Source organism: Homalodisca vitripennis, chromosome 2, assembly GCF_021130785.1.
Source record: "Homalodisca vitripennis isolate AUS2020 chromosome 2, UT_GWSS_2.1, whole genome shotgun sequence".
In the NCBI taxonomy this organism is placed as follows: Eukaryota; Metazoa; Arthropoda; class Insecta; order Hemiptera; family Cicadellidae; genus Homalodisca; species Homalodisca vitripennis.
In genome coordinates, this window is record NC_060208.1 from 129,482,744 (window position 1) to 129,604,639 (window position 121,896).

The 121,896-nt window shown below is 32.8% G+C and overlaps 2 protein-coding genes across 2 annotated transcripts; both read right to left on the reverse strand.

Moving 5' to 3' along the window:
* Positions 1 to 29,692: 29,692 nt before the first annotated feature.
* Positions 29,693 to 88,295, reverse strand: LOC124354738 (anoctamin-8). Its single transcript, XM_046805406.1, has 18 exons — positions 87,985 to 88,295; positions 81,877 to 81,962; positions 78,925 to 79,085; positions 76,580 to 76,815; positions 76,058 to 76,174; positions 75,365 to 75,471; positions 74,534 to 74,719; positions 57,402 to 57,554; positions 56,216 to 56,351; positions 54,939 to 54,994; positions 47,572 to 47,646; positions 46,649 to 46,885; positions 46,158 to 46,355; positions 44,542 to 44,673; positions 43,781 to 43,956; positions 43,020 to 43,287; positions 40,199 to 40,513; positions 29,693 to 37,178 (listed from the first exon to the last, which is right to left on the reverse strand). Exons 1-18 carry the CDS (start codon positions 88,115 to 88,117, stop codon positions 36,948 to 36,950), a joined length of 3,003 nt encoding a protein of 1,000 aa, XP_046661362.1. The 5' UTR covers positions 88,118 to 88,295; the 3' UTR covers positions 29,693 to 36,947.
* A 16,442-nt stretch (positions 88,296 to 104,737) lies between these two features.
* On the reverse strand, positions 104,738 to 121,514 carry LOC124354739. The gene is made up of 3 exons (XM_046805407.1): positions 121,223 to 121,514; positions 116,975 to 117,173; positions 104,738 to 106,737 (listed from the first exon to the last, which is right to left on the reverse strand). Exons 2-3 carry the CDS (start codon positions 117,152 to 117,154, stop codon positions 105,865 to 105,867), a joined length of 1,053 nt encoding a protein of 350 aa, XP_046661363.1. The 5' UTR covers positions 117,155 to 117,173; positions 121,223 to 121,514; the 3' UTR covers positions 104,738 to 105,864.
* Positions 121,515 to 121,896: the final 382 nt, after the last annotated feature.

Consider the following 121,896-nt stretch of genomic DNA (forward strand, 5'->3'; position numbering starts at 1 on the left):
GTTTTATACAGAACAGAGTTACTAGGTAACATTCAATGATTCAAATAACAGAAACAATATATAGAATAAAGTGATAAATTCTATGATAAACTATTGTGTAATTGACTCAACACTCAATCAAAAAGCAATATTTTCTGTCATTTACTATTTAAATTGCCGTTTTCAAGAAAATCATTTATAAAACAGAACGTAGGGAAGTAGAAGTTCATTCTGGTTGTGTACCAGTTTGTGGCGTATATATGTTTAGTAAGTAGATAATAATTTTTTGAGTTTGTTACAATCATAGGTTAGTGGAAGAGCCATGTTAATTTGACTTATTCTATAATGCATAATATATGTTTGTCTACAATTTCATCTGAAATGTTACAATTCTAAAACATAAATTGAGTTACAAAACTGTAACAGTGCATGGTAGTTCGTGTTAATAAGTCCTAAGCTTCATAATTATGACATTTTAAATGTTATTATACGTCTAATACATATATAACATTATCAAACCCAACAGAACGGGAATACAATTCAAGAATTGTTTAAAATATGTTTATAATATAAAAAAGTTTCTGCTTCATGTATTAGTATCTGATGAAATACAACTGAGAAAATGTATGTTTACTGTTGAAGTAAAACGTACACTTTAATGTAACTTCAATCAGACGGAGTTGTATATTAGCACTTAAAATACTGCATTCCAAGTTTGTTTTATCCGCTCGATTTATACGGTACTATTAGTCCCTCTTTGTGCTACTTTACTTTAAAGTGTTATTGGTTTTTATAATATTTGAAATGTTCAAAATTAATGAACACTGGACATGGCGTTTTGATAGTAGGATAAATGTTTAAATGATTTATGATTGAATAATAAACAGCCAAGCTGAATAGTAATGTGACTGTTTATTGCCTCACTTGTAGTGGTATTTTGTTTGTTTCCTCCGAATTTGGTGTTGGTACATATTTGATTTTGTTTTATGTAAAACATTTCTATTCTCAAGTATGATGGAGTGCCCAAAGACATACTTTGTTGATTTTATTTATGTGCATGTCTTAGATTTTGGCACCTGAAGAAAGGCACATACACTAATCCTCGAAAACTTTTGTTTATTTGTTTGACTTCGAACCCAAGGTCCGAAATCTTTTATACAGTTCATTTGTTGTGTTAACGCTTACAGATAAACAGGCGCTAAACGACATAAACAAGACTGTGTGGTCCGAGGAACTTGTTTGTGCCATTGCTAACGAGGGAATTCCTAAATATCACCTCTCTAAATACAAGGCTAGATAATTCTATTTTTTATTTATTACAACAACGCACCATAAATAATTAGACCTCTCTGAATATCAGGTAATGATTATCTAATAATATTTCAACAAGAAGACAGGAAGAAGTGGGTTAAGCCGTGGTTACACGATCGTTCTGTAATGCCATCCAATATAAGCAAGAAACATGTCTTGTTTATGGGCTTGGGATGACGGAACTGAATTCATATGGGATGTCGGAATGGCTGATTCATCTGTTTAACTACATTAGTTTCCGGTTGGTTCTCGTATTGGAAACCTTGCTTTTGATTCTTCAGCCTTCTTTTATCGTATAGGAATAGAAAGCCAATTTGCTGTGTATAAGTACACGATCTAGTACTTCATGAGATCGATTGAGGATTTACCCTCAGAAAGGAATCGATGGTCAGTCATGTTAATTTTGGTGGAGGTCGGAACGGGAAGGTACCGAAAAGGCTGCAAATATCAAACAATAATTATATAGCTCAGATCACATTTTTCTTAGATTGGTACACTTGAAAACAACCATCGGACACAAAAATTGAAGTTAAATTAGATTTAGCCAACTCAAAACAGACCGACTTGTTATTTCTTATCATGAACTCAAGACCAACCGCCACACATACATAAATAATAGTAATATCGGCTTCAAACTACGAAACAAAGAGACCACTTTCAGTCAATAAATCGGTCTGTATAGAATTGGCTAAATCTGATTTAACTTTAATTTTCGCGTCTAATGCTTGGTCTTGGATGTAGCCTATAAAGCCAAGAAAAATGTGATCTGATAAAAATTAAATGTTAGATATTTTTAACACTTATGATAAACTTCTATCATGTAAACCAAAACCATCATGGCTGACGATCAATTTTCAAAGGTAAATTTCTGTATTGCTTGAAATACTAAATTATGTGCATATAAAGTGTAAATCTTAGCTCCCGGACTTTTAGTAAAATTTAACTATGACAAAACATCGTGTATTTCAATTGTAAGGTATTTAATACTGTACAATTTTGGCCATCATCACAGTTCCTGTTTAATATTTTTCTGCATTTGAGATTATAATGTAGGCCTAGGCCTATACAAAGAAATATGTCTTTAGCACTTACTAGTAAAACACTTTTAATAACACTGGATCTTATCCGACAAAGTTAATTAATAATAAAAATGATAACTTTATTGGATAATTAACGTTCAACCATGTTTAATGACGCAGTTAAATGATAGCTGTCGGAACACAAAGTAAGTTAATGTGTTACTGTAAATAAATAGTGACACAGCCTATGTAACCTACTTGTCAGCTCTTTCAAGGTTAGCAACAACTGCAATTACAAGCGCACATGAGTAGTTCCAGGAACAAAGAGCATGTGTTGTTGCTTTAATCACTAATTTACATAGTCTTATAATAACTGGGTCTAGAGGTCCAAGCTGAGTTACTACTGCCAAGCAATATCGTCATAAATAAACATGCTCTATATTGTGGTGTATTAGAACATTTAGATCTGATCTACTAGGTCAGTTAATGCTTCTCTACAACACTAGGGTTTAGCGAACAGCAATTTTCGCTATAGTGTAAATATCGTTGTATTAATAAGAATATAGAAATTAGGGTTAGCCTATTCATTATTGATAGCGAAATAAAATATTTAAATAGTAGTCATTAGTGAACTTTGTTGCCTGTCAGACAAGTTTGACGTCACGAAGTTCTGGGCCGACAGCGTATGTCGTTTACAGGGTGGCAATTTTTCCTACCTACACTTTCAATATATAAACGCCGAATTTGCAAGAATCTCCATTGTATATATAATACTGATATTATATCATATCTCAATAGCCTAGTGATATTTGTTTTTTTTTTTTTTGGTTATGGATATAAAATACTTTGTAATTTGTTAATATAACCTTTACGAATAATATTCCTCTCCATATTCTTACGTCACGTTTAAATTACGTCAGAGTGTCTAGCCCTTGTAATCTAGAAGGTCGGCCTTCAACCTACTAATGGGCAGGACAAGATGTAAAATAGAGAATATATAAAATATTCAATACACAGATTTACTGAAACTAACAGGTTATACGGTAATAAAAATTGTAAAAAGAATTTTATCGGTTATTTGATAGTAATTTAAAGTGGTGCCTGAAAATGTTACGTATCTTATCTATCAGTGCGTGCAGGTATTTTGACGAGATTCGTAGTGTTACAGTTGCGCTTTCTAGCGGATGGTGTTTGAACTATTTTTACCGTCGATCACGCAGCTAATGACAGTAACTTATTGTACTTTCATTTTTAGGTACTTTTTTCAAAGCGTAATAATCAAACAATGGTGTTATGTAATTGAATATCACTGAACTTAAACTAGTGAATATAATATTTTTATCCTGTATTATCTTTCAACTCATGAATAGTTCAACAGAATCAACGAGGTTCGAAGTTTGCGAAGAAAAGAATAATCTGCTATATCCTATTGTTTTTTAAATATAATATATATAAAATGTATGTATAAAATTTGAGACCCGAATTCGAGTCCCGTCGGAGCAACCACTTTTTGTGATTCAATCTTTATTTCTATAAAATCAGGCTATAATATATATATATATATATATATATATATATATATATATATATATATATATATATATGTATGTATGTATGTATGTATTAAACAAATACCAAGTTATTGAAGTTTTGGTCTGCGATATCTTCAGTAAAAAATTACGTTGTACACCTTTCTTGGACAGTAAAGGATACGATTTTAAATTTGAACATGGATGTCTATATATAAAAGCCTATATGTAATTCCTTATACGAAAACTAAAATTTTATATAGAACTCATCCCTTAATTTATGATCGTTTATTAGTGTGTGAACGACTGTACTAGCTAATTGGCTATTCTGTAACACGACCTTTGTAAAGACCTTGTTTTTGTTAGTGGTACACAACATAAAACTAGTATAATGCATAAAAACATCATTTTTCTAACTCAGGCTTTTACGAGCCTTAAAATTCAACGTTTGCAGGACATTAATTAATATTCGAAAGGGTTTAAATGCGTTTGCTCTCTACGTACATTTACCCAAGGTTTATTGCAGTGGGGATGAGAAAAAAATCGAAATTCCAACTGAACCAAACCGGTTTGAACGGAGCTGAGAGCGCAGCGAGTGCCTGGCTGCGCGGAGTCCTTTCATGGCTGGTGTAGATCAGTGGACGATGATTCGTCGCTATCGCTAAATTCCTATAACTCTTGATCCTTTATCAATTCTCAGAAACAGGCCTCACTCGCTCACAATTACATTAGCATAAGATAAACATGTGATTGTAACATAAATGCTAACATTTAAAATGAATATACATCCAAATCACTTCAAGATGAACGTTTTTTAAAAATCTTCTTCAAAGTTCGGTTTGAAAAATATACTAACCATTTATTATCAAACTTTATTTTTATTTATAATGTAAGTACAGCATTGTTCTTCTTCCTCTTGAGTTTTTTCAGTCTAACTTTAAAGTAATCAATTACATAAACGTGATTTGATGTGGATAAACTTTGCTTTGAATTATTTCTTACAATCTCAACGTAACCAAGAGCGGACTCAGACTTCAAGCCGGCAGAGCTGTCGACATATTTCAACTAATGAAAGTGAAAACACTTCATCTCGGTTGTCACAATGAATCAATTCTGTTACGTAGCCTATAAACAATAGCAATGAATGCCTGCCCTTCTGATCATGGAAGTTCAAAGGCGACTCAATGCTACGGAATGTGAGGTCGTCGGTCGTTGAATACTGTAAGAGAAGAAAGACAAGTGAAGATGTCCTCAGCGCCCTCGGCTCTCGGCCTCAGCCAGGGTCACACGGTTTGCACGTAGAAGCAGAGACCGAGGTCACAGACAGGTTCTCTGCAAGGTTGTTCGGCCTACTACTGTATAGACCTCGATCTTTCTTCTCCATTAGGTTCTACAATCAGCTGTTGACATGATTGTAGGAAATTGCGAATTACTGTCGGCCATATTACCTGTCTTCCATTATTGTTCTGTCAAGTGCGTAAATGTATCATTGGGACTAAGCATTCGATAAATTAATATCACGTTTCCATTCAACATATGACAACTTACTTACATTCAAATATAAAAGTCGTATTCACACCATTAAAAAAGATGATCGACCTCTCGTGATATTTTGATTGGCATTGTACCTGATCTGCTGTTGTAAACAACTGTAATTAGTTGGTTGTAAATAACAGTTCATTCATCATACGCAGTATTTAATTTATTGACATGTTATCATTGAAGAATTATATTTTATGTAATACAGCTGTTTATCGTTTTAATGTTTTGTTTTGTCATGTTGTTCAACAAATGCAATGTGTTTTATGGAGTATATTTAGTTACAATATAAAAAAATAATTCCTTGTATTCATTATTTTTTGTGTTTTATACATGTAGTGGCAGCAGTATTTTTAACGATAGACAAACTCAAAAAAAAGGACAACAGTTTAATTGCTAACTTTATTTAATCATTAACTGCATGAAAACATTAAGAACATTACGGAATCAAGTGAACTTGCAAAATAAGGGGTTTTGAAGCTGAATTAAAAAATTGCAGGATAATTATGAGTCTTTTTAGTTTTAAAGTACTGTTGGCTTTTTGTTTCAATTCGAACAAAACCTGCATCACAGATGTTAGCTCTCTTCCTAAACAATAAATAACGCAGCTTCTGCTTATACAAATTATCTCTAATAAAGCACAAGATGAGAATATTAAAAACTGGACAAGGTTTTTGGGGTAGTTAGAAAAGGTCCACTGTGACAAATTTCTTGAACTTGATAAATTATTCAGTCATCGACTTGTTTCAGGTTCTGAGACATGGTATTACTAGATTTATCCTCCCTCGGATGAAATCAAATACAAGACATTGATTACTTAAAGTAATGGTCGCACGTGATGAGTTTTTTAATTGAGACAACTAATAAAAAACTAGTTCTCTTTTGCTGTAGATGCTGTAGTTCTCTTTTATTTGATAACCTAATTTTGAATACCGTACTGGACTTCAGATAAATATGTAGCGTTATCATACCATTTAATTGGGTCAGCATTACCCAAAAAGATCTTCGGAACATGGGAGCTGTTTCTTTCCTCAAGCAAATTAGTTATGGATGTGAGTCAGAAAAGATTTCATGATTAATCATAATCTTTATTAGTCAATAATGGAAAAGTAACATTTTTCAAACTATGACAGTAGTACGACTACAGCGAAAGAAATTCATTCTAGACTATGGTTCATAAAGGTCTTATTCAGAAAAGTGACTGTGTATCTGATCATAGGCTCCATAACATTCAAAAGGAAAATTTACAGCTTGTTCGGCGGACTTGTGACGAAGCAGATACAACTTACAATTGGTCTAAAATAGGGCTAACAGTGTAAGTTTTTGGGCGTAGGTTTTATTTTGGGTGTAAATAACACCTTTAGCCTATTCAACTTTTAATGGACTCATATAAATTATGCAATTATTTAGGTTGGCCATTAGTCAATAATTGTGTTTTACCCCAAAGGAGAAATACTCTCAGATTTATGTCTACGTCTGTTTAAAATACAGCTTGTGGGAGGAGCCGATGTGATAGGTAAATTACTTACTGGATCCATGGAACACGTTGACGACGGATTGGATACTGTGCAGACAACACTCGGTTAAACAGTTTTGGATCAGCATCAAACTGACAAGAGGTCCTTACATAACATGAGCTACTATATAATTATAGATGTTCCTGATCTTTATTAGCTGATGCCCTCGTCTATTTAGGGATACAATGAAGTAAAATATGAAAACCATAAACGATCGGAAAGTGGCTGAAAATAGATTTATGTAGTAATAAATTGTACTAGGTTACCCGTATGAAAACTATCCGATGACATTTGATGCGGTGTTGCCATTTCACTGGTGACCGCCAGCTGTTCCAGCTGTTAGAACTGTGAGTCGAACATCACAAATAATTTTAAAACTATACTAGCTGTTACCCGCGGCTTCGCACGCAATCTTTAGAACCAAAGTCTTTATATTACTTAGTAAAACCATTTATGATGTAATATGATGGAGTTCTATAAAAATTATAAACCTAAGTAGGAATACATCAAGTCGATATTATTTAAGTTCATGGTAAATAGTATCAGAGTTTAATTAAATAATTAATATATAAATTTTTTTGCACTTGGAAGAGCATTTCTGGTTCAAATTAATTATGTTTCCAATGTCACACAGCTGAGCCTGCATTGTTACCCCGATCAAGAAAATACAACACACAGGTCTTGAAAACTTACTTCGGTCAAAAAGCATCTATTTCTAGCCTTTATCACATATTTCAGGTCTAAGATATTTCCAGTACCATATTAGAGTTTGCCTTGTCCTGTCGAAGAAAAAAAGTATACTTACGTATAGGGCCAAGAACCCTACTTCGATTAAAAATTACCTAATACAGACCGTTCAAATTCACTTACTATGTCACAATTAAGCTTGCCGTATTGCCTCAATCAAAATACTACATAGTTCGATTATGCAGTTCTTGGAAATCTACTTTGGTCAAAATTATCTACTATGGGCTTCTGTAATATACTTTCCGTCTCAAATATTTTCAGGGACATAGTTGGGTTTGCCTTTTTGTCCTGATGAAGAAAATATACACATATGTAAGACTGAGAAGCCTATTACGGCCTAGGGAGAAGTCCTACCCATTTCCTATGTACTTTCAGTATAAGGGAGAAATCCTTATTAAGGTTACGTAACATTCTAAAATAAAAGATTTTTGTTATGTTGAGGCATGCTAGTACTAATTTCTATGTTTTTCCATAAGCCACTGTTAAGATGGCATATCACAATGTCAAGGAAGCTCACCAGTTTAAAGTAACGTACGTGAAAACATCCATGACTTTGTTCATTAAGGCTGGTTACATAGCAGTGTTTTAAATAATATGTAAAGTGCATTAGATGATTTAAATCCATCACTGGCGCGATCTGGAGTAAAATTTGGATAACAAATTTTTATTTACTATCTGCATTACACTACTGATCAAGCAATGTTTACTTAATATTTGATCAAATTTAAATGTAAACGGATGTTCCAGCCAATTTGTCGACATCAAACTGAAGGTGTGAACAGCTGTTTAGTGCTATTTAATTTGGATTATGAAACGTAAAAACAACATTTTTTCTGAATTTCAAAATATTTCAGGTAACTTTTCTTAACTTTTTCTTCATAAAAACCTTCCTCGGATTTCAATGAACATTTTACAAAAAGAATTAACCGAATCCGTCCACCCGTTATCGAGTTTAGCGCTTACCAACACATTTCGACATTCATTTTTATTTATAAGATTAGAATTTTGTACTTTTTTGTATACCTTTTTGTATCACAAAAATAATCATGACTGAAAACAATTAACCATATAACCATTTTACCATATTAAAAGTTGGCTCACAGGTCTACATTAAAAATCCTTTGTCTCAAATAAACTACACCATATATTTGTAACAATGTTGTACCATTTTGCACTGTTAATTTTTATTTTTGTACCAGTCAAATAACGGCTCAGGATATATATATATATATATATATATATATATATATATATAAGTTTTGCCTACTATGATGAAAAAGAATTAGACACACCATTGCTCAGCAGGGTTGCAGCTGATTAGTGGCAGGCGCGTGACCGTCTTACCGCACTGTCCCTTGGTTGCTAGCCGTGGTGTCAAATGCGGTTAAAGGTGATTTTTTTTTTTTTTTTGGTACGTGAACAATATTGTACCACGCCAGATTGTGTAATATAAAGTACTAAATTCCCAGAAAATTGTGAAATACAACAGTGGCTGTTAGAGGTTAGACCATTTTATTGGAAAGTTCCTACGATTTACTTTCGACAGAAGACTGCTTTGTATTTTCTTAAAACACTCTATTCTGAATTAGACACAAATATTATCGAAACCTTATAGTTACATTGGTTTGTAACACAGAGAGGCGAGGATCTTGTCTGTAATTAAGTTAAAAAATTAACAAAGTTGAGGTGCCGGAAGTACTCAGGCTCGGAGCTGTGTTTGGGATTTACGAGCAGCCAACTTGTCCGCTATCTTAGCAAAGCGGTCTTTAGTGTATGGTAAACAGCTTCGCTAAGTTGTCTCATAGGTACAGCAGTATGTAAATTAGTGAGGTGATGACCTTTTCTGTAATTAAGTCCAAAAATTAACAAAGTTGAGGTGCCGAAAGTACTCAGGCTCGGAGCTGTGTTTGGGATTTACGAGCAGCGAACTTGTCCGCTATCTTAGCAAAGCGGTCTTTAGTGTATGCAAAACAGCTTCGCTAAGTTGTCCCGAGTAAACAATAAGTTTTCTTACAGTAAGATAACACTGAATAACTTAGACTACTTTATGAAAGTTAGATAAAAGGCGCGATGCCCCCATGAAATGAACGGACTTTGAAATGCGACTTTCATACAATTAAGTACAAAATGTACAAAACTTTTACAATTTAAAAAGTGATTATCTGAAATACAAGTATATGTAAAGATTATATGAAAACCGAATCAGACTTTTGAAGAGGCCTAACCATTTTTTACATCACCAATAAATACCATGAGGAAAGTTAGCTTTCATTAATTCATATAGTACAGACGTGACCTATCCTTTATGTGCTATTGCCCCAATAAGTTATAGAACATTTCAAATTTAATTCTCCGTTTATGAGCCTCTGTCTGTCAGCCACCTACGCTTCTGAAGGTTTTTGATCAAAAAGAAAATGAGTATCGCCCATGTATAAATTATTTAATTTTGAAATGATTGATTGGAATTAACTTGTACTGTTTAAATATACTCATCGTATGTACTAAACAGTAAATTTTATGTGTAGAAAATAAGTTACGACTTTATAAGTGAGGAAAATTATTGTAATTTATTATTATAAAATATGAGGATGCAAGTTAATATATCCAAAACTACAAATTTAAAATAACCCCTTCAGAAAGATAAAAAACAGTCTTGTTTCTTACCGGACGCCGTTTACAAGACTGAAATATCAATATAATTCTAACGTTACTGGATATGGGACAGTAAAAACAAGTCAGACGTGCAGGAAGCAAAACATTCCTACACGCTAGATAGAACAACTCAGACCTGCGGACGGAAAATGATCGATACGTAGAGTAGAAAAAGGCATTCACGAAGTAAGGAAAAAGTGGAATAAGCAAGACAGAATAAGTCAAACAACCGAAATGAAAAAGTTCAACGCGTCGGATGGATAAAGTACGACATGGTCAATGTTCGCCATCAAGGTAGTATTTTTAACTAGCAGTAACCGCGGCTTCGGGTAAATGTCCTTTTGAAAAACAGGGAAACCATGAGTATATTCTTTTTTAATTGCATATCACACTGATATAAGTGATATATATATATATATATATATATATATATATATATATATATATATATATATATATATATAAGTGATAGTCATTGAAAGATTTCTAACCTCCATTTTCGATTATTGAAAGGGCAGTTCTTGGGACTTTGGAGTTGCACGTCATACCAATTTTTAAAAGTACCTTTAAAATAACTCGAATGTCTCTTCAATATTCTATGACTTTTTATGGAATAGCTTCAACGGTTTCAGTAACAATTAAACTATTTTAGCACAGTGCGGAGAAATCCTAAAGTCTTAGTCCTTAGTTTGCAAAGTGAAAACCTTGAACTTTGCAAAACTTCAAATTTCAAATTGTTAAATGCGTACTGTCGCCAGGCAACCACAGGAGGAGGTGTTACTATTTTATTGAGACCAAATTTCATTTTCACAAAATTTCAATCAAAGAAATATCCGCAAATGATTTTGAAGCAGCTGGGATCAAAGTCCAAACAATCACGTCAATAATGTTAATAGTGACAGCGATTTACAGGTCTCTCAGTGGAAATTAAGATAAGTTTCTTTTTCAAGATTCAAAACATTGCTCACGGACCTGACTAACTTATTAATACGAATTTGTTTTGATCTCAAAGTGGATGCGATGAAAGACCACCACGCGGCTAGTCGATCTGTTTTGGCCGTTTGGCCTTGAACTGTTAGTCAAAACTCAGACGAGAGTGACGACCAGTGCCGCATTTCCCTATAGGCCCACTAGGCCCAGGCCTAGGGCGCAAAATTTTAGGGGGCGCAAAAATTTAAAGTACACAAAAGAAAAAAGTTGCGGCGGCGGGTGGTGTTGGCGCTCGGCAATTGGATGTTTGCCCAAAACACCAAACTTTCTTATCTTGTACAAAGTATTTATATCGAAGCTGCAAAATTAATTTTTTCATCAAATAAAATATGTTTCAAATTATCTTATGTGTACTCATGTTATTATTTCTAGCTGTATTTTACGTTTTTTTCATTTTTTGATAGAAATAAAATAAAAGACTAAAAACTCATATGTTTTAACTTATTTTTACACCATACAAATGACCACTGTTATTATAACAATAGCTAGAATATTATGTTGCAACTGGTTCATTGCTTTTATTTATTCAAAACACTCCTATATATAAATATATATATATATATATATATATATATATATATATATATATATATATATATATATATATATTTATTTATTTATACTATTGTAATTATCTTTCATCAAAATTACATAATTAAGAAAATTACTGGATTTCTATGTCAGTGTAATCAGAGTCCTCTGGGGGGGGGGGGGGGCGCTCTTTGGTCTGTAGGCCTAGGGGCGCCGAATTTGTAAATGCGGCCCTGGTGACGACTACGACGCAAGCGACTACTGACAACATTATTACCAAAGTTAAAAAAGTCACAGTGTCTGTGATCAACACAGCAATCTCGGACCACTTCGGCCTGAGGACTATTATTAATGGAAACCCGATATTAAGAGAACCAAAAATACCAAACGATAAGAGACGCTAGACCTGAAAATATTGCTCTCTTCAACGCTTCCCTTTCGAAAGAAAAGTGTAATTTTCTAAATTGGCCACATTCTGTAGAGCAGCAATTTCAATGTTCAACGACTGTTTAAATTTTTTTCTTAACAAAAAACTGCTACTCTGAAAAACAAAAAAAATTCCAAAGCAGCAAGCAGTAATTGGATCACCAAAGGAATTTTGTTGAAAACTCAAGTCTTTCTCTGAAATTTACAGAAGTCATGCAATGAACACTTTTTTCTAAATGATAAAGAAACCTACAGAAAGGAGATCCAAGAAGCAAATGCGTATGATGTCTCAAAATCAATTGTTTCCTTCAAAAACGTATCTAAAACTATATAGGACAACATAAACAATAACAATCAAGAATTCAAACAGATCACAGTCAAAAATAAGAACAGACTTGTGTGTCATGTTTCTGAGGTTGCTGGTGAGTTTATCAGACTTTTCGCGTCCGTTCACCGTTGCTTGTGGGCAGAACCAGCTTTCGGGACACCAATTTGGATTCAAAAGAGTAAATCGACGATAGACGCAGTTGTGAGTCTGGTCGATATGGCGTAGAGGGGTTAGAACGTCACACATTGTGTTTCAAGACTTTTCTACATGGTCGACTCCGTTGGCCATGAAATACTGCTTGGGAAACTAGATTCTTATGGCATCCAAAGTATGTCGCTCTTATGGTTTAGATCATTTTTAAGTCAGAGAGCTCAATAGGTCCAGACCTCTAACCAATTATCCAAACCAATTGAACTGAGCTATGGAGTTCCTCAAGGCTCTATACTTAGTCCAATCTTTTTCTTAACATACGTAAACAACGTAAATTCATCGCTTCTGCACAGTGAACTCAGTATGCTGATAAAACGACTCTCTGTTTCAGAAATAAATCACAAGAATGTTTGGAGCAACAAACCTTTGTTCGTTTTAACAATTGTGTTCAACAGCCTCATCTTCAAATAAACTCATCTAAACCTAACGTGATGAATTCCGCACTGTGACCAGTGGACTCCCAATATGATTCGGCTGTTATGATGGCAGATTACATATTAAAGGAAGTCCACTCCTCAAAATTCCTTGGAGTATTCCTTGATTGAGGGTTGACTTGGAATAATCACATTGAACATCCATGCGCCAAACATTCAGGAATATATGTTTTTAAATCTTTGGCCCGATATTTCCCTAGTCAGGTACTGAATATGGCATATTATGACTGATTTACTCCCTCCTTTCAAGAAAATACCGCCCGCTCAATACATACGTAGATCTGAGTACCCTACTTCTCTATTAAAACAACAGAGATAGATTTTATAATAGCCCTTAAATCTGTAGTAACTGTAAGATAGTAATTTTTTCTTTCATATCTGCACAGTGCTACTGATCAAGCACTGCCTACTTAATATTTTCTAACATTTACAGTTAAAATTGTATTTTTTTTTACCAAAACTTCCAGTTTTATTATCGTAATAACCTCTCTGGATAACAGTGAATACAGAAAATGTTGAAACTAGAAGTGTTTATGCTTCCAAGCTATAAACGTGAGGAAATTAAAAATGGTACTTAAATTAATTAAACATATGATTATGTTGTCACATTATAATGGTTACAAAGAACAGTTAATTCAAAAACACGTTTAGATAAAGACGGAGATAGAGAATTTTGAATGAGGCGAATCATGTTTTTGCAACATTCTTTAATGAGAAAAATGATGAGTTGTTATCGTTCTCTGTGTTGCTCAACGACTGTGACAACGCAAGGAAGATGATGCCGGCTGTAGTGAAGGATTGGCAGACCGTAGCAGGCGCCGAGCCGCGAAGGCCCTGTAATTATCGGGATATTACCGCGATACTTGCGTCAGTCACGTGTCAGGACAATAGAAACTCTGATACTGAGAATACTCAAGGCGTGGAGACGTATTATATATTATTTCACTTGATTGAGTTTCCGAAACCTGTTACGTGCAAGCAATTTTCACAGTTATTCACCATTATTCATCTTATTAAATAATGGATACTCCAATTGGTTATTAACACTGTAGATCTATGAACAGATATTTTAAATCGTGATACTTATATAAGAAAACTATTCGAAAGAAGGTACTGACATCGCAGTTATGGTAGTGACAGGCCACTGCTAGCTAACCTGTAACTGCAACTTTTAATATTGCAATAATTTGTTTCTCCAAACTATGCATAGTTATTATGCTAAAAAAATTAGATTTAACGAGTCATTTTGGTATTAGAGCTCAAAATACGTATCTTTTGAAAATGTAGAAACTTTTTTATGAATAATGTTTGCAATATTATTATCATTTAAAACCAGTTGTATAGTGTTTTCATTTTGCAGGTTTAGTAGGTTTGAAAAGTAATTGATGATTATAGTTTTAATAAGAATTAGCTTTATCTCGAAAAATGTTAAAAGCTCGCTGTAGAAGAATTCATATTCTTGATAATAGTGCTACAGACATTTTACAGGAAGTGTTCTGATGGTAGAAAGTGTTTTTACATATTTTGTTACGTGTAGCCGTTCAATGCTGGAAACTTCAAATAAAAATTCAAACTCAGTTACAGACACGTTATTCACCAAATTTACAACCTTTCATCAGTAAGAGTTACTGTCTTGACTAAGGTTTTTTATATTAGATTCTTATAGTTCAGACCGGAGCTATGTAAGTGATATACAATCGTATTTCCTTCGACCGCACCGAGGAGTGGTCTAAGGACAGTTTAACAGCGATTCGTGGTAATACGGTAAATGGAGGTAATGGGAAGGATTAGGAACTGTGTCAGAAATCTTCACGCAGCTAACTTCAGTCGTAACGAGTGCCGATTTCGTAACTCTGAATCAGTGTAGCGGTGATTCATTTGACTTTGAGGAAGAACTTAGAGAATGTTTGGCGTCTTAAACTAGATGAACAGACTTTCTAAATTATTGTTCATCTTGAAAGAATTCTTGAATAGTAATAGTAAAGGGAACACAGTATTCGTCACTCATGGAAATGCCTGAATAGGAATGTGACATTTACATAAATAAAACGCCAATAGTAACTGGTTTTGCTGTGGTGATTCTCAGAATCAAACTAACAGGGAAGGTCAAAAGAGGGCAAGGATAGTGATGATGTTGATGGAATTGATCATATACTAAATCGAAGGAACGTTCTTTGTAATAAACAATTTCCCAGTATTGAGACGATCTGCTTATCAATTCTGCATCTTCCAAATCTCTTTAAAATAAATGTTGAACAGAATATTACGGTGAGAGAGAACAACATTAACGTGAGGCGTCGATACATTATGTAATTAATAAGACCGAAGTCATTCACTGTACAAGAGCAGCTCGGTTCCAATAAAATCATTAGATAAATCAGTCCAAATTCTTTTCAGGCACCTCCTTGGTAAGAATTCAGCTTATCACATAACAGCGTTAGCCAGAGATATTTAAAGAAATAAGGAGCATACTTGACGGTAGGTAGTACATGAGGAGAATGGAAAATCCTCGGAAAACCCCTTGACTGTGAATCATCATGACAAGTACAAATCAGCTGTTTGCCAGCTGTTTGCATCGATTCATTTTCCAGCACGGTTTATTCTTCTGTTATATTTTGGGGTGCATTATGAGACCCCATTAGGGGTTGCAACCCCCACAATCCCCCGTTGGCTGCGCCATTGGACGCAATAAGCAGGGAATGATCAAGCATCCGTGAGGGAATGGTGATTAAAGACTGCGCCGTAATTCAAGCAGAAAATACATTAATGAGGAATTACGAAGTAAATAGGAATGTACGATCATGGTCTTTGGGGTTGATAATGAATATTTCATTATTTTTCATTAAACTGTAGCCAATGGTAAGTCTGCGTTTATACAGACAAGTTTTACTGTCAGCTGGTTGCTGCGACAGTCGATGAAAACTCTGTTCGATACGATAATAATATCTCGACAATGTGTATAAGTTGAATTTTAGTGTCCGACACTGCTCTAAAATTTTCGTTTACAACTGTCCGACACTAGTCACGAGAGCTGACATTGGTTGCGACAGGGCTCGCGAGAGATCTTCAATTTTTACCCTTGGACACAAAACTTACGCAACTTTCTGCCAGTGTAAACACAGCCTTAGGCATTGTACTATCAGACATGTATCATATCAATGACTTGAAGCTGGGAGTTATGCTCACGGTTGTTACTTGTGCGACTGTGTATAAAACAGAATGCGTTTTAACCTCCAATATTTAGAGTATTAATAGATATTTTACAAAATCTCTTCATTCTTGCCAACTATGTTCAATTTACCCAATCTATCTATTTATTTAGTAAATTCAGGCAAACAAACGATGTTTGATGTCTTTGGTGGAAACAGTAGAGGCTCTACGATATTACCCTTATGTTCTGATTGTTTAACCCGTCAACTCTTCACACTAGAAACCCGGTTCGAATCTTGGTTGGTTGGGGTATTTTTACTCGTTAACAATTAGCAATCTTAGTCTATCCTGAATTAATGACTTATTTCTTTCCTAAATAATCTACCAAATAAAAAAATTCTTGAGTTCAGAGAGCTTAAGAAGATATTTTACAGAAAGTTATCCTGTAAGAAAGCCGAAGTTACGGGAGTGCCAATTCCGAACGGTATAAGTCGTCGGTGGACATTAGACATGTGCAGACATAGCGAGCTTAAGAAGATATTTTACAGAAAGTTATCCTGTAAGAAAGCCGAAGTTACGGGAGTGCCAATTCCGAACGGTATAAGTCGTCGGTGGACATTAGACATGTGCAGACATAGCGAGCTTAAGAAGATATTTTACAGAAAGTTATCCTGTAAGAAAGCCGAAGTTACGGGAGTGCCGATTCCGAACGGTAGAAGTCGTCGGTGGACATTAGACATGTGCAGACATAGCGAGCTTAAGAAGATATTTTACAGAAAGTTATCCTGTAAGAAAGCCGAAGTTACGGGAGTGCCGATTCCGAACGGTAGAAGTCGTCGGTGGACATTAGACATGTGCAGAGATAGCGCAGGTTCAAATCTTGTCTATGACCTCACTTTTCATCAGTACCATCGACCTTGTACTGTATCGACTCTCCTCATTTTTCTGTTTTATAACGTCCTAACACAGGCCAGAAACCAGTGAGAACGGGCAGAATAAGGTTTTAAAAGGTTAACGGCCTCTCTGTTTTAGAGGCTTCCGAATTTGGGTTAAACGATTACTAACAAATAAGTGACTGGTATGACCACATAAATTATTTTACGAATTTGGATTGAAAATCCTAAGGGTAATATTATGAACTATTATGTTGTTGCAAAGGCCGTGGCAAACAAACATCATAAGAATTCATGTTGTAAAATCTGAGAACTTCTAAAACCATGACTTGTTACGTATTATGGCAAAACACTGGTATGAATGGAGCTAGTTAGAGGATAAGGATGTTAAGTAGAAAAAGATTAAGTAGACTATTTTATACTATATTTTTCTAGCTTTAGTTCCTACAGTCTTGTTAACTTTTGTGTGGATTCCACCTAATAACTTCAGAACGTGCCATTATGACTCATGATGTTTATTGGAAGTTGTTTCAAGTTAAGCGGATTGTTGAACTAAACTGAACCGCTTATTTTCCTTTAAACCGATTTCTGTCAAATGTTCCAACTTTTTAAACAATTCTGTTTAGGAAATAACTCAAACGCAGTCATTAAATAACTCACATGAAAGTATAAACCTCTTTAGAATTGAAAGAATTTAGTAGGGCCGATCGTCTCATTGCAGGAGCTCCTAAAAATACAAACAATTATACATTTTTATAACAAAATTAGAGAAGTGATTGTTTTGGCACTGAATTTAATTTGTGTACCAATTTACTGGAAATAAAGAAAAAGTATAACAAAATTGACTGCAATACTTCAGAATTGAAAGAATTTATTTGGGCCGATCGTCTCAGTGCAGGAGCTCTGAATAAAAATACAAACAACTATAGATTTCCATCACAACGATTAGAGAAGTGATTGTTTTGTCACAGAACTTAATTCGTGTACCGATTTTCTGGAAATAAAGAAAAAGTATAACAAAATTAACTGCAATACAAATATATTCAAAAAGCTTTCTAAGAACAGTACATTGTAAGCCCATAACTTACTTTAGTTCTATATATTTGAGAACTGAATTGACATAAGAGAATAACTGCAACATATTATAAATCCAAGATAGAACAAAGGACTAAAATTATTATAGTGGCCTGAGGTCTTCTTTCCTTTCTTGGTTCCTTCAGTTAACCAAACGTGATGTTGAGTCTGGTATGTATTTTAATTATCGTGTTGTAATATGCAGGCGTTAAAAACTGCAAGAAATTTGAAAAGCTTTAAAATACAGTGCACTAAAGTTATTAAGGATCCGAAAGGGTCCCTAAAATATTCTGTCGCTGTCTGTTAAAAATTCTTACAATCGTGTCGTTATCAGTCCACCTATGCGGTACTAAATCTTGATATAAAGGTCCTACAGAGTTGGAACTTGGTGCAAAGGCACCTGGGCGCCTGTGCAAAAGCACTTGACAGAAAGATCTTAAAGAGTTAAAACTTGGTTAACACGTTCCTCCTAGTGTAAGGAAGAATCCTGTGGATTTTGGATCCAAAAGGGCAGTCCGCCCATTTGTTTGTCCGACAACTCTTGATAGAAAGGTCCTAGAGACTTGGAACTTAGAAAATAAGATCCTCTTGGTCCAAGGATGTACCCTTTTGATTTTGGAGTCAAAAAGTCAAAGGGTATTACGACCGTTACTTTCTGTCGGGTTCTTTGTTACAATTCGGTTTATTTAGGCAGGAACTGTGCTCGTGCCATAATAACGCCGTATTGTGACGGCTGGAATGTTTAAAACTGAGAGTGGATTAGATTTAATTTACGTTTTGATTTACTATGCCCAAAATATTTTTAGTAAAACACTACAAATCTATATCCATTTATTTATCACTTCACTATCACATCCTATGCTAATTGTATTGATTTTTCATATCGTAATGTTGTAAATGTAAATAAAGTACAATGTTATCGAGAACCTAAATGTTTAGTAAAATTGTCATGTAAAAATTATGCTAATTTTTCAAATCGGACATAGAAAGGTTAGTTAGTTTAATGACAAATATCCTACCTTGTATAAGCCAAAGGACATTTCAATTCAATAATGACAACGGAACAGGTTACACTGTTAAACAAATCAATCTATCACTGACAGGCTGTAGAAATACGGTAAGTGTTCTCATGTCTGGTAAGAGGCGAGGTGGAACATTTAAATTGGATTGAAACAGCTCAGTCCAACTCGCTAACTCGACAAGTTGAGCCGACAAGTTGGCTCGCGTGCTGTACCTTCAGTACTTGTCGAGTTCCATAACAAGCTTTGCAACGCTCCTGCTCTTTAGCAATTTCCTCTTCAGAAAGATTTCCTCCCGCTCGTCAAAGTCGTTTAAAACAAATTAATAGCATTTTTGAGCACTTTTTATCCTTTCATTATGTATCAGTCTACGAGAAGATATTTCATCCAATGCTAAAATGTTGCCACTGGAGACGTGTTTATGCGCTATCTAGCCGCAAACGAAGGAAACTGGTATTATAAAATGTACTAGCAGTTACCTGCGGCTTTGCCCGCAATTACGTAGGTTTTGCACCTGTGTGAGAATTTCTGGATCGAGTGAATTATATTTCCGACGCTAATGTTGAGTTTGCTTTCTTCCCACGACCAAGAAAATAAGTTAATAGTTGTATATTTATGGCCATTGTAATTTAATTCGTTCTTAGTATTTTTTATTTCATAGTTGATTTTCCCTTGTTTCCCGATTAAGAATTGACTAAGATGGGTTTTATAAAATGTATATTAAAAGTTAGATAGTAACATTATCTTTTAGATCTAATACTTATATATTTGATAAAAATGTACAGTTAAAAGTACATTAACAATGACATTACGCGTTTGTTTCTTTATAAACTGAAATATATTGTTAATGTTTTAGAACATTTAGTGCTGGAGTTGGTACATTAGTTCAAAAGCACAGTCCAGCGAACTTTCATCTAGCATAGTTCTTGCCGACTGCTTCAAAGGTAGTCAGTCTTCTGAGTCAAATTCTGACCATCTTGTTTTAGGAGATTTTCTAAGGTAGATGAGTATTTACCTAATGCCTAAAATCTAAAACGGCGTGGAAAGAAATGGTTATCTTTAGATAATGTACTCACATAAATGTAAACAAACTGAAAATAATAAACAATGTAATTACAAAGAACAACTGATTACATTAGACATGCTCTTTTAATTTATTAATATCTCACAACTGAGACCAAATGAAATTTTTCGCTACTAAGACCAGTGGGGCGTAGCCCGGAGTGGTTTTCAAAATAACAATAAGCCTATATTCGTCCCAGGGAGCTTAAGAAATTCCCTGTAAAATTTCAGTACGATCGGTTAAATAGTTTACGCGTGAAAGCAAAACAAACAAAGGCACTATTTTAGCTTTTATAGTATTATTAGGATTGCGATTACAGAAAACCACGTGTTATTTTGATTAAATTACCGATGTAAACGATCGGTAAATAACTTTCCTAACAATGAATGAACGCAGGTTACACGAATATAAATGGACGAAAAATCAATCTATTTTGTTTGTGGATTTTATTGCTATGTTACTCCTCTAAAAAAAAAAAAAAAAAAAAAAAAAAAAAAAAAAAAAAAAACGGCCGCCAGAGAGTTGTAGACGATAGTTTTCAACTAGATAATGAGTTAACATTCCCTTCTTTATACATTTATCATTGTATTAGTTTTGTTTTTAATAACGGCAATGTCTTTTAACCTGGCTATAGCCAACAATAGAAACTAAAATCTAAACATTTATACAAATTAAATTCCCTGCTTTGGCCACAAATAATTTAACTTTGTCTCTTGAAATAAAAACAGCTTCAGTTTTACTCTTTTTAGGACCAAATTTTGACGTTATCGGTAGGTCTGATAAGTATTTAGAATACAGTTTGCATGCAGTTCTTGAGATTATTTTAATATTTACTTAACATTTATTTGCTCATAAAGCATTTTTTGATTATTATTTGTATTTTATTCGTGTAATCGATATGTACAAAAACGCGATGTTCTCTTGTGTATCATTAAAAACGTTTAAAGAATACGAATCTCGTCAAGTATTATTTAAGAGACTATGATATTTATTTTGGATGTGTGTATACAGTTTTTGTGAACATCTGATTATTAAAATATGTTATAAAATCGATTAAACGCATCATTTTATAACTTTAACATACACACAGTAATTTTATTTCTTCTTATTTTTAATTTTGGTAAAAACTTACCGACAAGTGTAATGGAAACAGCGAATGAAATAAAACATAAAAAATACAATCAGCAAACTAAAGGTGTTGTACTTTTATTTTTCGTTACTACCAACACTACAGCACTAACAAGAAATCACTAACACACAACTACCGCCAACAAAAATAGAGATAAGAATGATGTTAAGACTTGTTACAAATTAGCCGTTCAAAGTGATGAGCGGTAAGCGTTCATTTCCATTATACTCGCAATATTCTTCTCTCTCGAAGCGCGTGAAGGGGGCTGGCTTTTATTGTATTTCTCAAACCATTCTTGTTGCGCATGGACTCTTCATTCCGAAACAATACTAGGCGCAAGTTTGTGTTCAACTGTCTGTCAGCTGTTATAGATAAAATAGCAAAACGAAAAAACGAACTTAAGCTATGAACATGGTTCGACTACGAGTATAATTATTTCAGTTTAACACAAGTTAAATTTTACCTCTAATATTTTCAATGGGGAGGGGTTACAACCCCCAAAACACCCCCATGTTTCATGTGTTTCAGTCCATGTGCGTATTCTTCTGTTCTTACGTAGCTTTGCTAACCGTTAATACTGTAAAATTCTGAACAACAAAGTAACTCGTAGCAGCAACTATGTATCTATGCTTTAAAGAGCAGAACTAGGTTTACCGAACAAAATTTTTGTCACATAATCCCCATTTGGTTGCAAGATCTATCTCCAGAAAATCAAAGATTTTAACAAATTCTGCCAACATAGATACTTTACGAATGGGTAACTTTCAAAATACTCGTATTAAACTCACTCATTCTTTCTATTCATACGAACAAAAGGTGTTTCATATTGCTAACTGTCTTACGTTCTTCGTAATATGGTATGAAATACTTATTGGCCTATCATTTTCAGCAATTAAAAGTTGGTTTTTTGCATATTTTGGCTAGGCATGAATCATAACCAAATGATGATACACCAATCCTGATATACAAATATTTATAAATCTAACAAGGCTAACCAATTTCTTTTTAGCTTCATGCTTAAACAATGATACCTCTCATATCTACGATATTCGTTGCGGCATGAAACATTTATGTCTAAGGGAAATTTTATACGGACCGAAAAACTGCGACCGAAAGTCGGCTGGAGAAAAGCCTGGCTATCAGGACCTACGTTACCTACGGTGCATGAACAGAAATTTCCGCGCCGACAGACGCGTTAACAAGCGGAGAGGCGGAATGTACGTCAAGCGACGCGTAAACTCGGCGCAACAGTACCCAACGGTTTTGGATTGAACCATGAGCCAAAACACAACACGCCGAATCTTACTGTGCAAGTAAGGTACCAGCTTCCAGGAATGTTGGGCTCTAGTCATGCAGATAGATCAAGACTTCACCACATCATACAGACAACTCATCTACAAATACGATTTATTCCTCTCCATTTTAGAAGTGACTTAAAATCAAAATGGATGAGAAATTGGTCAGGCAGAATGAAATTTTTAGGTCGTATAGTATTGCCCTAATAACAGCTAGAAACCCCCACATAAAGATGTGTTGAATCATTATCAGTACTGTTTATCGGAACTATTACTACAGGGTGATTCACGAAGATATGCAGAAACTGTGGGAGCTCATTCTTCATGAAAAAAATAATGAAAAAGTTTATATAAACATGGGTCCAAAAATGCTTCGTAAGCGAGTTACGTCTAGTGAAAGTCCCCCCCCCCCCCGGATTTCAACTCACAAGGTCTTCCGAAATTCTAATAAGGTAAATTAAAGGGCAAACTCAATAATTTCTTATCGTTTTTGACCTAATAAATTGAATAAAATAAGTCCTAGAACTGTAAGTTAAGTAATTTTTGAGAAAACCCGTGTCAAATGCTAAAAAAGAGTGAAAAACAATTTGTTCATCTTTGGGCAACAAAGACTGTTATTTTACCAAGAAACATATGAAAATGTTTAATAAAACTTGTAACAAATTTTATTCTGTACAAAACTGTGTAAACAAAGTACACAGAAAGCAAATAAATGTTTGATTAAATTAATTTTTATTCATAACAGTACAACATGACTTTTACATTTAACTGACAATAAATTTTTAAATTACCCATTTAACAAATTAAATTCCTACTAAGAAACTGTAAATTTAAATTCTTAAATGAAAAATTATTTAAGAGAGTAGATTAATTTTAGCAGTGAAATGCAGCATCAGGTGCTGCTGAAATACTGTTCGGGTTGATTTAAAAACACAGAAACATTTTGTGGGAAATTTGTATTTCATAAGTTGGCAAACAATAAGAAGCAACTGTTCAATCACTCGTAGAATTCAAATAATTTTGAGAGCTAACAACTGAGTTTCAGTCCTATTCTTCTGTTCTTAGTAATTGAGTGTCAGTCCGTGTAAGTATTGTTTTATTGGAGTAGTAATGCAACGTTTATTTACAAGTGAAGAATATGCGGTATGGTGTATGTGAAGGCAGTGCTGCAGCCGCTGTTGAAGAATACAGACATTGTTACCCTTACCACAGAATTCCAAATGTTAGAACAATTAGTGCTTTCTTATGTTACTGGAAACAGGATCACTTCCTCGCGCAAAGTTCCAGTACGATCGCTCTTGCCAACACGATGTTATTGGAGAGGAAAACATTGTTGCTGCTGTTAAACATAGTCCAGGTATTAGTACAAGACATATTTCTAAACAGTTTGGGATTACGCAAAATAAAGTATGAACAACACTCAATAATAACAGGCTCTATCCCTTCCATATAGAAATTATACAGCAATTACATCAAGGAGACATTGCACATCGCTTGGAGTACTGCATTTAGTTAAACACTCATCGTCGACTCTAAGTACATTTTATTTAGTGATAAGTCACAGTTCACTCGTGATGGTATCAACAACTTATGAAACCAACATTCATGGGTAGAAGAAACCCTCATGCAGCAATTGAACATAACTTTCAACAGTGTTTTAAGCATTACCGTATGGTGTGGTATTAATCATTTTCAGCTGATTGAACCGTCTATTTTTCAATAGCGCTTAACAGGCCAGACATACTTACAGTTTCTTCAAGAAGAATTACTGACATTGCTTGAGGATATTCCTCTTGTTTCGATCTACTTGAATCAAAATCCAAATAAATGGATTGGTTGACGCCTGAAGAGGATGGCAGATATCAATCCTCAAACATAGTGTTATAGTTTTTGTATTATATAACGATGGCAAATGTCTAAAATCCAACTATCCTTTCAAATTATCCATTGTTAACAAACTTTAAACATAGACTCGTATGACAAATTTCATAAAAATTAGTGAGCCTGAAGAAACATTATCATTGCATTCTGTCTAAATGTACAATCTGATCATATAACAATTGAACGAGAATTTTTAAACGTACAGATAGTGTCATTGTGCCATATAGTGTAAAAAGTTACTGTAATCGTTGAGGGGAGTTATTATACTTTTATGGGTACATAAGACTAAAAATATAAAAACATCAACAAACTTGAGTTTTTGGCCATTTTAACAATGGTACATTCTCCTACGGCTTACTCTTTATTAAGAAAAATTATAAAACCTTATAAAAAAAGGTTTACCAGTCAGTTAACAAAAGCATGGAGTTTTTGCATCACTATGCCATAAGAGACTACAGACATGTGATGTTAAAAATACATCACTATACTGAAAAGTGTTAAACAATGTTTTTCAAATATTCACTAACAACATAGTTAGCAATAATATTGACCAGTAGTTGTTTGGTCCATTCGTTACAGAAATACACACACATAAAGTGATGAACAGGAATAATTTATTTTTCTTTGGTGGTCTTAAACATGAAACGATGGCTACTTTCACTGAAACCAAAATTTCTTTTTGAATATCACTTTGGTAGACCTATACTTTTCTTAAAATATACGCATCAGAGAAAAAGTTAAAACATTAACGATATATTGATAAAAACAAACATTTTCATTTCTCAATGTATGAAAATAGCGAAATAAATCAACAAAATTTTAAGGATGAAAAGGAAAATAAGATACACAGCACAATTTTTTTCAACTAAGTTTATGAATAACAATGTGTTCACAATTAACCTAAATAACAACAGTTAGGTAGCCCATGCAACTAAAGTAAAGTTGTTCCCTTGCATACGCGACTTGGTTCCATCGTATTAACACTGTACAAGAGAAGATACTCCAGACTATAATAAAATCTCCATCCCTTCGAATTTAAAATACTTGAATACATTAAAGTTACACATCTGATACCAAATTATGACAAGAACAATTTAATATTCACTCAATGTACAATTACATAATGCTCATACTTATATTATAAGTGGGTTTCTTTTATAAATATTTCGACAATTTCACATCAATATATTTAGAATAAAATTGAACACTGTAAAATTCAATGAGAAGAATGCTTAAGGATTTAGAAAATTGGATTAAATCCAGTTGTTGATTTCCATGAGATGATTTTTAGCATGTTAACTATTTTAAGATTTATGAGTTAACCCATGGTGTTGAATCATGAGTTTTGCTTGTGCAACTGCGGAAGGACTAAAATCCGACGGAGCCACTTAGCTTCATGACCCTAATTACTACCATATTTGGTTGTCTTACTTTAACGAATAGAGTTTGTAATAAAACCTTGATTTTAATTATTTAGGTGAATTCCACTAAGAATATTATTTTGTCGTTTCAAAATATTTTTTTTGTATATAAGTTGGCACAAGTTTGTTTTGTAATTTATATGTAAATTGAGTTTTAACATTTGTTTCCAAAGTAATAATATAATAATTAAATACATAGTGTGACATTTTATATAGATACATTTTCAAACAAATATTGTGATAAGTTACTTGTTACCTATTGCCATTTTATTTTTCCGGACATTTGCCATCAAACAGTGATACAAAAAAATCACTGTAAAAAATCATACAAAGTATCACTGAACAATGGCAAATGACCGGAAAAATCCTGTTTCCTTCACAATCCTTCCATCATCAAAATTAACTTCAAACAAACCATTTTATTTTTGTACCAATTAAACTAAATATCTACAATTTCACTTAAATTAACTGTTGAGATGGCTGGCTCTTCATTCCATCTACCATGTCTTAACGGTATGTTCTTTTCAACGATATATCAAGATATAATTTCCAATTAATTTTAGTTCTAGCATGACAAGTGCTCTCCACAGTAAAGTAGCCAAAGAAACAGTTTGAGAGAGTGGTGGATAGATACACGTGCTGTAATTATCAAGAATTAATACAAACCATGTAGCATGTGTGTACAAGTGCTCTCCACAGTAAAGTAGCCAAAGAAACAGTTTGAGAGAGTGGTGGATAGATACACGTGCTGTAATTATCAAGAATTAATACAAACCATGTAGCATGTGTGTACAAGTGCTCTCCACAGTAAAGTAGCCAAAAGAAACAGTTTGAGAGAGTGGTGGATAGATACACGTGCTGTAATTATCAAGAATTAATACAAACCATGTAGCATGTGTGTACAAGTGCTCTCCACAGTAAAGTAGCCAAAGAAACAGTTTGAGAGAGTGGTGGATAGATACACGTGCTGTAATTATCAAGAATTAATACAAACCATGTAGCATGTGTGTACAAGTGCTCTCCACAGTAAAGTAGCCAAAGAAACAGTTTGAGAGAGTGGTGGATAGATACACGTGCTGTAATTATCAAGAATTATACAAACCATGTAGCATGTGTGTACAAGTGCTCTCCATAGTAAAGTAGCCAAAACAACAGTTTGAGAGAGTGGTGGATAGATACACGTGCTGTAATTATCAAGAATTAATACAAACCATGTAGCATGTGTGTACAAGTGCTCTCCATAGTAAAGTAGCCAAAACAACAGTTTGAGAGAGTGGTGGATAGATACACGTGCTGTAATTATCAAGAATTAATACAAACCATGTAGCATGTGTGTACAAGTGCTCTCCACAGTAAAGTAGCCAAAGAAACAGTTTGAGAGAGTGGTGGATAGATACACGTGCTGTAATTATCAAGAATTATACAAACCATGTAGCATGTGTGTACAAGTGCTCTCCACAGTAAAGTAGCCAAAGAAACAGTTTGAGAGAGTGGTGGATAGATACACGTGCTGTAATTATCAAGAATTAATACAAACCATGTAGCATGTGTGTACAAGTGCTCTCCACAGTAAAGTAGCCAAAAGAAACAGTTTGAGAGAGTGGTGGATAGATACACGTGCTGTAATTATCAAGAATTAATACAAACCATGTAGCATGTGTGTACAAGTGCTCTCCACAGTAAAGTAGCCAAAGAAACAGTTTGAGAGAGTGGTGGATAGATACACGTGCTGTAATTATCAAGAATTAATACAAACCATGTAGCATGTGTGTACAAGTGCTCTCCACAGTAAAGTAGCCAAAGAAACAGTTTGAGAGAGTGGTGGATAGATACACGTGCTGTAATTATCAAGAATTATACAAACCATGTAGCATGTGTGTACAAGTGCTCTCCATAGTAAAGTAGCCAAAACAACAGTTTGAGAGAGTGGTGGATAGATACACGTGCTGTAATTATCAAGAATTAATACAAACCATGTAGCATGTGTGTACAAGTGCTCTCCACAGTAAAGTAGCCAAAGAAACAGTTTGAGAGAGTGGTGGATAGATACACGTGCTGTAATTATCAAGAATTAATACAAACCATGTAGCATGTGTGTACAAGTGCTCTCCACAGTAAAGTAGCCAAAGAAACAGTTTGAGAGAGTGGTGGATAGATACACGTGCTGTAATTATCAAGAATTAATACAAACCATGTAGCATGTGTGTACAAGTGCTCTCCACAGTAAAGTAGCCAAAGAAAACAGTTTGAGAGAGTGGTGGATAGATACACGTGCTGTAATTATCAAGAATTAATACAAACCATGTAGCATGTGTGTACAAGTGCTCTCCACAGTAAAGTAGCCAAAGAAACAGTTTGAGAGAGTGGTGGATAGATACACGTGCTGTAATTATCAAGAATTAATACAAATCATGTAGCATGTGTGTACAAGTGCTCTCCACAGTAAAGTAGCCAAAGAAACAGTTTGAGAGAGTGGTGGATAGATACACGTGCTGTAATTATCAAGAATTATACAAACCATGTAGCATGTGTGTACAAGTGCTCTCCATAGTAAAGTAGCCAAAACAACAGTTTGAGAGAGTGGTGGATAGATACACGTGCTGTAATTATCAAGAATTATACAAAACCATGTAGCATGTGTGTACAAGTGCTCTCCATAGTAAAGTAGCCAAAAACAACAGTTTGAGAGAGTGGTGGATAGATACACGTGCTGTAATTATCAAGAATTAATACAAACCATGTAGCATGTGTGTACAAGTGCTCTCCATAGTAAAGTAGCCAAAACAACAGTTTGAGAGAGTGGTGGATAGATACACGTGCTGTAATTATCAAGAATTAATACAAACCATGTAGCATGTGTGTACAAGTGCTCTCCATAGTAAAGTAGCCAAAACAACAGTTTGAGAGAGTGGTGGATAGATACACGTGCTGTAATTATCAAGAATTAATACAAATCAATGTAGCATGTGTGTACAAGTGCTCTCCACAGTAAAGTAGCCAAAGAAACAGTTTGAGAGAGTGGTGGATAGATACACGTGCTGTAATTATCAAGAATTATACAAACCATGTAGCATGTGTGTACAAGTGCTCTCCATAGTAAAGTAGCCAAAACAACAGTTTGAGAGAGTGGTGGATAGATACACGTGCTGTAATTATCAAGAATTAATACAAACCATGTAGCATGTGTGTACAAGTGCTCTCCATAGTAAAGTAGCCAAAACAACAGTTTGAGAGAGTGGTGGATAGATACACGTGCTGTAATTATCAAGAATTAATACAAACCATGTAGCATGTGTGTACAAGTGCTCTCCATAGTAAAGTAGCCAAAACAACAGTTTGAGAGAGTGGTGGATAGATACACGTGCTGTAATTATCAAGAATTAATACAAATCATGTAGCATGTGTGTACAAGTGCTCTCCATAGTAAAGTAGCCAAAACAACAGTTTGAGAGAGTGGTGGATAGATACACGTGTAATTATCAAGAATTAATACAAACCATGTAGCATGTGTGTACAAGTGCTCTCCATAGTAAAGTAGCCAAAACAACATGGATAGATACACGTGCTGTAATTGTCAAGAATTAATACAAACCATGTAGCATGTGTGTAAAAGTGATTGATTTAGGGAACCATGGCCTCTAATTTTCTGGATGACCTTTTACAAATCAACTATAATACATAAACATCTGGGCAATATTGGATCCAAGTCCTTCCGAGCAGAGATTGATTATTCATCTAAAGTGTTATTTCTCATTGAAAATTTACACAAATCTCATATCTTTAGCCCAATAAAAACATATTTAAACATTCTTCTCCATTAATCTTGCTCTTCCCTTAGGTATTACACAAAACCATTTGCATTACTGAAATAATTCAGAAAACCAACTGAACCATTACGATCCTCTAAGATCAGTATAGAAGGGTTACCAACTGAACAGAACAAAACTCTAAGTGGAACCATCCTACACTAACATTAACGGAAGCAAGCTACGCTAACAGGGAACTTGTGTGTCTCTAAACAAAACCTCATCTACTCTACAGCCATCGGTGAAAACTAAGTTACATATCAACTGTTATAGCTGTAGGAATCTGAGTTAGGAGATTCATTGTAAAAATACCACAGCACTTCAAAAATATATCCATCGACACTGACGTACAGTACAAATAACTTAATGTGTGTTTTCTGAATAAATGTAAAATATCCAACTATAAAACTAACTAAAGTTATCAGTTCCCATTCTATGTCACATGAGAAAATATTTAAATTCTTATTTTTAAAAATAACCATGAGATATTGAAATTGATGTATTTTAAAAATTAGAATCACGTTACTAATCATGTTCAAAATTACAATTAAAATTTAAATTATCTACTTAGAGATTACGTTTAGTTACAGACAGGAAAGTAAGTATCTATTTTTTAGATACAGCAACTAAAATCCTAGTCACATAAAACATATTACATGTAACTTAATGCTCCTTTAAGTGTTATTAATTCATATGTACCTAGGTTAAAGGGTATGGTCAAAAATTCATATGAATATCTGAAATATTGTCTTTAAGAAGGCAAAAAAGTAAAAAAGAAGTGTTCAATACACATACCACAATATACGTAGTATCCAATCAAACGAAATATTTTCATTCTTGACAGGTGCCTCCAATATTGCTATTCTGTCTGAAACATGGCTCTCATCTGATAAAATATCAGGTTTCTTAGTTCCAGATAGTTTAGTTATGGAAATACCTTGACAGGAAATACCAAGCTAAATACATCAGCTCCAGCTGTTGCTCTATGCACACATGTATTCTAGTGCAGCTGGCTCATTACCTCAAATTATGATATAGAGGATTATTAATTTTTGTGTTTTATGTTTGCTGTGAGACTTGTGTAGGAAGAAATGATCAGTTAGTCTAAATTTGTTGTAAAACATTAGAGATTTACTATGGAAATATATTACATAATGAAATAGTGTCTAAATGAGTAAGTGTAAGTCATAAAGGCCGGCCCTTAGTATTTATTAATGGGGGCTGGACTAGTGAAGTTGTCAATGTCATCTATTACAATTAATTTACAAAAATGTTTAGTTAGAGATTCTTAACAGTTGTCACCTTCTAGGATAATTACGTGGTGATTTTTAAACAGCTGTGTTGATCAATTGTTTAACGTAAGCTCTTCTTTAAGGGTCATTAAAATATATTATTTTGAACAATATTTTTATTCTGCCCTCTTACGTATACATTTTAGGTTGAAAACTATTGAGACACGGCAATGGGGGCCAATGTGAGACTCCACACATTCTCAAGCCAAAACCTGTCACTGTTTCATTCCACAGTACACAATTGCTAGCATAATTCATTTTTCAACATTTATTTACTTCAAGGTGCCTTCTTCTAATCCAAAAACATAATTCTTTTTAAAATTAACCCCTTTTAAAATTAAATGCCAATTTTCTACAGTTGCTAAATTTCAAATATACCCCTTCACTATCCTTACTTTAGTCTTAGGCTCCATATAAGGATTGCTGTGTATTTTATTCATAGTTATAGCACTGAAATCTTCCAGTCATATCGTTTAGATGAATTCAATTTTCAATATTGGGTATTTTTTATTATTATTTTCAAAATTATTATTACTCAAAATAACATGTTTAATATTTTCATTTAATATATTTATGTCTATAACTCATTTCATTCTTGAATTGTCCTGTAGACAGATAGACGGAAAGACAATATACAGAAAAGTAATTTTTACAAGATATTTGGCTATATGATATATTCACAGTTTTGTTTATTGAGTTAGGTGACATGGCATTATTTAAATAATAAAAGTTCCGGTTAGGTAGGGAGGGTACTAAACTCATTAGTGCACTGAAACCAAATATTGTCAGTGACTTTTTTCCTTTTTACTGCATAAATAAGCCACATGACTGTATTCAGCTTATTTACACATTATTTATTCAGCTATTTTCTCGTTGCCATCGGTTACCCATAAGACCAATGTAAACGTATTTGCTAACACTCGGCCAAACCCCATGGAGTAACATATATCATCATCACACTCAGTGCTGCTTATATAGAAATTAAGCTTCATAAAAACTTTCCAAGTCTAAAGGTCATCTCATTTTCGATATATCGTACAGGCAAACAGAAATGAAATTTATCAGTTCCACGAGTGATGGGCTACGCTAATGCTCAGTCAATAATTACGGTTTCTATCATTTCCTGTTAGATAATGCACAACCAGAATAATGCAGAATAAAGAGTAAAATCAAATAAAAAAATTAATATAAAACAATTAGCTGAAACAAGTTGTAGCATCAAACTATGTAAATAGTACTTACTTTCCTCACACATGTGAACTTAGTACTCAAAATAAAATAAAGGAAGTTATTATTGAAAATTATCTTTATTTTATATTTATTTCTACATTGATTTAATGTGTGACATATATTAAAAATAATGCAAAGCATATTTTTATAAACAAACAATATAAATATATAAAAATAAAATTGTGTCATATTTTTATATGAAGTATATTATATTAAAGTATATTATAACATAAATATTAACTAATACAGTATTTGTGGTGCCTTATGGTAATGTATAATCCCATAGTACGTTTGAAAATAAATGAAATGTATCAATAAAATTAACATATAATACTCAATTTAAACATATTTTTGACATTGGTTTTTAAGAAAAAAAATTACTTGGAACTAATATGATCGTTACTGAAAGAATTCTTTGAGTAACGCCAAGTTCTACATTAAAGTTATTTAGACGTTTACTTCACCAGTTTTAGCACATAACTAAGTTTTACAATCAATATCAATATCTCTCTTGGTTATTATCAGTTATTTTGATTGTTAGTGGTTAAACAATAATAGTAAGAGTACAAGGATTAGTCGGTCAATTTTTTAAAACAGATTCGATACCAGTAGACCCATTCAAGATACTGAACACTTATATAGTTTAACACGTCTTATCCACCAAACTATCACTTTATTTTATTGCTATTACACCTCGATTTTATTACTGACTAGCACTTTATGGGCCAAACGCTAACACTGGATTTTGCCTGAGTCCACAAAATTGACACACAGTCATAAATCGCAGAGTGTCTTGATATCAATATTTTCCTGGTTTCTGTAATATTCCGAATAATACTGAATCGACAAATTCCACATTGAAATGATCAATAAAAGGAAAGCTTTGATTACTATAATAATTAATACTGCATAAATTGTAATAGATTAAGTTAATGTTTACACTAAGATAAAAGTATAAGTTAAGTTTATTAATATATGAACAATATTAAAAATATTGGTATTTTAACATGTTCATAAAAAAATTACACTAAAATAGATTAAATAACTCAGTAAAAATACTAAAGTACAAAAGAGAATATGTAATAAAAATAACAGTAAAAATAATGTTATTAAATAAATCTTAAACAAGCCATATAAAACATGTTTGTAAGAAAATACTAAAAAAATAGTTTTAGGCTTAAAAGGCCATGGACGGGTATGGAATGGTATAAAACTAAACAACAATTAATAGCACATCAATATTGGAAATCCCACCACCTGCTTCCATCATAAAAAACATAGTAATATTGTTTCAGACACATTAAGTTTGATTTTTGGCCTTGTAAAAATATGGCCAATATTAAAATGTAAATGGACACATGAAAATTTTAAATAGGATAACATTAAAGATTAAGATTTTTATTGATACTTTAATTTTTTACTTATATAATATATAGTATTGTTTAGAAATGTATTAAAGTTTAAATTGAAGCTAAAAGATAACAAAACATTATAATGAAATTATTTATATGAAAAGCAGAAAATTTCAAACTGAATCAAGTATTGCTTACACAAACTTGAAAACGTTACATTTAAAACAACTTAAAATTCTAAATTAAACAGAAAGAAAATTAAGAGCAGTTTCAGAAAGAAAACTGTTGATGAAATTTAATGGCATAAAATAATTAGATTTTCACTTAATGACCACAGTTGTCAGACATCTTGTGTTTTACGGAAAAGTTTTAATTTATACAGTCAATCCAATGCTCTGAATGCAAAAAAAAAGAAAACAATCAACCAGGATTTAATCTTTTTGAGATTGCTGAGATTATAAATATATTTTCAGAGTATACATAACAAACTAAACACATAACAAATATAAATAAGCTATGGAAAGTACAGCTCTCATTGTACTTTACATTGAGAACAACAGAAAAAACATATCATTAGTGACAACTGGCATAGTCTGGCAAGGTATTGAACTTGATATCATAACAGTGAATATTTGTTACAATGAATAAATGTTGAATTAGAGAAAATTTGAAATTGACCGAAGTAGGCCAAATAAGCATATTAAATATATATTTACTGTTAATTACAAGCATAACATCCATTCACAGTATAAAAACTACCCAAAAGTAGTTTCTTCAATGACAACTTTCAACAAACAACAAATCCAAAACTAATAACTAATCTGTGAATTATTGAATGATTATTAATCAAAAGTAAAGTAATATAAGCTCGTAAATGTTATGCACCCACAATAAATCAACGCCACTTTAAGTTCTAGTAACAAACTAAGTTGGACAAACACGATACCTTCAACAACCTATGGTCTAAAAGTGCTTCTCAGTTAAAAATGTGCTGCTAAAACCATTTTACTAACCTAAGCCTACAAACAACATTGAACGAAAAGTACGACAACGCAATAGTAAATGTTTAAATAATAAGCAGACGATACACGCACAAGATTGAGCGACTCTAGCCTACAAACCAAGGAACTTAACGATACACACAGCCGTATGACAGAGAAAGCAACGTGGTATGTTTCCCTCTGTTCCACTTTAATTTAATTTCGGTACTCTACCTAGTTTAGTTAAAAAGAAGCAATCCAATTGCCCTGTCACTTTATGATTAAAACCGTGTTGGTTTTATACCCATATTCATGAGTTTACCATTAACAAATTAAACTGTTACCAAGAAAATCGGAACTGCATACTCTTATTTGTAGCATTGTGTAATTATTAATGACTTTGCAATGCATTATTTGAATCATTTAACATGTTTTTTCCGTATGGAACAAAGATTTTGTAATAAGAAAAGAGACAGGGGCAGGTTGCATGTTTGAGAAGAAGGTTTCTGAAGAACATCATTGGAATGGCTGGAAGAAATGGAATTGGAAAAGAAAATATAAAAGCAAAATCAGTGTAAAAACCATTGTTAGAAAGGATCAAGAGGGAGTGGTTGGACATGTAAAGAAAATCAGAGATCTTACGTTGCAAAAGAAAATAAATGAGAGGAGAAGCAAAGAAAGCAATGTATGACTGAGGGTGCTGGAAACTCTGTAAGATGTTGAACTCAACAAACTCATGTCCACATTACACAAGTAACAAACACCAATTAAAAATTCAATTTTAAATGGTTCCATTTTTGTAAACCGTCACCTTACTCTATTAAAACAGTTAATTTTACGGATTTAAACAAAATAAAATTCATGGATCAGGGGGAAACATTAATTAATGCTAATTAACATTATAGAATCCATAGAAAGCCACTAACACGTATGATTCAGTCTTTTATATACAGTGTAGTATTGCAGTGCTTCTATTGCTAACAAGTGTAGGCTCTCAGAATCTGTTAATAGATCTAATAGCAGATTTTGTGATCCTTTTTGTCACAAAAAATTAGAGTAAACATTTTACCTGAAAATTGATTCTTAAATAAATATTTTAGATGTTCTGTTTGAGTTTTAAAGTAAATAGAATTAATACAACACATTTAATAAACAATAACCGATAAGTACTAACATTGTAGTTTAACACATTTTTATTAAAAACTCGATTGTTCTAGTAAACTTTAAAATATGTATTACGAACAACCCAAACAGAGGCATACTGTTGTTAGATTCATTTTCACTTTAAAATCTAGTATAGAAAAATTAAATGTTAAAGTTTTTGTAAAAAAGATTTGTGTAGTAGTAATTTTTAAAGTTCTAAACAAGGCCCTCCATTAAATAAAATATAACCTTTACTAAACATGATCTTGGAATTTTAAATCTTTTCACTGACCTCCATTTCATAAGCATTAAATTATTACAAATGAGTCAATAATTTTATTGTAAAAAATTTATAATACAGAAAAATTAATAGAAAGTGAAATATGAATTCAATCAACTTTGAGCGCATCACATTATTTAAGTAAAATACTTCACAATATATCTGTTTCATAAACACGTTACCTCATAACAACGATTTCGGACTCAACAACATTATGGTCTTCAATAGGTAAGCTGGACCTTTGTTTACAAACTATTCTAATATAAAGCCAACAAATAACAGTCCATGCCATTAAAGCCATTATTTATCATTCATTCCATCGTACAAAATATGAACACAGCGTTATTATTTCCAAACTCTCCGCACGTAGAAATAAAAATTAAAAGTACGTCCTTTATGTTGTTTTTTTTTTTTGGAGTAAAATATTGTTTAACAATTTAGCCACATAACACTTATTCCAATTTTAACAGGAAGACAGAACTTAAGAACTTGTTACAAAAAGTGTTGCTAAGAGTTAACGCCTAACTTGTAATTTTAAAATTATGTTCCTTCTACTTCCATTCTGGGTGTTTGAATCATAATTTGTGCCGACCCAACATAATCCACTCATTCAATCCAAGTTAGGGTGAACTCTTAAATATCCCCCGTTCAGAGGTAAACGTCTGATCGTAATATTTTAAAAATATATTCTCTGCTGAGGTGGGAAGATATGTGGAGAAGTGAGGCACTACTTGTTTTTCTTAACGTCTTCAACCTGGATCAGCTTCTCGATGGGGACGAACGACAGTTCACCCATGGGTGCCGTCGGTGACGGGTCTATCGGTGTGCGAGGCGATGGCTTGTCTTTCTCCTTGGTTTTCTGGACCTGCCCACCCTCTGCCTCCTTGGCACGACGCTCTTTCAGCTTCAGCGAGAATATGGCCACACTTCTTGCACGCTTCATGAACGTCTGCCTCACCTATGTGAACAACAACTTACTATAGACTATAAGAGGTTGTAGGTAAGCTCGAGATATAGGAAAATAAATTGGCTTGGATTGAGTTTGTGATAAATCGAGAAGGATTTCTACCCATCAAACTCCAACGGTGGTGAATACTGTGAGCAGAAAGAAGATGTCTTAGACATAACTGAAAAACACCAAAATCCCAGTAAATATTAACTTATTAGAGCAAACCATTTGGTTGTCAATGAACATTTTTAACCCTAGACTGACCATTGTAATAAACATTGTTCATGGTTGTATTTTTTTGCCATTTTGGAAACTCTTTTGTTTACATTCATAATAAATATTCTTAGTTAATAGATGTATTAGTTAGCAGATTATTTTGTTTAACACCGAATTTGGACTGGTGACATATGAATTTATAAATAATATATGGTTACATTAAAAGAAATTATAAAAAGAAAAATGGGAAAATTGGGGTAAAAAAAAGATTTCTAAAGCAAGTCCTTACAAATAATAGAAATAATTTGTTATATTTATAGTGTAAATAAAAAAGTTACGTTATATAGACAAAAATTACACAGTTCTAGACAGTACATAGATATTTCAAACAAAGCTAAATAATTATAATTGTAAGAAACTGATTTATATAACAGACGTGAATGAGTACAAATTTCTGAGAAATGTATATGTTGTAAAAATAATAAAATAAATAAAAAAAATGGACAAAATATTTAAAATTACTGTAAAACTTAAAGTTTGGTTTAACTGTTTTTAAAAATTGTTGTATTTTAATAGTGCATGAGAAATGTAAATAATCTCTACAATCTTTGTAAGAAGTTTTAAAACTTATTTACAGTAGAACCCCTCATATCCGGCCACCACGGGACCGAGCTCCTGGCCGGATAACGATTCGGCCGGATAAACCAACCTACAGTACACAGCACTTGACGAAACAAAACAATTGTACTGTACTGTACTAACCGCACTGGAAATAATCAACGAACTGTTTACAGGTTAAACCTATTAGCTCAACTGAGGACAACACAGGAAAATGTAAACAAATAGATACACCAAAACAACGCAAGAGTCGTGGGAGACTAGTGCGTGCAACTGCGCGTCTGCAAGCCGTGGTAAATAAATTTCGATATTGGCTTCCGAGAAGTGGCCGGATAAACCGAGGTGCGGTAAAACCGAGGCCGGATATGAGGGGTTCTACTGTACCTGCATAACGTCTAGTTTTTTTTAAATATTGAAATAAGTTACATTGTAAAATAAAAAATACAATGCAGCAATTTAATGAATGTTGTAATATGTAAATAAAATTAAAAAATTAAATTTAGTAAAAACAGCAAATATTAAAAATTGCACTAAATTAGAACACTTGCATAAACCCTATACGGTACATCTGAAAGTTACACTACAATTAATATTATTCGAATGTTATTGTTGTTGTTGTTCTTTATTGTTACATAATCTTAGAGAATAGTACATGCGTCAATACATAAGTAAGAAAATAAGACAAAAACAAGACAGAAAAGCAATCTGTTAGTCGTCAGTTCTTTCAAAGTATTCCTTGAGGGTGTAGTAAGGGTGTTCTCGGAGCCAGTGCTTCAGTTGCCGTCCAAACTGCTGTCGTTCTGTCTTCTTCAGTTCTTCTGGAAGGGCATTCCAGAGCTTTGCCCCTGCATATGTCGGCTTCTTCTCTGTGGATGCGAGATGATGTACAGGGAGGCAATAATTCAAGGTGTGGCGGGTGTTGTAGTTGTGATAGTCTGCTCCAGTTGTAATAGACTCAGGGAATTTGAGGTGTATTTGTGTGACAGTCTCCAGGATATAGAGATTAACTATGGTGAGAATCTTCAAATCCTGGAAAGCCTGCCTGCAGGATTCTCTTGCTTGTAAATTTGCAAGGATGTGGATGACTCTTTTTTGATGGACAAGTACCCGCTGCAGATTGCCCCTTGTGGTGCCTCCCCAGACTACTATTCCATATCGGAGATGAGTCTCATAGAGAGCATAGTAGGCAGTTTTAGCTGTTACGGTGTCACTGATGTGTTTCATCCTGCGTATTACATATAGTCCCGCACTGAGCTTTTTGCAAAGAAAGTCTATGTGTTGGGTCCATGCCAGTGTGTCATCAATTACCACCCCGAGATATTTTGAAGTACTGCTCTCCTCCACTTCAGGCAGTCTTCCAGTTGTGTCTTTATGCCTTCCTAGAACTAGCTGCTTCGTCTTTTTCTCATTCACAACAAGGTCATTACCATGACAGTATTGCACTGCCATGTTGACAGCAGTATAAGCAGCTATTTCAAGGTCTTCTTGTTGTTTTTTTACTCAGTAGGAGCACAGTGTCATCAGCATACATTACTGTGCTGCTGTAGTTTTCCATGTATCGGGGGAAGTCATTGGTGTACAGAATGAAAAGGACTGGCCCGAGCACAGATCCCTGGGGCACTCCTCGGGTGACGGTTTGCAGCCCTGATGTTGTTTGGCGTGTTAAAAAAATATGATAAGTAACAGTGAAAAATAGAAAGAAGCTCAAGTACTACATGCTGTGAGTTTTCTGATGGTATTATTTAATTGAATGTTTTCACGATAAAAGATTGCTGTGATTTTTGTAAATGATATAATTGACTGCTGGCAGCCAACTTTAAGATTCAAAATATTTAAAAATGTTTACCTTTTTAACTATAAAAATTATCTGACTTTAAGAAGTGTATTACACATAAATAGCTTGATGATTATTTTGGCCTTTGATTGGTATAGACATATTTACATTTAGAACATAGATTATGCTTTAACTCACAACAAAAATGTTTTACAAAATGTATTGAAGCACTAAAATTAGTGAAACTCTGAAAAGCATAAAATATGAATAAGTAATAATAGATGGCATAAAGTTTAAAAATAAGTAATTTTTGTAGATATTTACTTATTCCTTAAGTATATTTAGATTTAAAACACTGGACTAAGTAGAAAGTGACATGGAGCTGAACTCAACATTCTTATTCACAGTCATAATAAATTACCTTCTGTTTCTTAGCGAGAAGGGTGGCAGCATCTGAATCGCTGACAGAACTATCTGAAGTCGTATTTTCTGCAGCAGCAGTGGCAACAGGTCGCTCTGGAAGGGGACTGGCGGGTACCACGGCCTGGCTCGCATACTGGAATCCACCACGGCGTGACCACGGTGGTGCGCTGCGTAGTAAGTCACTGTCCGAACTACTGGCTGCAGAGTCTCGTTGTTGCAGAGCTATACAGTCGGAACTACGGTGTACTGCATTAGCACCACCCATATCCGGCTCACTAGTTTTACGTACACCTTCCAACCCTAGCCGCCGCACCTACAACACATCTCTCATTCTTGTAGTGGATGACATTATTATTGCCCTTAAGTGTTATTTCTAAGGCATCTTAAAATTGGCTAATCACAATCATTTAAATGTATTTCACAATCTAATCATGACAGTAATTCGTCTATTTAACCCTGGAACTGGCGGTCATATTTCTTTCAGTGGCAGAGTGTTTTAGTACTTCATACATTGCCTTATATTTATTTTATTATTACATTTTTCTATAAAGTACCTATAACTTATTATATATTTCTTTATTCAGCATTGTTCAAGGAACATTTTTCACATAATATAGTTAAAACAAAAAAAATACCCTTACTCTACCTCTTCAGGAAAAAAATGTTTTTTTAGAAAAAAGAAAAGTTAGTTCAAAGATTTTGATTTGTAAAATTGTTGTTGTTAGTGATACGCAAAATCCAAAATATGCAAAAGGAAGAGCATTTAATTCTGAGTAAAAATAAAACAACACATAGTTTATAAGGTATTTATTTTTTACATGTGGTAAACGATACAAAAATCATACACTGACATTCGAAAGTGCTACTTACCAACAAAAGTAAGAACTTCAAAGCTCACTTGGACTTGTACAATCTTGTAACTATTAGTTTATATTAATTTTCTATTTTTTAATTTTTTATTATATATTTTTTAATTATGTTCTGATTGAATGTCTAAATCGGAATCCTCATCATTGCTTATTTCATGTACAACTAGTTCTCGAATGTCACGTGAACGATCGCGGAAATTACGATCCATTATGTAAACACGCACAAAAAACTTACTATTATTGTGTCATATACACAATCATCATTACAACGACCTCAAAAAAACAATAAACCAGACAGAACACCATGCAGGTGACGAAATAACAATAGCCAAATGAACCAGTTGACTCATCGCTGCGCGCACAACTAGCGCGGTACGCGGGGAGAATGTAAAACAAACAGTTTAGAGATTACAAAACGTATGGACGTGTAACGAAACGATAACATTATTTATTAGTGTATTATTTACATAAATTGAACCTTCCTCTTTCGATTGGTATCAATGTACAACTAGTTCTCGAATGTCACTTGAACGATCGTGGAAATTACGATCCATTACGTAAACACGCACAAAAAATTTACTATTATTGTGTAATATACACAACCATCATTACAAAGAACTCAAACAAACAATAAACCAGACAGGACACCATGCAGCTGACGAAATAACAATAGCCGAATGAACCAGTTGACTCATCGCTGCGCGCGCGCAACTAGCGTGGTACGCGGGAGAATGTAAACAAACAGTCAGAGATTATAAGACGTATGGACGTGTAACGAAACGATAAATTATTTATTAGTGTATTATTTACATAAATTGAACCTTCCTCTTTCGATTGGTATCAATAGTGATACCCTTTGATCGTGTTTTAAGTACGTAATATTGAGAAATAAAAGACGTATTAAAACGCCCGATATCGGGCGCTGCCATCTAGGATGCGACTAAAACGCCCGATATCGGGCGTTTGCCAGTTCCAGGGTTAATTATCTCAAGAAAACCAATAAAATTGTGGTTATTTTTAATTTAACTTCCAAATATCTTATCATGACTTTACAGAGAAGAATTGTGGTTATCTCATTTGAAAGATAGACTTAAAACTAAAAAAGTGTTCAGCATTCATACTTTAAAACTTAATACCATAAAAAACCATTTTTATTCAACTGAGGAAATATAATAGTTCTATATTAAACAATGACGTAACATAAGTATAATTTTAAACAACTAAACATCCATTGTTATGAAAATTTGAATTATAAAATTCAAATATATTTCTTGAAACGGTTTTAAACTCTAATTTTGAATTAGTTTCATAAGATGCTTGATACTACATTATGAAGACTAGGAGACTCAATATTCCATAAAGGGCTGAGAATGTTTACTGTATTGGGCAATCACTGGACAGGAAAGACAATCCTCAATTGGAGCTTTGAACTAGTGAGATGGACAATAATATGAAAGAAAAAATCCAACTGCAACAAGATTGGTTACGTTAATCAAGCAACATAACAACAGTGAATGCTGTCTACTCCAACAGCTAGGCTTGTCCAAGACTATTCCTCCCTTTGGTAGTAGCAGGCATCAAACAATGAATCCCCACGCTTAGAGTCTCATGTTACCTCAAACGTTTTGAAGACAGGTCCCAGAATGAAATTTATGCTATTAACCCTGACTATTACATTAATACTTAATATTTTTTGTAACTTAACTATTTTAACTGTCCCTGTGAATTGTAAATACACCAAGGTCTTAAAAATTTCGGTGTATCACACAACTATACGACCGGCTCCTAAGTCTTGTTGCAATATTAATAAACCTTGAGAAGATCTCTGATACTTGGTATGTAAATTTTAATATACAATATATCTATAATAAAGTATGATTTAAAATTTAACTAGCCAACCTGTAGTAATAAAAAAATATGTTAAACTTTAATTACTTGTCTTTCACATACCCACTCCACACCACCACTGGGACCGATGGTGACATGGTGGCTAAGGGCAGCCTCTGCGTCCGCTGCAAGCCACTCTCTGTGTATCCTTCTTTTGTCATTGGTGGAGACCGGAGCAGGGGCTGGGGCAGGAGCAGCCGGAGGCTCCTGAGGTAAGGGTGGGGGTAACTCTTCGACGACCGCGGTAGCCTCCACCTGTACTGTCTCCAACTCCTGTGTCTCTTCCTCAGGAGCTATTTCTATTTCCTCAGCTGCCGGTGACACTACGAACCTTCCATGAAATCTCACATTAACTACACTGGTATTAAATTATGAAATCATTTTACACAAACAAAATAATGGTTTTTGTTATAATTTACAAACCATTGCTATACATACAATATTTTAAATTCACAATTCAAAATATTTTGTTTAAAAAAGTAAGTTACCGATTTCTACATACATTTGTAAAATTGTTCACAGCCAGATTTATAACAAAAAAATAATAATAAGTAAACCAGTTTAAAACTCATTCAAATTCAATTTTAATTTTATTAAAACTTTCTTACTACCTCTCTCATAAAAGAAAAGAGAAAATAGGCATTAGCAATATTTCTTACTATAAAATATTTAAGTAACTCATATTCATCATATGATGAGTTTATAATCACATTCTTGCACCTTGAAAGATGAAATATTAACAAAAGATTCTACTGTATCATGAAGGCACATTATTTTGACCACGGGAGTGAGTAACATCTTCAGCACGCTTGCAGCTACCTCACCTGCCAATGGGTAATTGGTTGGGCTGTGGCGGTGTGGACTGTGGTGGCGTAGCGGTAGACAGACGGCGTAGAGCTTCGCGCCGAGCAAATTCTACCTTAGCCATCTCGGTGGCGACCCATTCTGGCAAGTCAGGGATAGCACAGGTCACCAATAGTCTCAGTATGAGCATTGTGTGCTGTAACAGCGTTAAATAGTTACACATAACTCCAAAGGTTGAATTAATGTAAGTTGGACATGTTAAACAGCTTATTCAAATATAAAATATAACTTGGTTGTAACAACTAGTGTGCTGAGTAAAGTGAACTGAGAGTAATAAATGTAAGAGATGTGGAGAGGGGACTGTTATTTTGATATAATTTTAGTCAATAGTACAATCAAAAGTCTTACAAAATTCTCTCTATATTGACAGCACAGCTTTGTAAAAACAAATAGTCAGAATTCTTACAAATTATTTCTGTTGCACTGAAATAAATTAGAAACCTTTGACAAATCTTGTTGTCAAGCAGGTCTATTGTTAATTTATCCATGTTTTATTTGTTTATCATTTTTTGCATACATTAACCTAATGATTTTTTTTTAAAAGAAGAGGACAAATTCTAGCCCTTCCCATGCAGTGTTTTGTTTTGTAACATATAACAATGACACATTTCTTAAATCCATTTAGTCCATCTGTTTTGTTTTAAGTGCACACATGTTTTGGCAAACATTTATGTATTTATTGTAACAGTAAAAAATTAAGCAGAAATCCACCATAGTGTACCTCCAAGGCCACAATGAGCAGGATAGTCTGTGTGGTGGACATCTCAGGGAACATGCGGTGAACAGGTCCTGACAGTCCAATGAGTGCACAGTTCACCAGTACAGCGATCAGACCCATTGCTTCCATCGCATTCTGTCAACACACATCTGAACTGTTTAGTGTTAGCTAATAACTATGTTAAAATTTACAGTGATGTACTTTTACTACTAAAATACAGCAAAAGAACTATCTATACATTTGAACTAAAACCCTTTTAGCCCCAGAGCTACTTTTCAAATACATTATCTACTACCAGCTGCCAACACTGGTAGTGGGTAATATTAATTTAATGTATATTACAAATAATGGAATTTTCACTAAAAAATAAGTAACTCTGTTATTCTTTATTCAATTGTAACAAATATTTAACCAAATTAAAACAAAAAATTGCTCTATTTAGACAGATAAATAAAACAGCTTTAAATACCAAGATAATTCTTTATGACAAAAACACCTCATTTGAAGGTATTTTTTTATTTGAATATTTTATGAAAGTAACATTTTACTTCAAACTACACACTTTTGGAAATAAAAGATTGCAAAAACACTATTCATTTAATTTCATGATTTTTAAAATAAATTGTTAGAAATAAAATGGAGAATAGCATGCAACGGATTATGGATTTTTAGAATACAAAATTACAACATTTGTTTATAAAAAAACCCTACGTTTTATAAAATAAAATCTTTAAGTAAATATTGTTGTATACATAGTTGTTAAGAGTTTTTACAGTTATACCATGCGAAAGACCATGGAATCCTATATAAAATTCATATATAATATATGATTCTACAATAAAAGCAACATATCAATATACTTATAAACAAAATGTTACCCGGTACCCAACATATTATAAATTGTACTTCATTTGTATAAGTGTAAGCAATTTTGTAAAATAATCCTATTATACTTACACTGAAAACTCTCATTTTTCACTTGACACAACTGAAATCACTACATTACTTTTATCAAACAAATATGGTAAAACACTGTATAAGTAATATTTTAGTTTGTATTTACTCAAATGCTTGTGGTTACCGGCACATAAAACAACAAGAATGGCCGTTACGCAACACAATACTCATCCACTACGTCATATGATTAGAAGACAAAATCATCGCAAACATCATATGTTTCACAGATCAAAGAATAAGGAAAACAATGTAAAACTCGTTTTTATTGATAGTTTTGGAACCTATCGAATGCAGCTATCTGGCCAAAATAACAACCTTGTACTATATAAAATATTAACGAAATACGAAATGTCAAAATTAGTGACGCTGTGGCACTCAAAGGGTGGGTTAAATATCAAACATTAAGTTATTTTAACGATCTATACATCTCAATTTACATAAGCTTCCACAGGATCTAAATGACGAAAACTTGTGTGTTTTTAGTTTTGATTAAAAAAGTGTTGCTCTTTTAAATTTGTTTAGACTATTTTATATTCAAACAGCAAAGTTATTTTAACTTAATAAGTTTAGTCTATTTAGATCAAATTATTTGAAGGGGTCTACTGATAATCATGTCCCATACAACGAATAAAGAGACTGATTAACATCCGTACGGAACGTACCTGCCAGGTGCCGATGTTGGGCACTCGCTGGCCAAAGGGGCGCTGGAAGATGAAGCACAGCTTGAATGCGTCACTACGTATCTCAACGAGATTGTTGATGAGAGCACACAATGCAGCCAGCGGGAACGCAGATGAGAACAGAACAACATAACCCAGCTGTATGAACATCTCAAGGTGGTCGGCAAACGTTCCATCATACTACAACATGGTAAATAATATGTTCATCGTTATATTCTTGAATAAAGAGACATTGAATTGATTTTTTTTACTATAAAACTTTTTTTCACACTTTTTACACACGTGGAAATAAGCTAGAACTGTAATAGAAAAGTAATGGCTAAAGGTTGTAAAACTGCATATCATTAAGCTTTCAAATGTTGAGTTGTGTAACTACATTAACTTTCCCATGTAATATCAGGAGGTCTGATAATCAAACTATGTCCAAGATTCGAATTAATTGAGCATTCCACTTGTCTTGGAAACTTTCCCACCTTAAACAAGGAGCTCTCGAGCTCGGCCTGGCTCACGTTGCGGCTACTAGGCTTTTTGTCGGATTCGTTGCCAGGGCTCTCAGAGCCAGGAGGCTCACGATGTGCCTCGCTGGGACTCAGCGCTCCAAACAAGTCAAAGGACATCTTAGCCAGCCGCAGCTGTTCCAGCAGGTACGGCAGTGCTGACTCCTTCACGTTGCCGATCACTTGACGTGCTATCAGCAGTGCTGCCAATTGCTGTTACAAAAACACAACACTAAGATAAATATTAACATGTTGCTACCAGAGCCACATAATACTAGAAACCATACTGCTGAGGAGCCAAACTGTTAATGAATACATGGTTTTTAATGTCAGAAACTCATTTTCGTTGACAAAACATAAAAAATCCAACAATAAATTTGTTTTGGACTTAGTGTTCTGGACCGATCAATATTTAGATCCTCAGCTATTTCATCTCTTCTTTAGGTAAAATAAAACCCTGAATAGAAGAAGCAACAAACATACTAAGAGGCACAAAGCTGTAAAGTCGAAACATACAGATGGATACCAATTTTACACTTTATATAACAGTGTGGTGTTTTATTTATTTTTCTATTCTTAGAAAACGGTATCAATTCAGATGTTAGATTCTTGACATACCAGAACACCAGAACAGGGCTTAAATTATTTACCTGAGTTTGATCAATTTTCTTGTGTTACCAATAATTATGGTTTCATTACCCAACAATGAGATTAGATGGATTCTGAATTATCTTTTGGTGTTTTTAATTAATTTTACATAATTCTCATGAAAAAGTAATCGTAAATACCTTTTTATCAAACATAGTACAATAAAAGATAAATATTAGACAAGTGGTTCAAGGTATTAGAATGTAATATTCATAGACATTATGAATATTAAAATCAAATATGCAACTCACCTCTTTTAACTTTTCTTGATCTTGAAGATAGAATGCAATGTAGAAAAGTGATAGAAAGGAGTTCACAAATTGAAACTGAAAAGAAACAATAGCATTTGAGCAAAAGTTATTTGAAGTTATTAGTAATTACTAAATATGAAGCTTTTGTAATTTCATCTACACCAAATACACAGCTTTTACACACTATTTCTAGTGCTAAGAAATTTGTGTAGTAGAGGCAGATACCAGTCCTCAAACTCGTATTTCTGTTGTAACGCCTAACGATGGTTATGTTGTAACACAATGACGTGTGTGTACATAAAACGATGGCAAATTTATGCCATCCAGTTATCGTTTCAGGCTAATGCAGTTTAAATAAAAATACAAATTTTATTACACATTTTATATAAAATAAATATTTATGGTTACTCATCAGCAGTTATAAGTTTAAATATAATTAATGTAATAAACTTTAATGTGATACCTGATAAGCTAAATTGAAAAACAGACTAAGAAGGTTAACAGTCAGTTTTGATGTTTATATATTTCCATAAGGTAATATGTGCTTCGATAATAATACAGTTGGCACTATATTGAATTATGTTGAGTCATAATCCTGATCTGACTAACCCTAATTATGATCAGATACGATACCATTTGATAATATCTACTTAAATAATTAAATGGAGACTTGTTTTGGCTGTCAGGGTTCCTATCAGAAATATTGACTAAGTAGGTTATATTTCCCATATAGTTAGGTATGATACTGTTTTGTTACCTTCAGATATTATGTTTTGATAAATAGTTGAAATTTGTACCTTGATTCCTGATATCGAAGGTCAAACATACTAATGTAATAGTAAATCTCCCGAGTGCAGTGTATGTTTCCGACATGAGATTGACCTAATATAAATTCTTTCGATAACTATCATACATTGATTAATTAACAGCAAGGCTAGATGTACTAAAATGGAGGCAAATCTAACTTATAGTTTAATCATATTACTCATCTGGAATCCCAATCCATTAAAACCACTCACAGTCAGCACTGGGATAATTACAGACCTAATATAACTATGTTCAATAGAGATTTGATTACCTGCTAATATAACTGCAGAACAAGAACAGATTGAAATTGTACTGTCATCGCTAATTCAGTTTTTACATGACACTAATAATGTTGTTGGTTTCTTAATACTGGTTTACTTATCATGATAACTTGAAACTGGATGTTTGAACTGGGCTTTTATTCCCCTACAAGATAATATATACGTAAAACAGTATCCTATATGTTCTGAACATATATAGAACAAATAACCGTAATAATAATTAATTCATCTAATAATAATAAAACAAGCTAAGAACAATTAGCAATCCATTTATTTCCGTAGTTTAGATTGAAATTAATATCTTAATAATATAAAATGAGAATAAGATTTAAGACTTAAAGTGAATCAGCCATAACTAAAAGTTTTTACTACACATCGATTATTATACTGCTACATTTTATGATCAGACATCTCAAATAGCCATTAATATATCTGATGCATTTCATAAATTTTATAGTCATTATAAATTTTGAAAAATTACATCAGTTGTACGCATTACTGGATTCAATGTCCACCAATCCACCAATTTTTTATCTACTGATGGATCTGACAAATTATATGAACTATACCCCTTATTGAATTGGACCATTAGAATCGCTACAATTCGTACAACCTTTATTTATAAATTTAGATATTTTTTAACAGTAGCCTATACTTGATATTGGATTTTATATATTACAACCACCTAACCAATAATTGGACTTGACAAATTACATCAACTGTAACCTTACTGGATTTGATATATTATAATTACCTAACCTATTATTAGATTTGACAAATGGTATTAATCACACCTATCACTGGATTTGGCACCTTACAACAATCAAACCCATTATTGGATTTGAAATACTACAAAATTATATAGTTATTGGATTTGGTGAATTACATCAAGTGTGTACATTAATGGATTTATAAATTATATTAAGTACATTCTTGAATTAGACAAAGTCCATACATTTTTGCATTTTATACATTAACCATACCCCTTTCTCCAAGTTTTACCAAGAAGTTAGGTTTTGTTATTTTGTATTATTTATATCCCAGAATCTATGTTAATTGTTTTTGTTAATAATTTCAAATAAGTAATTTGATTTATTAGCAATACTATTATCATTTGATTGAAAATTGTTATTTCAGGAGTAAGTAATACAATATTTGTGCTGCTTTTAATTTGAAGCAAGCATTATTTTAAAAATAAATGTTATGATTCAAGCTATTTTATATATTGGAAGATAAAGCATTTTAGTTATTAGTTTTTTTAACAACAATTAAACATCTACAAATTTTTTCAATTACTACAAACTGTTATTTTAACACAATAGGAACTCAAAAGTACAAAACTCCACTGTAAAAATCGAAAAGGAAATTTGATTTTTAAATCTACTATCTTATGAAAAAATTGTAGTTATCTTGTTAGAGTTGAAAAGACACTAGAGTAGACACTAGTTAACATGGATGTGGTTTTTATGAGGGCATCTACATTATATGATGATTGGTCCAAACAGGAAGCAGAGGTTGAGCCAACACTACTGTGGTACGAAGTGGTCGAAACTACAGGTGTCGATCTGCATCATTCAACAAGCTACTGATAGTGTAACAGTGATAGTGTAATAACGTGTAAAAGAGTAAGCATACATAAACAATGTGTTATTATTGTGTAAAATAAAAAATTGTACTAGAAACAGAATGCTGTTAAAACTGACAGTTGTAAAAAAAGACAGATGGGACAAATATATCACGTAATTTCAAGTACTGTATGAATTCTAATAAGGCTGAAGTTATGTTTTATTTTGCATGCTTTTCAATGGACATAATATGTAACCAAATTATATGTTGTATATCCTGTTTGAAAAAGAATTCTAAATGTCTGAAGAAAAAAACGAAACATCCCTTCCACACTTCATTTTGTAGTTTGAGTTTGTACAATAGCTCTGTTATATTGGAGTTAAATTGAGAAAATGAGTGTTTATATTTCACAAATAGACACAATGAAATTATGAAATTTTCAAAAGTCATCTACTCAAACACAATAAGTCCATACAGTGATATTTTACAGTTGATACCATATTGGTACAATACATAATTTAGCAGTTCTTGAATTGAAAAGTAAAATAATTGGTTTATTCAATATGTTGATTTATTCAAGAAATTAATCTTATTGTTTTATGTATTGTAATGATGTCTAAAACTGTTCATCATTAACAAGAACTGAAAATTTGAAAACATGTGTGATGTTTTCAAATTTTATGTAGCCTAGATTAAAATGAAAATGTTCCATTTTTTAGCCTTATTAGCATTCTATACACAAAGATTTGACATTTTCTGCACAAGTGAGTGAAGAGTACGATGAACATAAATTGCATTTTGGTGTAAGAGAAATGTAGAAGGCAAGAGACCTGTATGCTGTTCAAATAATAACAGGTATACTCTAGTATCAAGGAGACTACTACTATGTTGTCATTACTGCACACATGCAAACAGAAATTTAGCTCTACGTTATGATGAATAAAATAATAAAACAACAGACTGTAATAAAAGTATTGTGACAACAGATTATAGAATTTTGTGAATATATACAACTGACAGTGTAGGTATTTTTTTTTTATGACCGAGAGACACAATACTGTAGAATATCTGCTTTATTTAGGGGACAAAATTAAGAATTTGTTGCGATGTTGCCCATTGGCAGGGGTGAAAAATGTGGTACCCAAACTAGGTGGATGGGAAAACATATTCTTTAAAAGAGAATTTAATGTTTTTATTTTTACTTAAAACCCATATTTAGTTAATATTTACTATTATTAAATCAGACCTGATGGTCTGAACTTTATAGATTTAAAATGTTTTCTCAAGATGTGTTTTGTTCTTATGTAATGTTTTAAAGAAAATCAACATTGAACAATCTCTTACAAGAACATGATTGCTAAATTTCTCTTTTATCCATAGTTTTTATTTTACAAAACATCAGTTCATTATCCATTTGCACTTCTTATTATAATTCATTTCACGTGAGATTTTTAGTTTTCCAAGGGCCCTTTAATAATCTTATGCTTTATCACCAGATAGTTTGGAATGATTTATCATGAAAGACAGCATTTCAAAAACACACTGACATGATTTAAAATAACCTACTGAAGATGTCATAAATTTTGTGACATAATTTTGTAATGGGAGCATATGAAACACAGAAGTGACTTCCTAATAATAATGAAGGTAAAATTTAAGTTATCACCCTATTTCTGTAAAGGGGCTGAATTTTTGTGGAAATGCATAAGTTCTAAAGTAAAACGCAATATTACTTACAGATACTGAACAAATTGAACACTTGCTGAGTTAATAAAGTAATAATTGAAATATTTGAATTGAATATTTTAAATTTCCAGTAATAGTAATGTTCTAAATAAATCTGGTTATAAAGATGAGAGAATAAATTTTGTGGTAATGCATTTTTAAATTAAACACCAGTCAGTATGAATAGATAAAATACATATTTATTACTCTTTGAAGCGATGGTCATTTACAACAGAATTTTTTCATGATAGGTGCAATGGTAGGAAACTACAAAAACCAGTGGATTTTGCATTGATTATAGGAATACCTATTTAGTGTAATAGTGCAACATTTACTTATATTTACAACAATAGTTTAAATTTTTATTAAAGCTGTATATAACACATTTTAAAGATTTAAGTTAGTTTAGCTTATATATTAACCCTTTTAACCCCGGCCATTAAATCAAGTGATGTGCCAGAAATCCCAAGCCATTTTCAGACAAAATGTAAGGGTTTTGTAAGAAATTCATAACTCAGTTATTTTTTAAGATATTTAGGTAATTCTTTTTTTCTTTTACTTCTTTATACATGTAGCTTACAGAAATATACAAATAAAATTATTATTTTGAAAGTAATTTTTTTTTAATGCATATACATATATAAAAAATAAATAAAAATGAAAAAATTTCAAGTTTGATCATGGAAACCATATAGATAAAAAAATATTTGACACAAAAATACCCATTTACTTTATGATATATTTAATCCTTAATAAAAGGAAACAAAAATTATAGGCCTACCTTATTTACAAGTGGAGTAACATCAATTTTTGTAAAGCCGTGTAAATTTTTCTTTTTGCCATTTCTGGGCAAGGCAATGTAACAAGACCTTTGTAATTCACAGTACTTAAAATAAACATAAAACCAAAGTTATTTCTGACAAAATAACTAAAACTGTTCATAATCTAAATTTTAAAAAAGTTTTAAAACAATATTTACATCACTACAAAATGTAAATTTTCAAGATATCCATCACTCAAATCGTTGTCACTAATCACATCCACACCATTTGCAACTAGGTTACTAATTATTGTATTTTCACTTACGGGAGACTTTGAACGATGTCTTTTACTCATTTTGAAATAAAACAAATAATAAAATAAACTTTAACTGCCGTACTTTATAATGCTTTAACCTAAAACTGTGAAGAAAACGGAATATTCACAACCACGTGATATACAGCTGTCTGCAACAAGCGTGAGCAGTCAGTCGAGACGAACTGCAATTGCTCATTCACAGACTGACAAAATACGAAGTCAAACCATTACAAACTAATATATTTCGATGCAAAATATCTTTGTGCACAAGTCTGTGAAATTTCAAAGCATTTGGTGAAATAGGTGGCCAGTAGAGTAATAAAAAGTACACGTCCGCACTATACGGACGTCGGGAGTTGACGCCATTTTTACGACGTCCGTATAGTACGGACGTCGGGGTTAAAAGGGTTAAATTGTTAATTATCCAAGATTAGCTTCATTCAGATTCTTGTGTTTTAAGCAGCATTTTCTAATCATAGAGAATTTGTTAAAGCAGATATGTCCAGCTAAGGTTTACAAACTGGTATTTCATTGTTACCACCCAAATAGTGATGCCTCACATTCCATAAACCATGATATCAAAATAACTGTACCTGTTAATAATATGGAATAAAACCACATTAACTCATAGTAGATGTAATTCTTCAAATATTTTGGCAACTTTTTATTACAGCATTAAGTGTGTTTGAGCTTTGACTTAAAATATTCTATATGCCTCACTTACACCTTAGATAATAATAATGAAACTGTATTGCAGTATATTCTGTTCTGTAAAATTGTATTTGTAAACTTTTATGATGAATCTAGATAGTTATACTTTTATTATCTAGATAATTAGGAATGAGACTGTGAATGAAGAATTAAAAATGGAAAATACACCATAGAAGTTGTAAACAAATTATGAAAAGATTAACAATACCCAAAAATTAAGCAATCAAATTTTGTAATATATAAATAATATAAGTCTACAATCCTGTACATAGTACTTCTTGAATCCATTGGATTACTCCAATTTCGAGGATTACTTCCTCATTGTCCGGTAATTAATATAAAATGTCATTGAAAACCTATTTATTTCCTGTGCAGGTCCATGACGGTTATTATAAACAATTTTTGTTTGAATGTTCATGTTTTATTCATTTGAATTAAAATGATCTTTATTTTTAGTAATGTGCAAACATAAATGGTTTTATCTTGGCTTAAACAACATTTTGTATAAAGTTTCAGTTACAAAGGAAGTAATCTATAAAATTTGGAATCCTGAATTGAGTGGGTACATTTTTTGCAATATTCTCTATTTTGTGAAACACTTCAAAATAAAATTAAGGAATGGACTAAAACAAATGTTTAAACCCAAAAAGATTACTAGATAAATGAGCTTATAACCGTTCCTAGTTAAATCAAAAATAAATCTAAGATTAAAAACGATTTTGATTTTTACATATGAAAAATCTTAAATTATTGTTAAAACCAAATTACACTGTCTTGAAATCTACAAAGGACAAATATTTTAAAGCTTCTACGCACTTAAAAATTCAAGATTTATTACAAACAGTTCTTGAGTTTTTCAAAAAACATGTTCCAAGATTCAAACCAAGAACCTTATCAAAATATTTTTTACTATCAATTTGTTCATAATAACTGTATTTCAACCAATAAAAAAATAAAACTCATGAAATAACAATAACTGCCGCTGTAAATTCGGAAAAAAGCTGGACTTTAAACATTAGTGGCGAAGCTGTGTTTATGAAGCACCAAAAGATGGAGCAGCCAATATTACTCACAGGTAGCGTTTGATACGATAAATAACGTAAAAAGAAAACAATAAAAAAAGGCAATAATAGAGCGAGGGGTGGAAGACATTGATTTAGCGGAATTCATGCACGCAAGGGTTTGATGTTTGATACAAACCACGGCTACTTTGGCGATTAGATGGTTCTCATACTTGGTGTCTAGCCTGTAGTTTTCTGTTAAAACACACCACGCATTTCACTCATGATCATGTCTCTCTCAGTCAACCCTTTTACTGCTTTACTTGCATTCATTTCAGTTCTGGTTTAGTGACATTGTTACTTACACCAAATTTACTAGAGCTAAACTTAAACAGATTATTGGTGACATTCACAGAATATTAAATTTACAACATTAAATCACTAATAATCCATCATCAATAATAAAAGTTTTTTCGAGACAAGTGAGATAAGACAGTACAATGACATTGTGAAACTACACCCTTCTCACAAATACACCAACAATAACTAACCCACCAAATTCCAACTCAAAAGTAAAATTACCTCACCATCTATATTTTATTTCTTAAAGGTCATAAAAATTTAATCTCTCCCATGTAGCTCCACTGGGACATGTGACAAGTGTGTGACCATTTATATATTTTAACTCCATCTTTCCTAAAAAAAAAAAAACTGTTTTCTTTTCTTAATGAAGAAGGCTTTTGGCAAAGTGATATCCGCCATATCAATATTTGAATTTATAGATCTCCTGTATCTAATGTTGATCATTCTAAATAAATTGTATAGAATTTACTTTACTGAGCAAACGTAAAACAAAAACTAAACATTTTTTTAACTGTTCAGCAGGTGAATGTGAATGCACAACACATGTTTAACCAACTGTTCAATATAACAATGGTAAACTTCTTAACTAATTTCTTTATAAGCCCCATAAACAACGTTACAACAGTAGCAGTAAAAGGGTTGACAAACTTGTTAGTCTACAGAACTATTGAACACAACACATTTAGCCTAGTTTTAGTCCCACACTAACACATTGACAATCTACACTGACAAGTAATTTTAACATGATATGTATGCTGTGAAAAATGTTTTACATACAATGACACGCTTTTATGGACGAATATATTAAAATCCTACAGATACGTTTTCTTTTATAAAAATCAAAATATTTGTAAAACAGAGAATTTGGATTTTGTCAAACTGAAATATCAGAAAGACAACAGAACTAAGCAGTTTAATATCCACACTTCAATCTGAAATATTTAATGATAAAGTCAATTTGTATTTGTAAACAACAACAACCCTCAACTCAGCCACTGGAAAACAAGTAATAACGAAAATACAAGTTAGTGAGCCCATACTATGGCTGGTGCCTCTAACTCTACTCTAAACCCACATTCATGCTCCAATATGTTAGTGACAATGAACACTTGCCTCTATCGTTGAGCCAGCACGCCACCTTGTAGTACGCCTCGTCCAGTAGTGTTATTCCCACCGCCAGCAGGATCTTGGGCAGGTAGCTCAAGCAGAAGGCATAGCCTTGTGCTTCGATCTGACGGTCCCACCAGTCCTTGACAACATATTGTAACAAAATTAACAAATATGGTCCATATTTCTATCAAATAATAATACTATACTCTAATACTAAAAATTGACTAAACATTGTATTGGTTCTAGACATAAGGAGAAAGTTGAATCTATGCTTACGCAGCTGGAATTAAGACAGTTTTACACATTTTAGTAGTATTAAAAAATATTCATACTAGTATGCACAGTTGAGAAGTATATTCCAAGATTTAACTTTAATAACTTTAACCAAATGTTCCACTTTCTAATCACTTGACACAGTGAAGCTAATTATTTAGTTTAAAATTAAATATATGGTTTGGTAAGGAATGTATGTAAGGAAATTAAATACATTAAAAACTGAATAATGCAGTAACTCTTGCCTTCAACCAATGAGTCATTGTGTGAGTGTGCCTAAGGTGTAAAAGACATAATAACTTGCACAACAAGAACTACTTCTGCAGATTGTGCAGAATCTATTTGGTGTACTATCTGTGTATATGTACTATCTGGTGAGCCAACCATCTCAATGATATAAGGTATCATCTGATGGCATCTTTACCTACAGCTCCCAGGGGATATCTATCTGGCAAGCCAGCCATCTCCATGAGATAAGGTATCAACTTGTCGCATCGCTCTCTCCAGCTTGCAATTGTTGGCTCGCAATTACTTGTTTTAAAATATTTTTATTTGCATAAGGGCATTTCTTCTCCATTAAAATGTAGTTTTTAAATAATATAATTAGTTTAAGTATCAACGATTCTTAAGTGAAATTACTAAATTTTGAATATACCCCTTAGTTTGTAATATGTTGTAAGAATGTCCTGCTAATGTTACTTAAATAGTTACTTAAAACCTTTCAAAACCAACTACCTAATATTAAGGATACAAATCAGAACCACATCATATGCAGTTAATGAATTCTCATAATTCTACTTACACACAAACCTTCTTAAAAGGGTGTTGAACTTTACATGGGTTTTCCCTCCCTCACCACAAACATTATAATTCCAAACAGGTGATAATATTTCCAGAGAAGTATTTAGTAAATTACCTGCAGTTTTAGATTGAGAATCATGACCACAAAGACACAGATGAGACAGAGGGAGATGACAGGCACACTAACAAGATATCGAAACAGGTTACGTTTCCAGACCGGGTAGGTTGGTTCCAGCCTTCCGGTCACCTTGCTCACTTCCAGTGGACCCTTCCAGAACAAATATTTCATGTCAAATTATTTTATCTCTTTGGAGATCAATATTCGCATCTAGTCGTTTAAAAAAATACATTTTAATAACAATAAAATATAGTATTATTATGGGTCCGGTTCGATTACTCCACCGATTGTTGGCCCAACGACCCAAACATTAGTTTAGTTTTAAATAAGAGGGTCGTTGGCCCAACGATCAGTGGTGTAATCGGACTGATTTGTTTCATAAAGTAAAACATAACTAAAATGGGTTGTTGGCCCAACGAACCGTATTTACAATTTAAACAGTAAATTTACAATCAAGGTTCATTGGCCCAACGATCCAAAATTTACTTACAAATACTAATAGTGTATATGGTTTGTTGGGCCAACGACCCTATTGCAGTAAAAAGTTAAATTGTAGAATGCAGGTTCGATTACACCACTGTTCGTTGGTCCTACGACCCGTTTTATAATTTATAGAGGTTCGATTAGTCCACTGGGTCGTTGGCCCAACGACCCGATCAAATAAACCATTGCATTTCAAAGGAAAAGGGTCGATTACTCCACTGACCGATTAGTCCACTATGGACAAGGGCAGGCGGTATGGCAGCCGCTCCTCCTGCACTGTAGTAATTTTATCTTCATTATGAGCGTGAATACATTTGATGAAAATATAAATATATATAACTATAAATATTATTATAAATTATATATTAATTAAATGCAAGTATGAGGTAACTTGTACATTATTAATTTTTTTGTCGGTAAAGAAAAAATTACATTGGTTAATATAAACGTAATATAAGAATAAGAATAAGAATAATTTATTCCATTGATCTGTTTACAGAAATAGGACAAGTCATTTTAAAATTACATCTAAAAAGGTAGAGCTAAAATTGCATTAACACGAAAGTGTTGTAAAAAGTTCACATGAAATTTAAGTAAAGTAGCAATAAATAAAAGTAATTATAGTTAGTTATAAACTAAAACCTAACATTAATATGGCAATTCATGAATTCCTCAATGCTGTAAAAAGGATTTTTCACTAGCCAATCATATAACTTTTTTTTAAATATTTTAAAGGAAACAAGTCTCGCATCATCATATATTTTTAGTTCTAATTTCTTCTACATCATTGACGTGACTAAACATATATGTTTATATAACATTTGTATAAACGGCAAAAGCGTGATTTAATCTTTATTGAAACTACATTAGTATCGATTTTTTATCATATACATATACATGTACAAGTAAAAAAACTGGCCAATTCTCTTCAAAAGGCCAATGTATAAGGTTCTGAAGCATTTACACATTTTCGTGTATCTGGTACATTTCTTCAGATGGATATAAACTACATTTACAGTACATATTAAAGATAACTATCAATCATTAAAGCTTAATTGAGAATATGTTGCCAACTTTAAAATAGAAGCCTCTGAAGAAGTAATATTGATTGTTAATGGGATGTGAGAGAAGGCATCACATTATCTTATACCGGGTATTCTATATGAGGTAATCTATAAACGTAATGCAGCTGTTAGACTCTTAGTTATAAGTAGAATAGTGTTATTTGTGGTAATATATTAGAAATACGTTATTAGTGATATCGCAAAAAGAATTCGAATTTCACATGCAACTTTGAAAGTACAGTACTACTAGAGCTTTAATTTCCCATAAGTTCAACATTATTCTTTTGATGGGGTCTTCCTCAGTTTCTTTCCAAGTTGAAACATGGAAACTTGAATTGATGTCTCCGTGACAAACCTTGTCACCATAGATTTAATGAAGTAAACGTTTTCTTTGGCGTCATCATTGTAGCTTTGTACGCTGTGATGGCTGATGAGAATAGTGATAACTGTCGACCGTAATATGATGTCGCAGTCATTTACATGAGTTTATTCAGTTTTCATTGAGCCCGGTGGTTTACTTTTACAGTTAATTTACATCATAAAAGATGATAAACGGATTAGGTCTTCGGTTTACACGGCCGGTGTCATAACCAACTGTTTCGGCCTAACCGTGGAAAGCTATCCTCCATCACAATATTGTTCCGGTTTAAGATCTGTTGTTTAAGATAGTTCCCCACATAAAAACCGATACATTGTAAGAATTTAATTGGGTAAGCATCGTTTCGACGAGGTGTAAACTGCACAACACATCAAATATTATCAAATCATATAGCTCGTGTTTTAGTATTTAAGGTTATTTAACAACTATCGAGAAGTGTTCTATGAAATTTTTAAAACCTTAAAATTTGTGTACATTATTTACATTAACTCTATAATATTATTGTCCAGTATGACTTAGACAGTGAAGCAGTGGACCTGTACAGAAGGAGAATCAATCGTGGCCACTAGGCAAACTAGGCGGCCACCGAGGACGGCAGCTAAAAGAAAAAAATTACAAGAATGTGTATAAATTACTTTACAGAAACCGAGCCAAAAAATACATAAAACAGGCTTGTGTCACTTTAAATTTCAACCTTTATCATATCAAACATTACTTAGAGTGTCAGCGTAAACCTTAGGTAAATTGAATATAGTACAAGAAACCTTTGTAGTTACCCTCTATGTGAAATTGAAGACGGAAACAGTTTTAGTGTTGGTGTTGTTAGTGTGGATGCTGCCTGCTCATCCGAGGCTCTATTTTTAACATGGAGCAAAAATTGAATGGAAAATAGGCACTTGACTTGTCTCGAACTTCATTTGTCAATCTTTCATTCCACAAACAGACTTTTTAGTGGAACGCCTGTGGGTTATGACCTCGGATTACTACTACAGTGAATGCATTTATATGGTCGATATGGTATTTTGTTTTTCAGACTATAAATTGCAATGTTTATCAAATTCTTTATCTAGGTTTTTACATTGTTTAAACAAATTACTATAAAAATTAATCTTTGAGCATCTAGTTTTGCTTTAAATGGTATTTTTTATTTATATGTGAAATTTCACCTAAATAGATGTAGAGAAACATCTATTAAGAACACCACTTCTCTTGGTGTGTATTTGATTATATTTAGGGTTGTCGAGCTCTTGAAATGTAGTAAAACGTGGAGGGGAGAGCGGAGCTGCAGGTGCAAAGTACAGTGGAAATATGTAATATAAAAAATAATATACATGTGGCCTTATTTTCACATAGTTCAGTGCCTAGCAACGAGGATTGCTATTATTAAGACAGTTTTTTGTCTAAATTGTAAGATTTTGAACAGTCTATCAATTGTATTCACATCTCGTTACCATTTATATACAAGTTTTGTTATTTAATAGAAATCAACCAAACCTATTCCTATATTGGTGACCTCGACTCGATCTGAATACTTAACCTTCTAATCTGGAAAAGGTTAGGTTGATGCCTATTAAATAATCAAACTTGTATATAGGTTAACGAGATGTGTATTTATTGAGTACAACTGATAGACTGTTCAAAATATTACAAAGTAAACTGTCTTTATAATAACAACAACCCTCGTTACGAGGCACCAAACTATGTGGAACTATTGTCACATACACATATATCATCATAAACCTATTTCTTATTTCAAGTATAGTAAATCCCTCTAACTAAATCCATATTCGAACAATACTGCTGGACGGTGTACTGATCCTTAGATTTTAACCAACACTGACATGGTCCAAATGTTGAACTACAGATACGAAGTTCTAGGGCCAACTCCACATTTATTTACGACAATCCTAGAGGATTTAGGGACCCATGGATTAAAAAAAAATTGACATGGAGATTCCTTGGGATAAATGACGATAATTATTTAATCCCCTTTCCCTTGGAGATAAGGGGCGCAGTTCAAGATCATAAATGTTTTTCGGACAACTTCCTCTGCATGGCAATGGGAGTGGGTGCATAAATGTTTGTGAGGATTAACTTACCTATTGACTCGAAATTTTACTTGAATCCTCATTTCTGCATAAGGGACATTGGTTCGATGATGCATGCCATGGGATTTGCCTGAGCGTTAGGAAACATGTTTATATATTTATCTTATGAGAAACCACTATGAAAACAAAAAAAATATTTTTATAAGCAAAATTTGTAAATAGACTTGATTACAAATTAAAACACATAGGCCTAACTATTTTTTAAGGCACAAATTTAATACAAATATCTCGATGTTTTTTAATATTTCCATCACGTTTGTGCACGAGTTCACGGAGCCGTTTATCGAGGAAACTGAAGTATTTCCCTAGTCAAAAATAAATTGTGATGACGACATGTTCTGTCAATCAAACGAAGAAGAGCAGATTGATTTAGAAGACAAGATAACAGCACAGAGACCAGGAAGTAAGTGTAAGGCCACACGGATAAGCTGGCTTCCGGGAACGAGGGCATAATAATAATTTTAGATCAATAACCTAAACTATGGCTGCTTTGAAAATTCTTTCCCTTCATTCGTCCAATCTCAAGCACAAAGCCTGGAACTTCACAACCACTTCAACTGTTTGAAAACATTCCATTGCTATATTTTGAATCATATAATTGTCTTAAATAACAATTGACATCAGTGATTGCCGTTGATAGATGTTGTAATTACAAAACAATAAGTTTGGCTACGTCAGCCCCTAAAATCATTAGTTTCCAACAAAATTCAAAACAAAACCGACATCTATTTTCAAATGGCAAGATACACTGAAGTAAGATTTTAAACCAGTCTGTGGGTCTTGTACTATATCGACTCTTCCCCTTATAATTTTTGTTAAGATCCTCGTAAAGGCCAATGGCACCTGAGGAAGAGCAGAATAAGGATTCGAAAGAGACCAGCCTCTCCATAAAAATTAACGTCTATCATTTAATTTCTAAGATTAGAATTACAATTTTATATATGCATTGCAATCTTTTCACCAGTTGATGCCAGTTTATGAATTAACGCTTTTAACAGAACTATATATTACTTATTTTTTATATAAAAACAAAATCAGCGATTTCATTAATTTAAACTACAACACTGGTCTAACTGTTGATTTGAGCAGATTTAATATTAAATCGAGTTTAAAATGTAGTAGTCAGAAATGTACAATGTGTATGATATTAAAACCAATAATCTGATATAATTCTTAAATTTAAAATTAAGTTTTCTTTTAAAATCTGTAATATTTTTTAAATTGCTTATACCCTGTTATTATGTTGTTATTCTCTTTGCTTGATATTTCAAAAACCATCAACAGTTTACACACATCACAGTTGATGTTTATATTTTGCTTGTATCCAATTCTCTTTTACCACAGACCTATTTAAAATAAAAATATATATTTCGTTGCTTCCAAATAACGGTCAGGCTTACTTAACAAATAAAACTATATTACCTGATTGTTTTGTATGCATGAAAGAAAATTTATCAAAGTATCGTAAGCAAAATATAAAATATTTATATTTCATAGAAATATTTTTATGAATAAACTGGTATAAACAATCTGCACTAATTCTTGATCATTTAAAATATATTTTTATTTAGATTATATCTCATATACTTCCAATATCGATTTATTGTGGTCAAACAATAACACATCGTTAAATAGTGTAGATTTATTGCATAATTATTTTCTATATCAATGAATAAGTGTTTGTATTAAGGATGAGTCCTGATATAATTTATAAAAGTTATTCTTTATAGATTATTTGAAAAGAATATCTTATCGAAATTATTTAAATTGAATTAATTGAATAATTCAGCTAACACCATAACGTCCTACTCAAAACCTCAGTCAACCTTAATTGTTTTATGTCACAGGCAATGTAGTAATCGGCAAATACTATATTTTCTTCTTTATGTATAAATCTTGTGTTATATTTTTCCATTGTGTGTCTTGTTATGATATTTGTATTTTATAATTATTGTTTGATTCCAAAGATTTAAGATTGCAAATTAAAATGATTACAAAATATCTTTAAGTGAAAGTGGTTCATGTATCGAACTATACATAACGTTCGTTTAAAATTGCATTCTTGTGTAATAATATGTTAATAACCTGTGTCAAATGTCAAACACCATAAAATGTGTAAATAACGCTTCTAACTGTAGTCATAACTGTTTAACAATTATTAATTTTCACATGATATTAAGCATTATGGACCCTGAGAAATCTTACAATAATAGGTTTTTAAGATGCAAAATAATTCTCGATACATTTTATTATGAAAAATAATCGGGTTTGAAATAGCGTTAAGATGTTATATGATATTACTATTATAATTATTCCTAAACTTGTAAAACATATGCGTCTAACAACGTTTACGGGATTTCAATACATTTTACCGACTTCTTATTAACCATACAAAATATAACTATCAACGAAATTTAATAATATAATATTTGGTTAAATATGAAACCACTTATACTTTATATCAACCTTTTTATATAAATATTAAACAGGTAATGATATAAACAAAATGTCAGCTCATAATAGCATTTGTGGGTACTAATACTAATATAATTGTACATAATCCTACTAATATGTATATATTTGATTTTTAGTATTTAATATATATGTGGTTACTTTATCAGTTATTTTTTTCTACATACATTAGTATCTCGAGAACAACACAAAAACTACTGTACATATTAACTGGAGTGCTTAAAAAGTAAAACATTGTCTTGCAAGCAGACTTATAAGGAGAAGGAGAATGAAGTAGTGGACTAATCGACCCTCTGGCCGCTGAAATGAGCTAATGTAGCGGCGTGGGTCGTTGTGCCAAGGCCTGGTGGTGTAATCGCCCCTTTTTTGAACATCGTACGATTCATTTCATTTCAAGAATCAAGAATCATTTATTGTTGTCCCACATATGTTGCATGCATTGACAAAGTCAGATAAGGTTTACAATAATGTACTATTAAATCAACAGTCAAGAACACCATCTCTATACAGAAATGCAAATAAATATACAATTAAAATATTGTCAAAATATAGTATTAATTAAACTTAATGCTAAAATAAATAATAATAAATTAATAATATAATTAACAAAAAACAGATAACAATAAAAACAATAAATAATTAAAACATAGCATTATTAAAATTTAAGGTCACTTAAATCATGTAAAAGTATTTCTTCTACTGAATAGAAAGCCTTCTGCTTCAGCCATTTCACAAGACAACTTCTGAAATTCCTTAAAGTAGTGGTAACTGCATCTGGTGGTAGTAGGTTAAAAAGTTTTACACTAATGTACATGTAGCTGTTCTGAGTTTTACTTAATCTAAAGTATTTGAGGTCTATCAAGTTCTGAGATCTAGTACTATAGTTATGGACATAACTTCTAAATTTATATAAATTAAGATTTTCTTTAAGGAAAATTAGGCTTTGCAAAATAAATATACATGGAAGGGTAAGAATACCTACATCAACAAAGACAGGCCTACAAGAATTTCTCTCACCAATACCTGCAATAACTCGTAATGCCCTTCTTTGAGTCTTAAAAACTAATTTTGCACCAGCAGAGTTGCCCCACAAGACAGTGCCATAAGTAATGTGAGCATTAAAAAAAGCAAAGTAAGCATTCATAACTAGATTTTTGCTTGTACAGGACTTTAATTTTTTCAATAGAAAAATACCCTCGATAAGCGAGAACAAAGAGAGTTTATGTGAACCCACCAATTCAGCTTAGAATCCAGGTTTATGCCCAGCAGTTTTACAGATTTACTGTCCACCTTTGAGCTCAAGCTAAAGACAATCTCCTCAGTTTTTTCATAGTTTACTCTTAATTTGTTAGCATCAAACCAGAGGAAGGATCTTTCTTTCATGTAATTAATTATCACTTTATTTAGCATGCTATCCTTGTTTGATGACAATAGAGTGGTGTCATTGGCGTAAAGAACACTTTTATTTGGTACAAAATCGGGCAAATCATTAACAAAGATAACAAATAATAAAGGACCCAGAACAGAGCCCTGAGGGACTCCATTTCTCACACATTGAAGATCTGACCTCTGTTCACCAACCTTTACAAACTGATAACGATCAGACAAGTAAGAGGTGAGAAGAGACAGCTCACGCCCCTCTACACCATAATACTTTAATTTATCAATTAGCTCACTGTGTGGTACTAAATCAAACGCTTTACTTAAGTCTAACAACAAGGCTGCAACTTCCTCCTTGTTTTCAAAACTATCGAGAACAGTAGATATTACATTTTCAAGAGCCTTAATGGTAGATAATTTACTTCTGAAGCCATATTGAGCAGAATTCAGTATCCGATTATTTTCAAAAAAATATTCCATCTGTTTTTTTTAGTAACCTTTCAATTATTTTAGAGACTACAGCAATTAAGGAAATAGGGCGGTAGTTATTTATACAGGACTTATCTCCCTTTTTAAAAACTGGAACAGTAATTGTAATTTTCAAATATTGTGGGAAGGTGCCTACAGTAAACATCCAATTGATAAGGTATGATAAAGGAAAGGAGATATCTTCAATAATATTTTTGACCAAAAAAATTGGACATACCAAAAACATCTTCAGCTTTAGAGTTGCTAAATTCTTTTACAGTATTATGAATATCAACATTGTTAATCTCCTGCCATTTTAAAGGTGAAACAGGAGTTTTGATAGAAGATGAGCTTAAAATATCCAAGGAACTAGTTACATTTTGGCTAGGCAAATTACTTAAACTATTACTAATATTTACAAAGAAATTATTAAACTGATTTGCTGTAATGGGTATACTGGCATTTACACTCTTATCTGCTACACGGCCTGTTACAGAATTTATAACTTTCCACGCTGCTCTACATTGATTATTAGATTCTAATATAAATTTATCATTTGCAGCTTTTTTTGCCAAATCTATTTGCATTCTATAAAATTTCTTAAGTCTATTTATTATGTGCTAGGATAAGGCTAGAGTTTGCTTTAACTTTATCATAACTAATGTCCAACAGTAGCCTAATTTTACGAAGGTAGGGTGTGTACCAATTTTGTTTTATAACTGACCTAGAGCTTTTAACACCACTGTTTTTTAAAATCTTAGTTTTTATAGGACATGACTCATTAACATTTTCAGATAAAATTTGCATGAATGATTTAAAGGCTTCATCAACATTACAAGCTAATGAGAACTCATTACTTCAGTTAATCCTACTTAACCTATGTTTTAACTTATTGATGCAAAAGTTGTTTGTCAATCTGTATGTAATAGTTCTAGGTCTGCTATTACGAGAAACTCCTTTATTGTTCAATGTTAGGTATCGTGAATTGACTCTGAGAAGAAGTCCCAAATGGTCCGAGAGGTGAGGCTGAGTTATTTCACACGCAACAGTACCAGGCTGAAAGTTAGAGATAAAATTGTCCAGACACGAGTGCAACCGGGTGGGTTCAGAGTTCAGGCAGAAACAGTCGTAGGATTTCAGCATATTTACAAAATTTTTGATACGAAAATTATTACTATTTGGGTCCATATTAATGTCACCCGCAATGAAAATCTTAAAATTTTTGCATTTATAATTAACTAGCGGACCCGGCGCGCTTCGCTGCGCATTTCAATAAGTTACCCACGGCTTCGCACGCAAATCTTAAGAACCGAAGTCCTTATATTACTTAGTAAATAAATTTTTTTTTTTACTATAATAAATTTTAGATTAAATTAGTTATATCTCCGATGCCACGATTGAGCTTGCTTTGTTGTCTCGATCGAGAGAATATGTACACACGGAGTTTTGAGAACCATACTTCTGTCAAAAAAAAACAACTAAGGTTGATTTTATAACATTCTTTATATTTGTAGCCAACGTAAGATAGTAATTATGATATCTGCATTGCTCTTCTGATCAAGCATGAGCATGGTTTATATTAAATAAATATTGCAGTTAAAGGTGAATTTTTACGTCAAATTTGAATTGTATTATCTGGATAGTAAAGTCTATGTTTAACAGTGATTGCAGAAACAGTTTAAACAAAATTTGTCGTTTCTCTTAAGCTTACTCTATGCTTTAAAACTATAAGTGTAAAGAAATTTAAAATAGTAATTAAATTATATATAAATATATTTTTGTCGCATTATATATGTTTACAAAGAACAGCTGATTATTAAAAATTTGAAAAGACTCTTTCACTTAATAACATATGTTTGCTGCAATGCATTTCTTACGGGTATTTCTGTAACCAGTGGGGCGGAATCCTGAATCGGGAAAGGGATAAAAAGTATCCTATAACCTTCTACAGATCAAGACGAACAAATTAAAAAAAAAATTAGGCGAATCCGTCCAGCCGTTTGTGAGTGATGCTGTTACACACGAACAGTTTCATTTTTATATATATAGATTTCAATTATGTCCAAAAGGTTTGCAACTTTTTCTGTGAAAAAATCTATATTTGCATCAGGAGTTTGATACACTGACACTACTATTAGTTTAATTTCAGGAAGAGCTATCATAGCTGCTTCAAAATGTTTAGGCTGACATAGAGAGTCAACTGTAACAACTTCATACGCATATTTAAGTGAGTTTTTAACCAAAACAGCCACTCCACCATAAGGTATAGTCCTGCAGTAGCTACTTGCTAGTTGAAAGTCTTCGGGCAGATATATGCTTAATTCAGCCTGTGTACACCAATGTTCATTTAAACAAAGAATTTCACAATCCGATTTTTTAAGAAAGAAATCTAAGGAATTTATTTTGTTTTTAATGCACTGAACATTTAGATGGGCTATAAGTAGACTAGAAGGTTTTAGGTCAGTTGTTTGATGGGTCAGTTTCTCTATGTTGGTGTGATTAGATGTGACAGGGTGCAGTTTAACGGAGATGTCTCAGTCTCCTTGTCCTCCGATGTGGAAAGCCTGGATCTTCCAATAACCTGGGCATCAATGTTGGAATCAGTGTATGTGCACAGCATCTGTTGTTCTGCGTTGCTGGGGCTTTCTCTTCTAACTGAAGGTGACAGTATCACAGGTATCTGGCTGGTAGGGGTGCTCTGCGTTATAGTCACTTCTGGCTCTGTTCTCTTAATTAGCACATCACAAATCCTCCCAGCGAGCCATTTCTTCCCACTATCATTAAGATGCATTCCATGCCTAGTGTAAAAACTTCTATCAGATTCACTAGCCTTGACCAGAGTAACATTAGGATATCTTTTACTTAAAGTTTCTAAAGCGTCATTAGTTTTTCTTAATTCTTTGTTTACGCAAGACCAATTCTTAAGATCATATCTAGATGGCAAGTCAACTAAGATTATTTTAGTGCTACTGTACTTTTTCACAGCATTGTCAATTAAGTTAAGAGCTCTCTCTGCTTCATTACAAGCAACGTCATTTGAGCCACACGCTATGACAAGGAAGTCATCAAGACCTAACCTTTCTCCATCTAAGTTATCATAATTTAATATCTGTTCTACTCGTCCCCCTGGCCTTACAAAACCCACAGCATCAAAAGACTTTGAGCACTTATTCAAGTGAAAAATCAAATTACGACCATGACTATCAGAGCACAACAGCACCCTTTGTTTGTCCGTCTGATCATCTGTTCTATGACTGTGGTCCTAATGTCCATGTCGGGAAGATGCAGGATTCTTAAGTATTTTATTTCTGCTCACAGTTTCAGGACTGAAGCTACGTTTTCCTAGCTCCGCGACTGGGCTTTTTGCGCTGCGTGCTCCGTGCTCCATAACTGACAAAACCACCGGTTCTCTGTAAACCAATGGAGGTGTCTTCCTAGCTACGCGTTACGTGCTTAAGCCTTAACCGCGCTGCGTGGTCTTTGCTGCGCGACTGGGAGCACTGCCTCGAGAGCAGTCAATCACGCACCGCGCAGCAGGGCTGACGACTGTGTGTATATTATTATTATTATTATATACACTTTCATGTTAACTTGAACAAATTTAAATGAATCAAATTAATACTTATAGTGAACAGATGAGATAATGTACAAGTTTTACTGATGGTAATACAAATCTTTAAATTTGGCGTTTTTAAACCTGAGGTAGTGAACGTTAAAATAAATAAACTCTCTTCCCCTTAATTACTAAGCTACAAAGTTTGCTCACATTACACAGTTTTTTTCTGATACAGAGCTTTTATTTTATTTGAGTAGTAAGCTCCATTAAAGTAATCAGTAAAACTGCTTCTTACTTTAAACCCTTCTGCTTTAGCATAGCCTCCGACATAAGCCAAAGGGATCATGTTTTGTGTAGGAAGTTCGTGCTGCGGATGAGTCACTGGTCCTTTGGGGTTGCGTGCAATAAAGTCATCCCTGATCCAGTTATGAAGACAGCAACTTACGAATATGACTAAGTCGACTGTTTCTGGTTTCAAGTTTATTGGTGTGAAAAAAATTCTGAAAATGTGACACAAAATACCAAATGCATTTTCAGTTACTCTTCTAGCACGACAAGTGGCGTAGTTAAAGTGTCGTTTATGAACATCTGCGATTGCTTGTTTGTGCGTGTAGGGTTTCATGACATCATTATCCAGTTTATTGCTTCATCTCCTACTGCAACAAATGGTAGCTTAATTTCAGAAGAAGGTAGGTTTTCAGGAGGTGGGAAAATAGTTCCTTCTTGAATCAATTTCCCCATTTTAGACTTTTTTAAGATTCCAGCATTTCCTTCTTTGCCGTATGCTCCGACATTGATCAGTACAAATTTGCAGTTTGCGTCAGCCATAGCAAACAATACAATGGAGAAAAAGTTCTTAAAATTGTGAAAAAGGTATCCTGAATGAGCTGGTGCAACTATCCTCACGTGTTTTCCGTCTATTGCAGATTTACAATTTGGGAAATCTCAGTTGACCCAGAATTCTTCGGCTTTCTGTTTCCAATCAATCTCCGATGGTGGTGGTAAATGCACATGTTCTATTTTGTCCTTGACAACACTGTCAAAACGTCTGGGACAAAATTTGATATTGTAGACTCAGAAATTCTGTATTGGAAAGCCAATTATCGGTATAATCCTCCCGTAGCCAGAAACCTGAAAAAATAAAATTGTATAAAATTTTATAAAAGAGTAACAACAATGTCGACATCCTCGTCCATTTCCAAGAAGAGTAATAACTTTGCCAAAACATTCCTTTCCGGTCCATATCAATGAAAACTGTACATTTCTTCAAAAGATGAAACTAGACGAGGAGAGAGTTTAACTCGCGCGTTACGCTGCGTAAAATGACAAATCCTAGGAAAACACATTTGCGCTGCGCAGTATTTAAGTGCGCTTCAACTAAACTCGCTGCGCACTGGGCCTTAATTACATAGCACGGAGCAAGCCCAGTCGCGGAGCTAGGAAAACGTAGCTTTACACTACAGCTACTTTTGGCAATTTTATCGACATTTCATTCCATTTCATCAGTTTTATCAGCTGTCGTACAGTTTTGAAGAACTTCATATATATTCTTAGAGGTAAAGTCAGGTTCCGTGACTTTCTTATTTACATTGTTTAACATTTGTGGCTTATGACCAAAGGGTGTACGTACTACCTGCCATTTATTAGGAACACTGACAGCTTCCTGAGTATTTTTATTTTTATTAAGAGTAGGAAAGCAGTGTAGACATGCAGAATTTGTTAGATCTATATGTGATAATTCATTTTGTTCGTCCAAATTGTCTTTCTCCATTATTTTAATTACTTCCTCTAGACTACGTATTGAAACCAGCATTCTTGCATTCTCTTCTTCATAGATAGTACAGCGGTTACATTTTCCGTATTCAATCTCATTATTTTTAGTGTTGGCTTTAGTCTCCTCTTCTATCTGCAGAATAAGGATTTCTTTTGCCTCTTTTTCCTTTTTGAGTTTTTGGTCTAAGAATTTTATTTTATTTAATAATGTATTTTCTTTCTCCTCAAATATTTTGTTTTGTGATTCAATGATATCTTCCTTCTCTTTTAGTTTATCTTCAAGTTCTAGTACATAAAAGGAGCTTTTATTTTTTTCTTCAAACAGTTCCTGTCTTAAATCTTCATTTTCCCTCAAAACTGATCCGTTTAACTGCTCCGCAAGTGAGGTACAATTTATCTGGTCAGAATAGTTTTCATGACTCCCTTCAGCTGTCAAGTCAATTTCCTGCTCCTTATTTTCAGTAATTATGTTACCAGTATCCTTCAAGCATTTCCACTCTCCCAAGAAATCTTCCTTCTCCATATTCCTTACATCCGATAAGCGTAATCCAGCACACTTTAAATGCAACCACATATTGCACAAACCAGTACATAAAATTGCAGAAGACCGCACATTTATCCCACACACTCCACAGGGATATTTGGCCATGATATTTTACTATCAATGTGAATCAGCGAGTTTGTTTAATTTATTTATTTACTAAATTTCAATAGTTTATAAACCACTTGACTTGTCCAGTAAGTTTTAACTTTTAATTATAATAACATAAAATAATATAATTATAAAATAATATAAAAAATGCTATGATAAACAGTTTTTATATGTGAGAGATAATAAAACACATGCATAAAATCTCAAAATAATATAGTCCAGCTTCAATTTTCAAGAAAAATTTAAAGCCTCAGGTTGGATTTGAACCAGGTATCTTCAAGTTTATAGTCCAAGTCTTTATCCACTGAGCTAACTCAGACTGACATGAACTGGTTATCAAGTATTGATAAGGCTATCTAGTCATCTGACAATGTCAGTACTTGCATGTCACAGCAAATAGTCCACATATTATGAGTAAAGTTAATGTTTTCACTATAAAACAATCCACTCATAAAATAAAAATCTGAGAGCACCTTTTTATGTCAGACCTAAAATTTATCACTGCAAAGACTTTTTAGATTGTTTGCCATAGATTAAATGTTCATGCAATAAATATTATCTAGGTTATAGTTTTTAGGCAAAAATCCTTGGTAAATTATGAGTAAAGTTAATGTTTTCACTATAAAACAATCCACTCATAAAATAAAAATCTGAGAGCACCTTTTATGTCAGACTCAAAATTTATCACTGCAAAGACTTTTTAGATTGTTTGCCATAGATTATGCAATAAATATTATCTAGGTTATAGTTTTTAGGCGAAAATCCTTGGTAAATTATGAGTAAAGTTAATGTTTTCACTATAAAATTAACTTACATTAACTTTACTTATTTAGGTTCGTTGGCCCAACGACCCCCTTTAAATATTATTGCTTAATATTAATTCATGGTCCAATTACACCACTGATCGTTGGCCCAACGAACCTATACCAGTAAATAAAAATATAAGGTTCGTTGGGCCAACGACCCTTTATTTGAAATTTACAGAAATAAAACAAATAGGGTCGTTGGGCCAACGAACCAGTGGAGTAATCAAACCTCTATATGTTTGTAAAATGGGTCGTTGGACCAACGACCCTCTGTACAAATTACATTTATTCCAGGAGAGTCGTTGGGCCAACGATCAGTGGAGTAATCGAGCCGTCCCCGTATTTATGTGTTATTTATTAACCAATAAATCTAAATATAACAGTATCTTCAATAGGTAAACACTCTGAGATATAAATAACTTCATTTGTCATCAGCTGCTGTCAACAATCGCTGACTGCACGTAACTTGCTCCATTCACTGTTCTGTTCCAACTGTTGATGATGATGGTTGTTTATATTGTCACATTGACTCTTTGTTTGTTTGGTTACATTCTAGTGCTGATAGGTGTGTGTTGCCTACAATAGTGTGTTTTACCTTATGATTAGTAAGTAAAATTTGAGTGATCTACAATTTATGTTGGTAATTTTTGTATACATAGTCCTAAATATTCTTTAGCAAACAGTTAAAGAACACAATCTTATTATGAAAACGAAATTTAAAATCAAAATAACAAGCAAAAATAGAGGAAAAAATATTAATTTCGGTAAAATCAGTAGTTTTTACAATATGCAAAAGATTGTACTTTTAACGAAACTAAGTGCTTTTTTTTAACAAAATGTATAAATCCTGCAAAAGAATTCAGATACTGGACTGAAATTTGGCAATAATACAGCCAAATAGTAGAATAGGTATCAAAACTACAGATGAGATTAATTATTATGAATTAAACACTTTTTAGATTATAGTTAACTAGAACTATATATTTTTTAAATATTTTAATTCTATTTCCTACAGTGATAAAAAAGAAGACACACTTTGTGCAGGCTTACTTATATGACATGAAAGAAGATATAAGGAATAAATCAACAAAAGAATTATCAGTCTATAAACATTAGAGTTACAATCATATTGGTGAAACCATGTCAAATGCCTTAAAGACCAGTCTTTTTTGGCCAGTGTCTCATTTTTGGGCAGCCTCTAAAGGGTTAAAATTGTAATATACATAGAACAGATCACATTTTACTTTTCAGTATGATCATAATTAATTAGTAAACAGAATTTAAATTTACATATTATTGGAACTAGTGTACAAAAATAAAAAATGACACTGTATTGCTATTACGTGTAAGTATTTTTAAATGTTAAATATATTTTATGATACTTACTGTATGTTTCATTTTGACATGTCTCTAAGTTAGATATTCAACTAAATTTAGCATATAACTTGGGAATTTATTTACAGAAAGTTACTGATATTTTTTTATTTACAAAAGGAAAGAATATGATCTGACCTTTCTCAGAGTAGACACCCTAGTTGAAGAAATCAATCACCTTGTACTTGACATAAGTTCACAACATTGTTTATACAAACCATCTTGTAAGCTCAAACAGAGTTAAAACTGAAATGAACATGTATTATTTTATTGAAAACTTTTTTACTATTATTATTTGTTCCCATCCAAAGTAAAATGAAACAATTCCACATATGTCTTTCTCACTGTAAGTGATGGCCATATCCTGTGCACTTTTTCCAATGGTTTAATAGTAGAATTTAACAATATAACACCTCAAAAATTAATTGCTAGTTCCTTCGCATTCCGAAATGACTTCCATATTCATTTCAAAAAGCTATTATAATACTGAATATAGGTTTTTAATAATTAAAATTATTACTATTCATAACATGATAAATTCTGAGATGATACTTCATTTTATTGAACAAAAAAATCATTTTGAGTATGGCAAAGCTTACCCTCACGACACTCACCGTAAACAGAGGCCTGGGTTCCTGTAACAGTTCATCCCTCTGGTCCAAAGTGCCCCACCTGTACGCAAGCTCGGCACAGTACCGCTTCCATGCTTCCAGATACACGCTGAACCACAACACATTGAAGAATGAGAATAGCACGAACCCCACATCTTCAGTCGCTTGGTCCCCTCGCCCGAAGCCCACCTACAGCATCAAATTTGTTTTCAAACACTTTTCTTATAACCAGCTAAATTTTCCGGGTTTTTCTAATGATACTATATGAATTTTCAATCAATTTTATTCATTAAGATTTTTGATCTAATACCACATTTCACACGGTTTAGTTCACAACAGTTTTACAGTCATTTGAACAAAGCAATTGCTCATTGATGATTATGTACAACAGATTTCTGGAGTCAAGTCTGCGACAGCATCAGATTTCAGATGCTGCACGTAAGAGGAAGTTGAACTTGAGCTGAACTCAACATTCATACTACTAATCCGTTTCCCCATGAAATGGTAATACATAAATCAGTTAATTCACCATCATCATCATCAATGCAAGTAAGAGAAGGAAGAGTTATAAAAAAAATGTAAACTTCGTACTCTTATTTTGTGTTACCCTTTCCGATCTACAGTCCTACTCTTAAATAGTAAATAAGTAACAGATATCTAAGAGTTGTATATCAAATCTTAACAAGCTCAAATCTTACACGCCCACTAAATTTACACAAGTGGAACATTTCTCATCTATTACACAGAACAACAAGCACAATAACACAAATTGTTTGGCGTGTATTTGATACACAGCGGTAATTATTGCCCATACAAAAATAATAAAATACTAACCCAAAAAGTAAAACCAACAATAGCAGGCACAATAAGGGCTGTGGTGTAGTGTCCAAGCCAGGCAAAATACATGGCGATCTTCACACCAAAATAGGTGCTTATAGAATCTGAAACAAAACATGAATCGCATAAATTATATTACTACTAAGTACAAGTATTTGTAAGTACTTGTAAATAAATGAAATCCTGCTCATTACTGGAATGAAAATGTATTCTTTACTATTTATGTATAAATATTTTATGCATTTATGTTTGTTTTGGACAAGCCTAAAAATCAGCACACTGTTTACATTTTATGTAAATATAACTGAGTACATTTTCATCAAATATTTATTTTTGTTTACATTAACTTGACACAAATTTCAACAACTCTGCGACCTGTATTTATTATTGAAAAACTTCACTTGTTTACCATCCTCTATGTTTTTTGTTTTTCGTGAACCTTCATTTTTAGTAAGGTATAAAAGTTAGATTATCATTACATTAATTTATTTTTATACATATCCCATTTTTACAACTTTGTTACATTTTTACAGTTAATGTAAAATTCTCAAAGATCCCTGATTAGTGAAGATTTACTTTTATATGTTTTACAACAGATTTGGCTAAATTTGACTTCAACTGCTCATTGCAATTACATTTAAACTAAAAGTAAAATATTTATTAATAGTAAAATAGATGGCTTCGAGATACCTAAAGGCTGAGTTCTAGTGAAGGAGCGGACCCACGTTTTGCGGAGTTTGTGCAACGCTGGCTGATCATGCAAAGGAAAAACCTGTGAGATTACACCAGCAGCAACACACTTCGGAACTGTAATGTAACATAAAATTAAAAAAATAAAAACATCACAATTTTTTAATTATTAAATTACTTACAACTATGCAATTAAAATATGATTATTCTTATTAAAACCTCCCAGTAAAAATATCACATTGCAAGCAATACTCTGGATATTCAGAAATATTCAACATCTGAATATACCAGGTCTATCAGTAAATGAAAGAAGCTATCAAAGAGTCTTTTTTGCTAAGAACTCATGGTGTGATTGATATAATTAAATAAATATGAATCTTTTTTTAAATCAAGAGCCTTGGGTAAATTGTGAGCAATATGTCAATAGATATTTTCAACAGGAAGACAGTAATCACAAAATCGCCCATATCCAGTGAAGTTGACACCAACAGATTGCTGCCTTATGATTTGTGCTAGACTCACCAATGGCTTGACCCTCTATCAGCTTGAGACCTGCCACAGTGTCTCCCTGGGTGGCCCTCAGAGTCTGCAGCAGGTGTAAAACAAGCCACTGTCGCTCCTGAGTGGTGAAGAAGTGGTCCTGATCGTCGGTGCCCTCAAAGTAGTCCACTTCTGCTTGCACAAACTCCTTCAGCCCTCCGCCATACTCAGCTCGCAGTGTCTTCGGCAGGTGCAACTCTTCTGCTGCTTTCATCAACCTGTCAAAGAACTTCTATTAACCAATAGAAATCTACCTGATCTTTACTCCCTCTTCACTACACAATCATCTGTCCGGACTCAAACATAGAATTTCTAAACATTCTCAAGCCTTGTACTTGATTTACAGTAAATCCATGTTATTTCCTAAGGAATTTGTTTGTTTCTTATGTTATTACTAAATTCTTTGATAATGCTATGCCTTGACATGTATTCGCTTTGGTTTGTACAAAATCTCATTCCTGATATCTCTAAATTTGTTTTAATGACTCATTTCTGCCTTGTCATTCCAATTGTTCTTTAAGGGGGGTCGGGATGTCAAATGGGTCAAAAATTACTTTTTTTGTGTTTTTATTGAATATTATTCTGCTTTTCATAGCGGTTAATTCAAGACCAATTTCATGAAAGTCGGTCAAGTAGTTCTTGAATAAAAAAATTTTTTTCTAAAGGCTGTACTTCAAATTTTTGGTGAGAGTTTCAGCATTGAGGAGATAGTATTTTATATTGTACTATAACTCTTTATGCAAAATAGAGCTGTATTACTATTACGTTTTTTGCTATTGGTACAGTTGTTTGTCACCTGTTTTTTCTTTCATTACCTTGTTTGTTATTGTTTTCTTCTGTTTATAACCAAGAATAACATTTCAAATGTCACAGTTTATTTTCTGAAGTTTCTGGTGTTTTCTGTGTGTTAGAAGTTTTATTTCAAAGGTATTGCAATGCCTAGATTTTGTAACAAAGTCTTTAAAAAACGTAAGCAAGTAGGGAAGCCTAAAGTGGTGTTTGTAGATAGTGACTGTGTGAGAAGCCTAGAATCTAAGCCTAGTACACAAAGCCCAGAACCTAGGACTAGTGCACCAAGCCCAATTCCTCCAGAGCCTCAATAGGAGAGTTTGTCTAGTAAGAAAATTAGTTCTTGTCTTGCAGATTACAATAAGTACTAAGGTAACTGTGGCACTAATGACATTGTAAATCTGCAAATTCTTCAAAACCTGCTTGAACAGAACCAAAGTGAATCGCTCAATAACATGATTTGGGCTCGTATTCCCAAGCGAACTTTTGTCATGCTATCAACTCTAGAATTAGGGGTATATGATGCTATTGCTGTCTTCAACAAAGGCAATATAGTCAGATGCGAAGTGTTTGCTAAATTAGGGATTGTACCTGGGGTAAACTGTGTGTATGTGCCTCAAGACATGGACATGCTACGCATCAAAAAAGTGAATAAAGCCGTCGATGAAATAGAAAAAAAGTGTTGAAGACAGACTATAGTGGCAAAAAAGAGGCTAGAAGACGACTATGAAGCAGAGGAAGCAGACAATCCCTCATATGGTGCAAGAATGCATTTATAAAGCAAGTTTAGTTGCTAAGCTAATGGATGTTCCAAATAAATGGCTTTTTCCGAAAATGAATTTTTTCGGTAAATAAGGAACATTATCTCCAAAAATATAAATGATAGATCAATAATTTTTTTTTATCTTGGAGAGGGCATTATTCTACACATTTTAACACATGGATTTAAAAAAATTTAAATCAGAAAATTTTTTATTGCGACTAATTTATAAAAATTACTGGTAAATTTTAGAGTATTTTTTAAAAAATTGCCAAAAATCCAAAACATATTTTTTTACAAAAAATCTCGTGTTAAAATATGTATATTGTTGTGCTTTATCAAGAAAAAAAAGTTCTAAGTGCTATCATTTATAGTTTTTTTGTAAATGTTCCTTAAAGTATGAGAATTTAACATGGGCTTAAATGGAGCTCCCGACCCCCCTTAACTTGTTGGTACATTTTATGGCACTTCCTACACATGTTACTTATGGTTATAATTTGCATGAAAATCAACATTCATCTCATAATAAGGTTACAAACGAATGCGGTAGTAAATGCTTAAGTATTGAAAATATTCATATGAAATGTTCAACTGACATCACATAAGATACACTCAAGTGTATATAATTAAAAAAAAAATTAATGGATTTTTCAAATTTAGAATCTTTTATACCCTATTTAAAATTATGTTACAAAACAACTAATGATATTTATTACAATAATTACTGTAGTAGTCATATAAAGAGAAAAAACAGGTACTGAACTTGTTAACTACTTACACATTGAATGGAGCAGTGAGGTAGAAGCCATAGCTATCTGAGGAAGAATGGTGTCTTACGTGTACAACAAGACCTGGTGTGCCAGCACGCAACCGTGATAGAAGCCACATCAGAGTGAAGTCCTGTGCACCTGATGGAAACATTAGCACCACGTCGCACTCCTACACACAATACCACAACATACTCTAATTTCATTCTTATCGTGTTTCATACATAATAATTAAACTGGACAAATAATATTTGAGAAACTGCAATACAATTTTTTTTATATACCTATATAATATTTTATAAAAGGTTACCAATATTTTTATCACTTTCCATTCTAACAGTACTTTTTAACCCTTTTAACCCGAGAGAAAAAACGATGTTCTCTTAAAACTGCCGCGCCAATTTTATGAAAGTCTCATAAAACTGCTGCATGCTCACTGCTTTGTTTTTGTACGTTTTTTTATAACAAATTATTTTTCTGATTTCTACTCAGGCTATTGTAATGTTTCTGGTACCAAAATTTGCAGAATTAAATTTTCTAACTAAATAAATAATTTTAAAGTTTATCAAAACAATTTAATAATTAGCTATTATATGTTTTTTATGTTTATAAACTTTTAAAAATGTTAAAAAATAACTTTTAAGCCTTAAAACTACAAGAAATTATAAAAACTTTAGTATGGAGAGCCAAATATTTCAGTTCTGCATTTAATTAGCTATAACATATCAAAATTTCATACCCTTAGGGGAACAAATAATAATTTTATAATAAAATAAAATAAAATTGTTATGTGCCAATTTTTGGAAAAAAAAAAACACAAATACAAATCACTCACCAATAGCATCAAAAGGAGTTCCAATCATTGAACAAATGAAGTTTTTTTCACTATCACTAAGTCACAAAATCTATTTACACATTTTTACAAACACTATTTTATATATTTACAATTTTTTTTTAATCTGGTAGGCCTAATTGCAAATGTGTTTGGGCAAACACATTGGATGGCAGCCCTTTTGGCAAAGAGAACAGACAGTGTTCTAGATCTCGTTCTGTTACTCCTGTTACATTTGGTGCCCTTATCAGAACAAACCCAACAAGTTTTCACTTTGTTACCGGGTAATTTTATCAAAGAAGAAAAACGTCCTGCCCTAGGCCTACCCTGTACAAGACTGCCAAGACGCATTGATCAGCTGTGGACAACTCAGTATTTAGAATTTAAAAAAAATTCAAAGACTTATGAGACTTATAGATGATTTATATTGATTACTAAATCACCAATAAACTACAAAAAACTATAAACACAATTAAATATATATTTCTTGAGCCAATATACTTTATTTCAAAACATGAAATCGGCGGACACTAAATTGTCCGCCCGTACGTTTGGCGAGTAACTCGGCGGACAATATATTGTAAAATAAATAGTAAAATTAAAATACTCCGTGTCTTGATTGAATTCCGAAAACGTAAATAAACACTAGCTACATATTCAGTCAAGTAGAAATAAACGTTATGACACAACTCTGAAAATAACAGTAAGACTGTACATTGTATGTCTGGGCATAGTGCGTGTTGATTATCCATTGCAAGTTTTATTTATAAAAATCACTTGTACCTATATTAAATTTATAATATTATGATGACCGTTAATAGCACATTTAAGTGTAGAATTTTGTACCCAGGAATTTTAACAATTTGGAATGTACTGTATTAAGTTTGGAAAAATCACCATAACTGGTAACACCCAAAATCGCATTAGTGCCTTTTATTATTATATTGCTTTAATTATTATGTACTGATTGGATTAATGAACGCTTTTTACCAGACCCAGTCTCATCATTTTAAAGAAAAACCACTTTAATTTCAGAATTAACGCTTTAACTACTAACAAATAAATTGAAACTCATTTGGGATGTTAAAAACTTTCAGCGTGTATAGAAAACATGGGCCAAAGGTCTCCAATAGAAGACAGCAGCACCTGGAGAAAGTTCAGCCTGTCTCTCTCCGGTTGGAGGCGTTAACAATGAATGTGTTAAAATCAAATTAACACATTCGAGTCTACACTCGAGCACCATTGTTTAAACCCCCGGCCGGCGCTCGAGCGTGACTCGAGCACAGCTTTGCCGATTGATATACGGAGTTGCTCGAGTGATATTCGAGTGCTGTCTGCTGCATTAGAAAGCCAGCTTTGATGGTTAGTTCAGAAAAATTCCGCTAGGTGCTACTACGTCATACCCGCTTGAGGCTTTTGTTTATCCACTGACGTGGCCTGGCGCGTCGTCAGTCTGTCTACGACAACAATAATTTTTTTAGCATTTGAAATTTTTTGGCAATTAAAATTATTTGTAAATAGGTATATAGTAAATGCCTTTAAAAAAAATTGAAATTACTTGTTTTATTTATTCAAAAGTTAGTTTTCAAGTAACACAAGACATGCGGGAGTTTTTATTTTTCTTCAATAAAGATAACTTTTGAAATAAAAAAAAAATTAGATTTAATTAGATTTTATAGGAATACAGTTTTGCATATCAATTTAAAGAGGAAAGATAGAACTTTCAAGAAAATATAATATCATATACATAATATTTAACAGTTTTCTAAAAAAATCTGAAAACCAATTAATTTATGCAGACCAGGCTATAAAAACAGCAAATAGCAAGCCAGACTCCAATGTGTTAATAGTCACTTAAATTTTTCATACTTGTAAAGTAATATTTGTTCTAATATTTATTTCATTTTTTCACAAGACTACTTTGTTCCAAGCTGAATCTTCTTTTTACTATTTTTTAGTTACCAATAGAAGAATCTCATATCCAAAAACCTTCTTAAATTCATAGATCTAACAGGGGACCTAACTATGGAGGATTTAACTATTTTTAAATTTTACAATATTAATACGAGTGTTAATAGAAATAATTTAACACTAAAACCAGAAAATCAAGTAACTCTGTACTGAGCCATACGTGGGTAGGTATAGTTTGGATCCATAATCTGCGAGGTGTCATCAGATGGCCTGTGCAAGGAATCTTCCTTCGTAGCATTCGTGAGGCTGGAACATAAAATAGTTATCATGATAAATGATCAGAATCAAAAATTTATTGTCACATAACATTACAAAATGTGCTAGATAACCTCTACAATGAACAAGTGTCTCGTCCATATAATTAAAACATGGTTATGATTTGATGTTGAAATTACCAAGGTCTTAGACCAGTAAATTTTGAAACTAATATGGATCAGTCTATTTTAAATAATATTAATAAAGAAATGAATCAGTGACATTCTGATAGAACTAATCATAAGAACTTCCGTTGTCTGTGAACAATCTCCACAAATCTGGAACGCCATCACATTTTAAATCATCGTTATAAAATTATGTTCAAAATTCACTTGTAAATTTTCAATGAAAATCTTTTTTCTATCCTAATAGAAACCAAATTTCCAGAACTTATTGGATTAATACAATTACTGCATCTTCATCAATAATATTATAGATCTCATTAGTATTGAAAATTCTTCTTCTGTTTCTGGTGAAATATCTGCAATTTACTGAACAACATTAACCAAGTCCATAATATTTCGATTTGATGTAAAATATTTTAAATTTTATCTTTCAGCTTTTTTTACGCAGAATTTACAGGTTGATTATTTTTTGGAGAAATGTCTTGTTTTTTAACTTTTGTATAGATTTTTAATTCATTCTTTAAATAAAAGAAATGTCTTTTTGATTTTATTAAATTTTGAATGTAAAACATAAATGTGAAACTTATCTTATATATTCATAATTGTTAGGATTTAAAGTTAGATTAATAGTTGAATATCTATAATCTTCTTTTAAAACGTTATAACATATTTCATTAAATTTATCAAAACTGATGTCAAAACCAGCAAAATTATTATACATCTTTTTTTAATAGTAGTCATCTTGCTTAAATTAAAATGATTTCTTGTAAGTCGCTTACTAACTTAAGAGAAACATTGTGGAAGATAAATAGAAGATATATTTTTGTGACTAGACATTATGAACTATTATTTAATAATATCTTGATTTTATAAAATACAATAATCAAAACAAATTAAAGAGTGGTTTACAGTAGTTCAATGAAACACTATCTTCTTAAGAATTATAGAAATGTAATATATTATTTTTTAAATGTTAAAGAATATTTTAAAATCTATCTTATATAATTGTTGTATCATTCTGTTTTTTAGATTTACTAGACAAATACAATTTGTATAAGGAATCAATCTATTGTAGATCAAATTTAATAATAAAGTTTTTTACACATCTGTTCTAACCTACAATTTAATAATCTTATTACTGGATCTTTTTTTCTTCAAATTGTTATAGTTTTATTTGACTTTTTGTTTTTTAAAATGTCTTCATTTACATAGTGAAAATGAAATTACTATAGTTCACTTCTAAAAATTCTAGATTATTAAAAAATTTAGAAAAATCTTAAATTAATTTTTCATAAAGACGATATTTTTATTTTGATAACTTTGTAATCAATATTGTTAATGATATGGTTATTAGTTTTTAAATTATAATAAAAAATATTATAAATCTTATGAAATTAAAAACGGTAATATAATTTAGATAGAATTAAAGGTGTAATTGAGGATTACTTGAAGGTATTCAATCAGATAAAACTTTAAAATTTAATGAAAATAACAGATGAGAACTGTACATAATAAAATTCAATTAAAATCTGCTATTATCTTCCATTGCTTTTGATTGATTTATTAGAGTTTGCAAGAGAAATTTTAAAATAAAATCAAATATATTTTGAAAATAAAAAATAAAAAACCATAAATCTGAATGCATTTACAAATGAAAACTTTATATATATATATATATACAGATGATCCTAAATTTATTACGCAATATTTCCCGGGGCTACATAAAACTAACAATATATTAAAAACGGCCTATAACATTTTAGAATCATCCCCCTTGACAAATAGTTTGTTTTCAAAACCCCCGAGAATTATTTTTAGTAAAGCCCCTAATCTGAAGAACCTTCTGGTAAGACCTAAATTATTGCCTAACCAAATTCCAAATTCAGATGCTGATAAAAAGTTTTTAGGTTGCCATTCTTGCGAAGACAAGCGTTGTGCTACATGCATAATTCTAAATCCTTCTAAAACTTTTACAAGTACCACAACTAATAAAACATATCAAATTTCAAATAACATTAACTGTAAATCGAAGAATGTAATCTATCAGTTGTCTTGCAAATTTTGTCCCAAGGACTATATTGGTTTAACGACAAATCCCTTACATATTAGGATGAATAACCATTGGTCTTCATTCAACAGAAAAGACGACAAATTGGTTTCGCAACATGCATTGGCTCATAACGAAATATTTAATAATTGTTACACATTAAAAGGGATTTGTAAAGTACCAGAAGATTCTTCAAAAATTCAATTAGAAAATTTAGAACAAGCATATCAATTAGTCACTAAGTCAAAATTACCTTTTGGATTAAATAAGAAATGATCTGTTAATAGTCTAAATTAATCTAGCAAATCTAAAACAATGTATTGTCTATATTTAAATTTATTAATTTTTTATGAATGTACAACTACAAAATTGTTAATATTTAATTTAATTTTATGCTGTTAGAACGCCTTTTTATGTTATTAATCTAAATTTTAATTATAATATAAAGCCCTTTTAATATAATATACCAAGGAGTTTATAAAATTACACTATAAATCAGAATAGAATATTTCAGCTGATTATAAAAATTCATATGTTTACTTTTAATTCTTACATTATTTAGCCTACACTTTTTGTACCTTTTTGAAAACGACAATATAGTCGAAATATTAAAGGATTTATATGAAGTCTTTTTCTTCTATTGTTTAAAGAAGCCTCTGAGCGTTTATTTTCTGCATACAGTATATATATATATATATATATATATATATATATATATATATGTTTACATTTAGATAAACATTTCCATATTTTTTTTCTAATTCTTTTATATACAAATGAGTGCATTATTTTCACATATTATGGCAGAAAAAAGGAATATTTTGAGGAACTTTAAGATTCAAATTAAGTGAGTTGCTACTCTAAATGTATAAGTTGAATTACAATGATCTCTTATCTTTAATCATTTTTCATTATTAAACCCTTCAATTTCACAAATGTTTCAAATGTCTTAATTAATTTTGAAATTTCATCTCCACCAGTTAATTTCAGAGATTCTAGAATTGAGGTTTTTGCTTTATATTTTGATAATATATTGAGCTCTTCCAAAATTTTTGTGGCATTTTTACATTTGTAAAATATTCATAATTATTAGCTAAATAACATATATGATTGTATATTTTACTTGTTACATTTGAAACTAGATATAATTTAAAACCATAAGAAATATGTTTCTAAATTTTAGTGATTGTTGATTTTTCAGAAGTATATTTACAAGTTTGGAATTTTGTTTGAAATACAATCCAAATCCATATAAATTACATAAGACTGAGAAAATTTCATTTGATGGTTAAAACTCTTTTTTGATCTGTAACTGATTGGTTTACAAACGTCATGTTGTCATCAATTTATAAATGATCTGATAAATCCTCCGACTTATAAAAACAATCAACATCTTCTAGGATGACTTTATTGTTAACTATTCTTAGACAATTCAGAAAGTAGAAGTCAGTTATAAAACATGAGATTTATCTTCTTGTTTCATATACAATAAATCAATATTCCATTTAGCACCATGCATTTCTAATATTTGTAGTGACACATTATGACGTTTTTATGCAATAAATAAGGCACATAGCTTGCATTGGTGACCAGGGGCATTTCCGATTGTCCTAACCCCAGATTACGTGTTAGATCATCTAACGTATGAAAAATTGGACGATCTTGGACATGATCCAAGGTCAGGAAAGTACTGATTGGATATACCCCCGGCCATCAGTGTGCTTTGGTGGTGAACCCTGCACTTTTGTCAAAATAAGAAAAATATCCCTTGTAATAGTACCCAAATTCAAGCTCAGATCACGTGAGTGCTTGTATAGGTTATCTTTAACTTTGGTACTACTAATAACGTATTTATGATTTAACCTAATCTAAACCCTCTTATATCGTACAGTAAGAAGTAAACCTAAAAAACCTATATTATTAGAAAGAACAGACTTATTTGACTTATGCCTTTGCCACTAACCCGAACTTCTGGTGAAAAAAGAGACATCCCTCAGGATAGTACCTAAATTCAAGCTAAGATCATGTGAGCATTTAACTTTTTATATTTATAATACGTACATATGCAGCTTATTTACATTTATATGGCCTAAACAAATAGTAGATAAGGAGAGAGTGGCTTTCTTGTTGCTGTCATCTTCTCCTTTTAGAAAACAAGAAGCAATAGTTTTAATGAGATTTAATTTTCACAGTAACTCCATCAAAAGAAAGAGCATTGCAACTGAGTAAAATGACACCACTCCTATCTCTCTAGCTCAATTAGAATAAAAGCTATGGTGATTTAAAAATATGTTGGTTGCAGTATTTTGTTGGATTGTGTGAAACTTTTAATAATTGTAACTTTGAAATAGTTTGCAATATTTGGGAGAAAATTGACAATTTTCCTAATCTGTTTGAGAACTACTTTCATACACAATTTCATCAAATTCTGAGGTGATCATGTTTATATTATACCCTGTGTTGATTTGATATGAAACAATACAAATTGTTCACTATTTTAGATGGGCTTAATATCCTTAGGTGAGTTTGTAATATTTAGTGAACATTAGTGATCAGCCTTTTATATTTGACTTCTAAGTACTATCTCAAAGGATGTTTTTCATTCGATGCCATCCGCACTGATGGCCGGAGGCATTACTATTAGCCTGTTCTACTATTGCCTTTTACAAGATAAAAATAACATGTTTTGGTATTTCCGAAATGCAATTCTTAACTGCTGTTTTTTAATTTTATTTTAGGCATTTTCCATCTTTTCCAAGAAACAACAGATATTGTGAAGTGGCTAGAGAATACATTTACCGGTTTAGTGGATTTAGATTATTTTAGGTAAAATGGCTTAAGTAAATACTATCCAATTTCCTTTGATTACTCTAGTAATTCAAAAGCCTGTTGGGTAGAGTACGATAAACGGACTCAGTTTTGTATATCAAAATCATCAAACAATATTTAATTATTATACACATTGATATAATCAACCAATAGTAATTAATAAAAAAGAAAACTAAATCATCTGTACCAACTGTATATACATTTTTATATTCTAAACACGATTTGTTCTATAAGTAACTTCTTTTACACAAAAAAGATAGTTCACTTTAGAATACTAAACAAGTAACATTTAAAGATGATTTACTGTCTTTCTGTTTCAAGTTGTTTGTTTTGTTGTTACGTTTTCTTTATTATTTAAAAAACATTTTTCCTGTCACCTGTGTTAATATTATTGTTTAATTAATGGTTATGGTTCCTTTATTATTGATGACTTTACATAATTGTTTTTAACTATTTCTATTAATTTGAAACTTAAACTTTAATTTAGTATATTAGATACGTTGATATCGATTGATAGTTCTGTTATTCGATGTATAAAGTATGATGATTTTAATAAGCGATGTAAAAACCGAATCTGCTTATCGTACTCTGACCACCCATTGATATATTGAAAATATATCGAAAACAATCTAAGAATTCCTTCTTCTCACTGATATCAAAAATATCATGTCATCTCTTAATAACAGATAATAGCCTAATATTAGTAAGTACAGATGCATATTATAATGCAATCCCACTAGAACTAGGAAAGGACATCTCATACTGTAGTGTGGTCATATCAGATCCAGAATTATAACATTATATATCTAACTATTTTAAAAGAAAATACATTTAATCAGTAATTATGGCATGCCCAAAACATTGAGTAACAAAGTGATTTGATTTATATGAGAAAGTGAAAGATCAATGAAACAAACTAAGTTAGCCTACCTAAATTTGTCCCAACAAATACCAGAAATTAACTAAATCAAAATCTAAACCTCTAGTACTAAACTAGGGTGATTTGTAGTACCTGACTCAAATGTTTCCTTTGCACAGTCCATAATTTTCCTGTGTTTTAGAGTCATGTCACTGTCGTCCTGTTTATCGACTTCTGAACTTTCATTGTTCGTATTGAGATCTTCATTGTCCGACATTGTTTCCATTATTCGAAAAATTAAGATATCAAAAGTTTACTTTTATGTTAAATGTTTTAAATTTTACACAACATATACTTTTCATTGATTACATGCGGTATAAAATAAATCTCAATGACATACACAAAAGAACTTAATTGCTTCAACATTTACAGAATGAACAAATTATATCTTCTGACATCCTCCGTCGTCTGTAGTTATAATATAATGAAGATTTTTCACAGCTGATAACGCGGCAATCGTTGCTGCCTCAATAGCGGCGTCGACTAGATCTAATTTATGAAAACATACTACAATAAATAGTAAAAAAAAACATGAAAATGTATGGTATAACTGTGCTTGCTGTGGTATAAATGCTAATATATATATATATATATATATATATATATATATATATATATATATATATATATATATATATATATTAGCATTTAGTTTGGCTTTATTTAAAATTACTGTAATTTTAATTATGGTACTTATTTGCTTACTTTATTTGCGTAATGGACAAGAATTTTAATTCTAAATGTTTTGCAATTGATAACAACTCGCCTAATGTTGGAACGGAATGGATACTTTAGAGATAGAATTTTCTCTACTTTCTAGACTATGTTGAGTACACGGATAACGCTGATTAGCTCAAAATTTTGAAATGTAACGTTTCATCAGATTTTTACGGACAAATGGATGATTGCACTACTTTACAAGAAGCCCTAACTGTACTTGACTTCTTCTATACTTTACGGCTTTATATTCCAAGGATAAGTGAAGTATTTGATAGTCACACTTTGGTGATTCGACAAGAGGAAATTGGTGAGTCCATCACACGATACTTAAACTTCTTGCAACGATGAGCAAAAACTGTGACTTTGAAAACGTCAATTTTGCTAAACAAGGAGACCTCTGTTTTAGAGGTTCCTTTATAAATAGCCTTCAATCTTCATTTATAATACTAATATATTTATAAAATCAAACTCAAAGTCTAGACCTTAGAGAATGAGTAAACAGGCCTTTTCATTAGTTTGCTCCAAAACAGGCGGATCAGTACACTGCCCAGCCTGGTTACACTACACTCACTGTAATTGTCAAACTCCAGTTCTCTTCTACCTTAGACTCTGCCAACTCTTTTCCTGACTGAGCATCCTAGATCAGCACTATCTCCTCAATTATAGGTCCACTTTTGATCAAGACTTTCTGTATCCCTAGACAAAGCCCTTGTTAAAGTCTACTTAAATAACGTCCCAGCTACCAGTCTTATTGAAAATTGCAGTTTTCACAACAGGATAAAGTGAAAATCCATCCGGAAGCCGGTTATGTTTCAATAAGCTCCACTACTTCATCTTCTTGGCTTGAAGGTTTTATTATTGTATATTTAAAGTTGTCAAATTTTTGACAACTACCACAAAATTATGTTATCCGTCTTCAAATACTTATGCGTAGATGTGCTGATAGGCCACAATCTTCTCAAAAAGCACGAGGATACCAAAAGTACTTTTGGTGGAAAATTTGACTTTCTTAAAATTTTAAATTTCATACCAGCTTCAGTCACGTCATTTAAGGTTATCGCAACACGATCAAGACCCATACCGTAAAAAGATTCCAAGTTTCTAAATTTTAAAATTTTCAAACTAAAGTACTATACGAAGGAGAAGACAGAATGTATTGAAGAAAGTAGCTCTCTATGGCGTACACTCGTGTTGATTACTAAGAGTGAAAATCAAGACAAAAAATGTTTATGGACTCTTCTCAAACAATCAATAAATTCACTCTGTTACATGCCTACCACCTACCAAAAAATTGATACCCTAGTCCATAAATTTTCAATTTTTCCAGCTATTGACTTAAAGCAGCTTATCATCAGATCCCTATTCTTTTGAAGGAGAAGAAGTTCACAGCTTTTGAAGCTTGTGGAAATTTCTGTGAGTTTACCGGAATTCCTTTCGGTGTGATGAAATGTATTCAATGTATCACACGAATACTTCGTCGACGACTCGTTGATTTTATTATAGCCGGAGAGCATCTCCAAAGAACTTTTACGGACTCTGACGCCATTACAGTATGAAGAAACCCAGTCTGACAACGATAAGAACCTTTGAAACGTATGGAATGTGCCAAAAAACCAGTATAGTAATCAATGAGTCAAAATCTGAATTTTAACAAGGAAAATGTACGTATTTTTGGACACCATGGAGCTACAGAACCATCAAACCTGTCCCAGAGCGGATGAAACCTTCTTGCTCAATCTTCCTTCTCACTTAAACGTGTTCGTGGATGTTTTGCCTACTACCATACGTGGACTCCCGTTCTACGATACAATTCACAGTATCGTCTCCAGCAATACTTTTCCATCGTCTCCTTACACACTAAACGGTTTAAAAACAATTAAACAAGACATAGGTAACGCTCTCTTCATAACCATAAATCAATTCTCCTCTCGAAGTTAAAATGGATGCTTCATACTTCGACCTCGCCGCCACGCTCAGCCTAAATAACAGAAATGTATTCTTTCTCGCACTCTACCCAACAATGAGAGGATTCACTCCACTGTGGAGAAAGAACCTGCTGCAATATTGGAATCGCTCTGTAAGTGGAGAGTATTTCTCAAGAATATCTTTCAAGCTCGTAACAGATTAGCAGGTGCTGTAATTCATAAAAAGAAATCAATCCGGTAAGGTAAGAAATGATAACATTTTGAAATGGAGGAAATAAGTTATCTCTCTATGAGGTTGAAATCGTAAACCGTTCAGAATCTGAGAATGTCAAAGCGGACATATTGTCTCGATCGTATGGAGCAACCAGTCCAAATAAGTTATATCACCTCCACGATACAATGTGCCACCCAGGGGTTACCAGAATGTGTCAATGGCTGAATATAAAAAATATGCTTTACTCCCTTGAAGAAGTCAGAAAGATGATACTAGACTGCTCTGTCTATGATGAAGTCAAGCCTCGTTTTGTTAAACACCAAGGTCATCTTACTGATACAACAGCACATATATAACTCCTAAATATCAACTTCAAAGGTTACGCCTCCTTCAACTCTCATAATCATTACACCCTCCTAGGATTACATGAGTATTGTCATTTCTCTTTTGATTTCCTCTGTCGCCCTCTCGATTCTGCTATGGCAATAAGTCTTACTGGGATATTCACTATCTTCGGCATCCCAGATTTAATCACTCAGACAGAGAATCCAACTTCCTATCTCATTCCTCAATTCTAATGGAATTGTTACAATCCATATTTCTCCATACAACCCAAGCGAGAACGGTCAAGTAGAAAGGTGCAATGCGGTAATTTGGAAATCACCATCTTTGCTACGAAAAGCAAACAGCTCCCTCCCACTCATTGGAAATCAGTTCGTGACGAAGCTCCACATGCCATTCAATCCCTATCATATACTTCCACCAACTGTACCCCTCATAAACTAATTCCTATCTTCTTATCCACTTATAAGTGACCACCTTCGTAACCACACTAGTACGATGACCTATTAGGAGAAGCAGAACTAATAGAAGTCAATCCAGAATATCTATACGTTAAGAAGAAGGGTGATACTGAAACAAATTTATCTTTGCACGGTGGCGTATATAAACATATTTCGGAGACAGCTGACACACTGAGTCGTTTAGAAGGTATAACACACCCACCAAATAAGTGGCTTGGGGGGATCTTCCCACAGAAAATGGTTGAGTTTTAAGACCTCATATAAATGTGTTCCAGAGTTGTGTAATTTTATTCATTAATATGTTCATTAAATGTCATTTAACATTTTAAATGACATAACTAGTTACCTAGTTAGTTTTAGCTAGGAACCAGCAATATGATTGTTTTACAGTCATAAACACAGTATCATATTAATTGCAGAGGCTAAATAATGCATTCATAAATCTAAAAAGATTTATTTTGAAAAAAATATATAATCTCCCAGATTTAGTGCGTGACGCTTTCTAGTGGTACAATTTTGTTGGTATAGCTAGTTTGTAGCTGCGATATTTTGAAATTAAATAATTGATATTCTCAGATACTAAAAATAAAATTACTTCTTTGTAGGTATAACTAAATTTGTTATATAATGTGTTATAATAGTAGATTGCACACTAATTTCTTTATCTTACGATTGGCACGCTTCTATTCGCATAAGGCTTACACCAACAGCAACTGAATACTCTCCAGGTAGTCTTGGGCTAAACAACAATGCAATATGTTGTTACATTGCTGACTACTAGAAGGCATAGTAGAACATATTTGAGGTGTTTTTAGTAATATCTATTATTAAGATATTATCTAATACCATAATCTAGAATTTAAATGTCTAATATGTCTGAACGCAATTTTTAACAAACATTTTAAATGTACAATGAACACTACTGAGACGAGCCAGAATAGAAGAGAATACAGTTACGCGTAAGTCTAGGTTCTTAAGCTTAAACAATAAACTACTGGGTACAATTTTAATGTTTTGACAAGCACCCGAAGAGCAAGCATTTTCGGAAGGGCTTGAGTACCCCCTTACATCCTTAACTCTGCGTCACATTGCTCCAAGAGCAATTACCACCCTGTTGCAGGACAGGATTTTTAAGACGATATATCTGAATGTGAAGGATTCTTCAAAATCAAGAAACTCAAAATTTTAGCTTATAGCTCTCTTCTAGCCAGAGAGAACGCCTATTCGCTTCATAGACTACGGCTCATCAAAGAAAATATTTTGTGGGGCAGAATAATATAATTTTTAACCATACGTTTTAATATACATAAGATTAATGTTTGTCACATTCCGTTTAAATTGCAAGTTTTGTAGAAGTGTTTTCAATGTCCAAGTTTTAATGGTGCCCTTACAACAATAAATCTTGTATACGAATTGTAATGCATGGCAATCAGTTGTGTGCTGCCTGAAGTAGATATGGTGTAGAGCTGTGTTCTTTTACTCTCTATGGTGTAGAGAGATTTTGTTTCGTTTTGACAGAGTTACGAGTGAATTTACCAGTGGCCAGACGTAATTAATTAAATTTGATTATAATGTATGTGTTCTAATATACACATTTCTTTGAACCTTTCTTTGATAAGTATGTATGCAAACAAGTAACAAGGATAAGGAAACGATTTACAACTTCTGTATAATAATCCAGTTATTCTTGATATTAATAAAGGTAAGTAAACCAGATTAAACGGTCTGTGAAGATAATGTCAAACGAATTAAACTTTAAGTTGAACGTTCTTTCTGGAACGTTTTAGTTAAAACTACCAGTTCTAGCTATTATTTTAGTTTTTGTAGAAGCGGTTTAGTATATTCAGTCACTCGAAATTATAAATCCATTAGAGATTACGAAATCTAGTTTGAATAGTTCATGCCAAAATAAAATTGACTTGATTAATTGGTTTTAGAAAATCCAGCCAAATTCAGTATTTGAAAACTTTAGTGCAGTTAAATGTTATCCACGATCTTGTGATTATACATCTATAAAGGAAATTAACTCTAAAAAAACTGTGAATCGTAAAATCGAAGCTCTGATCTACAATGCGTGAAGATCGTTTGGAAAAGTGAATGTTTTCTTTTTGAACAGAATTGTTTGCTATTGAAATAAATTTGATGTTAGTGAATATTTGAAAAAAAACGTAACATTTGGCCTTGGATGTCATCCCTGAAATACTTGATGTAAAATATTTACTTGATTTTAGTTTTGTATTTCGCTCTGGGTACTACTAACTGCTAAACTTGAAATAGTACGAATTTTGGTTTTATTGTCAGCTTTACAGTGCAATTTACTTCAGTTTACAATCATGCCCTTGTTTAATATTATATAGACTGGGTATTAATAAATATTTTATAACTTCAAAATTACTCTAAAAATGAGCTAAGATAGACTCATTAAAAGATATACATATATTTTAAAAATAGGAGTTTTGATCATTGCTTGAAAGAAAAGTCTCATCTAATGTGATAAATCTAAAGTTATTCGTTCTAGTTATTGTCAATACATCTCTTGAAACACTAATAACTATTAAACTTGCTTTTAAGCGTGTTTTGTTTTATGGCCTCCAAATAGCATTAAAATAAGTTTTTCTCAATAAATATTCAAAAACCTTAGGATCGATTATGCCAACCCCCCCACAGATTTCTAATCCTATTATTGACACCATCCCTTATTAAGTACTGCACTAGTCGATGTTTGTACGAGTACAAGTATATAGTGTATTTTTTTGTGGAATGTAGACCAAAGAGACCATTTTGTAATTAAATTTCCAACATGTTAAAGAAACGCTTGCAATATTAATTTTTAAATCCCACTGCAACATTTCTAACATGTGAAAAAGCACCTAAGCGACCACCAATATTGCTAGCAAATATCACAATCGTAAGTAGGAATTGTATACAGGGTGAGTCAGAAATATGGTAAAATATTTTAAGACGTGATTTTAGAGCTAAAAATAAGAAAAAAAATTTATATAAAGGTAGGTCCGGAAACGCTCCATTAGTGAGTAATGTCTAGGGAAAGATTTTGCTTTGTTTTCAGTTCACCTGGTGAAATTAAGTCATTCTGAAATGTTTTGTTCCTACTTTTTAACTCAAATAAGGTGGATTTATAAGGAAAATCACCTGAAAAATCAAATAAAAACCACTCTAGAGGTTGTAGTGTAAACAGTTTTTGAGAAAAAGTATGAAATTTTCCAAAAATCTAATAAAAAAATACCGTCTTAAATGTTTGATGTCCAATAACATTATTAAATGACCAATAAACAAATGGTTTTTCCTAATACAGATTGTAGAGAATTTAATTCTAAAAACAACCACAATAAGCAAAGTTAACTAGATTTGTAAAAAAGTTATGAAATTGACTCCTCACGTATTACATTACACAGCAAACTGTTGCTGTTTTATAATAAGGAATGAGTATCTAATTGGTAACAGCTGGTAAAAAACAAACACATATTTTAGTTCAAAATTTTATTTTTAAATACAATAAACATATCTACAATCGCTTTAGGTCTCACCGGAAGATTAAAGATGATGCTCAAAATGACCTCTGTTGTTCAAAATGCACGCGGTCTGGCATCTTCTAATCGAGTTTCGGACCCGATCAAAAACTCCAAAATATTTAATCGGAGTTCTTCAATGGTAGCTATTGGGGAAGAGTAAAGTAATGTTATTAAATGTCCCCAAAAGCAAAAGTCTAAAGGATTTAAGTCCGGTGATCTTGCTGGCCATGAAACTGGTCCACCTCGGCCTATCCATTGATTTGTGAAACTCTCTCATTTAGGTGTCCACGAACGAGTAGTGCGCAGGTGCCCCGTCACGCATAAAACACATGTTTTGGCACAAATGCAGGGGTACATCATCAAGCAGGTTAGGTAGCTCGTCTCTTAAAAAGTTCAAGTACACCACGTCATTAAGCCTGGGAGGAAATACGAATACGACTAAATGATCTGCTAAGATTCCAGCCCAAACATTTTACTGAAAACTGATGTTGTGGGCGATTAGGTTTGATAGCATGAGGATTTCTGTCTGCCCAAGTGTGGTTGTTGTGGAAGTTAATGATAGCTGTTCTTGTAAAGTGAGCCTCATCGGTAAACAAAATTGTATTTAAAAAGTTTGGATCAGCACATTTTCCCATCGACAAAAAGCAACACGGGGAGCTTAGTCTCGTGGCCAAAGAGTTTGGACATGCTGGAAGTGGTATGGGTGTAACTGGTATCCGTGTAATATTCTCCGAATACTAGATGGGCTGACATTGAACTGTAGTGACAATTCTCTAGTGCTCTTTTCAGGATAATCAGAAATTTAATTAAAAACAACTATTCTAATTCAACAGTCCTACATGATCAGGCGATGCCTGCATTACTATGCTACGAAGACTTCAAAGAATCTGTTTCATATAGGCGTTGATGAATAGTGGCAAACAATCTTGCGCATGGACACCTGCGGTTAGGATTGTTCTCTTGATACAGACGTCTTGCTGCAGTACTATAGCACCGTCCCAAACCACACATTAAATGCATTTCTGCTAATCCGGACTTTGAATACACATGAATATTACCTTCCATTTTTAATAAATAAAACACACGACACAAAATCACTAATAAAATGGACGAAAATAACTGGTTAAAATACTGAACACAAACACATTGTAATCTTTACAGTTTGTTATTTTGTTCAAAAATGAGGTGACATATGTCATCTAATAATAAATGCCCAGCTGATTATTTATTATTTAACAATGTTTAAACAGCTGTTGTTTAAATGATTAATAATTATTAACAGCAGTTACCAATCACCCATTCCTTATCATAAAACAGCAAAAGTTTACTGTGTAGTGTAATACGTGAGGAGTTAATTTCATAACTTTTTTACACATTTAGTTAACTTTGCTTAATATGGTTGTTTTCAGAATTAAATTCTCTACAATCTGTATTAGGAAAAACAATTTGTCTATTAGTAATTTAACAATGTTATTGGACATTAAACATTTAAGTCGGTATTTTCGTTATTAGATGTTTGGAAAATTTCATACTTTTTCTCAAAAACTGTTCACACTACAACCTCTAGAGTGGTTTTATTTGATTTTTCAGGTGATTTTCCTTATAAATCCACCTTATTTGAGTTAAAAAGTAGGAACAAAACATTTCAGAATGACTTAATTTTACCAGGTGAACTGAAAACAAAGCCAAATCTTTCCCCAGACATTAATCACTAATGGAGCGTTTCCGGACCTACCTTTATATAAATTTTTTCTTATTTTTAGCTCTACAATCACGTCTTAAAATATTTTACCATATTTCTGACTCACCCTGTATAAATATCAAGAATATAATAGTTTGCTACTGTAACCGAGTTAAAATTCATAAACAGAAATTTAAGAAGAATCTTCAGAGCAAAAATGTGGTAGAACGAAATCGTTTGTATTGATTTTAGTTTTTTATGACGCATTATTCGCATCCATATACTCTAACAGCGGACACAAACACGTCGTCGTGGTCAGGCATTTACTCTGATTTCAGCCAAGGTTATAATGTGGTACATTGGTCACTTCAAACATAATAATTTATCCAGATACAGATTATCATCCTCAGCACTAAAAAATAGTTGTTGTTTTACAAGCGAAACGCACATGAATATTCCACATAAGGAATTAAAAACGATAAGGCCAACATATGAAAGAAACGAAAAGTTACTAATAGCCCTATATTAAAATCTTGTTCAATATAACTAAATCTTGGTTAGTCTTAGGTTGCAAACAATTCAAGAAAAATATACAAGTACGTCGTTGTCACAATGACAATTTTTAGGCTTCGACAGTTCGTTTCCAAGCATTGATCCTTTTCTTTTTTCTCAGATAAAAGAAATGATTTTGTACAAAGTGGCGAATAATAAACGGGTTAAAAGGACAAAATGGGATTTTAGCTTACAAATTTCGAACCCGTCAGACACGTATGTACCAATAATATCAGTATCACCCAATAAGATAGATACTGAAAATCTCCATGTCCGTAATATTTCAGTGCTTTGCTTGTTGGCTAAAACTTTATGAATATTGTCTACATTTCTGATAGTTGGTTTTGTGCTGTTAAAAAATTGCTATTTTTTAACTCTTTTGTTACTAGTAGTTCTGTTGACATTACTTTCTTATGGAAAATTCTTCTTTAAATTTCACACAAATCCTAGCTTGTGTAGGAATTCAACGCAACTTGGTTTTTACCCCTCAGACTATAATGGTATTGTAGCAGGCATGAGCCATTCTCTCCATGACTGTAATTTAAGGAAACCAGTCTTGGGTCGAGGAGGATAAAACTGTCAAGTAAATTTCCCATGAAAGCAAACCATATAAAACTTAAAGTTAAGTATATTGAAAATATAATATAATATATTCTCAGTGTTAGAAAACGTGAGTCCATATAAAATGAACTACCTAGAGAGGAAACATCATAGAACTTGCTGCAATGTATTATCAAATATAACTCTTGAAAACATCAGTTAGTAAGCACTTATTTGTTAGTTTGAGGACATATCTGTAATATTCTAATTTTAATAATATTTTCTGTTTATGATTGTTATATAATTTCAAAAAGACATTGATAAGATTTTAAAATAAATTATTTTTTATACGTTGTTCTACTTCAAGGATTGCACATTTAAAATGGAAGCATAGTAATTAATAAAGTTAAATTCTGCTACCAGGAGCATAGACATTCCACCTAGACATCTCACTTAGTTAGTACTAAGGGTAGGAGCGGTACGCAGAATTCATTGTGGTTTGCTACAAGCAGTATATTGTAGTTTTTAAGTCTGGAAGTGTGATGGTGCTGTGAACAGTGAGTTTTTTGTGGTTTGGGTTTTATAAATTATTTCCAAATATAATCTACAGTAGAACTCCGATTATCCGAATTAATTGGGGATCAGGCCGATTCGGATATGCAAAAAATTCGGATAGTTGGATTTAGCATGGAAATTATGCAAAAAAGGAGTATTTTACATTAAATAAAACAAAAGCGCATTGAAAACGTTGTTATTTTAATACTATAGAGTACAGTAATAAACATGAGCAATAAAAATGCAGTACAGCAATAGATTAACGAAAAGTACTAGTACATAAACTAAATGACAAATGAAAAATTAAGTGATGAAATGTGCAATAGGCTACATACAGTACATATTTGTCCTGTGTGTAGTTTTTCACTTGAACATTTCCAATCAAGTACGTTGCCTTGAGGTTGTAGCTCGTTTCCGTGCAGCAAGGGTCCCGCAGGCGCTTGACGGCAAGAAGTTGTACAGCTTCACATTCTGGTTGCCGCTCCATCCACTTTAAGGCGTTTTCAAAACAAATGAAGGCTTCTCCGTGTGTTGGCACATTTTCCTCTTCAGTTTCATCACCGCTCTCATCACTGTCAATGATATCACTTTGCTGTTCGTCCATTACACTTTCTGCTATTTCATTGTCTGTCATTATCTGAAACCCAGGATCAGCGTTATCAGATTGCAAATCCACTCTTCCATATCTTCAACATCGACTTCTGAACAACCTGCGATGTTATTGGCAAGTTTTACAAATTCTGCCACAGTCAGTTCAAGTTCTTCATCATCAGCTAGCTCATCTGTTATTTGTTGTAACCTCTGTTTTTCTAGTTCCAGCAGTTTCTTTTGTTGATGTACCGTTTTATTCTGTTCCAAGCTCGTTTTAGTGTAACGCTTTTAACCATATTCCAGGAGATCCGCAATCATGTAACAGCAGTCTTTCAAGTTAATTTTTTTTGTATGAATCCAAAACTCTCTCTTCATTGTTATCTTCAGCCAGGAGCAGTTTACGGAGCAGTTGACGTCTGTAGTGTCGTTTTGTACACTCAATAACCCCCTGATCCACGGGTTGTAATAGACTTGTGACATTAGGCGGCAAAAAGAGGCATTTAAATTGGCCCTCGTCCCGATCATAACATTTCAATGGGTGGATGAGTTGGAGCATTGTCAATGTATGAGCAACACTTTCCCCGTTTTTCCAGTTTCTTTTTTAATTTTTTTTACTTCAGGGATGAAAGGTTTTATTGTACCATTCCAAAAATATATCACTCGCCATCCATGCCACTTTTTTGGTTGGTTGTAAGCCACTGGTAAATGGTTTACATTTTTAAAAGCTCTTGGCTTTTTTTGGTTTACCTATCATTAGTAAATGGCAGCCGATGGGTACCTGTAGAGTTAGCCACAAAACAAGGATTGTTACTTGTTCCTTGCTTACTTTATGCCTTGGAGCACTTTGTTCTCTTTTGGATGCCAAAGTCTTCCTCGGTAGGGCCTTCCAGTTTAACCCGGATTCGTCGGCATTGTAAACAAGTTCGGGATCATAGTGTTTAGTCTCTAGTTTAAATGTTTCCACAAACTTAATGGCAGCTTCACGGTCGGCAGAAAGTTTTTCTCCCGCTACATCTAATTCTCGAATGCCATGCCTAGATTTAAAATTCCGAAGCCACCCCTGGCTTGCCTTAAAATCAGTCACACCCATTTTTTTCGCTAAACATTCGAGCTTTTTCACATAAAATTTGTCCGGAAATAGGTTGCCCACTTGACCGTTGTTGAAGAAACCACGTAAAAAACAGCGTTCTCAATAGGTTCACTTTTAGCGTGCTTCATCACTTTTCTAGATGAACATCCATCTTCACTTTCCAATGCACTCACGAAGCTTAAAATTTTTGCTTTGTTAGTTTTAATGTCACATATAGTCGCAGCCCTACGCCAAACCGCTCTGCTAGTTGCTTTCCTGCGACGCCTTTATTTAACTGATTAATAATTTCCACTTTATCGCTGAGAGAAAGTACAACTCGTTTACGTTTTGCACTCATCGTTAATGATTTTATAATATCAGGCTATGCAACACTACACACATCAACGCAACTCTCAAGGTACAACGCAAACTCGACTGCTAAAATACACACGCGAACGGAACTGGCATACATACGGCTCAAGCGCACTGACCGGCGGGCGGCGAGACTGCAGTCGATGTGTGCAGGTGGAAGGGCGGGGCGGGGTGTTCTAAATATAGCATGCGGGAGTCACGTTACCACGGTAACGGCACGTACGCCTGGCTCCTGCCCCTGTCTACGTCATGGCACGTTTCGTCGGGCGGGCGCCGTCACTGTTATTTGACGACTTTCAAATTTTACATAATTTCACCGAATCGTGATTCGGATAATTGGGGAGATTCGGATAATAGGGGTTCAGATAATCGGAGTTCTACTGTAATAGATTAAATCACTTTCATGCCATATAGGCTACCCAATGAAACTGTTGATATATAAGGTCGGTGCGATACAACAAAACAAAAATTTATCTGCACTTTACTTTTAACGTTTTTGTCCTTTTGGGGGAAAACGTGAACAAGAATACTACGCTATCAAAGGAGTTTGCAGATAAATAGGTAAATGGATATGTTTTTAAAACCACAAATCATATCCTCTTGTATGCTTTTAAATAACAAAAATGGGAGATTATAAAATAGTCTTCCAGAATATATTCAATTTACATAAAAATATACAGGTATATACATACGAGGTCTGTCCAAAAAGTATCCGACCGCCAACCAGTAGGCGGCAGCGGCGTAACCGACTGGCTCGAACCGGTTATTGGAGGGGAGGGTCGAGCTTACTCCTTCCCATATTAGGCATTGAATATGGTCCGGTCACTCAGTGAGTCACAGCGCTCTGTTCCGTACAGTACTGCCGTGTGTGTGCGTCGCATTTCAATCTGACTGAACGTGTTGAGCAGCACATTTACATTAAATTTTTGCCAAAAACTTGGCCATTCAGCATCAGAGACGATTACTATGATACGGAAAGTTTATGGTGACGTGTCTATGGGCGATACACAAATAAAAGAGTGGTTTAGGCGGTTTAAAAATGGCCGCATATCAGCGGAGAGTGATGACCGATCTGGCAGGCCTTCAACGGCCAGAAACGCTGGAAATGTTGAACGTGTTCGTGCAGCAATTAATGAAAACCGTCGATTGACTGTCCGAAAGCCGGAAGAAAATTTAGGAATCGTCAGTTTGTAACATTTTACACGAAGATTTAAAAATGAACCGTGTTTCGGCAAAATTTGTTTCTCGGCTGCTGACAGAAGACTAAAAGAACTATCGACTTGAAATCGCACAGAATTCGATAAAAAGTGACCCAGGACTATTTAAAAAGTTATTACTGGTGATGAGTCATGGGTTTATGGCTACGACCCTGAAACAAAGGCTCAATCTTCACAGTGGAAAACTCGGGAAGAGCAACGGCCGAAAAAAGCAAGACAAAGTCGAAGCAATGTCAAGACAATGCTGACAGTTTTTTTTTTTACCAGGACGGCGTTTTCACCACGAATATGCTCCAAGAGGCCAGACAGTGAATAAGGAGTATTATCTTGAGGTCGTAAGGCGGCTACGAGATGCAGTGCGAAGGAAACGACCTGAACTGTGGACAAGCCGTGACTGGATCCTGCACCAAGAAAACGCGCCAGCTCATTCCTCAAATCTTATTCAGCGTTTTATGGTCAAACACGTTATCAACCAACTACGACAGCCTCCCTACAGTCCTGACATAGCTCCTTGTGACTTCTGGCTATTTCCGAAATTAAAAATTCCTTTGAAAGGAAAAAGATTTGACGATGTTGGACAAATAAAACAAAATGCGACGAAGGACCTGTTAGCTATTCCGCAAAATGAATTTAAGGAGTGTTTCCGGAAGTGGGAGGAGCGTTGGAGTAAGGTAGTGGATTGTGGAGGGGAGTACATTGAAGGGGACCAGATTGCCGTTGTCGCCGAGTAACGTCAGTTCATGCCAGACGTCAAGGTTGGATACTTTTTGGACACACCTCGTATATATATATATATATATATACACACGGTACTAGCAGTTGCCGGCGGCTTCGCACGCAATTTCCTGTTGAGAATCAGGACACTACATTCACGTATTCTTATTCTATCACCTCTAAACACGCAATATAAAGAAATGTGCCATATTTTCCTAATTATACCTTTCGTTTTTGCTTTGTTTAAATTCATTTTCTGTCTAAGATATTTTCAGTATTATGTATTGTTGTGTTTGCCTTGTACTCCGATTAAGAAAATGTATACTAACGTAAACCAATTTCAATCATAAAGCGTTTTCTTTCGTATTAAAAAAATTACTTTCGATCTAACCAGGTTCGATTACTACTCGTATATGCGCAAACATTCATAGCTTTTTACAATAAGATAGTTTTTATAACAGCGAGTAAACAGTATTTCCAGTGCATTAGACGGTCAATGATCATTGGTGCAATGTAAATTTAACTATCTGCATTACACTAATGATCAAGCACTTTACAATAAATTAATATTTTCTCAAATTTAAAAGTAAAAAAAATTCTGCCTCTTTGATGAACATCAGCTGAAAGTGTTGACGGCTCTTCAGTATCAGTTCACTGTGTATTACGTGTCGTAGCGCAGTCTGCCGGATCCAATGTAAAATATTCCAAAATCAACAAATTAGAAATAATACATTGATTAAATAAACAATTTAAATTGGACCGAACTGTAAATCTAAACCACTCGAATCCACACAAATTTCATTAATATCGGTCTAGCCGTTTAGGAGTTCAGTGACAAACACACACAAGAAATTTTATATATATAAAGATATTTCAATGTGTCAACTTCTGGGGTGTAAAGAAAACAAGTGGCATATGAAGGTGACTATTAAAAGTGAGAGCAACGCAGAAAAATCAACATCTTTATAAAGCATATTTTACTAATTATAACCCGGGAAATAAATGCATACACTGAAGAAATATTTTTACAACAATAAGCTTACCTTCCTGTGTATGTAGTGTTCAGCAGCTATATTTCATAACATAACTTGTAAAAATTATAGACAATTTTTAATGCGAGTTTAGCCCCAGTTCGTCTGCCTCTTAGGGCAGCATCTGGAATCAGATGCTGTTATAGACTTGACTCGTGGAATCACGTCAATCTAGAGATCGAAAACAATTCGAGGACGAAGCTCAAATCGAACAATTTACACAATTTTGACACCAGAGAGAGATCTAGATTACAAGTGTAATACAGTTAAAATAGAATTGTTATTGTATCATCAGGTGCACAGTTGGCTGTAACAGCATCATGCGCAGACGCTGCAGTAAGAGGAAGGTGAACTGGAGCTAAACTCACATTCATATTGAACAACCCTTGTTACCACAGCTACGTTATGTAACGACAATTATGTGGCAAAATAAAGAAAATACGAACTGAAAGTAAAATATTATCGATAAAAGCACGATACCTTGTTTATATATGTATATAGATAGTACGAAAAACGTGTTTTTGCGATTGGTAAATTGCGTACTGGCGATCTGCTGCTGTCCGCGAATATATACACGTAGCATGTACTCATACATAAACATGTAACTGCAGGAAAAATTAGGTTTCGTAAACTAAAATAATTTGTTAGGTTGGATTACATGTTTTCATATACATAGTACTACAAAATAATGTTTTTCGCTATCGGTAATTTGCGTCGTCCGGGAATATTCACAGCCAACTCGTGACAATGCATGAACATAAACAATACTAACTGTAATATACAAAATACCATTTTTTACGCAGATGATTTTCAGCTAGATTATCTATTTATTACAATTTACGCATCATCGTCACACTCTTTTCCGGGGCCCGAAATTAAAGAATAGTCCACACTTCACAGTTTTCATAGCTGGTGGCAGCCCAAGTTACAATACCACGAAAGCATCACAAAGTTATTTCCTACGAAGTTACCGCGATTCATTTCCAGCAGCAAAATTTCCACAATTGTTCCCAGGATACGAGCATAATTAATTAATGTAACAAATTACAGGTTCTTATATATTTAGTTTGCCTTAAAATTAAATAAGAACAGAATCACGCCATCACAATTACACAGTAAATCAGTACCCGAAAAGCTGTGATTCACAGTCACATCGTGTTATTTAAAATTGTAGACATGGACTATAAAACGCGTAATGCTCGTCAAACACGTAACGATTGCTTGGACGATTTAGTTTGAACAGTTCGAATTGTCTGACCGATCGCCACGTGTGGAGGTAATTTTTTTTTTTTTTTAACATAACTATTTGATATCGATTTTCCACTATCCGTCACGGTTGTCCATCCAGTGCCACTGTGACGATGAAAACTGATGTGTGCGGAGAATTCGACCGGCTGGCCGTTTGCAAACTGGTGGCAATATTATAGTTCAGTTGTAACAATGATATCAAAATATATTCTCTCTTTGTTTTAACTTGTAATTCATGACTAGTAGGTGCATTTTCATATAATAACACTGCATGACTCTCAACCCAAACGAAACATTATCTTCTATACAGAATGCCTCTTTTGTATGCATCATATAAATACTGTAAATCTCTCTGGTTAACTGCATTAAAGCAATCACTTCTACAATCATCAAATTCTGAATACTAATTATTGTTCCAATAAATTACCTATCTATATTCCTTCAACAAAGATTTTGTGAGCTAGTAATGATTATTGGGAAAATGTCTTTAACTATATTAATACCTAATTAATCTGGGCTAAGTATCAAACTTAAAATAATCTTTAACTTAGTGATGCTTTTATTTATGTATTTTGAAAGCTGAGTTTATTGGTAGGTTTAATTTCATTGGCAGAAACAGTAAACTATACAAAGGTGTCGCACAAACAAAATACTATACATTATAATTCAAATAACAGTTTTTCAAAACCATATTAGCCAATACAAGCCCTTATAGGACCTACAATTTTTAAAATTAAAAACTAAGACATGCAATGTGACTTAAAATTACACAATTAAATGGGCAATCGGTGGTTGGAACACTATAGAATTGGTATTTCATCAACATTATTCTTAGCATTTTCAACGTATGATGCCATTTACTGTGGGGGTACACTACAGGTTATACATTGCAATATGACTGAATTCAACAATAGGTCTTTCAATCCATCTTCCAGTTTGAATTCATCTTTAAACATCAATTTTCTAAATGACTCAGTTATGGGCCGTCAAGATCAAAATATTTCTGAGCATATGTGTGATCATTATTTCATATGCAGAAACAGTATCCATACAACAGTGTTTCACAACAAAAACACGCTAAACAAATTAAAATAACAGAATTTCACGTAAAGCAATAGCTAAGCCCTAAACTTTTTAAAATTAAAAACTAAGACATGAAATGTAATATTAAGTTATACAATTAATTAAATGGGCAATTGGTGGTTGGAACACTATACAAATGGTATTACATCAATATTATTCTTAGCATTTTCAAGATATGATGCCATTTCTTGGGGGGGTACACCACATATTATACATTGCAATATGGCTGTATTCAACAATAGGTCTTTCAATCCATCTTCCAGTTTAAATTCATCTGTTAACCCTACATTTTCTGAATTACTCTGTAGGGGACTGCCAGGATCAAAATATTTCTGAGCATATGTGTGATCATTATGAATCGATATCATGGGATCAAAAGGAAGGAAGTTCTGGGTACTGGTATTATTGGCTTTTAAATACGAGTTAGAGTTTGAAAGATATGTATTTTCTGAAATGTACCCATCTCTAGAGTGGCTAGTGCTGGTAATTGTTTTATAATCTTCTTCATACTCTTGAATGACCAAAGCTCCATTCTGTTCTTCACTAAATGGTATTATGTTGATATAGTGTTGTGGTAACAAGTTCTCATTCAGGTGAAGAGTGATTTGAGTCTCATCATTTCCATTAACTATTATCGGCTCTTGTGTCAAATATGGAGAGAGGTCTATAAAACTTGCAGTCTGTCCTCCCAACTCCCAGCAATCTTCAGGAATTTCTTGACTCTTCACAGAGTTCTCAGCTTTCAGTGCCAAAGCACACTTGCAAAAGGACATTACTTGATCAAATGATTTAGCAATACTGCCTTTTAAAATCATATGATCATCAATTGGTTCAGGTAGAGGGTATGAAATATTTGGTGACCATCTTTTTCCAATTTTTTTCATTTCTTCTACTAAGTCAACCTTGTTATGAATTGCCCCAACAGTTCTGTATTTTCGAGCAGCCGATCTTGTCATAACTGAAGTCAACTCAAACTCGGACTGCGTTGACATTTGATCCTCCTAGAAACACAAATATTGTTTAATAGTTACCAGTGCTTAATTTGTACAATTAGAGGTGGCAGAACTGTAACATCCTAGGAGTTTGGGGGTTTTGTAATACCCTTCAGAAAAAAGGGGAGTCTAGGGGTCCTCCAGAGGAAAAACTTGAAATTATGAAATCATAAAATAGCATTTTTGCATATTGAGGTGCTGTAGAAAGTTTCATGTGCAAACCAAATATGCTTATATTTCAGAGACAGGTACTAGTATGCTGTTCCTATGTGATCAGCCTCAAACGGAACTATAACAATTACCATTTAATTTTTTCATTTAATATGTTTAATATTTGAAAAACTTCTGTGCATATTTCTGATTTGTCGGAAATCAGTCATAAACATTTCAATTATCTCTGACATTTAATTGTATGCTATGTTGTTTTTCTTTTGTAGAAATGTCATACTAGTAATAGTTGAATCTAATTAATTACATTACGTCTGTAAGTTCTTTGGTACACATAGTACTACAAAAATGTTTTTTAGCCATTCGTAATTTGTGTATTGCCAATCAGCTGTCGTCATCCACAAATGTATGCAGCGATGCACGAAAATGAATATAAAAAAATTAACTGTAAACAAAGAATAATAACACGGTTTAGCTATCAGTAATTTGTGTATGACCAATCAGCTGTGGTCCACAAATAGACATGGCAGACTCGCAGTGATGTACCAACCAATATAGACAAAACCAACTGCAAATAAAATATTATTTACAAAAATTCAATAATATGTTTAGTATGTAATATATCTATAGTTTTTTTAGACACAAAGTAAAAAAAAAAAAACACATTTTAGCATTCTGTAATTTGCATACTTCTGATCAGATTTCAAATGCGAATAAAGGTGCTTGGCTAAACGAATATAAACATAGAAATTGGTTTTATCATGGAAATAACCAACACACAAATAAGAGATTGGCTTTGTTTGCATAATGATAACGCACTCAAGGATAGTGAAAATAACTTAATGGACGATATATCGTTGGCCTAATTGTAAAAACCTCATAACTCCCAAATATGGCGATTTTTGGGTTTATTATTTCGTTAGGTTGCTATTGGTGATTTCTACACACCTAGGTAAGTTTTTAAAGACAATTAAAGACAATTATTATTAAAGACAATTAAAGACATTTATTTATCTTTCGGCAAGTCACATAACAAGCAATAGACATCGTCAATACTAGAAACTATTAGTTGACTAATTTGTCACAATAGTGTTTTTAAAAACAATCCTATTAAGCAATAGTACTCACTAGCCTATACACAATCTAGACTAAGTGTTAAAATTAAATTTAAAATATTCTTCTAGGTTGTATAGTGGATTATTTACAAGCCATTCATGTAATCTCTCTGAAAATTTACGATGGTTTAAATTTTTCCAAGAAACTGGTAAACTTATTGAAAAGCCTTATTCCCATGTTTTTATGGTAATTCATTGATTTTGAAAGTCTTAATCTAGGCAGCTCAATTCTTTCTTGGTTTCGTGTATTATGAGAGTGTATGGCATTTCTTTGTGTATAAAGATGCAGATTTTTCTTTATTACCATTAATACATCAAAATATATACAAATTTACAACAGTTAAAATGTTTAATTGCCTAAAAAAGAGGTCGACAGTGATCACGCGGATTAGAGCCAGTTTTGATTCGTATAGCTTTTTTTTGTACAATAAGAACCTTTTGAATGCCTATTCCATTACCCCACACAATTAAACAATATCTTATAATACTTTCAAAAAATGAAAAATAGGCCATTCTTAAATATCTTGGAGACACTTTATTTTTTAAGGTTTGCAAGTAAATAAATCACTCTAGACAATCTCTTACAGATATAGGCTATATGAGTTTTCCATGACAGATTAGAATCAATATTTTACACCTAAAAGCTTCACTGTACTTAATGAATCTAAGAGATCTTCTGTTTTTAAGGTTACCAACAGATGCTGTGTTTTTTCTTTATTTAGGAATAGTCCCATTAGTTTCAAACCAATGAGTTGCCTCTAACAATGTGTTTTCTGAAATTATTTTTAGCTGATCCACATCATTATGATAAGATAACAATGTTGTATCATCTGCATATATTGTAGAGTAACAGGACAAATTATTGCTTAGGTCATTAATTAAAACTAGAAAGAGTATAGGCCCTAAAACAGACCCCTGAGGTACTCCCAACTTAAATTCTAAAACTTCAGACAAACTGCCATTTGTGGTCGACCAATTGCTTACGCTCTGAAAGATATGACTTCAAAATTTCCTAAATCTTTGCCATAGAAACCGTAACATTCCAACTTACTCAATAAAATTACATGGTTGACTGTGTCAAATGCTTTACTCAGGTCACATAAGGTGACCTGGGCAGCATTTTTACTCTCTAAGGTCAGTAAAAGTAAAAGTTGATTAATTAAGCCATCAATGGCATGTGTAGTTGATCTACCAGGACGATAACCATACTGACTATCATTAAACAAACCAGAAGACTCAAAATATTAAGTCTCTTAACTCCCAAAAATACTGTGAATATAGAAAAAGGGGAATTTTCAAACCTCGTATCTTTTAATAGGGAATTTTGTTTTTTGCAAACCTGCTAACTCCATGTGCTTGTGTGTAAACCATAGGCTTGCTCAGAGTGCCGTGTCAGTGCTGTTAGTTTGTTTATATTTCTGGTGTAAAAACGTATTGTCTTGACCTTTGGAACCTACTAAAGGAAGTACTGTAAGTAGAACTTTATGAATATTATGACGCTATATTACAATCATAGTTATTAAGTACTTCATTTAAATTAAAAATGTTTAAGGTGGAGTTACAATGTTTTACCACTTCAGCATTTTGTGGTTATGAAATGCAATTTCGGAGTTACCAGTTTATAGTTATTAATTATTTTTCTTGTAATTGTTAGTGTATTACAGGTTGTAGAAGGCATTAAACATAACTCTAAATAGATAATTTAACCCGTCTTGCCCTTAAGTTGTTATAAACCAATAAAGTTACTAATAAAATCAGGAGTTACGTGTTTTGTTAGTATCTGATTCCTGGAGTTACGTGTTTTTGCAAATAATCACACTGTTGGAGTTACAAGATTTTTTTATAAGAATCCGTTTAGAGACAGATACTTGTTGTGGAGTTACAGGACAAGGAACACAATCGTTATTTCAAATGCCAGAAAACCTGATTGAAACATTTTGTTCCAGGTGGCCTCACGAGGTAAACTTATATTAGATATTTTAAAAAAAAAGGCAGAAAAAATCAACACAAAATGAAGATCCCTCAAATGGCTGTCAAAAGCCATCAGAATCAACATCAAGCACTAAACATGAATATGCAAAAAATGAGGTTATTCCTCCGGAAATTGAATGCCAAGTTAAAAATACTTTGATTGACGAAACATTGGACATAGAATGTCAAGAAGAGAATACCTTGTTTGATGAGGCATTGGTCAATGAATGCCAAGCTGAAACAACTTTTATTGACGAGTCATTGGAAATTGAATATCAAGTGGAAAATAATCTTTTGAACGATGCATTATCCAGCCAGTTTCTTATATTGCAATCAGATGGTTCTCTTTTACAAGTAGAAGATAACAGAACAGAAACTGAGGATCTTCATAACATTTTAAGTGACTTTACCTTCAGTTCGAATGAAATATTAGATACAGCGCAAAGTTTATTTAATGGTAATGAAAGACCCATAGCACTGTTGGACAACATGATACTACAAATGAGGGAATTTTAACTATTCAGTTTGAGGGGTGAAGCTCATAATGACAATGGGATGATAGAAAATCTACTTGAAATTAATAGTGAAGTTGTGCCGAAAAGCATAGTACCTCAGGAAACAAATAATATGACAGATGATACTCATGATAATGAGATGATAGACAATTTAGTTGAAAACTAATCAAGACGTTCTGCATCAAAGCATAATACTTCAAGAAATAAATGAACATCAGCAACCTGGTGAAGCTAATTCTAATGATGCCAATGAAAGTGACGTAAGACCCATGTTAAACGACAGTCAACGTAGCAGGAGAAAAAGGCACATGGTGAAAGAGGATGATTGGGAGTATAAAAAGGCAAAGTTGTTGAGGGAAAAAGGAAAACAGTACAAAGGGAGAAAGTTAGTAAATGGAAAAAATAAATTTGTCGTAACTAAGCCACCAAGAGAAATAAAAGATGTCAGATGCAAATGTAAAAGTGCAAAATTTTACTGCAAATCCTTAACAGACAATCAGAAGAAAGAACATTTTTAATGAGTTTCTGGGAATTATCCTGGGAATCTAAAAAATGTTATGTCCAAAGGGTTAACTTAAGTACGTTTGGACTGGGAGGGCAAGAGACAGAAAAGAGGAAGATAAATCAAGAAGAAAATTCTCTCATGAGTTTTATTTCACTGTAGATAACAAAAAACAGCGAGTTTGCAGGAGCACCTTTTTGGCTACGATAAATATCGGAGAATGGAACCTTACTTAACTGGATTAAAGAAAAAAGTAAAAGTGATCATACCAGTGTTGAGAGCAATGAAGATGATATTGGTAATGAAGAAAATGGCGTCTCTAGCTCCAGACCTAAAAGTAGATCAATTCAAACCAATGGTAAATCAAAACGAGAAGAGCTTACCAAAAGGCATAACGCAATGAAAGAGTTTTGTGAATCACTACCACAGGTAGAGAGCCATTATTGTAGGGCATCATCTAAGAAACTTTACTTGGAACCCATGTGGTCATCAAAAGCTAAATTGGTATGAATTCTATTGCCAGGATTGGTGTAAAGGAAAGGGAATGATTCCACTATCCAGTTGCTCGTTTCATAAAATGTTCGAAGAATTAAACTTAGGTTTATATAGGCCCAAAAAAGATCAGTGTGATCAATGTATAGCCTACAAACACAACAGGATTGACAAAGAAGCATTTGATGAACACATTAATAAAAAAGAAGAAGCAAGAAAGTCGAAGGAAAATGATAAAGAAAATGAAGAGCACGTATACACAACTGACCTGCAGTCATTGCTGCTTAGTCCGAGGTCTAATGCATCAGCTTTATATTACCGTTGTAAATTAGCTGTTCACAATATGAACAGTGTTTGACCTAAAGACAAAAGATGGCTATTGTTACCTATGGAACGATGTGTGAAGGCCAGCTTACAGCCAATGAATTTGCGACTATTTTAAGGGATTTTATCGTTTCACAACTTCCTTTAAGAAATGAGAGCAAAAAAGTTAGTATTTACAGCGATGGGTTGTAATTACCAAAATAGATGTGCTACTTTAGCAAATGCCTTAATGCACTTAGCTAAAAGGCATCAGATTATCATTGAACAAAAGTATTTAGAGAGAGGACATACTCAATGGAATGCGCGATTCCATGCATTCCATTATAGAGATATGTCTGAAAAACAAAGACATAAACATTCCTGCTGAATATGCTGCAATTTGCAAGAAGGCTAGGAAGAACCCTCAACCTTACCATGTAAAATACCTGGAACACACGTTTTTTAAAGATTTCAATAAAGCAATGCCAGTTAAATCTATTAGGCCAGGAGTTGGTGTAGGTCAACCAAAAGTCATAGAATATACGCTGCCTTTTATTTACTGAAGATGGTAAAATATCCTATAAAATTAACTACGAGGATGACTACAAGCTGCTTCCAATTTTCGACCCGAAGAATAAAAAAGAAACAACGGGAAAATCTCAGCAATATGACTACCTCTGTGAGACCAACGAGAAAAAAATCCTCTACCAAACAATCTAAACCGAAGGAGAAATCTAACTTCAATTCTGGTGTCGAAGAATTATTTTATTTACTTGGCAAGTTTGACTTTCCTCAGTTGTACTCTGCTAGATTAAAAATTCCAAGGTCCAAGTTCAACCATCTGCAGGAGTTAAAGATGATCCTACCCAGTGACTACCATGCATTTTATGACAATTTGCCCACATTACTAATACGATACATAATGTAAAATAAATTTCTTGTTCTTAAATGAGTTTTAATTTTTTAACCTTGTAATTATAGTTAGTGTTTAGTTTGTTATACACTATATCACTAGCAAAGTAAATATGTTTTTTTAAACTTGTCCATTTAACTCCACAATATCTAGGGAAATGAATAATGAGCAAAATGGAGGACACGTAAACTCCTTGTTGTGAAAACATGTAACTCCAATAGTATTTTAGTACAAACCTCGTAACTCCCAGTACATCAATACACACAAATATTTATTGGTAAAATCGTTTTAATAATTTCTATTACTTCACAACATGATCTAAAATACTAGGTTTTAAAACAAAAAAACAAAATCAACTAAATAAAATCACTTTTTTTGCTCTCCTGTAAAATTTGGTATTTGGCAGTTACGAGGTTTTACAATTAGGCCAACGATATATAAAAAATAACAAAAATTTGAAATGCACTAAAAATAACATTTTTACATAATACATAAAAGGAAGATATTTTCGCACCTAACTGATTGTAGAACACAGTATCATACTTAAAGTACACAGAAATGGCTGCTCACATCAAAATGATGTGTATTCCAGTTGCAAAATATTTTTTAAATAAGAACCCATTTATGTCCCATTCTGATGTTTTACATATATGTAAGTTATAGAGTTTACAAATTTAAAAGAATTTAAGGATATATTTTATTTACAAAGGTAATACCAATCTATAAGAAAGGAAAAAAAGTCTGATCCATCAAGTTACAGACCAATATCATTAATCCCCGTAATAAGTAAAGTTTTTGAGGCATGTATTAAAGATCAATTATATAATTTTTTTGTTAATAATAATTTGCTTTGTGTTGAACAGTTTGGTTTTTATACCAGGTTTGAATACAATTAAGGCCGTTGAATGTGTTATTAATTATATTTTGAACGGTTTTGAAGATAAAATATTGACATGTGCTACTCTGATTGACCTGACCAAAGCTTTTGATTGTGTCTCTCATGAAATATTATTGGAAAAATTGCAATGTTATGGTTTGGGGGGTGTGGAACTTGGCTTAATGACATCCTACTTGTGTAACAGGAAACAAATGGTATATCAAAATAATGATGGATCTAATTTTCAATTAATTAAATCTGGTGTTCCCCAGGGATCTGTATTGGGACCATTCCTATTTTTAATAGCAATAAATGATTTCCCAGGTAATATACCATGCAAATCGGTATTATATGCAGATGATACTACTTTAGTTTGGAGTGGAAAAGACATGAGAAAATTGCAAATAGATCAGAATGTATCAATGAATATTGCAGAGAGCTGGTTTAAAACAAATCATTTAAATATAAATAAAAAAAAGACAGAATCAATTATTTTTTCACTAACTAAATTAACTGAAGCAGAGTCTATTAAACTACTTGGCCTATACTTAGACAGCAGTTTGAAATGGGATGTACATATAAAATACCTTTGCAAAAAGCTATCTAAAATCATTTATTTACTAAGAAAACTTAAACTGTGTGTTAGTAGTGATATGTTGATCAATGCGTATTATGCCTTTTTTTCACTCTCAGATTGTATATGGCGTTACTTTATGGGGAAATAGTACTTATATGGAACAAGTTTTTAGATGGCAAAAATATGCTATACGGACCATAAAAGGACTGGACAATCGTGAATCTTGTTTTCCCATTTTCAAAGAATTAAAAATAATGACACTCCCATGTTTATATATATATTTCTGTCTAATAAACGTAAAAGAAAATTTGCATAAATATAAAATTAGATCTGATATACATAACTATAACACAAGAAATAACTATGCCCTAGATTTACTACCTGCTAGACTTACAAAAACAAATAACAGCATATTTTTGCATGAAAAATCGATTATTTAACAAATTGCCTCAATCCGCTCACACTGTCTCTGTTAATAAATTCAAATATTGCTTGAGAAAAGTGGTTAAAGGAACAAGTTTTCTACAAGGTTGATGACTATCTAGCTACTGATTATGGTAAATTTAAGGACATCTTTTACTAATTTTTTAATCAAAGCTAAATTCAGATTAGATAGTTAAATGTATGTATTTTAATGAATTTTGATGTAATGTATATAGTCTATTCACTGTTCATTGTTTTAAATTTTATTAGTTTATGTTTTTTGTGTTTTTAACTGTTGTCTAATTATTTATTCATAAATGTATGTCTTTTAGTCTATTAATAATTTACGTTTTTATTGTTGAAGCTATTACAGTGTAGTTTATATAGTGTTATAACTATTTATAATGTTTTATATTTGTTTTAATTTTCACTTAAATATAGTGGTTATATAGTATGTCTTTTAATCTATTGATAATCTATGTTTTTAATGTTAAAAACTATTACAGTGTACTGTATATAGTGTTGTAGCTATTTATTATGTTATTCTACATTTATTTTTCTATATTTATTTAAACCTTCATTTAAATATAGTAGTTACCAACAACTCAACAAGCAATAAAAAGTAAAATTATGTTGTATTGATATTGACGAAATCTATTGCATCACTGTATGATTAATGATGAATAAAATCTTGAATCTTGAATCTATGTTATTCAAAAACTGTTTTTTTTTTTTTGGAGGATTTAAATAAATTCAAAATAAACAAAATAGTCAAGTGATATATCAAATGGAAAAGAATGCAGCAAACTCGAGCTTTTAAGCTTTTATACTTTTTTTAGCTACATTGTTTAGAAAATAATGAGACATGATAAAAAAAAGCTAGCTTTTGTAGATATTTAAAAGCCTATTACTCAAAAACAAAAAGGCAGAGTAATGTAAAATTTTTAATTTTAACTAGTATAGTAACTATATTGGTAGGTTCAATTTCCATACAAAACAAATCTGAGAGATCAAGGTCCAGACCATTGGTTGATTTGACATAGAATGACCAATATATAACGTATTCCTGAGATCCGAGACTATTTTTAAGTAAACATACATTAATCAATGCTGAACTTTACTTAAAAGTAGGCATAGAGTGGTAATAATTAATAATAGTATAGGCCGAGAGATTCCTTGTGGTCCTCGGCTCAACAATGAGAAGTAGCGTACTACTCATGTGGAATGGAGGGGGAAGCCAGTCTGTAAGCCAGTTCCCCTCTGCCACCGCTCTCCCTCCTTGCCAGCCATGCATCTAGGAGACCACATGGAATCTCTCCCCCTGTAACAAGTAGTAGTAATGGGAAATTATCAAAAAGAAATAAAACACTAATGCATATTTCAAAAAAAAAAAAAAAAAAAAAAAAACATTGGACAATACTGTGATTAACAACAATAACAAACTACATCAGTGTTGTCAACCGATCTTACAATGTTGTAACAAAAATTTCATTCCACTTTACAGCTGGAAATAAATATTTCTCGAATATCAAGGTCGAAAGAGGTTCGCCAAAGCTTGATAACTACATTGACAAGTTAAAGCCATTAACAAGTTAACTGAAAACTATAATAAAGCCAATCGTTGAAGAATAGCCGATCATTCATTATATTGCAGGAGCGGTGAGATCTAGTGGAGAGGCTTAACAGTTTTGGCGCAGTGGGGCATCCAGACAAACAGGATGCTCTTTGACCCCAAAATCAAAATCAATATGGTTCTTCTTTGGAACATGAGGAACCTACAATTCAAGTTTCAAATCTCTACGACCATTCTATCAAGAATTATAAGAAAGATGGAAAGACGGACGAACAATAATGAAGAAGGCCTTATGAGGACCTTAGTAACAATGACAGTTTCCTTAATTCTGCTAACCTTTTAAAACATTAATACAGTAGTCAGTAAGGAATTTTAAAGAATTCATTTTGATATTGTTAATAAAAACTTGTATGGTTATATTTTGACAGGAGTAGGCAATCTCATACAGATTTTAAATAGATTAAACAACCACTATAATTCGGACCAAAAATTAATTGCTTTCAATAATTTTGTTAAATAAAGTGTTATATCACCTATGTGTATAGTGTATGTACTGTTTTATCTCTCATTTAACATATTTGTTTTAAAGGTAATAGTAAGACATGTTTAAATCACTGTGTTTTTCTTTCTGAATGTTAATCCAATAAAAAGTATAATTTATATCTGGATATTGCCTAACTGGAACATAATTGTAATTCACTCCATGGGATTTCTTCATATTTCTTCCAACTAGTCAAAATCAGATGTAATCAGTATTTGGGCAAGAAAATCAGAGACTGGTACACAAAAGAAGAAATAAAAGTAATGTATTCATTACCTTATTTTCTTTGTCATTCCCATAACCTTCATAGTTTGAATATCTCTTATAAGACTGAGATCTTCTGAATCCCATGACATAACTCTTGTTGAGAAGAATTTTCCGTCCAGACACAAGAGACTTATAAGGTTCCACCCTCTTTGAACGCCTATCTAAATAGGATCTATTTCCATCTGACATACTGATGTAGGTTTACAATCTGAAATTAAAATCACATATAAATCAACATATCTACATATACATATATAATTTCAATAAATATTGAATCATAAAAGTACTTGCTCTACTGGGACTCGAACCCGGATCTCTCACTTGCCAGGTGAAAGTGCTAACATTACACCACAGAGCCAGGGCCGCATTTACAAATTCGGCGCCCCTAGGCCTACAGACCAAAGAGCGCCCCCCCCCCCCCCAGAGGACTCTGATTACACTGACGTAGAAATGCAGTAAATTTCTTAATTACGTAATTTAGATGAAAGATAATTACAATAGTATATATATATGAGTGTTTAGAATAAATAAAAGCAATGAACCAATGAATGAGTCAACGTCGCACCCCGGACCTAGTTGACCTTGGCCACCCGCCCAGCTGAGCGCCAACACCACCCGCCGCCACAACTTTTTTCTTTTGTGTACTTTAAAATTTATGCGCCCCCTTAAATTTTGCGCCCTAGGCCTGGGCCTAGTGGGCCTATAGGGAAATGCGGCACTGCACAGAGCCCTTACTTTTTACGATTGAATTATTTTGTAATTGGCCGTTTCTTTCACATGTGTTTAAATAACTAAACTAACATATGATTGGAAGACCAAATACCTGTAAAAATGACTTTTTATTTATATTCATTAAATTTGTATAAGTGGCAATAGTCTAATTTAATTTCAATAAACATTGATCACTTATATATATATTGTGTACATCTTTCAGTGGACTGAAATACTTTTTTTGAGGGATCTAACTTGGCTTATGAAAAATTCTAACTATAATGGTTTTTTTTTTTATTAATAAGAAAAATTGTGATTTTTTGTGAGATAGTTTTGGATCAAGGAAAGCAAATGGAGAAACCATTTGCAATTGGTTCTCGTATTGTCGTGAAGTTTGCTTGGACTGAATCACTATGAGGTTTGTTATTGAAGGGCATGGATCATCAAAATACAAAAATAAAACATACAAATGATACATTTAGATCAAAAGCAAGACTAACAAACATTGCAACATCCAAATATGACATATTCTGTTTAACCATCTGACATGTGGCTTTGGTATAATCAGTGTATAACAATTGACTCATCAATATTCATGATTATCAAATCACCGATATTCATGATTATCTAATCACCGATATTCATGAGTAATGAATCCTCGATATAATTACTGAAACCAAATTACGTTATAGGTATTTTAAATTACAGTACCGTTGGCCTGTTTTTATTTAATAAAAAGTAATAATTTAATTATGAGTAAAAAAAAAAACTATATAAATTATAAATATTAATAAATGTAAATAATACAAAACATTTCCTGTGGAGTCGCCTGATGAGGAAACCTTCGGTTTCGAAAGGCCTCACACGAAAAATAAATAAATTGGAAATGTTATGTATTATTTACATTTTTATTAATATTTATAAGTTTTTCCAATTGCTCCAAGAGTCTTCAATTGAAAAAGCAGACATCCTCGCCAAAAAGGGAGCGGAATCCACAATGGTGGGGCCTGAGCCAGGTTGTGGGATAGCCTTCTCCAACATTAAAGCTCTGGTCAAAGATTGGGAAAAGAGGACAAGACACAATAATTGGAGTAGAGCCTCAGGATTAAGACTATTCAAATTGTTTATCTCTCCTTACGTTAAAGGGTGGACAGCTCTCCTAGACCAGAATAAGGAGGATATATGACTGATATTAGGAATGTTGACAGGACATGGCCCTCTAAGGACCTTATAAAGGTAGGCCTTAGTCAGAGTAACGAATGTAGACTCTGTGGAGAGGAGGAGGAGTCAGTGGAGCGCATTTGGTTAGATTGTCCTGCCATCGTAGAAACTCGAAAAAGATACCTGGGAGCATATCTCCTCAGCTCCAAGGACATTAGAGAACAGGAACACTTAAATCTGATTGGTTTTTGCAAAAGCCTCGGACTTTGAGGGCACAAAATTAAAGTAAGGGAGGTGCAAAGGTCCTTTTAGGACTAAGCGCGGGGACAAACTGTCCTTTTCCCTCAGGAAGGAAAAAAAAAGTCTTCAATATATAGATTATGTATATTTATTTATAAAATGTAACAAACAAAACAGTTAACATTTAGCTACTTATTTACTATTTTTAATGATAAACTGTCAGACACCTTATGACATAAATGGCATGTAAATCGCCATTGTAGTTACGGCCATTAGAGTAAGAAGGGATTTATAATGTAATAGCGTCAGTAACAGGGTTATTCAGTGGAAACCTATTATCAGGATAAAGTGTTACCATAATGTGTTAAATAACACCCTGTTATTTCAGTAACAACAGGGCTGAACGATTTGGCGTTCTCATGACGCCTTTCTAGAATTAGGTTACTCAGTAATTTGTAACAGCCTATATTGTGCAAGCAATGAGGCTAGGAATTATATAATTTAGATAGTAGATTTCGATTAAGTTATCATAAATATGTTACTAGTAGTACCAAAGTTAAAGATAACCTTTATATATGCTCATGATCTGAGCTCAAATTAGGGTACTATCTCGAGAGATTTTTTTTCTGTTTTTGCCAGAAGTATGGGGTGGCTTCGAAGCCCTCATTGGAAATGCCCCTGGCCATCAGTGCAGGATTTGGTTGCCCATATACATCTGGTGAAAATGAAAAACATCCTTCGAAATAGTTCCTAAATTTAAGCCACAGATACATAATTAAAAACAGCTGGCAATTATTAATTATGGATATTGATAGGTAAAATGTTTTTGTATTTGATAATTGATTCGATTGTCATGGTAATCGCTTATTATACTATAGCCCAGCCTGTAAACTATAAATCTGACATTCCGTACTATATAAGGACGTTGGTATTTCTAAGAATACTGTTGACATCTATACTGTATGGTTATTGGCTGTATGGTGAAAATGAAAAACATCCTTCGAAATAGTTCCTAAATTTAAGCCACAGATACATAATTAAAAACAGCTGGCAATTATTAATTATGAATATTGATAGGTAAAATGTTTTTGTATTTGATAATTGATTCGATTGTCATGGTGGTCGCTTATTATACTATAGCCCAGCCTGTAAACTATAAATCTGACATTCCGTACTATATAAGGACGTTGGTATTTCTAAGAATACTGTTGACATCTATACTGTATGGTTATTGGCACTGAAAGAGTTATTTATAAAAATGTAATGTTAAAAATGAAGGTTTGTAGCAACTAATATTCATTGCCAATTCAGATGTACCATTAAAAAAATATATTTGTCACACAGTAGTTCACATAACTGATATAAGTTAGGTATTCAACACATTAATCCTTTCTAAAACATACACTTAATAAAAACAGAACATAACACTAATAATTAAAACTGAACTACAGAATACAGGTCACAATAGGTCTGAATCAGATGACCAACAACCTACATTTGACCAGAGGCCAATTTAGTAAATGGCAATCATCATGGCAGAAACAAGAAGGCGGCAACAAATGAGAGAACAGGAGTGAGTTTTTTTCCCACAATCCTTCCATCGCCAAAAACAAACTTCAAAGAAAATGATCCAAACATCCTATTTTAGGATATACTCAAAATGATATTTCTAAATGGGTACATAAATATATACTAACTGTTACCTGCGGCCTCACGCATAATATTCAAAATCAAAGTCCTTACACTACTTAGTTAAAGCTTTCATGATGTAATACGATGGGAGCCCTATGAATTTTATCAAATGAAAGTAAGTATACATCTATTGTCTATTGTCTATTGTCATCAGAGAGATACTATTTAAGTGTTCATAGTAAAGAATATCAGAGTTTAATCTGACTCTTCATGTTTTGCTCTTGTAAGAGTATTTCAAGTTCATATTAATTATATTTCCTACATCTGTATTTACCTAATTTTATAGGCCTAGCCTAATAACAAAGAAGCAGAGTGGCATCAGGCTAACATAAAAGTAGCCTACCTTAATTTTACATTTACCAACTATAGCCTAGCTGAAATGTAGAAAAGTAATAGAACGGTTTTATCTAATCATATTTTTAAAATGTAACTAAGACTTAGTAGCTTACTTACTTGTCTTTTGAAATACACCAATTTAAAATACCAGTTTAAAACCTTGTTTTAAAATGCTGACAAAATTGATTGAACTAGTTAATAATAACAGAATATTTATGAAAGTGTTCAACAACTAACGTAGAGAATCCATCTACTATAAACACTCGCGGTAGTAGTTTTTTCAATAAATTCAAGTCAATTTCACCACTAGGCCTAATTAATATTTTGTTTGTAAACTAAGTATCGTTTAGTAGTCACTGGGAAGTGAGACTGGTCAGCTAACATGAATTTGAAAATGAAAATACTGGAATAGTTTTTTTCTAGTTTGTCATTTTTGACCGACTAGTTAAAATAAAAACATGCAGCTGCAGAGTTCACTTTTTTGTAGTTGCATACACAATATTTAAACTTTTTAAATTTACGTTCTATGAATATATTAGTTATTTATAATTTAAAACAATTCAATATAATATTTAGTCAGACATTCAAAAACATATGCGCCCAACTATTTACCTGTTAGAAACACAGAAACACACAACCATTTTTTCCCAAACCCTAAATGCTTTATCCATCTTTTGTTGCAGTGTTACCAATGGCCTGTGCCGTTTTAACCAAAACAGAATACGCTCCGATGGCTAAAGACACAGGGAAGCAATTTGCAGTAGAATGGGAATACAACATTCTCGCAAGTT

Excerpts from the sequence above, each read along its gene's own strand:
- LOC124354738 (XM_046805406.1), bottom strand. The coding sequence starts at position 88,117 with ATGGAAACAATGTCGGACAATGAAGATCTCAATACGAACAATGAAAGT. Across the intron at positions 74,720-75,364 it reads TTGTTGGTTTTACTTTTTGG|GTGGGCTTCGGGCGAGGGGA; the intron begins GTTAGTATTTTA and ends TTGATGCTGTAG. Across the intron at positions 37,179-40,198 it reads TTCTCGCTAAGAAACAGAAG|GTGAGGCAGACGTTCATGAA; the intron begins GTAATTTATTAT and ends TTGTTCACATAG.
- LOC124354739 (XM_046805407.1), bottom strand. The coding sequence starts at position 117,154 with ATGTCAGATGGAAATAGATCCTATTTAGATAGGCGTTCAAAGAGGGTG. Across the intron at positions 106,738-116,974 it reads GGAATGACAAAGAAAATAAG|GAGGATCAAATGTCAACGCA; the intron begins GTAATGAATACA and ends TTGTGTTTCTAG.